Source organism: Patiria miniata, unplaced genomic scaffold, assembly GCF_015706575.1.
Source record: "Patiria miniata isolate m_02_andy unplaced genomic scaffold, ASM1570657v1 HiC_scaffold_8, whole genome shotgun sequence".
Taxonomy (NCBI): Eukaryota; Metazoa; Echinodermata; class Asteroidea; order Valvatida; family Asterinidae; genus Patiria; species Patiria miniata.
The window spans coordinates 5174287-5297671 of NW_024037075.1; the positions used below are offsets into that span (position 1 = coordinate 5174287).

Sequence of the window (123385 nt, forward strand, 5' to 3'; positions counted from 1 at the left end):
TTTGTCAGGAGTTGTTGTCTGTTAAAACTGAGCAATATCACTTCGCCGTTACAGCTACAGCCAGCGAAGAGCAAATATTATTAAATTACAAAATTAAAGAGCTTTACCCCCAGATTTGGACCAAAGGTTAGGCCGTGGTTTTTAATCTGCTAGAAAAGGCAAACCTATGATGGATTTTCAGAGAGAAATTCAATGGATTCACCCACTTTCTTATTTTAGATTGTCTTTAATTTAATAAAATGCACCTTTTTTTGCCAGTGCAAAGCGGTTATGCATTGTGAATTTTGCCTTAAACGTTATGTAGCCTAGACAACGCCTTAATTTGAGCGAATTTGGTGCAAGGCGTGAGTAATATGTACGGTATTAAAATGATAATCAGAAGAGAATAATGCCACAGGACCCATTGACAAAACAGAGCAAATTCAGGCCCCCAAAAAGTCACGGAGAAAAAAATCACAGTCTTTTTCAAAAGGCATTTAAATTGGAGAGTTGAGTGATTCTCATTCTATTTTTTAGTGAAAACCTTTTGAAACATGAGGATCGATGAAGACCATAATTTAAGTTTGAAGAAAGTAAACAACTCCAGCCCGATCTGAAACTGTGGCCTTCAGAACGGTGATCTACCAACTGAGCTATCCAGCCCCGACCGACTTACTTTATTTCCAACCTCGGTTCAAATAGTAAGCTCTGGATTTGATGCTGGCTTCCTGTATCCTGAATCGATGTCGCAATTGGCAGTAATGGATTTATATCGTGTACTTGGTGGTTTTATTTTCAACGTGTATTACGTGTTTTCACGTTCATTGTAATTATTACGTCCATACCACCTCAAAAATAATCATCCCCTTTCAATTTTGCTCATATGTAATTTAGTACTGCATATGGGATGGAGAAGAAAGTAATATTTAAACTTTAAAAAAAAAATCGTGTTTTTGGATCTCACGCCGCGACGAAGTAAATATGTTGTTACCCCAAACACCGCATACACAAACAAACGCTGATATGAAGCACAGTCAGGCACCAGACTATTCCTAGTTTACATAATATACGTATCCAAAAATGTTGGATACGCAGATGATCCAATAACAGACTCAGAAAGCAGGGAGTGGTGGGAGCGTACTTTGGGAACAAGGTTGAGGCAGCCCCATATGTGCCGTCTCTCAACATGCTTCTGCGTTTTTATTCAGCATTACATCGATTGATACGCGTTTGCAAGAATATGAATTTTTCGCTTAGGACTACAACTAATACCATGACTTCCATTTTAATTTAAGCACCAGAGCGAAGACCACATAGCCAGATTTCTGTCCGTGTCTCGCCCGGAAGCTCAGTCAAAATTACCCGCTATTAAGGGACGGACCGGTAATTTGCACAACCGTGCTTCCGCCAGCCCGCACCTAAAGGTAATTGCTTATAATTCCGCACTACTGTTGACTTATTGCACCCACATGTGCGTCTAGCGCTACCTAAAAACGATTACTAATTTAAAGCGAATGTACATTATTGGCTTTCGCTGTACTTTTGAGAAATGAACTATTTGGGGGGTTAGTATAATAGATCAAATATTGTGGCACTGACATGTTTGAAGTTTTGCGTTCGAAAATGCTAGAAAACCGAGAAAAACAAAAATGTTCAAGTAGTCTGGTTCCCTGACTCCACTAATTAAAGATGAAATGGATCAAAAATGCCGGAAAATTGTAAGGTAAGGGAACCAGTCTAGCTGACCTGCACCCGTTTATGAACATGGAACCAATAGCAAACAAAATTTGGACTGAAAAAAACCACCACATTTGGATCAGTAGTTGAAAAAAGTTAGGTTTTTCCAACGGTGGTCAGCCGACCACCGTTGGAAATGTATACAAAAGTACCCTTTTTCTTGAAAATGACTTCACACCAGGTGCCCTAATTTTACAGGATGCTTTATACTGTCATTTACCAACATCCTAGTAACTAAGGTATTTCGCAGCAACTTGGTAGTTTTATATTTGATGTTTGCAAATGTTGTATTTTCCCTTTAATGAAAGGTTTGCGGAAACACCATGTACGAATAATTTCTCAACTAAGAGAATGGTTCTGAAAAGTACCAGAGGAATAAACTCGACGTTCTAGTCAGTATGCTCAACTCTAATGAGCGTTTGTTTGCTAAACACTCATTGCTCCAGTCATTATGTATTGACGATGTCTCTCTTTTTTGGCGGGAGGGCGGAGCGACCTTAATTTCAATGCAAAATTTGCAAAACAGTGTTTTGCTTTTTAATTTCGAAATGGCGGGAATGATTAACAGATTTGCACAAGACTTTTTCAGGTTAATTTTGGATGTTACGATGGCATAATACATTGTGCAGGAGTTAGTATGTTAAAAACACATTCTGGTGTTGGAAACAGGAATTATGCTGGTTAAATAAACAAAATCGATTAAATTTAGATCTAACTTACGATGAACAACTCACCGTATGCGTGCAAAATTTTTGAAGGCTTCTTTGCATGGAAAAATATGGATACGGTTACCATTGACCCCATAGACTCGTGCACATTTCACCTTTTTTTTTTTTTTTTTTTTTGGATTATCTAATTGATAATCTAATTATGATGTGCGCATGTCCAATTAGAATGACGATCTGGCTTATCGGGATGAACTTCCCCTAACCTTCTTTTTGGCTTTGGAACGAAAGATAATAAAGGCGAGTTATAACACAACAATGTTCACGTAAGTATACACTTTCATGCGTTTGGCCATTTTAACATTCTTCCGTCACTAGGTAATCTGTACTGTCTTTTATTGCGAGCGCACTCTCTTGAGTACATGACAAACTCACGATCCGACGGGCTTCAATTTGGATTGGAAACAAAAACCCAATAATGTGCAAGATATTGCTCTTCAATGTTTGAGAGACAATTTTGATCTTATTTACCGTCGATTGATGAGAAATTAGTTTGCTTGGGACGTCGTGAGATTGACAGAGGTTAAAACATACGGTGAATGTCGTGGACTATATACAACATTACTTTATGCGGATTATCTTGAAGAATTCACGCATTGACATCAAAATTGAAAATTTTATGGAAATGGCACGCAGACCTCCAACAGGAGAAAATGTACACACAGAGGTGGGTAAATTATTAAATTGAGCATTTTCACTATTAAAGGGACTACGGCTATTTGTTGTTTTAATCAAGAGGCTGAGGGCAAACAAGGAATGAATGCTTAAAATCTGAATATTACCACCTGGGATGGGAATGGCTTGTCCTAGTTGGGATCGTGTGTTGGTTATATTTCAATTACGTTTTTGCTTGTAGGTTTCATTAATTTTTGTTAAGAAACATATTTTAACTAGGCCTGTTTGTAAATTTTTATTTCCACTCGCGTTTCCAGTCAGAAATTTTAGGATTTACACAAAAGGAACAGAAATACGTAATCTTGCTTTACAAATTCAAAAATAATAGAGAGGGGGTAAACACAGATATATATTTTCCCGTTTCCTCAGGAGCCCCTTGCCACAATTTTTTTTCACTAATAAAAAACTTTCAATTAACAGTACTACTCTTCCAAACATCATGGCGTACGGTAGCTGCCGCTCATGACAGCACATGCTTGACGAATGTCACGTGATCGGAGTTCAGCCTCTCTCAAGAGTACACAAGTGTTGTCATTCGTTTCTCTACTTAAACGTCAGCCTGTCATCAAACGGTTGAGAAACGGTAAACAGAAAAAACCGCTACTGTTTTCGAAATAAGAGTTTCTCACACTATGCAAGTGTCAATTTCTACGGGAACTGTCAAAGTTCATTCAAAAATCGGTGAACGCGGTGCCTTAAAATCTCTGCTAGGACAGAGGGCGCTGCTCTGGTGAGTTTAAAGCGCCCTCACTAGGGATTTTTGGGTCATCACAGGGATGATAAATCCTATTACAAACCCGATCATTTATTCTAAATAAGAATTCCTCGTACTCGAAAAGTGTCAATTCCACAAGCAAACTCTTAAAGTTCATTCGAAAATCGGTGAACACGTTGCCTGAACTATATCTTCGTTCCAAATGAGGGCGCTGTACAGGTTGGGTTAAAGCGCCCCAAGCGACACGTTGGGATTAACTGACCTCCGGACACGGTCAGAACTGTATGCTGTGATTGGACATCAAGAGAGTGCTGATGTTAAAACGTTGAAAGTATAAGGTCAGTTTTACCCAGCAGGATTTAAAGAGTTCCTTTTTATCTTTGGAATTTAATCCAATAAAAAAACTGTTAGCCTAAAACAACAACTATAAAGACGTACATTTTCGCTCTAACCCATGTTTACTTGAATGTCTTATTTCCAATTGAATATCGTTTTAAAAAAAATATTTGTTTGTGTGCTTTTTAGCTGCTCCAAAATCTACCACGACTGTCAACATTTAGCTTGGTAATTAGTGCATGTAACGACAACTTGAAGAATGAATCTAATTATCGCATATACTCGCGTACACTCCCCATTATCTAGCACGTACGACTCATATACAAACACTCGTGTAAACACTAAACGTACGTGACTACGTTGGTGATTATATCATTGAAAACTGATGACCCGAGGACAATGATGATAGTAATATATTGAGCTGTACAGATCATCTGCAGTAAATGATCCGTGAAAAGGTCTGATTATGACGGCTATATTTGTTATTATTAACTAAAGTTCAAGAAATGGGTGTATGCGTCATCGAGCGGGGTTATAATAAGCTATGGTCACGTACACAAACAATAATTTGTAGCATGAAAGTAGGCCTACGTAAACTAAAGTTGAACAAGGGGGAAAAGCAGTATGACGTCACTTCGGGAATATCATGAAATGATTGATCCCAAGAGAACGCACCTTTCTCATCCAACCATGCATGCAGGCACTGAATGCGAATGAGAACGAGGAATGCTCGAGAAAATGGCGGACTCCAAATCCATTGCCAACTTTGTGCATGCGTGTTTACGTTTTCATACCAGTACATGTAATGAGAACAATCTGTGTTTTAAATTTAAAGGTAGTATTCTTCTTACATGCTTTAGGTCAACTCAACCACGGATCCTAGACACCACTAAACGACTGTTCTGAGCTCTAGTACAAAATGCACTGAGCGGACTTGCCTTAATTGGTTAGACGCGTGATAACGGGCATTAATACCCGTTGGTGCGTAATCGCAGGTGTCCTATTGTGTTGGGTAAGCAAAACTACTCCTTATTTAAGACTTAATTGTTCCGAAATTGTTTAAAAATAAATACTTCAGGATATAACAGATGGTATTGTGCAGTTTTTGTCGTCATAGATGAAGTATTTACCCGGGAAATAAACGTCAAATTTCGAGGAGAACACCATTTACCCAAATTTCGTTTTTAATTAGGCTTTTATTAAACAGTTTTAGAGAGATAAGATGCCGAACCGATGAAACAAAAGCGACATTTCATTGTTCATCCTAAAGCTAAAGTTATTGTGCTCGGCATTACCATGGTTATGTAGTTATCACTTATCAGAATTCAATAATAAAGACCAAAAAGTAGACTCATGAATTTTCAAAAATATAATTCGCTGGCTTGACAGACTTCGAGGCCAGATCGGGCGCAGAGCCTTGCAAATCTGAAAGCCACCGCGCGCAGTGGTCTTTGTTGAAAAGTATTCATGGTATTTGCCACCAGTACGGGCCGTTATCACGCGTCTAACCAGGAGTTGGGCCGAGTCGTTAATCCTTGTGTGTAGGATCCGTGACTCAACATCATGAGACTCCTATCAAAACTGTATCATGTTACGGTATTTATCGGCAGTTGGATTAACGAAATACACGTATGCTACAACTCTGTCTTTCCACTAATGAATTTTCGACACCACTCCGTGTTAACGGTTCTGACTCGGTGAGCAGAAATTAGAAATCAAACAATCGCCAAGAAACACACACACCATAAACTCTGTACACCGACAGTAATTATTAGTTCGTGTAATTGAATTTGCCAGACAGCGACTGTTGACACAGCGCTCTATGGACAGTCATGACGTCTAATGAAAGGCACAACAGGACGTGTAGCTTGTTAAAAAAAAAACTCAGTGGAGCCGGGGATCGCTTCGATTCGTGTTTTACGGCCAAACGTTACTTTCTGCTCATTTGTATCGGTCACCAACTTTTTTTTGGACTAGGCATTTCGAACGCCTATTCAAAACTGAGGATTTTGTATTCATTATTCCTTTTTTTTTATTATCAGAGTGTTACTTCATATTTACTTATGGTAGAAAAGTGGTTGTATGAGATGAACCAAATAAAAAGAAAGGGCAAAAATAGAATTCAGGTTTTAACCAGTCCAGTTTGTATAGAGGTCTGTGGCTCGTGCCTGCGCCGTTGAACCCTAATTTCTTCGTGTTCTCATATGATGTATTGTGCATGACCATGACAAGAGCCAGCACTTTCGCGTGGACATGACCCATACGGAAAGATATGACGTTGTTTTGCGAAGCCTGCGTCTCCTTTGCAGAAAATGTGAAAGAAGAATAGCGGGAACAAGTGTCTAATGTGATACATCGATGGGTACCAGCGAAAAAAAAATTGAGGATATGACTGAACGCTATCTGACACAAGGCGGCGCTACTCACGGTGGCATATTTTGCCGACAGTTGCGTTATTTTGCCGGTGATAAATGGTTTCTCACACACCATTCCCTTCAGGAACGTTCATGATAACAACAATCATTTGAAAGCTGAGATCCACAATGTACAATGTTCAACTTACCATATGAGTTAGTTGAGGACTTCTCTCTGTTTGCCGACACAGTCCAGATCTCAACAGACATTTTCTCCTTGTTACTTACTCGGCAACCTCCGATAGCTGGCAACTGAAGGAAGATGACGTACTTCCAGTGTTGCAGTCATACTTGTTTCATCTCAGTAGAATGTACAAATCCTCACCTTAAACAAGATCTTACTTTCTTGGCAAACACATCACCTCCCATGCACGTTCATGCCAATGTCACACACTGAAATTCCCTATTTACTGACACTTCTACTCGCTCAATGAGCCGCAAAGCCAATTCCTAACATTCCAAAGCGGATTCAGCACCAATCCCACGTCCTAAACATACATTGAACGATTTAGATAAAGTTGCGTGGCCCCAAAGAAAACAGTCATTTTGATAGAATTGAATTATCTGGCGGCAGCTAGGAATGCCAGAATGCACAGAGCAGCTTAGCTAAAGTAGTAGGCCGAGAACTGGTCAAAAATCAGTGTGCATTGCATGGCATATTGGCTGGTATTATTTTTGTATCGAGCAAGTGTTTTCTGTGCTTGAAAAATTTGTTTGCGTAGCAGTTAAATAAAAATGGCCACTGGTGATTGCATTAAAAAAAATCCGGGTCTCAAATTTTGCTATGACCGTGTGATAAAAACTTCTTAAGATAATGAAATACAGCAAGAGAGTTGCCCAGTGGCGTATATTTTAGACAAGATTGTTTAGACATTTCTTTTTGTCAGCAATGATTTGAAGTGTTTATAGAGTTCTTCTGACATCAATCCCACCAAAGAAAACCCGCCCAACAACCATTACAATGCGCCGTGAAATTGTCCATATAATAATATAGTATACATAATAATGGTAAGTTTTGAAGAGCGCCCCCATTTGGAAGATGGGTACCAGCCCCCCCTCCCCCCCCCCCCCCCCCCCCCCCAGCTTTTTGATTTTACGGAGGGCAAGTGTCCGGAGAAAAACAACATGTCAACATCATTTCGGCGCGGATGTGCGGTTGCCCCCCTGACATCAAAAGCTGGATACGCTGCTGTTTGCCGAGTTCGACCATCAGTTATATTGGTCACTACGAGCTGCGCTATCTTATTACATCGATTCATTACAATAACAATAAGAGTTCTCAAATAAAACAAAAGAAGATGTAATTGGACCAAAAGTATCGATTTTCAAACACCATTGTCTTCAAACATATCACATTGCCTTACAATAACCTCACACCAGAGACCAATCTCCCCAAACCACTACACGCATAGACATGCACGACCAGCATCTGATAATAACCTGTTTTCCCTCTCAAAAAGCTGGCGCCTAAAATTGGACACTCGATGCCTAGCAACGTCAAATAACCCAGAACCCCGGATACGCGGAACCAACTTAAAAATGATACCCTGACGACGCACGACCAGGGCAGAGATCTGATTCAAAGCCTCCAGCTCCACTTCAAGTCTCAGTGGCAGATACGTTTGACACGTCCTGCAAATACACTTTTCGTCAGGTACATCAAAACGCCATCGATACTGATGTACACAAACGGTCTCTTCGTGTGTTTGCAGACGAGTTGATTTTGTGATTGTTACTTGTTCACGAGCGTGTAAGTTAGGTGTCTATAAACTACCGTGTTGACAGACGCGCGATTTGGCACAGAAAATGGACACGCGCTTTCAGGACGATCGAGCGAAGATTGGAACATAAAAAGGGAGTGTGTGCCATGTAGTGGCTGGAACCGGAACGATACCGGAAAATGTTAAACAAGATCAGCAAGTTCGGACCTTTGAGATGGGAAGCTCGTGGACATTACAAAGATATGGATGCTTTCTAAATGAAATTCAAACCACGAAGAGGAAGTAACACTATGAAGAATGAGGGACATCTGAACAGCGAATAGTGTAAACTTAAGCGTTTATTCACCCCGTCATACTTGCATTATTGCAGCATGTTATGCAATCTTGATCCGATAATATCCTTCCAACTTACTATAAGCTTTTACAGGGAAAACTTTAAAGCAATAATTATAAGCTCCAAGAAAAAACACAACCCACTTTTTAAAACTTTTTTTGGTCAGGAGTTTCGTGACGTCATATCCTGCGCACGCATTCCCATGGGATCTTTCGAGTCGCTAGGTGGCAGCAGACAGCATGTCCCTAGCCCTTTGTGTTATTGCTGTGAATCATCAGCAACTTTTTTTATACAGTTAAAAACCCTTTTGTCGACTGTAGAGTATAGAAATAGATCATTGTTGGTTCATACTGTGGGAGCCCACCCAGGGCACTGCCTCAAGAGGGAGAAGAAGTCTGACCTTTGTGGACCAGCTCAAGAGGGACACCGATCTCACATCTGCAGAGGAGCTGCGCACCTGCATGGTAGATCGAGACAGCTGGAGGAAGAGGACTCAGGGACTGGCTCGTGATGTCGTCACAACCCAGGCGATCCCGACATGATGATGATGATGAAATCAATACAAGCAAATCATTTGTTTATCAAAGGCTTATTTAAAAATGGTTTACGTTAAAAAGGGAAAATTTCATACCACATAGGTATAACTTTAATGTTCAGCACCTCTTTTAAAGCATTTTGTGCAAAATGGGATATTATTTCGCGATTTTCAACCTTAAAGTCTTCCTCTATCACCCTTCTTAGATTTCTTACTCTTTCTGGGCTGGATGCTTCCCTTGACCCGACCCTTGAAGGGCACCTCTGGTGACATCTCGGTCGGTCCAACTCCCATCAACTCATCAGGTTCTTCTTCGACTGACGAGGAAGACGACGATGACGATGTTTCTTCGTCTTCTCCCTCGTCAGTGTCCTCTTCATCCCCCTCATCACCAGCGGTCTTCCCTCCGCTCTTCTTCGGGGGCGTGGTAGGCAGCTGCCGGTCGCTCTCCGTCATGGGGCGGAACTTGAGCTCCGTCCGGCGCAGGGAGTACGTTAGCCCCCGCCAGGCGCGCCACATGACCCCCTCGCCGAACTCCGTGTGTACGCCGGCCAGGTACCGGCCGTTCAGGTTGCTGTCGCCGCACAGCCGGGGGTACCACCAGGCCCCGCCCCGGAAGGAAGGGCAGGCGCCCCCGGAGAGATCGCTGTCGCTGGTGGAGAAGGAACTGCCGCCGTGCGTGCTTAGGGAGTCACCTTAAATGGAAACAGTTTTTTTGTAGGTGTTAAGATGAGACACACAAGCGCCACCAAGTGTTTATTACCGGTAGAAACCCTCCCAATTTCCATTTTTTAAAATCAGTTTTGTCGTCCATTCTTTTATTTTTCAGTTTGGCTCTCAAAACTTTCTTTCTAGACTTTTCAGACCACCATGAAACAGCACGGGGTCGAATAGACGAGCGTTGCCAGGGGGCGCTGTTAATGCAATGGCGGACGGGCCTGGACACCATCTAACACTAGATGGCGCCGTTTACGGTAACCTCTTTTATCGATTGATAGGACGCGTCAGAATCGCTTTTCTAGAACTACTGTTCAGTTTTAGACAACTGCGAGGGGCACATACTTACATTACACGTAGACTGAGCTCTACACGACCATTTCAAATTCGAACACTTCTTTGCATTCTAATTTTGCCGTCAAGAACGATAATTTCTAAAGAAAAAAAAAACCAGATGGAGGTGTCGTAGTGAGGTCCCTGACCGCAGGCACGTAACCAGGGTTTTGTTTGCCCGTTGCAAAAATCGAAATTTCGTGCCGTTCATCAATTTTCACCGTCCCGATTTTGCTTCTATCAGCTTCCTGATTTTCCTGTTAAAATCGCTAGCCCGTTGCATTCTGCCACTCTGCACCCCCTGGTCACCCTATTACATGACCCTCCTTACCAGCATCGCCCCCGGTGAAGTTCCCAAGGTACAACCGGTAGTTATCCGTCTCGCTCCCGACTCGGAACCCGGCGTACGATGCTGAGCTCTTCCCTCCCTCGAAGTCCTCCAGGTCAACCCGGAGCAGGTAGTCGTCTTGAGGGGTGATGTGGTATAGGTGCTCGTTGCCTAGCCAGAACTCGGCCCCTAGGCTGCCGAAGCCCAGGCGGTAGTCCATCCAGCGCAGGTGGAAGTCCTGCCTGTTGTCGTATCGGCGCTGGAACACCTGTTAATTTCGTAATTTTAGCTTCTTTTTTTTTTTTTTTTTTTTAGAGCCCTCAAACATATCACAACAAACAAACATATGGTATAAAGTTTAACAACGCTTAGTTTAATACCGGTTGTGATATTAATACGTCAATTTAAAGGTATAGACCTATAGAATCATTTGCTTTTCGTGCATTTTGTTCGTTTCCATTAATAACACCACTCAAAATCCAAGGAAGAATATTCAAAACCTAACCTGTTGAAATTTCAGCTCAGGGGGTATTATTTCAGCTCAGTAGGTATTACACTTGTCAAGAAAACATTGAAAAAAAAAACCCAACCAAACAAACATACAAACAAACATGCACAACATTCTGAACACTTCGTCAATAGCACTCTTTATTAAAAAAAAACCCAGTCAATTCCCACTGGACGGAATAATTTCATGGGGTAGGTATACGAGAAAGATCTTTAAAACAAGTAAACTTTTTAATAGTAATTCAGGTTACTTTTGGGACGAATGCAAATGATCCTAATATGCCTTTTAGAAGACAGGCTTTTTACCATTTTAAAACACATGGTGATTGGTGAATAAGAACATGCATTGGCCCTCTATACGTTTCATTAGCCAATACATTCTCCCGAACCACATTAAAAAAGAAACAAACAAACAAATGATGTCTTACAGTTCAAAGGTCATAAAAGCAAAAGGTGAAAGGTTATATTTACCGTCCACCCTCCGCCGTCTGTCTCCATGTCGCAGTACACGCGTAGCGATATACACAGGTACACGTCCTGTGGGAAGATGGTGTACACGCCGCTCTTCGTCATGCCTCTGTCCTGGATATCCTTACAGTCTTTGGGTAAGGGTTCTACACGGAAAAGAAATAGTGCCCAGAAAGATTACAACATTTAATTTTGTCTTGATAAAATATAATATCTTATATGGAAAAAGGACATTTGATTTGCAAATTCATGACGGTCGACAGCATGAAAACAAATATTAGAAAAAAAGTCTCAAACGTCGCAAACCCCAAAATAAGAAAAATGGTGGCAGCGGTGGGATTCGAACCCACGCCATCGAAATGACTGGTGCCTAAAACCAGCGCCTTAGACCGCTCGGCCACGCTACCTGTTGAAAAATCAATACATATATTTTTTTATGAAAGTTAAGAAACAAATGTTACCCAAGGGACAATTTCAAACTGATCTGTCCACAAATTGGCAAAATGGAAACTGCATTACACTACAGTATCTACTGAGCCGGAATTTACTTTGTTCCCTTTGAACATTGAACTTGATTAAATCTAGGTTAAAATACGATTGTTAACATTTTCAAAGGGCATAGGTAGCGTGGCCGAGCAAAAAAAAGACAAAAAGAAGAAGAAATGGCAGCGGTGGGATTCGAACCCACGTCATCGAAATGACTGGTGCCTAAAACCAGCGCCTTAGACCGCTCGGCCACGCTACCTGTATACGCTTAGATTTTTATGTTCAATTATTACTAAACAGCCATTATCAAAAAATATGATTGCCTACAGAAAAAAAGGTAAAATTCTAAACCGCCATTTCTATCACATTGATAAAGAACCCAAAAGAGAGAATTTTGCACATGAGAAGGGGTAACCCATAAACAATATTAATGTTATTGACGGAAGAGTTGACGGACAGAGTGTTAATAAAAAAAACAGAAACAGATTCTTGGCCACGCTACCTGTATACGTGCATCTTACTGTTCATTACTAATCATCCTTTATTAAAACAAAATTGCCTAAACAAAAATGTAAAAATTGTAAAGCTTCATTTTTTCCCGACATTGTTAAAGAACCTCAAAGATAACTCTGCACAAGAGAAGAAGTAACCCATGAAAAAAATATTTACCTTACTGACGGAAAGTGTTTTTCAAAAAAAGAAAAGAAATTTCTTGGCAGCGGTGGGATTCGAACCCACGCCATCGAAATGACTGGTGCCTTAAACCAGCGCCTTAGACCGCTCGGCCACGCTACCCCACATTACGGCAGATATTGGGTAGTCTTTTGAAGCATATTTTTCATTGGTTAGTAAACCTTCAATTAAGCCTTTTACTTCGTTAATCTCCCAAATATTTCTTGTTCTAAAACCGCAAAATGCACGTGTACGTGGGTTTACGAAGCAAAGCAATGATCAAGCATTATCTGTGCACATGCTATTATGAACTACTACACTACAGACAATGGAATTAGCTCCCCGCACATAGAGCTGTTTCCCTTCTTATTATCTTACGATAATCTAAATTTTTCGATTTTGTTTCTCACCTTTTCCAAGACCGTAGCCGCCTGCCCCCTCGCATGGCCCCTCACACTGCGCCCGAGACACCAAGGCGCACCGTAACAGCCAAAATATCCCAAGAAACAGGTGAATTTTTGAAGGAAAATTTCCCGTTGTCAGCGAGGCTTCCATCTTGAACGCAGACACGGGCCACCCACTACCAGCCAGCGTGCCGAATTCGGCCCGACCCTGAACCCCGAATAGACGGCCCGGGTCACGACTGAAGGTCGCTTGATGCTTGGTAGCCGAAGGCATTCTCAGATTTCACATAATGACATTTCAGCATGTGGCGTCATTTTAATTTTTGTGAAAGGTTGGGGTCTCCCTTATATAGCTTGGAGTAGAAGGTGTTGACTGAATCAAGTGTCTTTCGCGGTTATTAAAATAAATATGGCATTTCTTTTTTCTAGATAAAATCGAACCCCGATCACTGCATAAAATGTTTCAAACTTAGACTATTGTTTTAAACGAAATTATGAGTCAAAATTGATGTTATTTTTTACGGATAACATTTCTTGTAATGACGAGAAAGATCGAAGCTTGCACCTGTTCGCAATACAACATGCCAACGCACAGTACAGGCATAGGGACGAGAACAAAATCGTCTTCTGCCAGTTGAGGGCGCTACATACAACTAGCAGCGTCGGCATAGCGTATGTCGGCAAACTACACCGGGTTACAAGAGTTCGCTTGCAAGTTGCAGGAAGCAACCTTAGTCTCATTACATAGCATTAAAACATTTTAATTGTTTTCATTTCCCGCTCAGCTACAAGTCTTTCACGTTCAGCTAAGTGGGAATAACTTTTTTGCGTCATGAGATGGCGGGATACGAGGGGGTTCCAGTCACTTCGCCGTGGCGAGCGAAAGGTCAATAATTGGCCCGATGGGCGGTCCTCCTACACCCTGTCTTTTCTGTTACATTCACCGAGCCACAGTAATGTGGTGTGTGGGATGATTTCCCAGCTGACAAGTAACTGCGTCAATGCAAGTTGGGGGCGCTGTGGTTTGGCAACGCGCGTAGAGGAAGCGCGTCACGACACCAAAAATAAAGGGGCACGTGCGATAGTTTCCTGGATGAGTAACAACACATTACAATGTGATAATGATAAGTAAGACCAGCAAGAGGTGATGGAGGCACAGACCTTTCTGATTTTTCATTCAAATTCAACTGCAGAGACGACCCCTTATACAGCTACTGACCGGCAATATTCAGTAAAGTTATACATGTTACGTTTCATCGTACGTGGAAGACTGAGTTTACGCCGCGCAAAATCGTCGTTCGTGAACGGGACAATTCTCCCAGCAAGTATAAGAGCTACTGGGAAAATATCAGTCGGTAGTCGATACAACATTGAACAATTGGTGGCGCTTCCCAACGACAATCAAAATCACTGATCTCCGTCATATTCACAGCTTACCGACATTGGCTGCTTGTTCGTTTTTCGCTCTTACAAAATGAGCGGACAACATGAACATTTTAAACTCCCATGCATGTACAGCAAATGGCATCCTAGAATTTTCCGATAGACAAATATTCCTTAAAAACAGACTTTACTAGCCAGCCAAAGGAAAACTGCGAATAGAATGCGAAGACAGACATTTTTCAGGGAGGGTGAATTCTTGACTATAATTGTCTACGCATCTTCATTTATATGAACAATCTTGAATCATTTTCTCTTATTAGTGAAAGTATTACAATATAATCGCAGGATTTCCTAAGGTAAATAGCCACTTCCTCCACAGAGCGTGAACTTGAACACCTGAACAGGTTCTGCACCTTAAACTGACACCTCCTTAAAAACATGGCTGTAAGATTAAATAACGGCAACATTACACAATGAGTATTTATGATGTTTTGGAGGCCTTAAACGATTTCTGCGGTGGTCGCGCGTACGTGTGTCATACCTTCCGGCGCTGTGTAGGCCTAATCTTAATGCTTTACGTCCGGGTTTACAAGTCGTGTCAGGAGGTGCCTTCAATTTAACTTCTCACCTTTAAAGGGAACTACTGTCTTCAGCCAAAATGCTTCTCGTTTTTGTGAAGAAAATAAGTAAACGGATTGAAAGCACGCCCAGCTTGACTTTGAGATGATTGAAGACAGTTTTAAAGTTGAAGCGATTTTGGACTATGGCGTGGTTGTTAAGAGCACAAACAAAATTTGAGGAATAAGGAGGGAGATATTTTTTTCGGGAACATTTAGTAAACCCCCGGTTTTCAAAATCGATTAATCTAGTTGCGACGTCAGTGGGTGAGTCACGTGAATGCTTGCGTGGTTTGCCGGCCGACGCAGCGCGCATCACGGGAACATCTCGCCGTCGCGCCCCGTATACCCGACCACGCGTTCTCCGCTGCCTCGGTCCGGAGTATCCAGCCATTTTCACCAGGCTGTCCGACACTACCAGCACATCAGCTTCAAGTCCCAGCCACTGAGTGATTCGGACCGGTGATCGTCTTATAATCCGTTAGTGTCAAAGACTATTTTGACGGGAAAGATGGAAGGGTTTTTCTCCGTGGTGATCATGTTTTTGTCTCTGGTGGGGTCAAGTCTGGGCAAGTTCACGAACGTGACTGACCGTTGCTGCCCAGACAATTGTTGCAATGGGATCATGTTCGGTGGTCTGACGGGAAATGGTGAGTTTTGGAATCAGAATATCCTGCGGGGGAAATTTATTTTGGCGAAACCCGGTATCGAACCAGGGACCTTTAGATCGATCTTCAAGCTAACGCTCTCCCAACTGAGCTATTTCGGCAGTTGCTCAGATCAGTATGATTTGATTCTGACATTTACTTTCCCCATGTCACTCAATCGAAACTCTAAAAATTACTGAATGAACACACTAGTCACAGAACTGTAACAGCAAGTTCAATAAATTAACATGAGCATCAAATTTGATACAGTGTGTATGCATTAACTGTAAAAGGACGGCTCTATCTTACTGATATTCTGTCATTTACGATTTCAATAACTCTCTATTGCAAAGAAAATAAAAATATTCTCCCCCCCTTTTTTTTAACAGCTCCGGAGATTTTACCCACGAACTGCAATGACATCAGAGAGCTGGGTGGGGGCAAAGATGGTCTGTACACCATCTACCCCTCCTATGTCGATAACTGTGACGGCATCAGGGTGTACTGTGACCAACAAACAGACGGTGGCGGATGGACGGTACGTTAGTTTCAGATTTCTTGAGACCAACGGTTGAAACTCTACAGACAAAACACAAATTGGGAGGGAAAAAACTGCTTAAACTACATACACTGCCTTAACACATCCCAACGAAGGTTTGACACATTTTTGGTATTATTTCGTCACCGACACCACGAAGTAACACTCATGTACATACCAGTAAAAACTAGCAATCGGAGAAAACGGCATCTGAAGTTGAACGCCTTCTAAAACAACACTTTGCGTCAAAACTGCAGAGTATTTTTAGTTGGGTTGACACTTGATGTATTGATGTCATTAAATTTGCTGTTTTTGACCAGTTTGTGTATTAAAACAACAAGAAATAAGAGAAAAAAGATGAGTGCTAGTTCGTGAAACCAAAAAAGCTGCGAAACTGTAAATTTTCGTTTTCACGAAGTGGCACGCTTCAATGTATTACAACACTAGAAGAGTGGTACTTCGTGGAAACGGAGGTCAGCGCGCGCGCGCTCAAACAAGAAGAGTGTTAATTACTTCGTGAAAACGTTTTTCCTTGCATTTGAGAAGAGTGCGCGCCATGCATTACAATGGTAAATGGAACTTGAGTGTTACTTCGTGAAAACGAAAATTGTCACTTTCGCGCAAAAGTTGCCATGGTAATTAGCGTAATTATTAAAGTAAAGCTCTTGAAGATTTGAAACTTCGTGCAATGGTAGGCCTTGATGAATAATGTTTAAAAATGTAAAAAACTGAAAACCGAAACAAATATGGTTTAACACGTGGAGTGTTACTTCGTGGTGTCGGTGACGATTTTTGTTGCGTGCCTGTCCTCAATGCCGGATTTTTGTGTGTGCACATACAATTTTACGAAAAAGCAATCATCAAATTCCGGATTCCGTGCCTGTTGTCTCGTTTACCTATTCTCTTCATCTTTGCCATGCTAGCGCTGTTCAGCGATGTTTTTTCATATTCAGGGGAATCGATAGAGAAAGGACACTATTTGGTATCGAGTTTTGGGAACTTCGAACTTCCCAAAACCTTTTTTGGGGTCCTAAAACACATACTCCTCCAACTTGAATGTGTTTTCTTATTGGCCAAAAAGAGAACAGCGCCATAGTGTTAGCCGTTGTCCGCAGTCTCGTCCACCTTGAACAGGCTCGTTTAAGATTACATCCACGGTTACCGAAGCTACAATCCTGGCCAAATCTCGCTGGGCCCCCCAACCCCCCAGCCCCCGGTCAATGTTGTCTCTCATTGCGCAGTGTGTGCTCCATCCCCTGAAGAGAACAACATTGACCGGGGGAGCGGGGGAGTTGGTGACCGTTGGAAGCTAAGGTTATTTCCAAGTGTCCCAACCATTTTGGCCGGGATTGTTGTTGGGGTCCGTTGGCGATTAAGCGCCCCTGCTACAAATTGGTATGGTAACAGACTAACAGCCTAAACCGGTGTCCGGAAAACACCAATGGTAGACTAAATGGAACACACTGAAGTCGACGAAATGAAGTTCCGAAATGGAGTCTTATATTCCCCTGTAATAATTTTATGTTTGATATCTCCTAAAAATCTTGTGTCACAAATCGATAAATTTTTTTGGTGTTGCATACCAGGTGATCCAGCGCCGAATGAACGGCTGGGTGGACTTTCAACGAGGGTGGGACGAGTACCGTGACGGCTTCGGTTTCCTGACGGGGGAGTTCTGGCTGGGGCTGGAAATCATCCACCACATGAGCATCCAGGCACCTACAGAGCTGGTCATCTACATGGAGGATTGGCTCAACACCATTGCACGGGTCCACTACTGGAACTTCTATGTGTTAGACGAGTCGCTAGGCTACATGCTGAGCCTCAAGAACTATGACATCGGAAGTGACGTCGGTGAGTAGGCCACAAAAACTAAAATCTCTTTTGCCAGTGTAAACCAAAAAAGCTTGAAAAGTTGAGACTTCGGAGACAATTAGTGTTGATGAAAAAAAAATACAATTACCCATGGTGCACTGCACTAGCTGCCATCAAGAAGAATCTCCCATGATCATTCACGAGATTTGGCATGGAGCATGCGCAATCTGAGGACCACATCACGTGTGCGGAATTGTCTCATCAGGATCGAGTAAGGCCACTGGCAATTAGTGTAGTCCGGTTCTCTCATGTGTGCATGGTATCCTGACGCCGTTTGATATAAGGTGCTTTCGGGCTATGGGCTTCTCAACCTCGTCCCCAGTGCTTACTTTATTTCCAACCTCGTTTCCAATAGTAAGCCCTGGATAGCAAACTTTCTTCCTGTATTCTGATTCGATACTGTAATGGATTTATATCGTGTACTTGGTGTTGTTATTTCCAACGTGCATTACGTGTTTTCACGTTCTTTGTAATTGTTACACCCACGCCTCCTTAAAAATAATCATTTCTTTTCCAATGTGTTCAATGAAATGTGATACTGCATATTGTCTGGATAAGATTGTTACATTTTAATTTTGAAAAAAAAATTGTGTTTTCGTAACTCACGCCAGCCATGCTCACGCCGTGACGAATTGATGCTGTTTTTACACCAGACACCGCATACAAAAACAAACGCTAATGTAACGCATATGCAGGCACCAGACTATTCCTCATTTGCACACGTGTTCAAAAATCTTGCATACATGCAAATGATCAAATACCAGGGTGAGAGAGAAGGTAGTAGTAAGCGCGTACTGCTCGACACCCAGGGAACGAGGTTGTGGGCTTCTGTCCTTGGTCAGTTACCATTGTAAGGCCAATTGTTTTGGGGTACACGGCATGAATCTCACTTGGGATAATTTTAAGGGTGCTATAATAAAAAAAACATACTTTTTTTTGCAATCTTTTATGTTCATGAGGTACAGCTATTTGCATTGCTTAAATTAACATGACATGTTCAAATATTTTTACAAAGTAAATGGCTTCGCTCAAACATGACTTATGTAAATTGTCGTTCAGTCACACATGTCATACATAGGCCTACGTCATATCCTCTCAACCACTCCTGAAATTCTTCTCTTATAGTTTTCGTCTTCATGGGTGTTTCGATCCTCATGTTAAAAAAATATCACTTAAAATCCCCGTCAATCGTTCTACATTTCGACAGGTGACGGGCTCTCCCTCCACAACGGCATGAAGTTCAGCACGTTTGACAGGGACAACGACCGCAGCCTTGAGAACTGCGCCGAGACGCACACGGGGGCCTGGTGGTACAACAACTGTATGCAGTCCAACCTGAACGGCCGGTACCTGCGGGGCAACAACCCAGCGCAGTCGGGTCAGGGGGTTGTCTGGACACCCTGGACCGGCACCACGTACTCGCTCAAGACTGTAGTCATGATGATGCGCCACGTGGTTTAACATGGCTTGGTTTGTGGTCCTTGCACTCTGAAAAGTCACGGTATGATTTGACCCGAAATCCGGTTTCTATTTGGCCTGCCACCTTTCCGTGTCAAAATGCCACTTTTCCGGGTCAAAGTGCCACTTTTCCGGGTCAAAACGACATTTTTCGGGTCAAAACGACACTTTTCCAGGTCAAACCGACACTTTTCCAGGTCCAAATGACGGGTTTCATTCCGGGTCAAATGACCCGGAAAATCGACACTTTTCCAGGTCAAACCGACACTTTTCCAGGTCCAAATGACGGGTTTCATTCCGGGTCAAATGACCCGGAAAATGAACCACTGGGTCAAATGACCCGAAAAATCAGTAGAATTTTTTTTCTTTTATCATTTTGACCCGGAAAAGTGTCAGGCCCAATATGTCTCGAATTCCCGGGTCGAATCTGCCCGGGGACTTTTTTAGAGTGCATGGCAACGGCTGTTGTGAGAAGCTAGTCAGGACTCAAACGGTCAGGACTATCTTTCAATTCAATGTTATTCATTATGTATAAACATTAAACTGTGGTACTGCGGCAGTTTTCTGTACAAATCCATCTGACAGATTTGAGAGTCTTTGGTTGGAAAAGCCACTTTCTGTAGATCATATACCGATTGTATTATTATTATGTTATATGAATTCAAAAACTTGTATACGTCATGATAATTTTTTTAGCAATTAATAAAACAAAATTGACGTGACCCTGACCAATTTCGTCATTTATTCCTCAATCTGGGACTTCATGTACAAATAATGAAGTATGTTGCCACTAAAAATACATGTTAATTAGATTAAAAGCGAAAGATGACTCACCAAACATACCGGTAGTTTCTCCCAGCAATCATCAATCCTGTTTTATGCTTTTATTTCTTCGAGAAAACATCTGGTTGAAAACCCGTTGAAGACACCTGTTCAAGAAAGTAACAATATGAGATTTGCATTCGCATAAGACAAAAGAGTACCAAATAACCAAAAGTAGCGTCGATTAAAATAGCAGCTTATTTTTTTTTGTGTCCTAAGACTTGTTGTCAATACAATAATTAAATGTCCAGCAGTCCTTTTTAAAAAATTTATATAAGAAAAGATTTTATAAAGCGACAGTTAGACTGCATATCGTTATTGTGTACACTGTAAAAACGTTGGGTAAAATACTGTTGGGCAATGTAATTTACCCGATATTGGTATGATATTACCTCATATTGGGTTGAATTGGGTAAAAACTATCAAATTATTGGGACCAGCACTGGTCGAATTATCAACCCATTTTGCCCAACTTTTTTTTACAGTGTAGCGCTTAGATAATACGACTTATTGATGTCATTATTCAAAACAAAATGGTAGAAAAAATTGGTCGAATTTTCTGTTCAAACAAATTGACAAAATATTATGGGAAAGGTCGGATAGTTAGAAATTTAGATATTGAATTTGTAAAACCAAGTCAATTTTTGAATTCTCCGCAAAAACAGAGTGTTAAATTGGTTGTTTTGTGCTATGCCCAATGAAGATCATGGGTATAGAGATTTTATGTGAGAGGCCTGAAGCGGCCTGGAAAATAGAAAGAGGCAGATATAATTCTTTAGCCACATCACATTAAATTTTGTATTGTTTTCGATATATTTTGTTTAAGTTATTTTTAATTTGTGTTATAGTCTCTGTGTAACTAAGAAAGGCCCAGAACGTGTTTATGAGCCTCAATGTGTAATGTGATTTTGATTTGAAATACAATCATTTAACGCTTAACATTTTCCTAGAATATGAGGTTTTATAACTATTATTTTTTTAAATATATTTTATTATCACTTACTTCGAACAACAAGACCTATTCACCGGTATTCGCCCCGTGACTTTTTTTTATTCAACTCATACAACGCGGCAACAGAGGGCGCTATTTAGATGATTGACTGATCATGACAAACGTTAAATCCGTGATGCATCATAAAAGAGGCATGATTGATAAAGGTCAAAGTGCAAATTGGTTGCCATCGAGACACATTTTTTTGAGAGGGGGTAAAAGTCAGTGAATGAAGTTTTTACTATATTATTCGAAAGATTTTTCGAACAATGGTTTTCAAATAAATTACGTCATTGGGAAAATATATCGCATGGGTAGTGCAATATAATTACAAACTAATATAATTACACAGTGCGGATAGAGTGCGGATCTTGTTCGACAGGGTATGACACGGTAGCGTGGCCGAGCGGTCTAAGGCGCTGGTTTAAGGCACCAGTCATTTCGATGGCGTGGGTTCGAATCCCACCGCTGCCATATTTTTTTTTAGGGAACATATCATTAGTTATATTATACCAGAAGAAAAACGTTAATAATTTTTTTTAACAACTCTTTCTCTTGCCAGACGTTCTTTTTAAGTTCTTCAACAATGTTATGAGGCCAAAAAAGGGCTCCGGTTTCTAATATGCGCGCGTCACCGTAGGCATGTGCGTCGGCAAAATTAAACCTTTTTTTCAATGAAAGATGATGTCTCAAAACCGCCAAACTCACTGGTTTGACTGGAATCCTGCTGCTGCACAATTTTAACGTGTTTTTAGATGGGGTTACGATCGAGTATAAGCTTTATGTGGCCTCTCTGGGCTCCCATATATTTTGCACTAAATTTAGTCGGGCACCATTTGCAGTCATCAGCCGACATTTGAAGGAAAAAAAGGATAAAAAAGCCGCGTCGCCGCGCCACTTTTGAGGCAAGCTCCATACCAGAAACCGAAGACATTTTTTATTTTGGCCTAAAACTAAAACCATGTTTGATGTAAACAAAACTCACTGCTCCTTCGTAATTCATGAACAACAAATTTACTCGTACAGGTAGCGTGGCCGAGCGGTCTAAGGCGCTGGTTTTAGGCACCAGTCATTTCGATGGCGTGGGTTCGAATCCCACCGCTGCCACCATTTTTTTCTTTTTGGTTTGCAATGTTTTTCAATAATTCCAGCATAATTTTCGTAGATGTATCAAAGGTTTTAGGGTTCCAATACAACATTTGTTTAACAACCTAAACATAAGAAATTACACATGAAAATAGGAAGTTTTAGTAAGATTAATTCTCATTCCTCAACACAAAGAAATTCATTTTGGGAACTTGTTTACAAGTATTTTTGAAACCCTGCACAGTTTTTCATTTGCATTGCATTTAAAACGTACTTTGCGTGAGAAAGGATATGATTCAACACTTCACCCGACTTCTACATCCCATTACAAAAAATAGATCTGGCCTTAAAAATAGATCTGGCCTTAAAAATAGATCTGGCCTTAAGACGTCAGCGTAGGAGGTGATTCATCGGTCAAATACTGCTTTGTAGGCGGGGTCGAGTCGCCTTGGCCACCCGCACCGAATGATCTGCGTGCTCGCAAGCCTCGATCCACCTCAGGGCTTTCCATTATACCAAAACCGGCACTCAAAAAAGCCAAAAAGTACATGTTTACGACTAAAATTGTTTGTTATATTTGTGAATGGAAATAGCCCAGGCATCTTTTGGTGTCGGAGATTGTTTTGGAGACTTTTTAGACCGAAAAAAAGATGGATATCTTCCCTCGGACATTGGTCCTACTTCTGTGTTTGGCGGGCTCAGGACGAGCCGTGTTCACCAGAAACCAAACTGACCGTTGCTGCCCGGACGCTTGCTGCAATGGAATCATGTTCGGTGGTCTGACGGGAAATGGTGAGTTTGGGACATCAAAAACTTGACCGTTTGTAGTTTAAGTTTGCTCTCCTACATACAGTGGGAATAATCAGCGGTGAGTAGCCATTGAAAAAAAACCCACATCTCACTGTCAATGTGGTATCGTTGTTGAGAATTAGCATTTTTTTTAATTGTCCGATTATTTATACATTCATGAATCTTCGGCTGCTAGCGGAAGAGCCATAAAACTAGCCATGTTAAGAATTTAGGACTCAAACTGAACTAAGAAAATTTGAAGATTCTCGAAACAAGGCTAGTTAACAAACAATGTACAAACTCAGCTCCATATGAATAACCACATTTTGACATTGTAGGAGTCAAACTTTTCAGTTTTCATGCAAACTTTTCAGGAGAAACAATAGTGAAATTATTACCAACAAACAAGCAATTATGGCACTAACCTGTTGTCCAGTTTTGTGCTCCATAAAAGTCTACGTTCGACCCCATTCTGTTAGAAAAGATAAGAACGATAACAAACTGTGATTTAAAGTGGTTTACAATGTTTGTAAGATTTTGAAAGGAAAAACACATCAACATCCTGTAAGTATTATCCAATAAACAAATGCACATTGTGAAATGTATACAGGTCGGGGTTTCCTTGATATTTTTTTATGAAGAGGAATCGTTACCTTTCAAGGTATTACCTTTAGAAGATTCCATAGAGGAAAATTCAAATGAAAGTATTTCGAAATATTGCATAAAACAACTAAAGTCTTGGCTCTACTAAAATATGTTTAGTTAAAACAGACACAAAGGTTTCCCCGGCATTTTATTTCAATAGCTCCCGAGTTTTTGCCTAAGAACTGCCAGGACATCCGGGAAATCGGCGGCGGCAAAAATGGTCTGTACACCATTTATCCTACCAATATCGAAAGCTGTGATGGAGTCAGGGTATACTGCGACCAGTCGACAGACGGTGGCGGCTGGACGGTAAGCGACAAAATCGATACCCAAAGAGCAACAATGAAAAATGTATAAAAGAATCGACATCTTTGAAATTACTTGAGCGAGGTACTTAATCACAATTTCACTTTCATTTAAGAATACTTTGATTTAACCTATTGACGGTGAGTAATAAATCGATACCCAAACGTCGACCTTGGAAAATATAAGAATCGATTTAGTTAATTTTTGCACACTCGCTTGTGTCATTGAGCTTGACAAAATGGATGGTAAGCGATAATTCAATACCAAGATTTCGACACAGCAACAAGTAAGAATCGACAGTCGCTTTTGTCCTTAATCAAGGAGACACTTTAATACCATTGTTTCTTTATCGTTTTACCTACGAGGACCGAGCTGGACTGAATCAATGACACAGTCAACTAGTTTTAGAAACTCGTGTACTTCTCTCTCAGATGTTTAATGTGTGTGGTGTTTTTTTTGTAGGTGATCCAGCGCCGCATGAACGGCTGGGTGGACTTCAACCGAGGGTGGGACGAGTACCGTGACGGCTTCGGTTACCTGACGGGGGAGTTCTGGCTGGGGCTGGACATCATCCACCACATCACCACACAGTCCACGTCGGAAATGGTCATCTATATGGAGGATTGGCTCAACACTATCGCCAGGGTTCAGTACTGGAACTTCTGGGTGGGAGACGAGGCTTCGAACTACACGCTCAGCGTCAAGAACTTCGATATCGGCAGTGATGTCCGTGAGTATAGCCAAATTCAGCTGTAAACCAGATTTGCTCGACTTGTTGTCTCAGAATAGATAAAATGTTACAAAAGGTTGCAAAATTTTGCCCAAAGAGGTATGCCACAGCTACCCCTCTTATCGCAGTATGTCGTAGGGAACTCCTCACATGATGTAACAAGTTGATCACATCGAGTCTTCAACTTGCAAGTTATTCAAATGAACTGTAACAAAGGCATCCTGACGTCATTGTTCATTCCCTGTTGCCTTGTGACCTTTCTGGCGATTTGATTTGAGATTGGAGTTGTGATTTGACATGTGATTGATTTGGAGTTCACTTGTGATTTGACATGTGATTGACTTGTAGTTTACTTGTGATTTGACATGTGATTGACTTGTGGTTTACTTGTGATTGACTTGTAATTGATCCGTAGTTGAAGTATGATTGACTTGTGATTGATTTTAATTTGAACCTGGATTGACAAGTAGTTGGCTTGTGATTGACTTGAGATTGACCTTTAATTGACATATATTTTGGCTTGTGATTGACTTGAGATTGGCCTGTGATTGACATATAATTTGGCTTGTGATTGACTTGACATTGGCCTGTGATTGACATTTTATTTGACTTGTGATTGACATGATTTGACTTGTGATTTACCTGCTACTGACATGTGATTGACTGAACTTCAACTGTAGTCCTCCATTTCATGCCACCGTACTATTTTAATTTTTTTTTACCAGCCGACGGTTTGAGAGTCCATCATGGCATGAAGTTCTCCACTTTCGACCGCGACAACGACCGTTTTCTCGGCAACTGCGCCGTGGACTACACGGGGGCCTGGTGGTACAACGCCTGCCTGGAATCCAACCTGAACGGCCAGTACCTGCGGGGAAACAACCCGGCCGCCTACGGGCAAGGCGTCGTCTGGACACCCTGGACTGGCTACACCTACTCGCTGAAAACTGTAGTCATGATGGTCCGGCCCGTGCAGTAAAAACCAGGATTTTATTTTTGGATTCCACGTAAAAACTTGGGTTGTTTGGAAATCCTCTCTGCTCATGCGCACTTTGCTTGAGTTCATTGCCAGAATCGATTTGCCTGAGATCACAGATTATTCTTATTTTATTGAAATTTTTTTTAGGGTAAAACAAGTTTGTAAAATACAAAACAAAGCTAGCCACTTAATGTATAGATGCCTGAAACTTGTATCAGGAATTGTTATAAATTTGTCCAAGGAATAACAAAAATACTGAAGTTATTTTGACCCAACGTCTTCCCTATATCACACGACGAGCAATTGACGAATCACACCGACAAGAATGATGTATTTTCATTGTCGAACTTCAGTCCACTTTAGGCGATCATTTGACTACTCATCAACTCCTAAAGACACTGTGTTCGTGAATTCTGTTTTGAGATAAAAAAAACAAACAATGATGTCTACAAAGGTTTTACATATGGAATGACAGACCTACCTTTTTTTATTTTAGAGTAGCCACAATTCACATGTTTTTATTTAGTACGTTTGCAGTGTATAATGTTCTTGTAACTGTAAATTTCAATATAATATTGTTTGAAAAATTGGACAAAAAATGCTCGTGCAATGAAATAAAATGAATTAAAGAACTAACAACTAATGTAATTTTGTGTCACTACATATACAATTTGGAAATATGTACTTGCGAAAGCCACGTCACAGATGCAGTATTGGCATCTCGATAACAATCCCTTTATGATTTCGAACCGACATTTGTCCTATCAGTGGTACATTCATTTTGAATAATGTTTGAAGAAGCTGAACTTAAAGTATGAACCCCAAAATATTGTCCGAGCGATAAGCAAATTGTTGGCAAATAAGGAAGCAGTACAGGGTGGGTAAAAAAAAGAAACCCAAATGTCAGTACCAAGTATTTAACCCTAATCAGGCCGGGTTATTTTGACCATCTCTCAGCCGGGGGGGGGGGGAATCCGCCACCCCCCCCCCCCCAAGATCTCGGACATCGAGTTACGAACATTTTTGAAATTCGGTACATGCATAGAGCAACTCATCATGAACATACCCAAGAAATTTCATGACTATAGGTCAAAGGGTTTTGGAATTATGGGTAATTAATTATTCATATGTACGAATGGTTATTGTGCTCTGTGTACATGACGTATATGGGAAAATCAGTTTTCACGGCGCGTAGCGCCGGAAAATTTTCGCTACGCGGCAACCCGTGGTCCGATTTATATGTTTTTGGTATCAAAAGATGCGCAAGGCTCGAGGCTAAAAAGTCATAATAGGTCGGGTTGCGAATTTTTTTTTTTTTTAAGCTATCGCGGAAAAAGTTGAGGGGGGGGGGGCGGATTCCGCTCAATTAATAAGCTTTCTTTTAGTACAAGGATCATTCAAATCACTCATGTACTTTTCAAGTTACAGAATTTTGAACACAAACACCATTTTAAAGTTCTGTCCACGGATCACAAAAAATAAGTGTTCTTTCAGCAAAACGAAAACCTAAGGGATGTGTGTGAATTGTTTTCGTTTTGCTAAAAGAACACTTACCTTTTGTGTGATCCGTGAGCAGAACTTTAAAACGGTGGTTGCGTATAAAATTTCGTAACTTAAAAAGTACATAAGTGATTTGAATGATTCTTGTACTAACAGAAAGCTTACTAATTGGGCTTTCATATCCTAGATTTCAAAAGTGCTACAAGTAGAACTTCATTTCAAAAATGGCCTTGACATTTGGGTTTCCTTTTTTGTGTGGACTCACCCTGTATAAGGTATCGATTCTCTTTCATCGTATTAGTGTTCAGGTAAATGAGCGGAATGTCTTCTCAAAACCTATGAGTTGAGTGACTCATTCCCTCAGATCAGGTCACAGAGATGAAAAGTATCGAATGAACTGAGTAAAGATTAATTGAGTCCTCCAACTCAAACTCACTAGTAAAACAACTCACGAGGCTTGATTTCGCCCATTGTTTCCCTCGCCTGGAAAATCAGGGTTGTTATTCCTCGAGTAAAGCGAAGGATGTCTTAATCAGAGGGGACGGAACCTAGTGATTGGGAAGTTGGGCTGGGTTGGACCTGGGGCTTTTCAGAACAATGTGGAGATAATTAGCTGGAAGTAGGTTTAATGCGACCTTATTATCTGACCCTTGTTGACGATGACGTCATCGGTGAGCAAAACAAAAGTGAGGTCAAATTGGTATGAACTTTACAATTTAAGATATTATATAGAACATGATGATAAATACAAAAACATGAAATGTAACCCAAGCTTTCTTAAAGTACAGACATAAAATAACTCAGCAGAAAGATACTATATGCTCTGATAATTATCACAAAAACAAATTGAACTGAACCTCAGCTTGTTACCATAGCTTTCAACGGATAACACATAACTAAACAATAAAGGAAAAAATAATATACGGATCAAACTGCTGTACTTTGGTTGGGAAAGTGTCACATAGATATTGACATCATATAGATGAAATGACTACATTTTGGTCACGAAAGTGTCATGCAGTATCAGGGCGAATGAGATTATAGACAGGAATTCTGACTCATCCGTTCTTTCCTGTACGGCTAAATGCCGCAAAAATAGCCCGCACGATACCTATTAATAGACTCTTAAAGTTCAGATATATATCAAAGTCATTTTCCAAATTACGTTTTGCTTGCTCCGCCCATTTAAACAACTTAAAACTGCCCGTAGTGAATTCGATTTTAAGCGTTCTTTAAAACTCGCATCGTTGGTGGTAAATCTATTATCTTTTACTAATTCTGTTCAAAAGGGTTATGAATTGAAAATGTACTGTTGATTAAATCAGCTGTTTGCACTGTGTACCAAAGCTCCAACTTCAAAATTTAAAACATTTATATATTCGAGAAAGAGATGAGAACCGTTGAGCAGAAAGTAAATTGAAATTTGACATCAATTTTGCACTCCGAAACTTCAGATTGTGAGATGCCCGTCCTTGGGCCACGTTGTATAGAAGCCGGCCGGCATATTATAAATAGACATCACATGATACAGTGCGTCATTAGATCGGCTTCCTCCCAAGTTACAATCAATTACCGGTGACCCTTAGCTCAAAATCTTGGCAGACACACAAATAAACTTAAAGGGACTCCTCAAAAGTGCCAACGCCCATCTATCTTGTGCCGGTTGATCAGCAACTGGAAGTCCAGATGTTCACACTGCACGACTGAAGCTAAAGTTCTGGCAAAATCAACAGGACATTTTGTGTAGAAGTTAAAATCCAGATTGACATTGAGTTCAGGTTTGGCGGTTAATGTTTTTGTGTCCACCCTTGACTGTAAATGAGTCGGCCCTGTTCCACGCGTGACTCACCCGCCGTGACGTGGGTGAACTGAGGCCGGCACTACGGCACTGATGACGGCCAATCTTCTCGCTGTACTCCGGTCTATCCTGCCAGCTCGGGCCGCTCTATCGTTCCTCAAACGCATAAACGTCCTCTATCCATCTCGCTTCGATCCTCCGTTTTCTCACTCCACACTATTTAAACCACGATTTCTCTAGAAGTTTTTTGGTATCACTTCTTTCTGTTGAAAAGGGAATTACAGAGGAGTCAAAATGCTGAAATTTCTCGGAGTTGTCCTGGTGATATTGTGTGCGTTGGAGACCGGCGGGCAAATAGCTCAGGCCCCACCGCGGTCCCCGCCAGCTCCCGATAAAACGTGCTGTGGTGGGATCTACAACGGAGCAGCCGGCGGGTGTAAGTTTTTAAATTTTAATCTGTCTTGTTCAACATGTCCACTGTAGAAAACCAATGCCGAATATTTAGCAGAAAGTTGGAAATCACATGTTATTCCATCCATGCCGTAATCAATCGTTTTTAACTGGCTACTATCAAAACAAAATCGGGGAAATACTTCATTTATCGTTTGACTTGAAGATGCGTTTCCATCAATTGCTTTTTCCTAGAAATATGAAAGTTAGTCATTTTTGCATGAGAAATCGAACGAAAAAAATAAACCCAAAGTACAGTTATTAAATTTTTTCTTCACGAAAATCGAAATATTGGCTGACAAACGTTAATTTGGATCTTACATGGCAGGTTAAATTGGACGCAAAACGAAATTCCCTTTTTTTAATAGAACATACGATTACTATTGAAAAATCGTTACGAGAAAAAAACATGTATTTTTTTAAGAGCACGAGATATCATCTTTAATATTACGTGCCTTCGGTACATCCCTTCTTTGCTTTTTAACTTGGCCTATTAAGTTTGATACATTTTATGATCTCGATTTGAAAAATCTGTCCAATAACAAAATCAGTCTTTTTCTTAAACAAAGCGGCGTGCGTTGAGTGCGTATTAGTTGGCCGTTGGGTTTTATGGTATATTTTATTATTGCAAACGTTTTGCCCACAATTTGCATATTTTAAGCGCCCTCTTGCAGCCATTAGCCCCCTTGAGATATGGCAGACACAAAAGGAGGGCGCTGTTTGATTTAGGTAAAGTTTTGTTATTTACCCAAACCAAATAGCGCCCCCAAGTCCTTATATGTCCGCCATATCTCAAATTGGCTCATGATTAAGAACTCTGAACTGTGATATGACGTCATATCTGTTTGCCTATAAAGCATACCATGACGTCAGAAGTATGACCTTTAACCTTTAGGTGAATCCTAAGCGGCATATGGCAAAAGTGGCTCTTAAAGAACATGTTTATTTCCACTTTTCCTATTTTTGTGGCATCTACCCCCCCCCCCCCGCCCCACCCATGTAGCCCCTGTTCACATGCCAACCAACTGCCAAGACATCCGGGAACTCGGCGGTGGGCGTGACGGTATATACACCATCTTCCCAGCATTCTCTGACACGTGTAGGCCAGTCAGAGTCTACTGCGACCAGTCCAACCAAGGTGGCGGCTGGACGGTAAGACTACCAAACTCGAATTCAGAAGAAAAATAAACGTACATCTTCTATAGGTCACATTTTTTCACTGAGGAAAAATAGTGAAAACATGCTTGAACTATTCCTTTCATTTGAAGGCAAGACTGTTATAAAACGTAATAGACTGTTACAAAACGTAATAATAATCAGAGATAAGCAGCCAAAAATGAAATACCAAAATATGTAGCACTTATTACAATGTCTAGAACAACACATGAAAAGGTATGAATCGTAACAGGTATAAATCTCAGCTGAAGGTGACACTGATTGCTCGAATGTATATCCACTGCAGAGGAGTCGCAGAATGTGCCTCATCCATAACAAAAAAGGATGTGGGCGCATACAGCACTGTATACTGACAATTATAAGTGTGGTCACTTAATTAAGGAAATACTATGAGGTACTACGAGTGGCATCCTTACCATTTTGTCTTCTTTCATTCACTGAATGACTGCTTTGGTTTGACGGTGCGTCCAGGTTATTCAGCGGCGCCTGGACGGCCGTCTGGACTTCAACCGTGACTGGGCGTCGTACCGGGACGGCTTCGGTTACAACTCCGGTGAGCTGTGGCTGGGCAACGAGGTCATTCACGCCATCTCGGCCCAGGCCGCCTACGAGCTGCTGGTGATCCTAGAGGACTGGCAGTTCACCCTCGTCGAGTCGCACTACCGCAACTTCTACTTGGGCAGCGAGGCTACCAACTACACACTGCGGGTGGCCGGCTTCACTGGGGGACCAGGAGGCAAGTCTGTTACCGTTAATTTTTTTTTTTACATGGAGACCAGTGTTTTGTTTTATGGGTGCATACCTGCAAATAAACTCCCATAGACACTAGTGCTAAATGCCCGTACTTCAAAATTCTTTTAAAAATACTCAAAACTCTCACAGGTATTCAAGCTGCACAGAAAAATGATGATCAATGTGTCATCTTTCATTTTCTTTTCAATTTATGGTGGGTTGACCATTGACTTTTCGAGATATTTTCACGCAAAGAAGACGACACCTATTTTCCCCAAAGCGGAAAAGTAGCCATCTTGAAAAACGATCCCTCCACAACATGGCAAAATAGCGCCACTTTCGAGCCCAATAGCATCCAAAATGCTCAGAATTGGAAGCCCCAAGTCCGGGCTAGAGGTTCACTACCATATCTCTTCAATTCCCCAATTTTACGGCGCTCAGAACTCTCTAATATAGAATATTTTGAGGGTATAACTTTTATTCATGAGCTTGGCGGATCGATTTACAGGTGTGTACCCTATAATAGCAGGCAACTTTTAAATTTTAACACAAAATCACATTCAGGACAAGCAGAATATCTCCAAAGTCAATATTTTGAAAAAAAAAGTGAAAGAAAAATATTATCTGAGGTAGATATTAAGCCCGAAAATAGTGATTGTTTTGCCCCTGCTAAGCTGTAGAGCGCCCTCAGCGACAATAAATTGAGTTCCAGCTACTTTTAAGCTCAAAATGCCCCCCCCCCCCCTTTTTAAGTATCAATTGTTGTAATCGGGTGATAGCCTACTGCTCCCTAATGATTTGGAAGCATCCGTTACGGCAAAAAACCCTTGTTGATACCTTTAAAACACTTTTTCCCCCTCCCCGTGGGTTCCGCCCACTGAAAAGACCACTGCCGCGGCACAGCGCATGCGCGAAACGGCCATCTTTGTGATTCTTTATAGGGTGCATACCTGCAAATAAACTCCCATAGACACTAGTGCTAAATGCCCGTACTTCAAAATTCTTTTAAAAATACTCAAAACTCTCACAGGTATTCAAGCTGCACAGAAAAATGATGATCAATGTGTCATCTTTCATTTTCTTTTCAATTTATGGTGGGTTGACCATTGACTTTTCGAGATATTTTCACGCAAAGAAGACGACACCTATTTTCCCCAAAGCGGAAAAGTAGCCATCTTGAAAAACGATCCCTCCACAACATGGCAAAATAGCGCCACTTTCGAGCCCAATAGCATCCAAAATGCTCAGAATTGGAAGCCCCAAGTCCGGGCTAGAGGTTCACTACCATATCTCTTCAATTCCCCAATTTTACGGCGCTCAGAACTCTCTAATATAGAATATTTTGAGGGTATAACTTTTATTCATGAGCTTGGCGGATCGATTTACAGGTGTGTACCCTTATTTAGCAGAGTTTAATTGAAAGGGCGCCACCAAGAGGTTACAGCAGAGGCCATTTTTGCAGTGCATTATGGGATATTCGACACCCGCACGACAGAACATTCTCCATATTTTATGCAATAAGCCCAAAGAACAAAACAAATTGAGGTGGCGTGTTGGGAAAACCCCCAGACAGATTTTATTCTCTTCCACGTCCTGTTTTTTTTACCGGTTGAATAATGTAAGTATAGTTCTAAAGTTACAAAGCCAGTGTTCAATATTGTCTTAGCATACTTCTGTCTGGTTCTTAACAGATAGAGCAGCATAAAGTGTGGCCTTGTAAAATAAAGGAGCCAGAAGAGTAACAAGAATACTGATCAATAAGAAACGCTTGGAGACTGATACTAAAACAACCACTTACCTGGGTTTTTTTAACACTCTCCAAAATGCATTTTACGAGTTAGCTTGAGTTTGTTAGGTCTGCAAGTAGAACACTCGTTTCGACGAATGCTATTTATCGATATCAGTGACAACCAGGTCCTCAATGGCCAAATGAGGGCGCTCTTTACCTTTACAATGAAGAGACTCCAGACAAAAAAGGTCCAAGCAACGAAATTCTGATAAACAATATTTTGTTTGATGACTTACAGGTGACGCTCTGTCCGCCCACAACGGCGCCCAGTTCTCGACCTACGACCGCGACAACGACCGCTGGGCCGGCAACTGCGCCGTGGAGTACACGGGAGCTTGGTGGTACTCGACCTGCCACAACTCCAACCTGAACGGCCAGTACCTGCGCGGCATTGTGGGCGCCGGGCAGAACGCCAAGGGCGTAGTCTGGTTCACCTTCCACGGCTATGGCTACTCGCTCAAGACGTCAATCATGATGATACGGCCGAAGTTTTGAGTGACTCTATATATGCACTTTTTATGTATCATACATGCGTGTGGGCTTGAGACTAATTCCGTTTCCGCGGTGGCCATCTTCGCCTAGTCTCCTGACTCCACACGGCTACGGCTATGGCTCCTCATTCAAGACTTCCATTATGTTGATGATTATTATTTTTAAGGGGCTGGAATTGAGACTGCTAATTTTCTCGTAACGGCAGCCATCTTTGTTTACATTCCTTACTCCCCAAATGGCTGATTAAATTTTACCACAGCCTACTTTAGGCCAAAAAAAGTCTTCGGTTTCTGGTATGGAGCTCGCCCTAAAAGTGGTGCGGCAACGCGGCTTTTTTTTTTTTGTTACTTTTTTTCCCTCCAAATATCGGCTGATAACTGCAAATGGTGCCCGACTAAATTTAGTGCAAAATGTATGAAAGCCGAGAGAGGCCACTTAAAGCTTATACTCGATCGTAACCCCATCTAAAACACGTTAAAATTGTGCAGCAGCAGGATTCCAGTCAAACCAGTGAGTTTGGCGGTTTTGAGAAATCATCTTACATTGAAAAAAAAAGTTTTCAATTTTGCCGACGCGCATGCCTACGGCGACGCGCGCGCAGACCAGAAACCGGAGCCTTTTCTTGGCCTTAAGAACTTTAGTCCGAGGAATGCAGTCTCGTAAGCATGAACACGGCAAGCACAGATGACTGTCGTACACTAGTCCACTTTTTATGAATAGAAAATGTATCTTTCAATTGGTTTTGCAAACCTTTATAAAATGCTTGGTATAATGTAAATTGAGAATTGATTTCTTTTATTTTGTACCCAACGAATTTGGTCAACATCAATATAAAATGAGTTCGAAGACGAAACAGCTTTAAGTTATTTTCGCAAGACCAATATTACAGTGACCTCTTTAATTATGAATGTAAATTCTCACTTTTTTATACGTAATTCGAAAAAAATTCTAAAAGAAATAAACAGAAAGTACCCCCCACACCGGTTTATTTTAATTCGCATAAAAACATCAATAATCAATAATAATAATCAAATAAGAATAATCAAATTATAGTTGTGATGAAAATTGGGTCAGAATAAAGTTCGTAAAAAGATATCGATGACTAGAGTTATTCTACTCAAGTAAGTCGGTGAAGTTTTATTCTTTAAATGCGGAAAATAACTTCATCAAATGTTACTTTGTCACGGGCTTATTCTTGCGCCCATCTGTTCTCATTTCAGCAAAACAATATACCGATTATGATAGTTTAAGTTACTTCTGGTTCAAATTGTCAGACATAATTTCAGCTAAATAAGTAAAACTATTCACATCAACCTCTCACCAAAAAATGGCAAACCATTATACATAGACACACTCTTCCATTTCCTTAAATTCATCGACTCGGAGACTATTGTTATTTGCGTATCATGGATATTTACAATGACGTCACTACATTAACCAGCAGCACTGCCAGAGTTACGAGGGCAACGGACTGGCCAGCAGAGGACGCCCCACCGCGCGGCCCAGTCACGATCTCGACCTCCTCGTATCTGAATTCGATGTGATCCCCGTCGGTAACAGTCGACATAGACAGATCTGCAATTGGTGAAGCAAGTTATAAATCAAACAAAGTTGTCTGATGAGTGGAGGAAAACGAAGCAAACAAACGAACGACCGATAGACCCATTGAATAGAACGCACTCAACGATGACAGGTCTGTCTTCTTCTGTGACACGCAAGAGTAGACAGTTTGTACTTTCATTCCCACTTACCACAACACCACCGGTCCTCAATGAGGGCACTCTTTGCAAGAGGTCAATCAAGGAGGCAGGGCATTTGAGAAAATACAAGGTCCAACTGGGAACAACATGGGTAGAAACTGGACACAAAAAGGTCACAGCAAACAAGAATAAGAGGCAAAGTCGTAGTCGAGAAAATAAACGAAGCAAGACATGAAAATGATGGTTTCAGGATAAACTTCAGTACGAAAAATGTGCAAGCACATTTCAAAGATCGAGCAAGAGTAGACCTGGGCATCAGAGCAAGAACAAGATGGAGAATGATAAACGAAGACTAAGTAGCAACTTATACAAATAAATCGAGATTACCGTAAGGGATCGGCCCGTCCATCCCTGCTTTGAAGCCAATCCATCGGTAGCTCCTGCGCATGGACACACCGTTAAATGACCTCACAGAACTGCCTTGCAAATCCAGTTCAGCTCTTTAAATCAACACATTGAACAATGAACATGATGTCAAAAAACATTGATTAAAGCAACTAGGCATTTAACAAAAACAAATATTGTGCACATGCGTAGTTCTCAACAAGGTTGACCTTTAAGGGTCATATATTTTTGTTTGCGATATTTGCATCAAACTACTTACTTTACAGTTATGGGTATCTGACTATTGGCTATTTCCAGGAGTCTGAACACGCTAGTTTCCTTAGACGGAATCAACACCGTCTGCTTGCAGACACGCTTGAAGGTGTCGTTGGTGGTTTGGTGTACATTTGCGCCTGAGATGGTCAGGTACACGACCTTGTAGGTGAGTGGAATGGTTGGAGGAATGAAGGACGAACCAACACATGGTCCTGTCGGAAAACCCATAATAAATGTTAATCCCATAAAGGCAGTCCGCAAAACTCTTGAAATTAGCTGTATGGCATTGAGTGCAAATTGAAACGATATATTCAAAATACATGTATATTATAGCTTTTGCCTTTGACGGAAGATGACATTGTTCCTTGCAAGTTATCCGATAGCGACGACTAGAAATCTTAATTCCCCTTGATAATTGGACAGGTTATACCGTTTTTCTTTCTAATAACAGTGCGAGTTTGCTTTAGGAAATAGGCCTGCTTGTTCGTACTGGAAATCTATTTACAGAAATGAAAAGTGTGTTAATTGCCACAGTCCATTTGTACACAATTACTAACCTCTGTAGGTCACATTGTGGCCGGTATCGTTAGTGTAGTGCCAGATGTAGGAACTACCATTCTTGACGTGGATGGAGTCGACCCCTGCCAACGAGACAAAATTGTTTTGTCAAATTCAGTCCGTGGGTAATTTGAAGCCGCTTTCCTATATTTACTTTTTCATAATGTTCAAAACTTAAAATGTGCTATTGGTAATACAGAAAGTCTGATTAGAAAGGCTTGTCCCATAATTATTCCATTGGTCTAAAGGGAGAGATATCCAGCCCCTGCATTCCTAATGAATCTAGTTAATCCATAAAGACAGCCATGGAGGAACTGCAATGGCGCCCTCAAGCTGTGTGTCTATATATGTAATATAGCTCCTTTTTTTGATAGCAAATAACCATCTTACCTACTGGGGTAAGCATCTTAGTGACGTCGTCGAAAATGAGCCAATAGGAACCACCCATCGGTGCCACGCTGTTGATCGAGGTGATGAAGTGTCCAAACTTTGCGTACAAGGTGGATTCAAATCTAGGAGAAAAAGTTCAAATTGTGTTAAGAAGAGAACTTGGCAGATCATGTTGTCAAAGCGAATTGGATGTGATTTAGGAAGATGCGGGCCTCTAGTAGTGCAGCGACAGTGCGCCCTCAAGGGTTGAGACTTTAAACTCAGAAGCCCTTCCAAAATGGCATACGAAAATTATGAGACTGCTACAAATCAAAGTCAGTTCATATCTGACAGCTCTATCAACTCTTTTTTTTTGCATATGCAAGGTGGGCTTTCGAAAGTGAATTTTTAAAGAGACGGGGTGAAAAAATACTCCATCAAGCGTCTTGTTCAGGGTCTCCACTAGAAACGTTATGAAGTAGGCTGGTGCCACAAGTCCGATTTGTTTTTCTAGAATTGATCCTTAGACCACTACTTACTCAAAACCGTTGCCGTGTTGCTGACTGGCAGCCAGCATTCCCTGGTACACCGTGGATTTGGCTGGTACCCTGTACTTCATGCTGCACTGGACAGTCCCACCGCCGTCTACCGACAGGTATGAGGTCACCAGCGTGTCGGTTATGGTCGGACCGGAAGTCAACTCTTCCCCGGGGCAAAGGTCTCCGTTATCTGTAAATTGAGACAGAAATCTCTTTTGATATTCCGTAATCTCATTTGACATCCAAAAGAAGTCATTGAACAAAGTAGTATTTTGATGAATTGTACACAGTAAAATAAGTGAAGAAAATCCGGATGCATAGGCCAAATATAATGGATTCTGCTTCAATGACGCACGCTGTGCATGCATTTTGTATTTGAAGACACGATAACGTAGCCATATTGTGTCCAAAATCAAGTTTGCCGATGTCACAACTAGTAATGCTCTATGCTCACATGTATAACCAGGAAAAAAATCGCAGACAAAGGAAGACAAAATCGTACAGATTTATAGTGTCAGTTGTGATGTCGAAAGTAAACGATTAAAATGTATGGTTTGGAGAGTGGGTCAGAGGTTAAAGTTGAAGGGTAAACGTTTAAATCGGGTTTACCTGCAGGAATCATGGGTTCAGAGCGTTCATCGTATCTGAACTCGATGTGATCACCGTCGGATATAGCTGTTAGTGAAAGATCTGTTAATTGAAGAAAAAAAAGAACAATAAAAAGTCAGTTTGCATCACGATTTTAAAATAATTGTACAACCGGTTGCATTTCGATTGTGTTTGTTGCTCAAGAAGCGAAGAGGCTATTGGCGGATTTGCCTATTAAATTTGGTCATTCAGAATGTGGGTTGAATGATTACAGAAATGAATCAACGCGAGTATTATACATGCACGCAGTAATGGATCTTTGTATCTGACAGATAAGGTCAAATGTATGTGTTACCATACGGAATCTTTTCATTGCTGCCTGCTCGGTAACCAGTCCACGCGTAGCGATCGTCATTGGCTAATCCATCCAGTGACGTCACAGTCTTTTGGGGGGCATGCAACACGGCCCTAGAATAAACAGTTCAATTCATCAAAACGAATCTGTACCCATAAAAACAAAGTTACAGTGTGCTTGGACAGAACTTTAAAATAGGGGAAAACAACACTATCACAAATTTTATACGAACGGGACAATAATGGAATCTGGACAGTGTTGCAAAAAAAAAAAAGATCAAGCGCAGAAAACAAGTATGCCAACCAATCAAGATAAAACAAATTTATCAAACCATTTGTATTGATAGTTCGAATGTACAACGGTTTTACATTAGGTTAAATTTTGAATGGCTGAAACATAATTGTGTCCCAAGGGGAAGGACTCACTGCACGAATAAGGGTATTTGGTCATTGGCCAAATCGACCAGTGCGTAGACTGTCGTCGGAGTGGTCGGAAGCAGGACGGGCTGTTTACACACAGCGAAGAGGTCAGTGTTGGCGCTGGAGACGCTCAGGTACCCGACCTTGAAGGTCAGAGGCATGGGTGGAGGAATGACAGACGAACCAACACATGGTCCTGAATCAAATAATTAAACGTACATTAAAAGTGAACAAATATTCCATTTTCCCGTGGAAACTTTTCCTTCTTATGGTTCACACAGTTTTACTATAGAGATCTATAAGTATTTTTTAAAGATTAAAGAATAATCGAAGAATAAAAAATTATCACATTTGTGTTGTTCTGGTTATTATATAATTATTTCAACAGGTCTTAATGATGCTACTTACCAGAATAAGTTGTATTAGGTTGAGAACTGTTGGAATAGTGCCAAATATATGAACTATTATCAGCAATGTCGATGAAATCAACACCTGAAGAAATTTTTTAAAAAAAGTTGGTAAACATTTTAAGAATTTAAACAGAATTTAACAGGATAAAAAGCAATTATTTAAAATGGATTATTAGTGAAATGTATTTATCACTCTGCTATGTAAAGAGGTCTCAGTTTTACTTTTTGAATTCAAATCTCAAAGTCATGGATGAAGCGCCCTCTATACTGTACAATAGAGGGCACTGTACGAGGAGTCATTTTAGACTGGTTCCCAGTCACCCCCCCCCCCCCCCATCGTTGGTTCTGACTCCGAATGTAGGGAGGATGAGCCAGTCTAGAGTCATCTCACCGACGGGCGTAGTCTTTAGCGTATCCTTGTCGAATATAAACCAATAGAAACCTCCCTCTGAACCGACGTCGTTGATGGAACTAACGAAGTGTCCCCACATTGGATGAGCTTCGGATTCAAACCTGCAGGACGTCAAAGACAGGAAACAACGTATTTCAAAATGCCACAATTAATCGCTTCATTTTAAATGAGTTATGAAGCCCCTTCTCTGTTAGAAGGGAAAAAGTCGGTCTCTGGTCAGATCAAAGTTCCGGAATTGATGTGGCGATGCGGTTTTTTCCCCTTTAATTTTTCAAGCATGGATTGTACAGACAAGGTGGGTACTATTTTGCTTTTTTGTGTCCTTATATACTCTCCATCATTTACCTTGGTGCCCTTCACCGTTCCTTGGTGCCCCTCATTTGCCTGGATGCTCTCCCCATGCCGTGGTGTCTTCCACATCTGCTTGATGCCCCCTCATTTGCCTACATATAGGTTCCCTTCTCGTTTGCCTAGGTACCCTAAATGCTTTCCTTCGCATTCTCCATACAGCCAAGGCAACTTTTATGACTTGGAATTTGCCTCCAAAATGTTATAAAAACAAGCCGTGCTACACATTCAGGACACCAGAACCTGTTTTTAAACAGATTGACTGCCAATGGTCCGAGCCAGCTTTTAGACATTGCTATATTTTTTTAAATGTGAGTATGCTGCATTTGTGTAGCCCATAAAAAGCAATTTGCAAAAAGCTAATTTGAAAAAAAAAACACTTGACGCGCATGATCAAAAATCGACGCGCGCGCTGACCAGAGACCTTCTAGTTTAGCAGATCACGAAATGCGCGTGTAGTTTTTAATAGGACCTGGCGGTCTATGTGTTTATAATTATGTCTATGGTTATAACCGCTAAGAAGCCCGCCCTCTGTGTGAAATCTTACTTGAAACTGTTGCCGTGTTGCTGGCTGGCAGCCAGCATTCCCTGGTACATCGTGGCTTTGGCTGGTACCCTGTACTCCATGCTGCACAGTTCAATCCCAGAGCCGTCGACCGTTAGGTGTGAGGTCACCAGCGTGTCAGCTATGGGCGGACCTGACGTCATTTCCGTTGAGGGGCAAAGGGCATCATGACCAGGATGCTCAGCTGAATGACAAAAATGGAATGCACAATACGGATCGAAAACCTGTGTATGAACTCCTATACTCTTTTTTTTCATGTTAGGTGACGTCTTTATTATTAGTACTGAGTAGCGCTTTAACATGGCAAAGACTTATTTTCGCCTTAAGGGTCAATTTGTTTTGGTTCTCTTGGTTCCCACTAAATCCAGTGTCGGAGCCGGTAGTCGTATCTGGGCTGCAAGTTGAAAAATCGATTTTAAGATCTGCATAACTATCTTCAATTCGACATAATAAACTACCGTGCTGCAATGGATGTCATATTAGCATTTAAAAATAAACTGACTAAATCTGCAGGACGCATTTCCTCAAACTGAAAACTTTAAATTCGATTTTTTTTTTGCATTCTATCACCTCAAGCTATAAGATTGCTTAAAAGTAAACCGCTAAACTGATAAAAATAAAGACGTCCCTACATATATGTGTATTACGAAATGAGTTTTTATAAACTGTTTTAACAGTAAATATCTACTTAGCCTGTCATAGTAGATGGATCAAACATTATTACGCACGAGGGTTCACATACAGGTCTGATATCTCATTATTTTGTTCCCGGCTACGTGCATATACAATTGCTTTCGTTTCTGTTCTCCGGGATATCATGTTCACTGTTGCTAGGTTCCTGGGTCAGGGAGCTAAACTCTATCGCACCTGATTTCAGTTGTCAGATCTGTTTTCGTGATTCCATGAAAGCATTGTAGATCCGGGAGGGGCGGATCCATAATGAAAGTGGGGTGGGGGGGGGGGGTTGAAGAGAAAGCTTTGTCGACACACACGAATCAAAAGTACCATTGTGTAAACAGGTAGACATGTTCTTCAAATATTTTCGATCCGTTGAAAAAGATTGAATACAATGAAAAATTGCACTTGTCCTGTTGAATAAAAAGTTCTTTGTGTTTCCCTGACGCTAGCCCAATAAATGTGGCCAATTTACTGGACTACCTCCGTAAATAAAGGCCACACTTCCACCTTGTACAAAAACATGTCGAACTTTGTCAAATTTTGATTTTCACATTTAGGCTTAGGTTGTATTTTATTTTTGCTTTAGAAGCATACTCACCCTCTTCAGAGGCTAATCAGAAAGTACTGCCTTTTTCTAATTTTCGTGAAATTTCATGTTGAAATTTTGATATGCAAATGTGTGCAAACGAATCTGGAAATTTCACGAAGAATAGACATCTGAAAAAGGCAGCACTTTCTGATTAGCCTCTAAAGAGGGTGAGCTTGCTTCTAAAGCAAAAATAAATTAAAAACTAAGCCTAAATGTGAAAATCAAAATTTGACAAAGTTCGACATGTTTTTGTACATGGTGTAAGTGTGGCCTTTATTTACCGAAGTAAATTGGCCACATTTATGGGGCTACCCTGACGCCTAAAAGAATTCCCAACGGCAATGAGCCAATTCAATATCACGTGTGCAACAATGCAATTTTGGGATAAACCCACTTGATGTGTAAGCTTGCTATCTATAAGTCAAGGACAGCATGACGTATTTTGTTTATCTACACTGCATATGTTCATCAGAGTATGCACATGCGACATGTCGAATGGGCTTATTGTATGAGACATTTTTAGAAAATTATTTTGGGTTGATTTAGTATGATTTTTAATTCGAATTGACCATATGCGTCTCGGGCGTCCAAGGGGATTTTTTTTTATTATAATCTATTCACAGTGAATGGTCAAAAGGTTTACTCCATAGCGATTCAAAACCGCTGCCCTTTGACTCCGCCTTAACGCATAGGGTCTATAGGATAGCTTTGCAATTACTGTATAGGCCTACGACAAAGTCTGTTTGACCCGAAGCAAGCAAGCAAGTAAACTTGAAGCCACTGTCAATAGTATCCTGAACTTTAAAGGGCATGTACATCATTGGCTTTTGCTGTTATTTGCAGAAATGAATTATTATGGGGGAAAGTATAATAGGTCAAATATTGGTACACTGACATGTTTGAAGTTTTGTGTTCGAAAATGCTGGAAAAACCTAGAAAAACAAAAATTGTTCATGTTGTCTGGTTCCTTCTGACTCCACTAAAGATGAAATGGATAAAAAATGCCGGAAAATTGTAAGGTAAGGGAACCAGTCTAGCTGGCCTGCACCCGTTCATGAACATGGGACCAATAGCAAACAAAATTTGGAATGAAAAAAAAGGTAAATTTGGAGCAGTACCGTTAGTTAGGTTTTCCAACGGTGGTCGGCCGACCACCGTTGTAAATGTACACAAAAGTACCATTTTTCTTCAAAATTACTTCACACCAGGTGCCATAATTTTACAGGATGCTTTAGACTGTCATTTACCAACATCCTAGTAATTAGGTATTTCGTAACAACTTGGTAGTTTTATTTTTCGATGTTTGCAAATGTTGTATTTTCCCTTTAAAGCAAAACCCACCAGCATGTGTTCACGAGAAAGACCAAATCAATTTACACCATAGAGTTTACTTACCAGCAACCACCATGAGACAGAGAACGAACACGGCCACAACTGCAGTAAGCTTCGACACCATGATTAGTATGTGCACAGAGAGCCAAGTCACTCACTGCCGACTTTCCACGTTTATAACCTCGCGTCAACCGCCCAGAAAATCTGCAGAAGAGCCGCTAACCAATATGGCCACCCCAGTGCACGCGTATCCTGGCTGCTCTACTTTTTTACAACTTAGCACAATAGATCGACTGCATGGATCACTTACTTCCCGTGAAAAAGATTTTGTGAAAGAAAATAATTATGATGACGTGACGTCTACTCATTTCAATAGGCCAGTCTGCTAGTCTGAACACAGTCTAGAAGTCCCCCACGGCGGTTTTAGGCCAAATAAAAAATAAAATATGTTTAGCGTCCTGCCTTTTTGAAAAAAGGAGCAGGAGCCGCTCTTTTTTTGTCCTCCAAAAATGGCCGCCCGGCCGGGCTATTTTTTCAAGAGAGGCCGCCATTTTTTTTTTTTAAATGGCCGCAATTGGACTCAGGAAATGACATAGCAGCTTTATGTGGGCTATGCAACAGGCCAAAATTACGTCACTGTTTACAATTTATCATTTTTTTTCTGTTACTAAAAAAAAAGGAGGCGGCCTCCAAAAAGTAAGCAGGCGGGGACGCTAATTTTTTTTTAATTTGGCTTTGAGTCTGAGAACGGATAGCGTGTCAATGACCGATTGACCCGCGATATGGTGTCAATATCCACGGGCAGTGATGGGGAATTAGATAGAGGGCACATGTTATTGTGGGTGGATGCACTGGGCGGGACTAAATGAATCGGTCTATAACGAATGAACGTAAATCACCGCCCCCCCCCCCAAAAAAAAAAAACACCCCAAACAAACACAAGAGCTGTAACGAACGAAACAAAAAGGTTTATATGACTTGAAGCACGTTTCGAAACTAGAAAGTTAATCTGTTGATATGACTTCTGAATTAACATATAACTCTTGTTTTCATTGGAAAATAAGAAAATGAAGAAACACTAATTATCTTTATAAACTGACTAAACTAAGGCCAATATCTCAACATTCGTTGAACACTAAAATAGCCTCTTTATAGTAAAATATCAACACCACAACTACATCATAAACTTTCGGATAAAATTGCGACTCATAGTCTGAAAGGGAAACAGTTTCATATATGCATGGTACAAAAAGTGTGATATAGTAGTCTTGGATCCAAGACGTTCATGTATTTTTTTGGTCGCGAAAATTATTTACACGCCGATTCGATTCCATAATCGATTCCATAATTTATTCGATTCTGTTATGGATTATGTTTCTCCAGTGATGGGTGTCGATTCCCTCGGATTTTTTTTTTAGTATAGTACAGACACAGAAAATTGCGCCCTCTGTGGATGGAATATTATTTAAGTTCGAAAGTGTACATGTTCATGCGTAACCAACGCCAGATAGTTACGTCTGGAAACAAGACAATAATACACATCTTCAAGAACCTCATCATAATCAATCTCTTGATGCTCTTCCACTATTGATTCTCCGCTTCCTCAACAGTTTTCTGCAGTAAGTCAATGAGTGTCTCAAGGATGGGCCGCATCACCATACTGGCATGATTATCAACCGCCGCACTACATGTATAACTATGCTACGGATTGTTGGTTCACTATCACCATTTCCAGCTAATACTACAAGATTAAGCCTACACCTTAATTTGTCCTCCTATGATGCCTAGTTCAAAAGTTATTAAGTAATGGATTTTCGTCGAAATCCAAGATGGCCGCCAAATTAGGAAAAAAACGCTTTTAATCGATTCCTCACACCTACATTACCCAGAAAAACGTGTTCGTTTTCCTTCTCATGATGCCTAGTTCAAAAGTTACGTCAAATAACCGATTTTTGTCAAAATCCAAGATGGCCGACAAGATGGCCGCCAAATTATAAGAATAACGCTTTCAATCGATTCCTCGCACCGAAATTACCCCGAAACATGTTCATTTGTCTTCCTGTGATGCCTGGCTCAAAATTTATGTCAATAACTGATTTTTGTCGAAATCCAAGATGGCCGCCAAGATGGCCGCCAAATGAACCCCATGTGACAATATTTGATCTTGGGAACATCAACATTCGTTCACAAGACACCCTAAGGATTACAAAAAGTAGATTGAAAAATATATCCAGGGGTGCATGGGAACCCTATCTTCCAACTAGACTAATATAGTGATATAATTGCAACAGAATGATGCAAGCTCATTCAAAGCAACCACAATCAACTAAGCAACTACTCAATTAATATTCTTCAAAACCACCCCCCCCCCTCCTGTTTTCACTACGCCCCTAAAAGATAGCACAGGATGTAATGACATCAAAATTTTGCAAACGAATGCAGGTGTAGCGTGAATATCCGACTCCATGAAATATGGACCCATTGGTAGTATTGCGCATGCGTAAGTACGATAGTATGCTATTTTTAGGATCATACATGGATAGTGACCTGTCTCGTGCGAGGGATTAACCAATAATAGGGAAAAGGAGTCTGATTTTCATAGGAGTCGGATTTTCATATGACACCGGGCTTTTCTTCGCTGGCTATTTAAAAGTATGCGTTCTTGATGAGCGTGTATATGACGCCGAAGAATTCAAACACTGTGATGAACGAGAAGCCGATGTACAGGCCCATAATGCCGCCGATGTCACCGAATAAGGATGATGGCTGTGGGGGAAAACGAGAGAAAAATACTCTGAGTAAACAATTTCCGGATTTAATCAATCCTAAAATGCAGGTTTATTAAGGTGATTGTTACCTTAGGAATAACATCTTGATCGCGTTCGAAAAAAATATCCACACATTCCAAAACACAGTCGCAATTGAGTTTAAAGCTACAGTCCATCATTTGCAGCTACCGAAAAGTAACTGGCGTAATTATTGTTGAAAAACATACTTGGTTGAAAGATAGTAAGAGGACTAAACTCCCTGTGCAATTATTCTTTCTGGCAAGCTGTCATTTTGAAGAAATCAACGAAAGAAGGCCTTTCCAACGGTGCGTCTTAAGAAGTACCGTTGGACATTTCCGTTAGAAGTTCGTGTTTTTTTTTTTCATTCGGCGAAGTGCGCGCAAGCGTTGACACGACGCACACGCGCGCGTGGTTGCTATAATTCGTCGGATCGGTGCGCCACATCGCGTAGCTGCAAAAAGTGCAATCGGCTCAGTAAGAACGTGTCTCGGACGCTGAATTCAAGCCCAATTCAAAACATGATGCAGCAACATTTGATTTGAAATCGAGATCTTAGAATGTTGTTTTTTTCTCGAAATATACAGCTGAAGCTGAGCTGAACTTTCATCAGGTTAGTTGTTCAGCACCTTTCTTTAGATTTTGAGCACTTTTGTTGCTTCAAACGAACAAAATGCACAAAATACAAATGATGGACTATTGGACTATACCTTTAAATCAAATCAAATCAAATCAAGTGACAATTACCCAACATCGGTAGAATCGCGTCAACGCAGCTTGTGAAATAAATGATATACAAATGGACGCGGAACGCACAAAATCTGAGTCAAACAAAACTTATAAACGTACAAAATTCCATAGAGTCTTCTAAGGGGCGTGGCTAACTCGCAAACGTTGGTAGGTCAATTCCATCACAAGTAATGTCCGAGGTTTTACAGGGGATTGACATTGACAAAGGAATGTTCACAGTTCAGGGACAGAGATTGCATAGGACTTCCAAGCGAATGATGAGGACCTGATTACAACGCTGATCCGAAATTAAACAAAATCAGATGGAGTAATTGTTTCAAACATCCGTTATCTTCTCCCAACTCGGTTTCAAAACAACAACTTTTTAAAACTACTAAGTATTAAAAACAAAAAAAGAAGTAAGTCCTCACTTCAGAGGTATATCTACCTGGTAAGCTGGTTCCTCTTTTGTACTTTCATAGTTCAACTCCTCATAATAAACTTCAATTCGTACGATATTTTTGCTGGAAAAGATCAAGCAATCAGAGAATGACAGATTGGTATTTACATTTCTTGAAAGTTCTGAGGTATTTTGTCTATAATTTTGAAACCATGTTTACGTAGAAATTAATAAAAAAAAAATACTTACTCGATGTTGTTCCCGTTTAGGTGTTTAGTTTTCCGGTTGATGGAGTGTAAATTTTTCAAAAGATGTTTCTGTTAAAGAAAATATAGATTCAAAATAAAGTGGTATATAAACCAGCACGCCTAGAATTAGAAGGCGCTTCGCAATGGCTCGTCATATTTGTTTAAAATCATGAGTTAAGCAAATTCTTTATACCTGACATCAAAGTAAGTGAAACTTGGTGTGTGCAATGAACTTACCATGAAGTTGGCCGAGGGCCAAGCGGAGGTTGAGCTTGTCTTTGTGTAGTAAACCTCACTGGGGACGAAAGCACGTGTTGAGTCAAAAATACAACATGGAATCTTTCGTATAATAATCACAATATTATTGAGAAGATACGAAAATAACTTCCATGACATGGACATGACAAATGAACCGAAGGCGAGGCGGTGACATTAATGACATTGGTGACAATGATTACAATGGCAACAAAAGCTCCTAAAAGGAACGACAAAAATGAAAGAAGTAGAATCGTTGATGACGATGCTGTTTATTTTCCACAGTGGCAATGACAAAAAGAAGACGACACCACGACGAGGATAAAGGTGACAATGATGACAGGGATATTGATGAAAATACACAAACTAGCTTCTTGCCTGCATTGTTGAGGACAATGGCAGGTAAGATTATCACTCTGGTGCAGGAAGTACATCAACTGCTTGCAGACATCTACAAAATAAAATGTGGCACAATTGAATGAACACTGCGTTTCTATTCTAAAAAAAAAATTTGAACGCCAATAAATTTCAATGATACCGATGCATGTACTGCCGCCTTTCACCAACAGTTTACAACACAGAATGTGTTGATTGTATTTCCTTATTTAGCCCACGATCATACCTAATCATACCTGTTGATAAATGAAATAGTGTATACACAAATATTTTACCGATATCTTTTTCAGATCGTGTTTCTCACCTTGCTCCGTGTTCAGTATTTCACACCGTGGTCCGGCGAGCTCTAGAGTATCTGAACAACCGCACTGTTCCAGTATGTGGCGATGAAGGCAGCTTTTCTTACAGAGCTGAACGGTTGCAAAACGAGGAAAGAAAATCCGTTATGGGAAATCGTGTTGATCGTTTAAAGAACATATTTGGATTTGCTGAATATGATGTCACTACCTTCATCACTTGAAAATCTAGAATTCTATTAAAAAAAGCCGCTCGTCAAGAGGATTTAAATAGTTTTGTTGAGTCTACACCAAAGCACTATAATGATTGAAATAAAAAATGTACCCCTCTGTCATACTGCTCGGTTTCCCTGATCTCTCGCACTACTCCATCTTCGATGATGGGTGAATTCTCAACAGACGTTTGGCATTTTCCGTAGGGATGTGGCTTCCGGTTCACAAAGTTCTGTCTCGCAGTAAAAACGAAAATAGGCCCACTGTTAGAAACAAGATAACTTTAAGACTGCTTCAAGATAACTTCAAGGAGCATCAGAATCTAAGAAGCAGCACAAACAGCAGCAACAACAGCAACAGCAGTAACATCATACATCATTAACATATAAACAGTAGCAGCAGTAGTATCAACTCACGACTGCAGCCACAGAAGTAACTGCTAGTAGTGCAGTAGTTGGTCGAAGCAGAAGAGCAGCCGTGAGCAGCAGCAGAGCAGCAGCAGCAGATCAGCAGCTGAGCAGAGCAGCAACAGCAGAGCAGCAGCAGAGCAGCAAAAGCAGAGCAGCAACAGCAGAGCAGCAGCAGAGCAGCAATAGCAGAGCAGCAGAGCAGCAGCAGCAGAGCAGCTGCAGAGCAGCAGCAGAGCAGCAGCAGCAGAGCAGCAGAGCAGCAGCAGAGCAGCAGCAGCAGAGCAGCAGAGCAGCAGCAGCAGAGCAGAAGAAACAGAGCAGTAGCAGCCTGAGCAGCAGCAGCAGCAGCAGCAGCTAACTTAAGAAGTAGACAGACAACAGATGCAGCAGACTACACCACTAGCAATAGCTGTTGTTTTTTCCGTTAAAGTAACTTACATATCTGAGCCCGATGGAAGTCACTGTTCCTGGTTTGACAGTGAACCCATGGTGGGTCGGGTTTGGTCGGATACCGGGAGGGGAGATGGCGACACGGACACCAGCCTCCTGCCCAAAGATACTGATGTACTCGGATTGCTCCAAGAACAGGGTCATCCGGAGACCTACGATCATGAACAGAATTAAGTAGGACTGGAACCAAACAACTTGTAGCTTTAGTAATCTGACAGCATTACTTAATTTCATTCAGTATAGAAAGGGTAATCGCTCTCACAGTAGCGTACAAGATTTGCTTTGATAAACGCTCATATTAAGAATTAGCGGTTAGAAACTTCCAACATTTGAAATTTAGCCTATTTCAATTGTTTTGGCTTGGAAGATGGCAGAAGCTTACCATATCTAGAGCTTGTTGTGGAGGTAGCAAAGAACCCCTCTGGGTTAAAGGTGAAACAGTTTCCATATGTGTCGTCCTGGAACTCCAGAATATCGCTGAAAAAAAGACACACACACACACAGACACACATGAATGACGAAAGTATAATTGGAGTCCTAATCAGTAGGTCAGAGTGCGCCGTTGCTGCGCACCCAACAATATACAAATAATGAATGTTTGTGAGTGCAATGGTAATTTCATGAGGTGACATACCCACCGTACATACCTTTCAAATTTTACCAGTTCGCCAGTTCATCAGATAGCCGGCACGGTAATTGGTAATAAAAGGTAATAAAGGTCCGTCGTAATAAAGGTTCGTCGTATCTCAACAGAATCTGCAATCTGCTGCCCTCAAGCGTCAGGAAGGTCTTACATTCATGATCGTCCTGAAAATAGTCGGGTTCCTTTTTACCTCAGATTGCATTTCGTCTCTTCATACGAGCACTGCAAGATGAAGTCCTCCTTCTGGTGTCCGAACTGGTGCACTTCATCCTGGCTGAGTTTGGGAACTTCCACGAGATCGCTGTAGTCAGGTGTGGCGCTGTACGTAACGAAGCTGTTCCAGTCCGGGGGGTCTTCACCTTTGACACGGTCGAAAGGGCGCCACCGATAGCTGAAGTCGTCGAAGAGGTAGTGGTACTTTTTTCGAACCAGTGGGGCGTATTTCTGATACCACAGCGGAGACTCGAAAGGATCTGGTACCTCCCCACCTTGAGAAAACAAAAGGGACATAATAATTACCAGAATTATCAACCGATAGCTGAAGTCGTCGAAGAGGTAGTGGTACTTTTTTCGAACCAGTGGGGCGTATTTCTGATACCACAGCGGAGACTCGAAAGGATCTGGTACCTCCCCACCTTGAGCAAACAAAAGGGACATAATAATTACCAGAATTACTCAAACTAGTGTTGCTTTCAGTGTTGATAATGTGGCATAACAATGTACGTTATACACGTATTCACCTTCCAAGGAAAATGTCTGTGTGAAAACTCTGCATACGGTTGCAATGTTTCCTTTTGTCCTAACACCGAAGCAAATAAGTTTATATAAAATGTACTGAGTCGAGGGCGACAGCATGATTTCTCTTACATCTCGCACTGTATATGTGTAACCTTTGCGACTTGAGCCATTTCAATCCAGACAGTAAACTAAAGCGTTTGATGATTTAGTTTTGAAGTTGATTTTCTCATCAAGATAAGAACAAACACACCCGATTTTCCTTCATTCCATTGGAGTGATTACAACTCGATGTTTTGGCAAAGAAATCTACTTCAAAAGTTTAAACAAGAGAATCGTAAAAATTAAATAGATAGCATCATTGTCATAATGGCATCAATATTATTCGTTCTTTGGTTGTACAAATTGGTGAGCGGTGTAATGCGAACACAGCTATAAAAAATTAACATTTATTTTTCAGGAGTTGTCACAAATATTTACTTGTTCTGTTTTCCCAAGTGCAAGCGTACTCATCATCTTTCTCAGGGAAGCAATCAGGCACCGTGTTGCAGACGTCGTACTTATGGATCATCTTATGACCGTTAGCACAGCGGAAGTAGTCAGCCGGTAGTGTCTCGTCTGATATGAAACCAAAAGAGTTGTTCAATCCAAATCGTAGAATTTAACACCACAAAAGATGGAGTGTTTAAAACACAGTGTAATATATACTCTTCATTAGTATTTGTATGAGATAATGACACCGCGGGCTCGGAGGCTGCTATTAAGCCATTCCAAGCCATTCGCAAGGCATTACAAGGCAATCGCCAGTCATCACAAGGAAATCGCAAGTCATCACCTCTCATGTCAAGTCATAGCTTAATACAGCTCCTGTTTATACCTGCTACCCGACTTAGACCTATGATTTGCTTTGTGGTCTACTCGTCTTTGACTGGATTGCAACCCTAACACATGGTGTCAAACACCTAAGTTTTGTCTTTGGCCAGGAGGTTTACCGACGTTAACTTTGTCGAGGGTTGAAGAACATTTAGATCACCAGATACATCAGCTGTTTGCCTTTTATAGCTTCCATCATAAACAATTCTTAAACATTAATTTCTGAATTAATATATATGATATCTCGCACTTTTTTTTTCATTAGTGGATTTTTCCAAAGGAACATGCTTCCATTGGACTCTCTCCCTAGAATTCTACACCCCCTTTCATGAAATGATATATCTCAACTCGAGCGACATGCGAAGTCACCTTAGATTGCATCGTTTGGCTTATTTTCTCACCTGCTGTTGCGCATGCCGATTCGTCAGACGGTGTATGGCTAGGCTCCCCGGCCTCTTGCCCTGTCAGGCAATCAGGGTAATCGTCACACACGTAGGACTTCGGTATACACGTGACTGTACCCTCTTGGGTCCTCTCTCGACATTGGAATTCATTGATCCCACATTCTCAAGGTAAAACCAAATTGAAATGAACATCTTTAAAAACAAATGTTTTGTGTGAAAATATCAATTTCTAGTAAACGACCATAAGTTAACTATGGTAGTATGGTGTTGTAATGGACCCTAAAGACCTCAGTTTTATGGGTAGAGGTCTGTTCAAGTGAAGGTCAAAGTTCATGAACCTATACGTCTATCTTACTTAGGATACTGAGTCAACTGAGACCGCAGCAGACGACATAAGTTCAATATTTGATGGCACCGTAGTGACTTCAGCCTGCGACCTCTACGTACTCGCTGCAGGGTGTTTGAAACCATTTGTCCTTACCTGACACAATATCACTGCAGTTTGCGGCCCACTCATCGCTCCCGTCATAGCAATCAGGAAACCCGTTACACGTCTGCCAGAGAGGAACCCGTTCCCCACTCAGACAGAAGAACGAATAAGTGGGGTTGCTATGGTTACCTGGAAGTATGCAACAGCCCCACCAACGCCAGTTACTTTAAAACAAAATGTATGTTCCACACTAAATGAAGCATTAATCAGAATTGGGGTTGATAAACTGATGCCCCTCAAGCCGCATCGGACTGAGACTGCACCTTCCTTGGTAATCATCGTGTCTTGCATGTATATGACACTGTGGTGTTTGTGAACCAGCGCAATGTCGCCTTATGTTTGTACTCCTTTTCGCTTTTTTTGTTTGAGTTAATGCCGTTCATTTAATTAAGCATCAAAGTTGAAAGGTTTCCCTTACCAGGGTGTGCCTGACGGACTAGATCGCTCGGTGAATCTGTCGGTTGATCCCCCGTCGATCGTCGACGTCTGGAGGACGGTGCTTTATATCGAGGTCAATGGTCCATGTTGAAATATTGAAGAAAAAAAACCTTTTATTTTAATTACATATACTGAGGATGATATTGAAAACTTACGCTGAAAAGGAGGTTACAAAATGTCAGTAACCGCCTTTGTGTTTAGGTTTTAATAGTTTTGGCACTGCCTAAACCTCCGATAGGGTTAAAAAAAAAAAAAAAAAAAAAAAACTTCAAGACGGGAAAATTGAGTCTGCATATTGCGCAGAAAATTGACTTATTAAACTATAACAAATAATTTGATAAATTTACTTAACCAAAATAAGACCAGCAATCACATCGTCAAGTAAGGAAGGAAAATCAATCATTAACTATCCATACAGCACTAAAACATATCTTTCTACCGGCCAAACCACCTGACTTCATGAGTTGGTTTTCAAGGGGAAAGGAAGGGGTTAGCCGTCATGTGTTTTACTTTCTTCAAGATTTTTACCACTTTTGTTGCCGCCGAAGGGGTATTTAGAACCCCTAGCCCATCCTCCCTTCCCCAGAGAGAGTCCGTCTGTCAGTCGGGGAGTCAGTCAGTCGGGGAGTCGGTTGGTCGGCGAGGGAGTCAGTCAGTCAGTGAGATAGGTATTGAGAGGACAGGACACATGGCTGGCCCTCTACGACGAGTAGAAAGGCCAAACTTGGTAAACTCTTTCTTGGTCTGGTACCGCAGTGTGACTCGCTCTCGTCCAATCCATTGGCGCAGTCGGCTTCGGAATCGCACCGCCAGCTGCTCGGTATGCATTCGCCATCGCCACAACTGAACCGATCGTTGTCGCACAGAAATGGAGCAGACGCTTCAAAAGGTGAAAGAAGAGAAAAGTCGTGGTATGAATCACATGTCATTTCCTCTCAGCGGACTAGAAATAGTTTCGGCAATGATGGAGACGAAACGTGCTTTGAAAGCCATTTTAATGACATGCCTATATTTGAGAAAGCCGTAATTTTACTTAGACTTTTTTTATTCGTATCAGTCAGCAGCTCAATTTATCAAGGCCAGTGACCAGCTTATCAAAAATCATTTCTCAGCAAATATATATGTCAATTAAACACCATTAAGCCGTAACTTGTTTTTGTTTGGCAACATTCCTCTTTTTTTGGTGCGAAGCTCTGTGCTTAACGCTTACATCCTGGTCCCGTTGCGTTCAATCACTCTTATATTATGCAATTTTTGGTGATCTTACTTGTCGTAAGCTGTGCGCAAGCGGTTATGCTCTCGTCTGACCCATCAGCACAGTCGTTATCATTGTCGCAGACATATGTCTTCGGGATGCATGTGTCCGTTGAGACGCATCGGAAGGACGAATCGTCACACTGGAAGTTCCCGTCTGGCACTGGAGGAGTAAAGAAGAACACGATCGGTGAACCAACATGGCTGAACGTCAAGAATCATGTCGTTTAAAAAAAGTACATTGGGACATTTTCTTTTGGGGGCTCTTTTTTCGTTTGAAGAAACAAAATTGCTCAAAATCTTCAGAAGTAAGTATGCAACAACTACTACGTTTGAAAGTTTATATACAATTTGAGGAGATGCGTAAACAAAACGTATACATAATTTTCGGTGTCTCCTTAATGGATGCCATTGCTAATGCTCGTTAAAAAATATACCCTCGGACACACTTTCTCAAATCACCTCCAATGATTTCTTTCTTCCTATGATACAACTTCAGGCGGAAAAAAAAATACACAGGGTAGGTGGTACCAGTCTTTTCTTCTCGTTGCGTTTCTGGGCAATTGCAAATGTCACTACGCAACTTTAAAATCATGCTTCAACGACAACTTTTGCCACCGCCATCACCATCACTCGTCGTCATAATGGTCATCGTCCATGTCACCAATGTCGTCGCCATCATATTCATCCCCATCATCCCCTTATTCAACTTCATTGTCAATCTTGTCATTATCCTTTTAACGTCGTCGTCATTATAAACAGTGTCAACATTATCATCGTCTTCAAAGTAATCAACGACTTAATCATAGTTGTCTTTGTCATGGCCGGCAACACTGTCATCGTCATCTTATATGTCGTTGCATTGTTACTATCGATATCATAAGCAAAATCATCCTATTGTCACCTGTCATTGTTTAGGCCCCGCCACTGCGTTGTCTTCGCCATCATTTTTTTGGTCAACGATCAGTGTTTTGTCAATTTTGTTGCTTTCATTGTCAGCGTCTTCTTCAGTGTCGCCGGTGTCACGGCCATACTTACTGCAGGTCTTTTCGTCACTGCCGTCAATACAGTCAGATTTACCATCGCAGACTGATGTCTTACGGATGCAGCCACCATGCTTCTCGCATTTGAACTCTGAACTCTTACACTCTACACACATCAAAAGGTGAATAAATGTTTCCAATTAAACAGGTTCTCAGCAGGATTCTTCTAAGATCTGACCGGCATCCATTTTGTCCGTTGTCCAAATGACACAAGTTTCATAACATATAAGAATCAGTATTCTAACGAACTTGTACAGAAAGTTTGGATTCGAGATGTACATGTAGTTGTTTGTTACCAACCGTAACACCAGGGGCGTAGCACGGTCATTTTTATGGGGGGGGGGGCTAACAATTTTTTGAAAAGTGCACTTGCACATCCGTGAAATGTGAAATGTAGACAGGTTCTTTTCTCCGGACACTTGGCATCCGTAAAATCTAAAAAAACGGGGGGTTGGGGAGGGGGGGGGGGCGCTGGTACCATCTGTCGATGAGGGCGCTGTTTAAAACCGACAATTATGAACACAAAGGGCTAATAATATGGTGCTTTTCAGGACAATACACGTGCGAAATTCTCAAAAGGCAACCAAAAGGGACATGTCGTAAAACAGGGCACTCACTACAAATTATTGGAAGGTTATTGGAAGGATTATTGAAAAAGGGCATTTAAATGGAAAAAGGCAGTCTTTACAAAATACTAGGGGGGGGGGGGGGTAAATATCCCCTTACCACCCCCCTCCCCACTTGCTACGCCTATGAACACGCCGGTTATATTTCCTAGTTTCCGACTTCATCTTACCGCAGTCATCTTCGTCCTCTCCTCCGTAACAGTCTTTGTTCCGGTCGCATTCCCTTTTTTTGTGTATGCACAGACCCGATTGACTGCCCGAGTAGACACAGCGGAACTCGTCATCAGCGCACGAGCCGAAGTCTACAACCAAAAAGAATGTCTTCTCTTCGTATACTTAATAACATTTTACGTATGAGATTTAAGACTTTGTACCTGCATGTTCACGGACTACTTTTTTTTAAATATATATAACGGCCAGCGTATTCTGTGTTCAATTTTCTTTTACTTTTAGTTCATATCCATATTTATTTAAAGGAATGCACCAACCAGTGCGAGTCATCTTTCACAAATTCATGCTCCAATGTAATGCAACACTTACTGTCATGTGTTGGAATATATTTCAAATATCTTTGTCTCATCTAAAATATCATTGTTACTCGGACTAAAAATCCGATGGTCGGGATGACAAAACAGTTAATTCCGAAGTGTTCATAGCTTATGATCAACAATCCGTTAATTGAAAAGTAACAGTTTTTAATTATCTTCAAACTCATGGTAATATGTTACTTGAATGACAATAAAGCACTCCATAATAACAATAACTGAAAATTGTACCTTAAGGAGAAATTCCCAATATTTTGTTGATTTCTCGGGTATGACTAATCATTTAGGAAAATGGCAACCTTCATCTGTTACATAACTTTGTCTTCTTTTTCTCGACACCACAAACTCCATTTTACCGTCATGGATGACTGAGCACCAAGTGATGTAACCGACATGCCAAAAATGGCCTTGTACCACATGCACCATAAGACCAATTGACAGTTATCAGAGAGAGACGTTATCAAGAATGCGTTCACAGCAATGAGAACCAGGGCAGACATTTGCGTTGAAAGGAATTGGGGGCACGTTGAAGGACAGTGGGGTTAACGGGGACAGTGATACACCTTGATATGTTTTAGCAATAATGATACGATAATGTACATCCTGGATTTTGTTATTTTCAACATGCTGAAAACTGTCAATTTGTCTTATGGTGCATGTGGTACAAGGCCATATCTGGCATGTCAGTTACATCACTAGGTACTCAGTCATCCGTGACAGTAAAATGGTGTTCGTGGGGTCAAGAAAAAGAAGACATGGTTATGTAACAGATGGTGGTTACCATTTTCCTAAATAATTAGTCATACCCGAGAAATCAACAAAATATGCTCGGTTTCCTTTTTTTTTTTTAAACACCCTGTATAGTAAAAGCATTGGGGAGACACTCAGATTCAGATGTCTCCCTCATGCTAATGTCTCCCTAATGCCAAACAAATTATCACAAAGTGCCTCTTTTGTATTTGGCATTAATAAATACCTTGGAGAGTTGATGGTTTCTGATTGGTCGAGACTCGATCACGTGGCCGGTCATTAACGGTGATAATGGACCGGCTTCAAAGATCAAGCGAATAAATGGCCCCTGAACCAGCATTGATCCAGCCCCGTTCAGCCCCATGCAAGCCAATGATTGGTCAAAATATAGTAACAGTCCTGCGGTAGCTTGTAACAATAGAGCACTGCACATGCGCTCAACCCCCATCGCGTGAGACTGACGCGCGCGTACGCGTACGCAACACAGTTGCTAGGGCTAGGGATGCGTGCGTGCGCGCGCGCGTAAGGAAGTTTTGAAACGACATCGTACAGCAGTGCAGTATATACTGAGGATGTTTACGACGAAAGCGTAGATCTACGATTTATTTTCTTTGAACACTTCACCCACCGACATATTTACCTTTCCTAAACCAAGCATCTTTGTAATGCCGGACACAAGGAATGTGTAAACGAGATTTCAACTTCCTCTATATCAGGTAAAGATACGAAAACATTGTTGTAATTTGTTTCGCTACGGCAGCAGTTTCTGTTGAGTTTACGTCGTTATAGTTGTTAAGCTAAAATATGGCCCATGAACATGAACACAAAAAAGTCTGGAAATATCGCCGAAAGAAAGTCACAAAATTGGAGCATTTTCACTGATTATTTCGTTAAAAAGGTATTTATTAATGGGAATAACAGTGTGAGGATCCGGTCTTCACTGCGTGATAATGACCGGGTGTGGAGGTGACCGCTGTTAATGGACCTCGACTTCGTCTCGGTCCATTAACAGCGGTAACCCCCACACCCGGTCATTATCACGCAGTGAAGACCGGCTCCTCAACCTGTTATTCCCTTATTGTAAATTAACGATAACACACTGACCATACGCTATTATATATTCTATTCGCCACAATTTCATGGACCACTGACGCCGGTTTGTTTTCTCGCTTAATTAACGACAGGCTTCTAGTCCATTAATTCCAACTTTCATTTGTTATATTCCTTGAGAATCCGCCTTTCAGCGTTTCTACAGGCCCAGTCGATATTGCGCAGACGTTCAAAGTCGACATTAGCTTGTAATTTCTGGTTTCCAAAGAGTTCAAATTCACTCTATTCTAGTGAAAATTCACTCCCGCTGACTGCACCTGGGAAACAGGGGGGACGTCTCTATAGTCCGAAGTACCATCGGTCCGAAGTCCCATTGGTCCGAAGCCCCATTGGCCCGACGCTCCAAAGGATTAGGGTTAGGGTTAGGGTTAGGGTAAGGGTCAGTCAACCTGAACAAGAAGAACTACACAGTAACATGTTTTGGACAAATGGGACTTCGGACCGATGGGACTTCGGACGATCCAGACGTAATCAGGAACCAGACGTTCAGATTGAAATTCATTCAATCAAAAGATACATTTTACTGAAGTTTCCTCTGAACTTTGTATTATTTTCAATCTAAAAGTGTGGTGATATTTCTTGCTACTAACAACACATCAATACCATGATAAGCCTACACACACAGTGAGACTTATAATGAAAGGCATTTTCCATTACTAATTGTTTTATTTATTTGCTCATGAATACTTCAGACTGGTAACCCATTCCTATTGGTCGAGAGCCCGTCACAATTGCAGTTTTCACTCACCCTGAATTTTCATCTTTTTTCATTTGACGGCACACGACAACGTTGGTCTTGTAAATGTTCGCATGCATTTTGTGGTTCATTGCATGCTGACGTGAACGTCATGCGCCCAGTCTTATTTTTTCTTAATGTCTAAGAAATTTGAAGTGTAAAAAATGTTCACCCAAGTCGCTCGTACAAATCCTATTGTACATCCTCATGGGAATTGTTTTCGTTTTGCTGAAATAACCCTTTTGGGGATCCGTGGACACAGGTATCTTGAAAAGTACATGAGTGATTTGAATGATTCTTGTACTAAGAAAGCTTATGAATTTGGCTTTCACATAGTAGATTTTGAAAGTTCTACATGCAGAACTTCACTAAAAAATGGTTCCGGCATTTGGGTTCGGGTTTTTTTTGCTCAACCTGCATAAACGCTTATTATCAGTTTCTCCAAGCGTCAAATATTGTTCCCCCTCCCCCACCTCATATACATTTTTTTCGCAGCCAGTGTTTTTGTCCACTTTTTCATTTATCCCCCCCCCCAAAAAAAATATCCTGGTGACGCCCATAATACACTTTATCAAAATTTGGTCCATTAAGTACTACAACAAACGCTAAATTAAGGGACAGGTATTGTAGGCGCTGTATCCATCATGGTGTCGCGCATGATGGATGGACGATGAGTGTTTCGCAACATGGCGTATGTTGGAATTATGTAATTATCGCGCTGGTCTCAAAATTAAAATTTTTAATAATAACTGGATTTATAGAGCGCCAAATTGCCAAAGGATACAATACGTGTATGAAATTGCAATACGTGTATGAAATGTCTGTTCCACTTATTATGTTAGGCATTCACCTGATGCCCATGTACTTGATTCAGTCCAGTGCTTGGATTGTTAGAAGCTTTCAGAGTATCTTTCAACTGTGTGGCCTAATTGACGGCCGTGTACACTTCCAAGGTTGGCTTTGCCTTTCAGGCCTATAGTTTACTGGAGTTCAATTATTAATTTGCCTTGGCTTGAAAGCAGGTCGTAATAAGTTAATTATAATATAATCAACTAATTATTCATACCGTATAATGATACGAATCGAGACAGTCCCATTATGGTCTAAAACTGGTTTGAAGTCTTGATTTTCCCATGACATTTGAGCGCACGTTATAGAATTCAGCCGGTTGAAAATAGTTTGTCAACGGAGTATCTTCACCTATTAAGACCTAATATTATTAATAGCAAATCGATCAGGAATAACGGTTTCATATAAAGCGCTCCTTACGTATTAATCCGTAAGCAAATATAATTAAATTCAAAAGAGACGGGTACTCAACAAATATTCCACTTTTAAAAAACAAACAAACAAATAAACGAACAACACAAACTGGGCTTTCATATTTTTAATTTTCAGGTGTCAATTCCCACTATATCTGGCATGACAAATCTACTTAAATGGTATTCATTACGTTTTGGGACCATTGTGACGTCAAAATTCAAAATGGCGGCTGGTAGCCATCTTGAAAACACCAAAGTTTTATATATCTGGCACCAGAGGAGCCTAACAGACATATAAGATGTTATTTTCAATTGCCAGAAATACAATGTAGTGGGAATTGACACCTTATTTATCAATATGGCTCATCTGGTTCCCGAGATATTACTTTTGATGTATTTCAATATGGCGTCGGCGGCCATTTTGAAAAAATAGCAGGTCAAACAGAAGGTCATGGTAGTCACTGAAAAGTCAAAAGAACCATTCTATTGGATTGTCATACCAGAATTAATTAAAAATAACATCTTAAAATGTTTGTTTTGCTCCTCTGGTTCCAGAGATATTATACTTTGGTGTTTTCAAGATGGTTACCAGCCGACATTTTGCATTTTGAAGTCACAATGGTCCCGAAATGTGATGAATACCATTTTAACATATTTGTCCTGCCAGAAATAGTAGGAATCGACACCTTATTCATCAATATGGCTCATCTGGCTCCCGAGATATCACTTTTTTATGTATTTCAATATGGCGTCGGCGGCCATTTTGAAAAACGTGCTATAAAAAAGTTAACCGTCACTTTTGGGAGGTGTATAGGAGCTATTTGTCTTCAAATTGGTCCTTTTTGTCAAATCCATAAAAAAAAGGTATCCGCAACATGGTCGCGGATTTCAAGAAAATGACTCTACTATTGACAAAAGTAAAAAGATGAAGGTGGATGTTTCATCTGTTATAGGAACTCGGACCCTAAACTCCACAGCCACCCCTTGGTTTCAGCTATGACTACAAACGGATATCTAAATGCAACTTTAATTTTACATTGGACCTCCTTGTAAACCTGATTCCCCAAAAACAAAATTGGAGCAAAAAATATAAAGATATTCTCAATTCGGACTATCGAATCTTATTGCCAATTCAGACTATCGAACCCTTCCGTATATTCGGACTATCGAACCTTATCATCCATTCAGACTATCGAACCTTATTGTCGATTCGAACTAGCGAACCCTATCGTCTATTCGGACTATCGAACCTTCGGATTAATTGACCTTATTCCATTTTTCCATTCGGACTAATGGGCCCTTCGGACTATCGAACCTTCGGACCAACGAACCTTTGGACTAATGACCCTTCGGACTAAGAACCTTTGGCCAATCGGGCTGTTACCGGTCTGCCCCCCCCCATCCGTCTTTGTGAGTCTCCTTCCAACCCTGCACGTTTGCGTGTCCCCTACATGTTTGTTTCTTGTTCCTCTGTTACTAATCTCTGGCTAAGGCTGAAATGTAATGCCACTTTATTTTTGTTTAATGTCGATGCCATTTATATATATATCCTCTGTCATTTACCTCTGAAGAAGGCCTGGCTAAGGCTAAAATGTAATGCCACTTTATTTTTGTTTAATATCAATAACATTACTTATACTATAGAAGATTGATGAACCATATTTGCCTGATCTATCTTCTGTTAATCTGCCCGACGTCATCGTCGTCATTAGCCTATTTGAGAATATGGCCGACACAATAGAAGGGCGCTGTCACAACGTTACATATACTATAGAAGATTGATGAACCATATTTGCCTGATCTATCTTCTGTTAATCTGCCCGCCTTCATCATCGTCATTAGCCTATTTGAGAATATGGCCGACACAATAGAAGGGCGCTGTCACAACGTTACATATACTATAGAAGATTGATGAACCATATTTGCCTGATATATCTTCTGTTAATCTGCCCGCCTTCATCATCGTCATTAGCCTATTTGAGAATATGGCCGACACAATAGAAGGGCGCTGTCACAACGTTACATATACTATAGAAGATTGATGAACCATATTTGCCTGATCTATCTTCTGTTAATCTGCCCGGCGTCATCATCGTCATTAGCCTATTTGAGAATATGGCCGACACAATAGAAGGGCGCTGTCACAACGTTACATATACTATAGAAGATTGATGAACCATATTTGCCTGATATATCTTCTGTTAATCTGCCCGCCTTCATCATCGTCATTAGCCTATTTGAGAATATGGCCGACACAATAGAAGGGCGCTGTCACAACGTTACATATACTATAGAAGATTGATGAACCATATTTGCCTGATCTATCTTCTGTTAATCTGCCCGGCGTCATCATCGTCATTAGCCTATTTGAGAATATGGCCGACACAATAGAAGGGCGCTGTCACAAACTGAATGTGGTGGGCGAGATGTACTTTAAGCATTCATGGCTCAGTGCGCACGCCTCTCTGCGTTTTGTACCGTGCCAGCGTATCGCCCGCATCGGCTAATCTTCCGGGCGATTTACATGAATATTTTAGTTATTTACAAGTACGACATATTGCCAATATTTTAATCGCTTGTTGTGATGGCCGTAAAACAGCATATAGCGTTTAATGGAACAAAAGTCTTCTCGACTCATACAAACGCAATTGACATTTAGGAAGGAGACGAGGCAGGCAATTAGACTCTATTTTTGTGTGACTATATGGCAGTAGCTCAATTTGTGTTTATCACAGATGAAAAGATGAATACATGGCAAGTCAAAAAGAAAGTGATCGTATGAAAAAAATAAGAACCGGCACGCTCCATTTTGCAAAAAATGGAATCTCTAAAAAGAACATGTTATTGAGTAGTAACCGTGAAAATTTCACGTAACTTGCATACTCTATTCCCAAGTGGTGTCTATTATTATAAAGAAGATCACAAAATTCAGCTGTCCACCACTAATAACAATTTAACCATTCTAGGAATTGACGAATATCCATTAATAAATAAAATGGAGAAAAAAAAGTTTACCTGGCTCCACGAATAAAGGAAAAATTGAAAAGGAAAATAGAAAAAAAATCACCAATATTTCTGGGGAAAAAGAGTGGAATTGTTCCCCATATTCAAAACACAGAATCTGACGGTAAAAATAATGTTTCAGTCTTGATTCATTAGATTTAAATCTCAGTTGTATTTGGAATCAGTGAGGCCTAGCCGTGTCCGCACTGGACTTTTTTTTGGAAGGTTTTACCGAGACGATAGTAAAATGAAAATGGTCAAATGTGACCACTGTCCGCACTTGGACTTTCGAAACGGGACAATTTATCCAGACCGCGTGGGAGAAGTAACCGAGCTGTCACAGTGTCAGTATAATGACTCACCGTACACAGAAAACAAATTGGCGATCACATTTTCAGCCGCCGATACGCACAGTAATATTACACACGCCATTTGCATGCACAACATAATCGTTTACACGATATTATTTCATCTTGACACGCTAAATCTTGACGAAAAGGCCTATAATTCTGACGCATTTGTGATGCACGTCGTCGAAGCCATGCCGCTGTATGATGTTCCGTGCGGCAGCAGTGCCATCAGTATTCGTTGGTTCCCATCGCAAGCTTACAGAATCGAAGCTATGATGTTGGCCAGGAACCAGTGACTACGGCCTACGTACGGTACCGGACCATGATGTTCCGTGCATGACTACAGTAGCGTATCAGGACGAATTTGGATCGTAGAAAATAACATACATCGGTGGAGAAAGAGAATTTCCGCAAATTAATTCTCAGAACGTGATCTCTCTTCTCTGTGTATGTATTTGTCCGTTGAAATATATATTTTAACGAGATTTTACCGCTCGGACTTGATGATACACCGTAGCGTGTTTCTACAAAATGTTCGGCCACTCACGTGCAGGTTCGTGCGGTCTCTGTATGCATAACAGGGCGCTCGGGCCGGATGTACGCTTTCCTGAGCCGCTTTTACCGACTCGCACTGTCCGCACTGGACTTATCGTCTCGGGAAAAGTGACCTGGTCAGTTTTCCTGGGCGCGTGGGAAGTTTTCCTGGGCAGCAGTTGGCCAGTAAAAAAAGTAACCGCTGGACTCAGGAAAAGTAACCGAGAGAAAAACGTCCTAGGCTGTCCGCACTGGACTTAAAATGGGAAAAGTACCCATAGTCTCGGTTAGTTTGACCAAAAAAAGTCCAGTGCGGACAGGGCTCAAAAAGTGCTTGTTTCAACAGACCACCCACAATAAAAACGAGAAATAAGAAGAGGAATAATGGTTGTTGGACTATGCCTCACTCACTAGAAAGTGAAGACAGACATGTCTATTAGCATCACACTGCAGTCACATTTGCCCTCAAAAGGGCCGGGGCGGAATCCGCCCCTCGCACTTTTTGGCTGGTCGAGACCAGCCAAAATATCGAGACCAAAGGGGACCGAGACCGCAGCTCCCGAGACTGAGACCAGCAAACAGTGGTCTCGAGACTGAGACCGGTCTCGAGACCTACAACACTGTATGGAACCAAACTAGGCTAATCCATGTTTTCTTACCGTAATCGCAGTCGTCTTCGTCGCTGGTGTCATTCACACCGCATTGCCTGATGCCATCACACAGCAGGTATCGCTTGATACACACAGGGCGGTCCCTGCATAGGAAGTCGTCACCAACACAAGGGGCTGGAAAGTGGAAAAGGCAAGGCAAAGTTCATTTGGTTGGGAAAGAACAACAACAACAAAAAACGGAAGAAGAGAAAAATAATCAGAACAAAAACAAAGGTCTTCGTATGATAGCCAAAACAAATCCAGCCAAATCATGAAATTGAAATGAATATCGATCTGGGCCAGATTTTATATCTTATCCTTAAGACAGAAGTTTGTGCTTACTATCAACATGATGTGCTTACATTAGCAAAGAAATTATGGGGTAACCAAGAAAACATAACATCTTTAATTACTCGTTGAACGCATGCGCACTAGCCAAAATAATTTTCTAACCCGTGAAATGGTACAGATAGGGACACGAAACCCAGATTATAATTGTTTACTATAGATTCATTTTAGCTGGAATCTGATCAGATGTTGCATTTGGGTCTGTTAGACTTTGCAGTTTTTGACATTTCTTGATTTAGACTCACCATAGTACGGCAGTGAAACGTCGTGGTCGACCACCAACATTTGTCGATGTCTGGACCTGCTGATGGCTGAGAGCCGTAGCTTGTTGGTGTTACACACGGTGACGGAAGGGAACTCCAGCGAACTGTGCGTCACGATCTTCACCTGAAAATGTACGGGGATGGGAGTTACTCTTAACCCGAACACCCTCGCACTTTTGCTAGAATGCAACCTCAATCCTGCAAAACCCTTCAACTGCCGAAGTCGACTTGGTGACTTGTCCAGATGCATTATCTCTCCAAGTCGACTTTCCGAAGTCGAGATGACGACTTGTCCAGATGTATTATCTCGCCAAGTCGACTTCTCGAAGTCGAGATGACGACTTGTCCAGATGAAATATCTCGCTAAGTCGACTTCCTGAAGTCGAGATGACAACTTGTCGAGATAAATTATCTTCACGACTTACGATGTGAAGATGATGACATGCAAAAATCTCGTTCTGCATGGATATCCCGTTTTTTGAAGCATTGACGTGGATTCTTTCGTGTTCGTCGTTGCATTTGAAGTTTTCCCCACCCGTTCTTATATGAACAATAAACTGGCAGAGGAACAAGAGATAAACTGTATAGGGTATTGTTTTGATCTGGGTCGAAGTTGATTTGTGTTGTTTTTATTTTCAACTTGTTTTAAATAACTCCCCCAAGCTTCGTAGGAAATCACACCTCTGCCTTGTTTGCTCCTATTTATCCCGTTGAAAAGTAATTCACTTCACGTTAAACATTAACTATCATAAATTCACAAAAATGTCTTTATTGACAGGTTGCCTAAAAATGACACTTACACATCCAAGATTTGCTTTAAATCATATTGAGATCATATTTAAGATAAAACGACTCTCACAGCTTAAATTGGAATATCGGAAATTTAGCAAAACTCTTGTCTGATATATTTAATAAAAAGTCACTATAAAAGCTCTTATTGCCAACATTAAATCTGGGGCACTGAAGACAAAGAAAAATTTGTGTTAATTTCAAGATTTTAAATGGGGAGCGCCGGATGGGGGCATTTGTTGCAGGACATTATATTCTTTTACATTTCGCTCGGAAAAGAAAAATCGAAATTTTGAAAACGCACGTATATAATTATACCAACAATAACCTTTCAAATTCCCAAAACTATACAATCATGCGTTGCATGTTCGTCAAGCTTAATAGCTTCTCCATAGATGATAAATACCCAAACGCTTTGCATCAAAGCAACAATACCTATTCAATGAAAACAACTCTAATGACATCATTAATCATCCGTCTTTGTGCCGCTTTATGTGTGGAAAGGAAATAGACGAGCAGACGTTTTGCATATTTTATGAACATCAACAAAAGAGACACAACCATTAGTTGCCTCTGCACGCCGCATTTTTATCAAATTTTTAGTCTCGGTGTCGTCGGGTATTAGTTTCTAGGAATGCTATTTAATCATTAAGAAATATCAAGCCCGTTTGTGAAAATAATTTACACGTTTCAAAATGGAACCACAAACGTATTTTCATAGAGCTGATTAAGCAGAAAATTTGCTTAAGCACGAAAAGACATTGCTTAGTAAAACTAGGTTACCGGCCAAAACTCCATGTGATGTACATTGCTTGTGACTGGTATTTAGCTGTTGTTTACTTAGCATAACAATCGCATGGAGTTTTGGCCGGTAACCTGATTTTATTAAGCAAGACGTTTTTGTGCTTAAGCAAATTTTGTGCTTAAGCAGCTCTATGAAATTGGCCCCTGGGCCCAATTTCATAGCGCTGCTTAACAGCCGACTTTGTGCTTACCGAGCCTCCATCTATTTCATAGGGACCGTTAAGCAGTAAGCACAGCAAAAGCAGGCTTAACCTCAGCCGAAAACTTTGCTTAAATCAGTGACGTAACAATAGAAATCTCCATGTGCGCGCAAATGTAAGCACAATCACGGCATGAAATAGTGCTTAAGCAGCAGCATGATTTTCTGCTATAGTAAGCACAACTTTTCTGCTTACTGTTAAGCAGTGCTATGAAATTGGGCCCTGGTCTTAAATACTTTTCCAGTGCCTCTTACCGTTTCATTGATTGAACGTTCACAATCCTCACGTAGGCATGCGCAACACTACCAGCGAGTCATAATTTTATAGTTCAAAATTCAAAACGCAACGCCCCAGTTGCGTTCTGCGCGACATCGCGCAGAACATGCCACGCGCGCGTCAATCGCCATAAAAGGGTTGTTTACATCTTACTCGCCAGCTGAACACTCCATTATTTTGCCAGAGGGATGTTTCAAAAAGCATGAAGTGAACTTGTTGAAAAAAATCGGGATTTTTTAACGAATTATATGATATTTTTTAACCGAAAAGGTATTTTTGAATGGGAATAAATATGTGCTCTGTCGGTATTTATCACTCCGTTTAAGACCGCTTAGAGTCTGGGTGCTTAGGCTCGGGTAATTATCAGCACCCAGACTCTAAGCGGTCTTAAACGGAGGGATAAAAACCTCTCGAGCACACATTTATTCCCTTATTCATAAATACCTCAGATAGTTTAGCCATTCCTATTGGTCGAGAGCCCGTCACGTGGCCGGTCTTAAACGGATGATAAAGACATGGCTAGCTGGTCTTAAACACTTTTCCAGTGTCGCAATAAAATGTAGACCCCTAAAAATCCAGTGCCTCTTACCGTTTCATTGGTTGAACGTTCACAATCCTCACGTAGGCATGCGCAACACTACCAGCGAGTCAGAATTTAATAGTTCTCAATTCAAAACACAACGCGCCAGGTGCGTTCTGCGCGACATCGCTCAGAACATGCCACGCGCACGTAAACCTCCATAACAGGGCTGTTTACATCTTACTCGCCAGCTGAACACTTCATTATTTTGCTAGAGGGATGTTTCAAAAAGCATGAAATGAACTTGTTGAACAAATCGGTATTTTTGAACGAATTATTTGATATTTTTTACCAAAAAGGTATTTATGAATGGGAATAATTACCCTCGCCTCCGGCTCAGGTAATTATCAGCACCCAGACTCTAAGTGGTCTTAAACAGAGTGATAAAAACCTCCAGAGCACACATTTATTCCCTTAATAAGGTCACCGAGGGTTCCTTAAAAGTGTCCGTGCACTGTAGCACAGTGTCGAAGTCGAGTCCATCACACGTCCATCACAAGTACGGTCCCAGATAAATCACAAGTCACTTAACAAGTCTGATCACAAGTAAGTGAATGGACAGTCACAAAGGCATTTCTCTGTCATAGTTCGTTTCGAGTAGCTTGCGACTTGACTAAAATTGGTACTGCAGGTGAAATGCGATGAATTTGTGAAGACCATTTAGACAATTTGTATAAAATATGGTGATAGTGTGGGGTGATGGTGATTTAGTTTATGGTGACAATTACTACATTTTAAACGTGATGACAACGATAGGGTGGTGACAACAATGACAAAGTTACCGCAGCAAAAAGGATGACAAAATAACGAATGACGTTCATGATGACAGTGTTATGGCATTTATTATTGATATTATTCATGATATTGGTCCAATGAGTCTTTCTTTGCAAACAAGTTTAAGCTGGCCTAATGAAAATGAATCAACCTTACCTCAGTCGTAACTTGAAAGTTCAAGTAATTGACGACTATCAGGGTCCCCTGCCAGATGGACACGACAATCCCGACGAAGAAGATCAGGGACCATGTCAGGCGTCCCAGCTTGGTTTTGGCGCGAAAGATGTTGGGCAGGCCGTGCGCAGTCGACACGTTCAGCGCGAAGTCGCTGACCGTCTGACAAGGGCTGACCCGGGCTCGCTTCTTGCTCTTCACCGGTTGCTTCTCCTTCTCTCCGGACTCTTCTGTTTGAAAGTGCGAGAAACTGTCAGTTGCAGAATCCAGTGCGACGGTAAAGGGCAAAGTATCTTCATGCTGAGCCGGCTTGACTTTAATCCTCGGCATGTTGGCGTAGAAATATCCAATCAAATGAGGCTCGAATTCCTGAAAAATCGAAACTTTGGTGAACCGATTATGCTCGGACACGCATAATCGATCGAAAGTCTGTCTAAAACGCCAACAGTCTTGATTTTGACATCAATTTTGACACTAATCAAATCCTCCTTGATCGTTCAAACCAAAGGAATCAACTGTTTGCGATATCATTTTGGTCGTTACAACAATAGATTATATCTGAAAGCACCCCAATTGCGCGCCCGTTCTCGCCTCGGTAGCTCGACTTGTCACGCAGCGATTATTCCTTGGCTTATATCATTAAGGCCGAAAAAAAGTCTCCGGTTTCTGGTATGCGCGCGCATCACCGTAGCCATGCGTGTCGGCAAAATGAAAAAGGTTTTTTTTTCAATGAAAGATGATGTCTAAAAACCGCCAAATTCACTGGTTTGACCGGAATCCTGCTGCTGCACAATTTAAACGTGTTTTAGATTGGGTTATGGTCGATCATAAGCTTTATGTGGCCTCTCTGGACTCCCATATATTTGCACTAAGTTTAGTCGGGCACCATTTGCAGTCATCAGCCGACAAAAAAATCAGGTAAAAAAAAAAAAAAAGCCGCTTCGCCGCACCACTTTTTGGGCAAGCTCCATACCAGAAACCGGAGACTTTTTTTTTTGGCCTAAGGCTCGTGGCGTGTGATTTGCCGTCAAACATTAGTCGATGTCAATTACCAGTTTTGTTTCAATTTCTGTATCAAAGCAATATTTGCTCAGGCGTGGCTCGTTCGTTCAAGTTCAGATGAACTGTGCAAATAACCTGTTGAACTCGTATGAAAACGTTCCTGTCCGTGTGTCATGGAGCAGGCATCGGTGCATGCACGAGACTGCATGGATTGTACTTCAATGTTGCTGCATCAGAACAACTTGAGGTCGGATCCCACGAAATGAGTCTAAAGGACAACTTTTCAATAGTTGTTCACATGCAGCAAATAGTGTATAATTTACTATCCGTTTTGGTATGTCAGTCAGTTTGGCATCTTAAGTTATGTGGGCGCAAAGGCTGACTGTATCTATCGATTTTTATTGTGTAAGATTCCGTTAAGGCCAAATCTCCGGTTTCTGGTTCTGCTTGCCCCAAAAGTGGTGCGGCGACGCGTTTTTTTTTGTTTTTTGTTTTTTTGTTTTACTTTTTTTTTCTTCAAATATCGGCAGATGACTGCAAATGGTGCCCGACTAAACTTAGTGCAAAACATAAGGGAGTCCAGAGAGGCCACATAAAGCTTATACTCGATCGTAACCCCATCTCAAAACACGTTAAAATTGTGCAGCAGCAGGATTCCAGTCAAACCAGTGACTTTGGCAGTTTTGAAAAATCATTTTACATTGAAAAAAAAACCAACTGTTTCATTTTGCTGACGTGCATGGCTACGGCCACGAACGCGCATACCAGAAACCGGAGACTTTTTTTTTTGGCCTAAAAGACCATTTTTTTTCAATGGTAGCCGTGGCGACATATAAGTCATTGATGGGTTGGCTCACTATTGCGGTTGCCTTTATTATATTTTAATGCACCGTGGTTGATGATTGGCTAATGGTTGAATGACTAAATGGATGCCAGACTCAGTGGCGTAGCAAGGTCATTTTTTTGGGAGGGGGGGGGGGAAGTTCGTGAGAAGGGCACTCGCACATCCGTGCTGAAATGTAGACAGGTTGTTTTCTTTGGTCACTTCCTCCGTAAAATCAAAATGTCGGGGGCGGGGGCTGGTAGCACTCTATAGGGGCGCTCTTCAAATTGGACGATCATGGACACTATCGGACAATAGGTGGCGCTTTTCAGGGCGGCACAAATGCCGACGGTCGGGCAAAATTCCAAAAAGGCACTCGTAAAAAGACGCTGGTAAATAAAGGGCACTTGTTTAAAAAAAAAGGCGGGCGCTCTTTACAAATATTTGGGGGTAAACGCTGGTTAAAAAAAGGCACTTAGGAATACCCCCTCCCCCCCCCCCCCCCCACCGGGAGAAACCCCACCTGGCTACGCCACTGAGACTCTTTGCTCGGGGACTAGACACTTTTTCACGATTGGTGGCGCAATCAGCTTTGAAAAAAATGTGTAAGACGATGCATGACATACAAAGACTTGTGCGTACTGCACAATGTGGCGCAGAATGCAGCTTTGCTGGTGCAGTGTGAATTTAGGACTATAGATACAGACTCATTGGTAATATTGCGCGTGTCTAACCGAGGATTGTGGACGTTCATCCAATAAAAGGGTAAAAGGGACCAGAATTCATAGGAGTCCAAATTTTATTTATTAAAAATGATTAATTAATGAGACAATGGTTGCAATGATATCAGCGGAGCTGACGTGAGTGTCTTTACATTTCATTTTAAAGTTCCGCTACACAACAAAATTTGACCTTGGTTTTTCAAGAATGCCAGACGAATACTGATACGCAGCTTTTGGTGTATACACGGAGAAGCTAATTCAACGCACTCATACGTGCATAGTATTGAATAGTTATTACGCATGGTGTGGCGATTGGACTTATGCAGTGGAGAGCCATTGTGGTACGTATTGTTGTTTTTCTTGCAAACTTTACACACTCTTCGAATGTAGATGACGAAATTATGACCCATCCCGCGTTCACACATCTGACTGCATTGGTTAGTATATTTGTTCCAGAATTGGACCTTTTTGGGGGTGGTCCGTGTCCGAGGCCATCCTAGTAAGGTATTTCGTAACAACTTGGAAGTTTTATTTTTCGATGTTTGCAAATGTTGTATTTTCCCTTTAAAGCACAACCCACCAGCAAGGGTTCACGAGAACGACCAAATCAATTTACACCATAGAGTTTACTTACCAGCAACCACCATGAGACAGAGAACGAACACGGCCACAACTGCAGTAAGCGTCGACATCATGATTAGTATGTGCACAGAGCTAAAGAGTCGAGTCACTCTCTGCCGACTTTCCACGTTTATAACCTCGCGTCAACCGCCCAGAAAATCTGGAGAAGAGCCGTTAACCAATATTGATATACCAGCACACGCGTATACTGGCTGCTCTACTTTTTCACAACTTAGCACAATAGATCGACTGTACGGATCACTAACTTCCCGTGAAAAAGATTTGTGAAAGAAAATAATTAGTGATGACGTGACGTCTACCATTTCAATAGGCCAGTCTGCTAGTCTGAACCGCAGTGTCAAAATCCCCCACGCCGGTTTTAGGCCAAATAAAAAAAAAATGTTTAGCGTCCTGCCTTTTTGAAAAAAAAAGGAAGCGGGAGGCTCTTTTTTTTTGTCCTCCAAAATGGCCGCCCGACCGGGCTATTTTTCAAGAGAGGCCGCCATTTTTTTTTAAATGGCCGCCATTGGACTCAGGAAATGACATACCAGCTTTATATGGGCTAGATGCAACAGGCCAAAATTACTTCACTATTTAAAATTTATCATTTTTTTTCGGTTAAAAAAAGGAGGCGGCCTCCAAAAAGTAAGCAGGCGGGGACGCTACACATTTTATTTATTTGGCCTTAGAGTCTGAGAATGGATAGCGTGTCGGTGACCGATTGACCCGCGATATAGTGTCAATATCCACGCGCAGTGATGGGGGATTAGATAGAGGGCACATGTTATTGTGGGTGGATGCACTGGGCGGGACTAAATGAATCGGTCTATAACGAATGCATGTAAACCACCGCCCCCCCCCCCCCCCAAAAAAAAACCCACCCCAAACAAACACAAGAGCTGTAACGAACGAAACAAAAAGGTTTATATGACTTGAAGCACGTTTAGAAACTAGAAAGTTAATCTGTTGATATGACTTCTGAATTAACATATAACTCTTGTTTTCATTGGAAAATAAGAAAATGAAGAAACACTAATTATCTTTATAAACTAACTAAACTAAGGCCAATATCTCAACATTCGTTGAACACTAAAATAGCCTCTTTATAGTAAAATATCAACACCACAACTACATCATAAACTTTCGGATAAATTGCGACTCATAGTCTGAAAGGGAAACATTTTCATATATGCATGGTACAAAAAGTGTGATATAGTAGTCTTGGATCCAAGACGTTCATGTATTTTTTTGTTCGCGAAAATTGCTTACATGCCGATTCGATTCCATAATCGATTCCATAATTTATTTGATTCTGTTATGAATTATGTTTCTCCAGTGATGGGTGTCGATTCCCTCGGACTTCGAATTAGATTTTTTTTAGTATAGTACAGACACGGAAAATTGCGCCCTCTGTGGATGGAATATTATTTAAGTTCGAAAGTGTACATGTTCATGCGTAACCAACGCCAGATAGTTACGTCTGGAAACAAGACAATAATACACATCTTCAAGAACCTCATCATAATCAATCTCTTGATGCTCTTCCACTATTGATTCTCCGCTTCCTCAACAGTTTTCTGCAGTAAGTCAATGAGTGACTCAGGGATGTGCCACATCACCATACTGCATGATTATCAACCGCCGCACTACATGTATAACTATGCTACGGATTGTTGGTTCACTATCACCATTTTCAGCTAATACTACAAGAATAAGCCTACACCTTAATTTGTCTTCCTATGATGCCTAGTTCAAAAGTTGTTAAGTAACGGATTTTCGTCGAAATCCAAGATGGCCGCCAAATGATGAAAATTATGCTTTCAATCGATTCCTCACACCTAAATTACCCAGAAAAACGTCTTCTTTTTCCTTCTCATGATGCCTAGTTGAAAAGTTACGTCAAATAACCGACTTTTGTCAAAATCCAAAATGGCCGCCAAGATGGCCGCCAAATTATAAGAATAACGCTTTCAATCGATTCCTCACACCGAAATTACTCCGAAAAACATGTTCATTTGTCTTCCTATGATGCCTTGCTCAAACGTTATGTCAATAACTGATTTTTGTCGAAATCCAAGATGGCCGCCAAGATGGCCGCCAAATGAACCCCATTAGACAATATTTGATCTTGGGAACATCAAAAATCGTTCACTAGACACCCTAAGGATTACAAAAAGTAGGTTAAAAAACATATCCGGGGGTGCATGGAACCCTAAAATACAGTAACACTATTGCAACAGAATGATGCAAGCTCATTCAAAGCAACCACAATCAACTAAGCAACTACTCAATTAATATTCTTCAAAACCATCCCCCCCTCCTGTTTTCACTACGCCCCTAAAAGATAGCACAGGAGTAATGACATCAAAATTTTGCAAACGAATGCAGGTGTAGCTTGAATATCCGACTCCATGTACATGGACCCATTGGTAGTATTGCGCATGCGTAAGTACGATAGTATGCTATTTTTAGGATCATACATGGAGAGTGACCTGTCACGTGCGAGGGATTAACCAATAATAGGGAAAAGGAGTCTGATTTTCATAGGAGTCGGATTTTCATATGACACCGGGCTTTTCTTCGCTGGCTATTTAAAAGTATGCGTTCTTGATGAGCGTGTATATGACGCCGAAGAATTCAAACACTGTGATGAACGAGAAGCCGATGTACAGGCCCATAATGCCGCCGATGTCACCGAATAAGGATGATGGCTGTCAGGGAAAATGAGAGAAAATACTCTGAGTATACAATTTCCGGTTTCAATCAATGCTAAAATGCAGGTTTATTAAGTTGATTGTAAACTTAGAAAAAAATCTTGATCATGTTCGGAGAAACTATCCACACATTCCAAAACACAGTCGTAATTGATTTTAAAAAATTGAGTTTAAAAAGACAAATGGATGCGGAACGCACAAAATCGGAGACAAACAAAACTTATAAACGCACAAAATTCTATAGAGTTTTCTAAGGGGCGTGGTTAACTCGCAAACATTGATAGGTCAATTCCATCACTAGTAATGTCCGAGGTTTTACAGGGGATTGACATTGACAAAGGAATGTTCACAGTTCAGGGACTGAGATTGCATAGGACTTCCAACCGACTGACGAGGACCTAATTACAACGCTGATCCGAAATTAAACAAATATCACATGGAGTAATTGTTTTCAAACATCTTCTCCCAACTCGGTTTTAAAACAACAACTTTTTAAACTACTAAGTATTTTACAAAAAGTCCTCACTTCAGAGGTATATCTACCTGGTATGCTGGTTCCTCTTTTGTACTTTCATAGTTCAACTCCTCATAATAAACTTCAATTCGTACGATATTTTTGCTGGAAAAGATCAAGCAATCATGCAGAGAATGATAGAGTGATATTTATATTTCTTGAAATGTCTGAGGTATTTTGTCTGTAATTTTGAAACCATGTTTGCGTAGAAAAAAAATACTTACTCGATGTTGTTCCCGTTTAGGTGTTTAGTTTTCTGGTTGATGGAGTGTAAATTTTTCAAAAGATGTTTCTGTTAAAGAAAATATAGATTCAAAATAAAATGGTATATAAACCAGGACGCCTAGAATTAGAAGGCGCTTCGCAATGGCTCGTCATATTTGTTTAGAATCATGAGTTAAGGATTAATTCTTTATACCTGACTTCAAAGTACGTGAAACTTGGTGTGTTCAATGAACTTACCATGAAGTTGGCCGAGGGCCAAGCGGAGGTTGAGCTTGTCTTTGTGTAGTAAACCTCACTGGGGACGAAAGCACGTGTTGAATCAACAATGCAACATGGACTCTTTCGTATAACAATCACAATATTATGGAGAAGATACGAAAATAACTTCCATGACATGGACATGACAAATGAACCAATGGCGAGGCGGTGACATTAACGACATTGGTGACAATGATAACAATGGCAACAAAAGCTACTAAAAGGAATGACAAAAATGAAAGTAGTAGAATCGTTTATGACGATGCTGTTTGTTTTCCACAATGGCAATGACAAAAAGGAAGAAGACTCCACGACGAGGATAAAGGTGACATTGATGACAGGGATATTGATAAAAAAACACAAACTAGCTTCTTGCCTGCATTGTTGAGGACAATGGCAGGTAAGATTATCACTCTGGTGCAGGAAGTACATCAACTGCTTGCAGACATCTACAAGATAAAATGTGACACAATTGAATGAACACCGCATTTCTATTCTAAAAAAAATTGAACGCCAATAAATTTCAATGATACCGATGCATGCATTGCCGTCTTTCACCAACAGTTTACAACACAAAATGTGTTGATTGTATTTTCTTATCTAGTCCACAATCATACCTAAGGCCCCCTCCAAAAAATAAGTCGGTCTCTGGTCAGCGCGCGCGTCGATTTTAATCATGCGCGTCAATCTTTTTTTCTCCAAAATGTTCCGCGGTAGCTCCAACAGCGCCCTCTTTTGCCGCACCTCCTCAATGTGTTTTACCAAAGAGCACCAAGGAATGGGAAATTGCACCAAGGCAAATGATCGAGAGCACCAAGGCAAATTATGGAGGACACCAATGTACATGAGGGCACCAAAAAAAGCAAAATATTACCCCACCTTGTCTGTACAAATCCAAGCTTGAAGAAAAAAAAGAGCCGCGTCCTCGCGTCAATTCCGGAACTTTGGTCTGACCAGAGACCGTATATTATTGTTTTGGCCTAATCATACCTGTTGATAAATGAAATAGTGTATACACAAATATTTTTACCGATATCTTTTTCAGATCGTGTTTCTCACCTTGCTCCGTGTTCAGTATTTCACACCGTGGTCCGTCGAGCTCTAGAGTATCCGAACAACCGCACTGTTCCAGTATGTGGCGATGAAGGCAGCTTTTCCTACAGAGCTGAACGGTTGCAAAACGAGGAAAGAAAATCCGTTACGGGAAATCGTGTTGATCGTTTAAAAAACATATTTGGATTTGCTGAATCTGATGTCACTACCTTCATCACTTGAAAATCTTGAATTCTATAAAAAAAAAAAACATACCCGCTCGTCAAGAGCATTTAAATAGTTTTGTTGAGTCTACACCAAAGCACTATAATGATTGAAATAAAAATGTACCCCTCTGTCATACTGCTCGGTTTCCCTGATCTCTCGCACTACTCCATCTTCGATGATGGGTGAATTCTCAACAGACGTTTGGCATTTTCCGTAGGGATGTGGCTTCCGGTTCACAAAGTTCTGTCTCGCAGTAAAAACAAAAATAGGCCCACTGTTAGAAACAAGATAACTTTAAGACTGCTTCAAGATAACTTCAAGGAGCATCAGAATCTAAGAAGCAGCACAAACAGCAGCAACAACAGCAACAGCAGTAACATCATACATCATTAACATATAAACAGTAGCAGCAGTAGTATCAACTCACGACTGCAGCCACAGAAGTAACTGCTAGTAGTGCAGTAGTTGGTCGAAGCAGAAGAGCAGCCGTGAGCAGCAGCAGAGCAGCAGCAGCAGATCAGCAGCTGAGCAGAGCAGCAACAGCAGAGCAGCAGCAGAGCAGCAAAAGCAGAGCAGCAATAGCAGAGCAGCAGCAGAGCAGCAATAGCAGAGCAGCAGAGCAGCAGCAGCAGAGCAGCTGCAGAGCAGCAGCAGAGCAGCAGCAGCAGAGCAGCAGCAGCAGAGCAGCAGCAGAGCAGCAGCAGAGCAGCAGAGCAGCAGAGCAGCAGCAGCAGAGCAGAAGAAACAGAGCAGTAGCAGCCTGAGCAGCAGCAGCAGCAGCAGCAGCAGCTAACTTAAGAAGTAGACAGACAACAGATGCAGCAGACTACACCACTAGCAATAGCTGTTGTTTTTTCCGTTAAAGTAACTTACATATCTGAGCCCGATGGAAGTCACTGTTCCTGGTTTGACAGTGAACCCATGGTGGGTCGGGTTTGGTCGGATACCGGGAGGGGAGATGGCGACACGGACACCAGCCTCCTGCCCAAAGATACTGATGTACTCGGATTGCTCCAAGAACAGGGTCATCCGGAGACCTACGATCATGAACAGAATTAAGTAGGACTGGAACCAAACAACTTGTAGCTTTAGTAATCTGACAGCATTGCTTAATTTCATTCAGTATAGAAAGGGTAATCGCTCTCACAGTAGAGTACAAGATTTGCTTTGATAAACGCTCATATTAAGAAACTTCCAACATTTGAAATTTAGCCTATTTCAATTGTTTTGGCTTGGAAGATGGCAGAAGCTTACCATATCTAGAGCTTGTTGTGGAGGTAGCAAAGAACCCCTCTGGGTTAAAGGTGAAACAGTTTCCATATGTGTCGTCCTGGAACTCCTGAATATCGCTGAAAAAAGACACACACACACACAGACACACATGAATGACGAAAGTATAATTGGAGTCCTAATCAGTAGGTCAGAGTGCGCCGTTGCTGCGCACCCAACAATATACAAATAATGAATGTTTGTGAGTGCAATGGTAATTTCATGAGGTGACATACCCACCGTACATACCTTTCAAATTTTACCAGTTCGCCAGTTCATCAGATAGCCGGCACGGTAATTGGTAATAAAAGGTAATAAAGGTCCGTCGTAATAAAGGTTCGTCGTATCTCAATAGAATCTGCAATCTGCTGCCCTCAAGCGTCAGGAAGGTCTTACATTCATGATCGTCCTGAAAATAGTCGGGTTCCTTTTTACCTCAGATTGCATTTCGTCTCTTCATACGAGCACTGCAAGATGAAGTCCTCCTTCTGGTGTCCGAACTGGTGCACTTCATCCTTGCTGAGTTTGGGAACTTCCACGAGATCGCTGTAGTCAGGTGTGGCGCTGTACGTAACGAAGCTGTTCCAGTCCGGGGGGTCTTCACCTTTGACACGGTCGAAAGGGCGCCACCGATAGCTGAAGTCGTCGAAGAGGTAGTGGTACTTTTTTCGAACCAGTGGGGCGTATTTCTGATACCACAGCGGAGACTCGAAAGGATCTGGTACCTCCCCACCTTGAGCAAACAAAAGGGACATAATAATTACCAGAATTACTCAAACTAGTGTTGCTTTCAGTGTTGATAATGTGGCATAACAATGTACGTTATACACGTATTCACCTTCCAAGGAAAATGTCTGTGTGAAAACTCTGCATACGGTTGCAATGTTTCCTTTTGTCCTAACACCGAAGCAAATAAGTTTATATAAAATGTACTGAGTCGAGGGCGACAGCATGATTTCTCTTACATCTCGCACTGTATATGTGTAACCTTTGCGACTTGAGCCATTTCAATCCAGACAGTAAACTAAAGCGTTTGATGATTTACTTTTGAAGTTGATTTTCTCATCAAGATAAGAACAAACACACCCGATTTTCCTTCATTCCATTGGAGTGATTACAACTCGATGTTTTGGCAAAGAAATCTACTTCAAAAGTTTAAACAAGAGAATCGTAAAAATTAAATAGATAGCATCATTGTCATAATGGCATCAATATTATTCGTTCTTTGGTTGTACAAATTGGTGAGCGGTGTAATGCGAACACAGCTATAAAAAATTAACATTTATTTTTCAGGAGTTGTCACAAATATTTACTTGTTCTGTTTTCCCAAGTGCAAGCGTACTCATCATCTTTCTCAGGGAAGCAATCAGGCACCGTGTTGCAGACGTCGTACTTATGGATCATCTTATGACCGTTAGCACAGCGGAAGTAGTCAGCCGGTAGTGTCTCGTCTGATATGAAACCAAAAGAGTTGTTCAATCCAAATCGTAGAATTTAACACCACAAAAGATGGAGTGTTTAAAACACAGTGTAATATATACTCTTCATTAGTATTTGTATGAGATAATGACACCGCGGGCTCGGAGGCTGCTATTAAGCCATTCCAAGCCATTCGCAAGGCATTACAAGGCAATCGCCAGTCATCACAAGGAAATCGCAAGTCATCACCTCTCATGTCAAGTCATAGCTTAATACAGCTCCTGTTTATACCTCCTACCCGACTTAGACCTATGATTTGCTTTGTGGTGTACTCGTCTTTGACTGGATTGCAACCCTAACACATGGTGTCAAACACCTAAGTTTTGTCTTTGGCCAGGAGGTTTACCGACGTTAACTTTGTCGAGGGTTGAAGAACATTTAGATCACCAGATACATCAGCTGTTTGCCTTTTATAGCTTCCATCATAAACAATTCTTAAACATTAATTTCTGAATTAATATATATGATATCTCGCACTTTTTTTTCATTAGTGGAGTTTTCCAAAGGAACATGCTTCCATTGGACTCTCTCCCTAGAATTCTACACCCCCTTCCATGAAATGATATATCTCAACTCGAGCGACATGCGAAGTCACCTTAGATTGCATCGTTTGGCTTATTTTCTCACCTGCTGTTGCGCATGCCGATTCGTCAGACGGTGTATGGCTAGGCTCCCCGGCCTCTTGCCCTGTCAGGCAATCAGGGTAATCGTCACACACGTAGGACTTCGGTATACACGTGACTGTACCCTCTTGGGTCCTCTCTCGACATTGGAATTCATTGATCCCACATTCTCAAGGTAAAACCAAATTGAAATGAACATCTTTAAAAACAAATGTTTTGTGTGAAAATATCAATTTCTAGTAAACGACCATAAGTTAACTATGGTAGTATGGTGTTGTAATGGACCCTAAAGACCTCAGTTTTATGGGTAGAGGTCTCAGTGTTCAAGTGAAGGTCAAAGTTCATGAACCATATGTCTATCTTATTTAGGATACTGAGTCAACTGAGACCGCAGCAGACGACATAAGTTCAATATTTGATGGCACCGTAGTGACTTCAGCCTGCGACCTCTACGTACTCGCTGCAGGGTGTTTGAAACCATTTGTCCTTACCTGACACAATATCACTGCAGTTTGCGGCCCACTCATCGCTCCCGTCATCGCAATCAGGAAACCCGTTACATGTCTGCCAGAGAGGAACCCGTTCCCCACTCAGACAAAAGAACGAATAAGTGGCGTTGCTATGGTTACCTGAAAGTATGCAACAGCCCCACCAACGCCAGTTACTTTAATACAAATTGTATGTTCCACACTAAATGAAGCATTAATCAGAATTGGGGTTGATAAACTGATGCCCCTCAAGCCACATCGGACTGAGACTGCACCTTCCTTGGTAATCATCGTGTCTTGCATGTATATGACACTGCGGTGTTTGTGAACCAGCGCAATGTCGCCTTATGTTTCTACTCCTTTTCGCTTTTTTTTGTTTGAGTTAATGCCGTTCATTTAATTAAGCATCAAAGTTGAAAGGTTTGCCTTACCAGGGTGTGCCTGACGGACTAGATCGCTCGGTGAATCTGTCGGTTGATCCCCCGTCGATCGTCGACGTCTGGAGGACGGTGCTTTATATCGAGGTCAATGGTCCATGTTGAAATATTGAAGTAAAAAAAACCTTTTATTTCAATTACATACTGAAGATGATATCGAAAACTTACGGGGTTACAAAATGTCAGTAACCGCCCGTGTGTTTAAGTTTTAATAGTTTTGGCACTGCCTACACCTCCGATGGGGTTAAAAAAAAAAAAACCTTCAAGACAGGAAAATTGAGTCTGAATATTGCGCAGAAAAGTGACTTAATAAACTATAACAAATTATTTGATAAATTTACTTTACCAAAAAATAAGACCAGCAATCACACCTTCAAGTAAGAAGGGAAAATCAATCATTAACTATCCATACAGCACTAAAACATATCTTTCTACCGGCCAAACCACCTGACTTCATGAGTTGGTTTTCAAGGGGAAAGGAGGGGGTTAGCCGTCATGTGTTTTACTTTCTTCAAGATTAGAACCCCTAGCCCATCCTCCCTTCCCCCGTATATCGGAATAACTCACAAGGATCTCTTGAGCACGTAGCGCTCGGCGGCCCCACCGTGCAATTGTGTTGGACGAGATGGACCGAGCCGGATGCCTCTTCCTTGGCGAAGCACCACGGCCCCGACCTCAGCCCGCCCGGGTTCCTGCAGCAAGCGTGGCCTACCGTAGTGCCCGGTTCAACACCCTCCAACTCCGGGTAGGCTGCCCCGGTGTAACCCACCTCGGCTATACCGGGGTTAGTCCAGGGAAGGCAGGTGTTGTCTGTTGTTGAGCCACGGTAATCCTGCCCGTTGGGGCTGGTGTAGCATTCCGAGTACACTGTGTGCGAAGACAAAGCAAATAGGTGATTGGAAAGTGGGGATAACTTCATTTTCCGCTAAGATTCGATCTTTTTTTTCAGTTCACTCTGAAAAAACATCTTGTTCAATTTGACCAGGAATCCTGGTTCTTTTTTTGGCCTAACCCTTGTCTGGGTCAAAAATGACACTTTCTGTGCGAAAAGTTTATTTTCACTCGGAAACAGTGGCTCAAAGTTTCGTTTTGACAGAAGTAACAGGTAGCTCCACGCACCTGTTTTGCAGGGTTTCTCGATGTTTGTGACTGGCTCATAACAAGTGATGTGCCCACCAATGCAATTGAAAAAGGAACTCAGATGCAATCTGGTACCGGTGTTATTGCAAATCAGGTGCTGGTCATCTGAAGAAAAATAATATAAAATTGTTAAGGGGGGAAGGAATCAATGAAATATGTACAATAAAAGCCAACTCCAATAATATACTCATAGAAAGTGAAGACAGACATAATTTCTATTAAAAATGACAAAGTAAAGTCAAACAATTTAAAATAAACACATACAAAACAAAACAAACAAACTTCAAAGGAAGGAAATATACGAATAAACTTGTTAAATTAACTAAAAGTAGGGTAAAAAAAAATCCCTAAAAAGGCTCAAAGATAATACGCACAGTAGAAAGGGTTGCTAAAATTGGTCCCATAGATTCCCGAGCACGACACAGACTCAATGTAGTTGGACGATCCGTCGGCGCTCGTCGCGCATTCTGTATCCAAAAACACAAGACACAAATTATGACGTCATCCTGAAACTTTAAAAAAGAAAGCTTCGAGAAAACTGTACCCTAAAGGGCGCCCTCTGTCGCTGGTTATGCTCGTAAACCCTCACTGGGATTGTTTTACACGGGAGCAACAAGATGAATTTTACACAAACACTTTTAGATATCAGTGTGTCTTTGAATCTGAACGAAAAGAGTGTTGAGAACGGTTTTGCTGAGAGTTATCTTACGGCAGTTTTTCTCGTCGCTACCGTCTGGGCAGTCTGCTATCAGATCACACTGGATGCCGCACCCACTGCCCGTACTACAGCGCACCTTGTGGGCGTCACAGATGGTCAGACCTGGACCCCAAAAATAGTAAAATACGGTTAAAAATTATTAAAATTTCGTTTTCATGAATGGTTCGCGTAATGTTTACAAGTCAATCACGAGCCAAACACAAGTCATCATAGGTCAATCACAAGCAAAACACAAATCAATCATGCACAACTCAAACACAAGCCAATCACAAATCAATCGCAAGCCAATCACAAGTTAATCACCAGTCAAACACAAGTCAAACACAAGTCTATAACAAGTCAGTCACAAGTCAATCACAGGTCAATCACGAGCCGATCACAAGTCAAACACAAGCCAATCACAAATCAAACACAAGCCAAACACGAGCCAATCAAGCTGTAGGCCATTGTGTCCTTTGGCAAGCCAGTTTATCCGATTTGCCTCTCTCCATGGTCCTTTTTTTTGGCTTAAGCAAGTCTAATTCACAAGTAACTGAGAGCCACTAGTCAGTCGGGGAGTCGGTTGGGGAGTCAGTCAGTCAGTTAGTCAGTCAGTGAGATAGGTATTGAGAGGACATGTCAGGACACGTGGATGGCCCTCTACGACGAGTAGAAAGGCCAAACTTGGTAAACTCTTTCTTTGTCTGGTACCACAGTGTGACTCCCTCTCGTCCAATCCATTGGCGCAGTCGGCTTCGGAATCGCACAGCCAGCTGTTCGGTATGCATACGCCATTGCCACAACTGAACCGATCGTAGTCGCACAGAAATGGAGCAGAAGCTTCAAAGCGTGAAAGAAGAGAAAAGTCGTGGTATGAATCACATGTCATTTCCTCTCAGCAGACAAGAAATAGTTTTGGCAATGATGGAGACGAAACGGACTCCCTCAACGGGTAATTTCATGGTGTTTGGAAAGCCATTTTAATGACATGCCTAAATTTGAGAAAGCCGTAATTTAAATTAGCTGTTATATCAAGCCATTTAGGTGCTTTTTCTTTTTGCCTTGCTAAGACTTTTCATTCGTATCAGTCAGCAGCTCAATTTGCCAAGGCCAGTGACAAGCTTATCAAAGATCATTTCTCAGCAAATATGTATGTCAATTAAACATCATTAAGCCGTAACTTGTTTTTGTTTGGCAACATTCCTCTTTTTTGGTGAGAAGCTCTGTGCTTAACACCTTAGTCCTGGACCCATTGCGTTCAATCACTCTTATATTATGCGATTTTTGATGATCTTACTTGTCGTAAGTAGTGCGCAAGCGGTTATGCTCTCATCTGACCCATCAGCACAGTCGTTATCATTGTCGCAGACATATGTCTTAGGGATGCATGTGTTCGTTGAGACGCATCGGAAGGACGAATCGTCACACTGGAAGTACCCGTCTGGCACTGGAGGAGTAAAGAAGAACACGATCGGTGAACCAACATGGCTGAACGTCAAGAATCATGTCGTTTAATAAAGGCACATTGGGACATTTTCTTTTAGGGGCTCTTTTTTTCGTTTGAAGAAACGAAATTGCTCAAAATCTTTAGAAGGATGTATGCAACAACTACTACGTTTGAAAGTTTCTATACGTTTGAGGAGACGGAAACAAAACGTATACATAATATTTTGATGTCTCCTCAACGGATGCCATTGCTAATGCTCGTTAGAAAATATACAATTGGACACACTTTCTCAAATCACCTTTAATGATTGCTTCCTACCTATGATACAATTTCAGGCGGAAAAACAATCATAGGGTATGTGGTACCAGTCTTTTCTTCTCGTTGCGTTTCTGGGCAATTGCAAATGTCACTACGCAACTTTAAAATCATGCTTCAACGACAAATTTTGCCACCGCCATCACCATCAGTCATCGTCATAATGGTCATCGTCCATGTCACCACTGTCATCGCCTTCATCCCATCATCCCCTTGTTTACCATCATTGTCAATCTTGTCATTATCCTTTTAACGTCGTCGTCATTATGAAGTGTCAACATTATCACCGTCTTCAGAGTAACCACCGACGTGATCACAGTGGTCTTTGTAATGGCCGACAACACTGTCATCGTCATTTTATATGTCGTTGCATTGTTACTATCGATATCATAAGCAAAATCATCCCATTGTCACCCGTCATTGTTTAGTCACCGCCATTGCTTCGTCATCGCCATCATTTTTTTGGTCATCGATCAGTGTTTTGTCAATTTTGTCGCTTTCATTGTCGTCGTTATGTTTTCTCGTCAGCGTCTTCTTCAGTGTCGCCGGTGTCACGGCCATACTTACTGCAGGTCTTTTCGTCACTGCCGTCAATACAGTTAGAATAACCATCGCAGACTAATGCCTTAGGGATGCAGCCTCCACGCTTCTCGCATTTGAACTCGGAACTCTTACATTCTACACACATCAAAAGGTGAATAAATGTTTCCAATTAAACAGGTTCTCAGCAGGATTCTTCTAAGATCTGACCGGCATCCATTTTGTCCGTTGTCCAAATGACACAAGTTTCATAACATATAAGAATCAGTATTCTAACGAAGTTGTACAGAAGTTTTGGATTCGAGATGTACATGTAGTTGTTTGTTACCAACCGTAACACCAGGGGCGTAGCACGGTCATTTTTATGGGGGGGGGGCCTTACAATTTTTTGAAAAGTGCACTTGCACATCCGTGAAATGTGAAATGTAGACAGGTTCTTTTCTCCGGACACTTGGCATCCGTAAAATCTAAAAAACGGGGGGTTGGGGGAGGGGGGGGCCGCTGGTACCATCTGTCGATGAGGGCGCTGTTTAAAACCGACAATTATGAACACAAAGGGCTAATAATATGGTGCTTTTCAGGACAATACACTTGCGAAATTCTCAAAGAGGCAACCAAAAGGGACATGTCGTAAAACAGGGCACTCTCTACAAATTATTGGCAGGTTATTGGGAGGATTATTGAAAAAGGGCATTTAAATGGAAAAAGGCAGTCTTTACAAAATACTAGGGGGGGGGGTGGGGGTTAAATACCCCCTTACCACCCCCCCTCCCCACTTGCTACGCCTATGAACACGCCGGTTATATTTCCTAGTTTCCGACTTCATCTTACCGCAGTCATCTTCGTCCTCTCCTCCGTAACAGTCTTTGTTCCGGTCGCATTCCTTGTCTTTGTGTATGCACAGACCCGATTGACTGCCCGAGTCGACACAGCGGAACTCGTCATCAGCGCACGAGCCGAAGTCTACGACCAAAAAGAATGTCTTCTCTTCGTATACTTAATAACATTTTACGTATGAGATTTAAGACTTTGTACCTGCATGTTCACGGACTACTTTTTTTTTAATATATAACGGCCAGCGTATTCTGTGTTCAATTTTTGTTTTACTTTTAGTTCATTTCCATATTTATTTAAAGGAATGCACTAACCAGTGCGAGTCATCTTTCACAAATTCATGCTCCAAGGTAATGCAACACTTATTGTCATGTGTTGGAATATATTTCAAATATCTTTGTCTCATCTAAAATATCATTGTAACTCGGACTAAAAATCCGATGGTCGGGATGACAAAACAGTTAATTCCGAAGTGTTCATAGCTTAAGATCAACAATCCGTTAGTTGAAAAGTAACAGTTTTTAATTATCTTCAAACTCATGGTAATATGTTATTTGAATGACAATAAAGCACTCCATAATAACAATAACTGAAAATTGTACCTTAAGGAGAAATTCCCGTAGACTTGTGCACAACTAAAAACCAACAAAATCTCTCCCGAATAACCGGCACTAAAATTATACAGGGTGTTTCATAAAAAAGGAAACCGTGCTTATTTTGTTGATTTCTCGGGTATGACTAATTATTTAGGAAAATGGCAACCTTCATCGGTTACATAACTTGTCTTCTTTTTCTCGACACCACAAACACCAACAAAGGAATGCGTTCACAGCAATGAGAACCAGGGCAGACATTTGCGTTGAAAGGAATGGGGGGGGGCACGTTGAAGGACAGTGGGGTTAACGGGGACAGTGATACATCTTGATATGTTTTAGCAATAATGATACAATAATGTACATCCTGGATTTTGTTATTTTCAACATGCTGAAAACTGTCAATTTGTCTTATGGTGCATGTGGTACAAGGCCATTTCTGGCATGTCAGTTACATCACTAGGTACTCCGTGACGGTTACATCAGTTACATCCGTGACGGTAAAATGGTGTTCGTGGTGTCAAGAAAAAGAAGACATGGTTATGTAACAGATGGTGGTTACCATTTTCCTAAATAATTAGTCATACCCGAGAAATCAACAAAATATGCTCGGTTTCCTTTTTTTTTAAACACCCTGTATAGTAAAAGCATCGGGGAGACACTCAGATGTCTCCCTCATGCTAATGTCTCCCTAATGCCAAACAAATTATCACAAAGTGCCTCTTTTGTATTTGACATTGTAACGATAACACACCGACCATACGCTATTATATATTCTATTCGCCACAATTTCATGGACCACTGACGCTGGTTTGTTTTCTCGCTTAATTAACGACAGGCTTCTGGTCCATTAATTCCAACTTGTATTTGTTATATTCCTTGAGAATCCGCCTTCCAGCGTTTCTACAGGCCCAGTCGATATTGCGCAGACGTTCAAGGTCGACATTAGCTTGTAATTTCTGGTTTCCAAAGAGTTCAAATGCACTCTATTCTAGTGAAAATTCACTCCCGCCGACTGCACCTAGGAACCAGGGGGACGTCTCTATAGTACCATTGGTCCGAAGTCCCATTGGCCCGACGCTCCATAGGATTTATAGGGTAAGGGTAAGGGTTAGGGTTAGGGTTAGGGTTAGGGTTGGTGATCTATAGTAATGATATGGTCAAGGTCTTTACTAAGTGTGTGTATGTGTACTTGGTGTCTACTTTTTCGTTATATTGACTAAAATATTGTACGTTGTCATGCACGTACATTGTGTCTATGTTGTTTACCGTCTGATATTTATGTTAATTTGTTGTTAAGTGGGAACACACTGTGGAATTGCGCCGCAGCGGTCACGCGTTGTCCGGGGTGATGTTACCCCACAGACCTGCACGTACGTATCGATACGCACGGTGCCCACTTTTCGTCATTTATTATCCAGTGGCAAAGAAAAATGATGTAATTGTCATAACTACAGTCAGCTACGAAGCAGTGTCCCATTTTCCCAGTCTTATTTATTCTTAATGTCTAAGAAATTTGAAGTGGAACATGTTCGCCCAAATCGCTCGTACAAATCCTATTGTACATCCCCATGTGAATTGTTTTCGTTTTGCTGAAATAACCCTTTTGGGGGATCCGTGGACACAGGTATCTTGAAAAGTACATGAGTGATTTGAATGATTCTTGTACTAAAAAAAAAGCTTTTGAAAGCTTTTGAATTGGAATCACATCCTAGATTTTGATAGTTCTACATGCAGAACTTCACTAAAAAATGGTCCCGACATTTGGGTTTCGTTTTTTTTTACTCAACCTGTATAAACGCTTATTATCAGCTTCTCCAGGCGTCAAATATTGTTCCCCCTCCCCCACCTCATATAAGTTTTTTTCGCAGCCAGTGTTTTTGTCCACTTTTTCATTTATTCCCCCCCCCCAAAAAAAAAACTGGTGACGCCCATAATACACTTATCAAAATTTGGTCCATTAAGTACTACAACAAACGCTACATTTAGGGACAGGTATTGTAGGCGCTGTATCCATCATGGTGTCGCGCATGATGGATGGACGATGAGTGTTTCGCAACATGGCGTATGTTGGAATTATGTAATTATCGCGCAGGTCTCAAAATTGCAATACGTGTATGAAATTTCTGTTCCACTTAATTATATTAGGCATACACCTGATGCCCATGCACTTGATTCAGTCCAGTGCTTGGATTGTTAGAAGCTTTCGGAGTATCATATCTGATGGCTCGTTCCACTGTGTGGACTAATTGACGGTAGTACTCACTTCCAAGGTTAGCTTTGCCTTTAAGGCCTATATAGTTTACCTTGAGTTCCATTATTAATTTGCTTTGGCTTGAAAGCAGGTAGTAAATAGTTTATTATAATATAATCCACCAATTATTCATACCGTATAATGATATGATTCGAGACAGTCCCATTATGGTCTAAAACTGGTTTGAAGTCTTGATTTTCCCATAACATTTGAGCGCACGTTACGAATTCAGCCGGTTGAAAATAGTTTGTCAACGGTGTATCTTTACCTATTAAGACCTAATATTATGAATAGCAAATCGATCAGGAATAATGGTTTCATGTAAAGCGCTACTTACGTATTAATCCGTAAGCAAATATAATTAAATTCAAAAGAGACGGGTACTCAACAAATATTCCACTTTGAAAAAACAAACAAACAAATCAACGAACAAAACAAACTGGGCTTTCATATTTTTATTTTTCAGGTGTCAATTCCCACTATTTCTGGCATGACAAATCTACTTATCTGGTATTCATTACGTTTCGGGACCATTGCGACCTCAAAATTCAAAATGGCGGCTGGTAGCCATCTTGAAAACACCAAAGTATTATATCTCTGGCATCAGAGGAGCAAAACAGACATATAAGATGTTATTTTCAATTAACCCTGGCATTACAATCAATTAGATTGCCAGAAATACAATGTAGTGGGAATTGACACCTAATTTATCAATACGGCTCATCTGTTTCCCGAGATATCACTTTTTATGTATTTCAATATGGCGTCGGCGGCCATTTTGAAAAAATAGCAGGTCAAATAGAAGGTCATGGTAGTCACTGAAAAGTCAAAAGAACCATTCTAATGGATTGTCATACCAGAATTAATTGAAAATAACATCTTAAAATGTTTGTTTTGCTCCTCTGGTTCCAGAGATATTATACTTTGGTGTTTTCAAGATGGTTACCAGCCGCAATTTTGAATTTCGAGGTCACAGTGGTCCCGAAACGTGATGAATACCATTTTAACAGATTTGTCATGCCAGAAATAGTAGGAATCGACACCTTATTCATCAATATGGCTCATCTGGCTCCCGAGATATCACTTTTTATGTATTTCAATATGGCGTCGGCGGCCATTTTGAAAAACGTGCTATAAAAAAGTTAACCGTCACTTTTGGGAGGTGTATAGGAGCTATTTTTCTTCAAATTGGTCCTTTTTGTCTAATCCATCGAAAAAAAGGTATCCGCAACATGGTCACGGATTCCAGGAAAATGACTCTACTATTGACAAAAGTAAAAAGCTAAAGGTGGATGTTTCATCTGTTACAGGAACTCGGACCCTAAACTCCAAAGCCACCCCTTGGTTTCAGCTATGACTACAAACGGATATCTAAATGCAACTTTAATTTTATATTGGACCTCCTTGTAAACCTGATTCCCCAAAAACAAAATTGGAGCAAAAAAATATAAAGATATTCTCAATTCGGACTATCGAACCTTATTGCCAATTCAGACTATCGAACCCTTCCGTATATTCGGACTATCGAACCTTATCATCCATTCAGACTATCGAACGTTATTGTCGATTCGAACTAGCGAACCCTATCGTTTATTCGGACTATCGAACCTTCGGATTAATTGACCTTATTCCATTTTTGGACTAATGGGCCCTTCGGACTATCGAACCTTCGGACCAACGAACCTTTGGACTAATGACCCTTCGGACTAAGAACCTTTGGCCAATCGGGCTGTTACCGGTCTGCCCCCCCCCCCATCCGTCTTTGTGAGTCTCCTTCCAACCCTGCACGTTTGCGTGTCCCCTACATGTTTGTTTCTTGTTCCTCTGTTACTAATCTCTGGCTAAGGCTGAAATGTAATGCCACTTTATTTTTGTTTAATGTCGATGCCATTTATATATATATCCTCTGTCATTTACCTCTGAAGAAGGCCTGGCTAAGGCTAAAATGTAGTGCCACTTTATTTTTGTTTAATGTCAATAACATTACATATACTATAGAAGATTGATGAACCATATTTGCCTGATCTATCTTCTGTTAATCTGCCCGACGTCATCGTCGACATTAGCCTATTTGAGAATATGGCCGACACAATAGAAGGGCGCTGTCACAACGTTACATATACTATAGAAGATTGATGAACCATATTTGCCTGATCTATCTTCTGTTAATCTGCCCGCCTTCATCATCGTCATTAGCCTATTTGAGAATATGGCCGACACAATAGAAGGGCGCTGCCACAACGTTACATATACTATAGAAGATTGATGAACCATATTTGCCTGATCTATCTTCTGTTAATCTGCCCGCCTTCATCATCGTCATTAGCCTATTTGAGAATATGGCCGACACAATAGAAGGGCGCTGTCACAAACTGAATGTGGTGGGCGAGATGTACTTTTAGCATTCATGGCTCAGTGCGCACGCCTCTCTGCGTTTTGTACCGTGCCAGCGTATCGCCCGCATCGGCTAATCTTCCGGGCGATTTACTTGAATATTTTAGTTATTTACAAGTACGACATATTGCCAATATTTCAATCGCTTGTTGTGATGGCCGTAAAACAGCATATAGCGTTTAATGGAACAAAAGTCTTCTCGACTCATGCAAACGCAATTGACATTTAGGAAGGAGACGAGGCAGGCAATTAGACTCTATTTTTGTGTGACTATGGCAGTAGCTCAATTTGTGTTTATCACAGATGAAAAGATGAATACATGGCAAGTCACAAAGAAAGTGATCGTATGAAAAAAATAAGAACCGGCACGCTCCATTTTGCAAAAAATGGAATCTCTAAAAAGAACATGTTATTGAGTAGTAACCGTGAAAATTTCGCGTAACTTGCATACTCTATTCCCAAGTGGTGTCTATTATTATAAAGAAGATCACAAAATTCAGCTGTCCACCACTAATAACAATTTAACCATTCTAGGAATTGACGAATATCCATTAATAAATAAAATGGAAAAAAAAAGTTTACCTGCCTCCACGAATAAAGGAAAAATTGAAAAGGAAAATAGAAAAAAATCACCAATATTTCTGGGGGAAAAGAGTTGAATTGTTCCCCATATTCAAAACACAGAATCTGACGGTAAAAATAATGTTTCAGTCTTGATTCATTAGATTTAAATCTCAGTTGTATTTGGAATCAGTGAGGATTACTATAAAGTGCTTGTTTCAACAGACCATCCCACAATAAAAACGAGAAATAAGAAGAGGAATAATGGTTGTTGGACTATGCCTCACTCACTAGAAAGTGACGAGAGGCATGTCTATTAGCATCACACTGCAGTCACATTTGCCCTCAACTAATTCTTTACTTAACTCTAAAAGGGCCGGGGGCGGAATCCGCCCCCCCCCTCACTTTTTGGCTGGTCGAGACCAGCCAAAATATCGAGACCAAAGGGGACCGAGACCACAGCTCCCGAAACCGAGACCGGGACCAGCAAAAAGTGGTCTCGAGACCGAGACCGAGACCGGTTTCGAGACCTACAACACTGTTGGGAACCAGACTAGGGTAATCCATGTTTTCTTACCGTAATCGCAGTCGTCTTCGTCGCTGGTGTCCGTCACACCGCATTGCCTGATGCCATCACACAGCAGGTATGGCTTGATACACACAGGGCGGTCCCTGCATAGGAAATCGTCACCAACACAAGGGGCTGGAAAGTGGAAAAGGCAAGGCAAAGTTCATTGGGTTGGGAAAGAAGAACAACAACAAAAAAAGGAAAGAAGAAAAAAATGATCAGAACAAAAACAAAGGTCTTCTTATGATAGCCAAAAGAAATCCAGCCAAATCATGAAATTGAATATGAATATCGATCTTGGCCAGATTTTATGGAACTGCTTAGACAGAAGTTTGTGCTTACTATCAACATGATGTGCTTACATTAGCAAAGAAATTATGGGGTAACCAAGAAAAAATAACATCTTTAATTACTCGTTGAACGCATGCGCACTAGCCAAAATAATTTTCCAACCTGTGAAATGGTACAGATAGGGACACGAAAACCAGATTATAATTGTTTACTACAGATTCATTTTAGCCGGAATCTGATCAGATGTTGCATTTGGGTCTGTTAGACTTTGCAGTTTTTGACATTTCTTGATTTAATCTCACCATAGTACGGCAGTGAAACGTCGTGGTCGACCACCAACATTTGTCGATGTCTGGACCTGCTGATGGCTGAGAGCCGCAGCTTGTTGGTGTTACACACGGTGACGGAAGGGAACTCCAGCGAACTGTGCGTCACGATCTTCACCTGAAAATGTACGGGGATGAGAATTACTCTTAACCCGAACACCCTCGCATATTTGCTAGAATGCAACCTCAATTCTGCAAAACCCTTCAACTGCCTCCATGAAAAAAATTGCATACAGCATCAATCCTGCAAAACCCTCCGTTATTACTTGAATGTGGTCCTTGGAGTGTTGAACACTGCCTCAATCCTGCAAAATCCTCCAGGAATCACTGTCAACATGTTGAGGCAGAGCCAGTGATATCCTGGACCAGTGCGGAGGATTTCAAGTACAATCCTGGCCTAAATGAAATGTATGCACGGCTGAGCATAGACAACACAAGGTCCGGCCAAGACCTTGACACAGTGCATCCTCCAAAATCAGCCACACATTTTTTGCCATATAGCTTCAATCCTGCAAAATCCTCCATTATAGAAAGAGGATTTTGGAGGATTTGGGAAGGGCTGGGTTAATAAACTGTAGAAGAATTTCATAACCACTAGGAAGTGATGTTAATGTGATTATTATCCTATATAATAAGGTCACCGAGGGGTCCTTAAAAGTGTCCGTGCACTATAGCACAGAGTCGAAGTCGAGTCCATCACAAGTACGGTCCCAGATAAATCACAAGTCACTTCACATGTCTGATCACAAGTAAGTGAATGGACAGTCACGAAGGCATTTCTCTGTCATAGTTCGTTTCGAGCTTGCGACTTGACTAATTGGGACTGCAGGTGAAATGTGATGAATTTTTGAAGACCATTCAGACAATTTGTAAATATGGTGATAGTGTAGGGTGATGGTGATTTAGTTTATGGTGACAATTACAACATTTTGAACGTGATGACAACAATAGGGTGGTGACAACAATGACAAAGTTACCGCAGCAAAAAGGATGACAAAATAACGAATGACGTTCATGATGACAGTGTTATGTCATTTATGATTGACATTATTCATGATAGTGGTCCAATGCGTCTTTCTTTGCAAACAGGTTTAAGCTGGCCTAATGAAAATGAATCAACCTTACCTCAGTCGTAACTTGAAAGTTCAAGTAATTGACGACTATCAGGGTCCCCTGCCAGATGGACACGACAATCCCGACGAAGAAGATCAGGGACCATGTCAGGCGTCCCAGCTTGGTTTTGGCGCGAAAGATGTTGGGCAGGCCGTGCGCAGACGACACGTTCAGCGCGAAGTCGCTGACCGTCTGACAAGGGCTGACCCGGGCTCGCTTCTTGCCCTTCACCGGTTGCTTCTCCTTCTCTCCGGACTCTTCTGTTTGAAAGTGCGAGAAACTGTCAGTTGCAGAATCCAGTGCGACGGTAAAGGGCAAAGTATCTTCATGCTGAGCCGGCTTGACTTTAATCCTCGGCATGTTGGCGTAGAAATATCGAATCAAATGAGGCTCAAATTCCTGAAAAATCGAAATTTTGGTGAACCGATTATGCTCGGACACGCATAATCGATCGAAGGTCTGTCTAAAACGTCAACAGTCTTGATTTTGACATCAATTTTGACACTAATCAAATCCTCCTTGATTTTTCAAACCAAAGGAATCAACTGTTTGCGATATCATTTTGGTCGTTACATCAATAGATTATATCTGAAAGCATCCCAATTGCGCGCCCGTTCCCGCCTCGGTAGCTCGACTTGTCACGCAGCAATCAGTCCTTGGCTTATATCATTAAGGTTCGTGGCGCGTGATTTGCCGTCAAACATTAGTCGAGGCCAATCACAGTTTTGTTTCAATTTCTGTATCAAAACATATTTGCTCAGGCGTGGCTCGTGCGTTCAAGTTCAGATGCACTGCGCAAACAACCTGTTGAACTCGCATGAGAACGTTCCAGTCCGTGTGTGGCATGGAGCAGGCATCGGTGCATGCACGAGACTGCACAGCATGGATTGTACTTCAATGTTGCTGCATCAGAACAACTTGAAGTCGGATCCCACGAAATGAGTCTGAAGGACAACTTTTCAATAGTTTTTCACATGCAACAAAGAGTGCATAATTTACTCTCCGTTTTGGTATGTCACTCAGTTTGGCATCTTAAGTTATGTGGGCGCAAAGGCTGACTTTACCTATCGATTTGTATTGTGTAAGATTCCGTTAAGGCCAAATCTCCGGTTTCTGGTATGGAGCTTGCCCCAAAAGTGGTGCGGCGACTTTGTTCTTCTTCAAATATCGGCTGATGACTGCAAATGGTGCCCGACTAAATTTAGTGCAAAATATATGGGAGTCCAGAGAGGCCACATAAAGCTTACACTCGATCGTAACCCTATCTCAAAACACGTTAAAATTGTGCAGCAGCAGGATTCCAGTCAAACCAGTGAGTTTGGCAGTTTTGAGACATCATCTTACATTGAAAAAAAAACCTGTTTCATTTTGCCGACGTGCATGGCTACGGCCACGCACGCGCATATCAGAAACCGGAGACCTTTTTTTTTTGGCCTAAAAGACCATTTTTTTTTCAATGGTAGCCGTGGCGACATATAAGTCATTGATGGGTTGGCTCACAATTGCGGTTGCCTTTATTAGATTTTAATGTACCGTGGTTGATGATTGGCTAATGGTTGAATGACTAAATGGATGCCAGACTCAGTGGCGTAGCAAGGTCATTTTTAGGGGGGGGGGGGGGGTCGTGAGAAGGGTACTCGCACATCCGTGCTGAAATGTAGACAGGTTGTTTTCTTTGGTCACTTCTTCCGTAAAATCAAACTGTCGGGGGCGGGGGCTGGTAGCATCTTTCTATAGGAGCGCTCTTCAAATTGGACGATCATGGACACATCGGATAATAGGTGGCGCTTTTCAGGGCGGCACAAATGCCGACGGTCGGGCAAAATTCTAAAAAGGGCACTCGTAAAAGTACGCTGGTAAATAAAAGGCACTTGTTTAAAAAAAAAAAAAAAGGCGGGCGCTCTTTACAAATATTTGGGGGTAAACGCTGGTTAAAAAGGGCACTTTTATTGTGGGGGGGGGGGGGGAAGGAATACCTCCCCCCCCCCCCCCGGGAGAAACCCCACCTGGCTACGCCACTGAGACTCTTTGCTCGGGGACTAGACACTTTTTCACGATTGGTGGCGCAATCAGCTTTAAAAAAATATGTAAGACGATGCATGACAAACAAAGACTTTGATGCCGAGCAAAGCGAAGGAAGGTCATCAACATTTTATCTTTCTCATTTATAAAACAATCATAAAAAACAGTACCACGATCGGACACCGTAATCATTGGACCACGGCATACTGATGCGAGCGCGCAGCAATGAGAGGTCCAAGCGTGATCGTTTCGTAGGCGTTTCGAACGAACGGATCACGGGATCGTCCGCAATCATTGGGTGCGTTTGAATATTATACGAGAGCGTTCGATTAGCCATCACATGATGCTAGTGTCTGCCCCGGTGTCATCCTCCGCAGTGCCGTTATTGCGTGATAATTGGGCAGACATAATGATAATTCGGAGCAATATCTTTCGATTCCAGGAATTAGGCCTAATAAGGGAATAAATTTACAGTCAAAACAAGTCAAAATTATAATTTTCCAACAACTTTGTTCAACAAGTTTACTTCGTTTTTTAAAAACACCCCTCTATCTATGTTATGGTATGTGCCTCTCGCAAGTATAGTCGTAAACAACTCCTTGTATGGAGATTGGCGCGCGCGTTGTGCGTACTGCACGATGTGGCGCAGAATGCAGCTTTGCTGGTGTAGTGTGAATTTAGGACTATGAAATACAGTCTCATTGGTAATATTGCGCATGTCTAACCGAGAATTGGGACGTTCAACCAATAAAAAGGGTAAAAGGGACCAGAATTCATAGGAGTCCAAATTGTATGTGACACGGAAAAGTGTTTAAGACCAGCCAGCCGGTGTTTTAATCAACCGTTTAAGACCGGCCACTTAACGGGCTCTCGACCAATAGGAATGGGTAATCTGTCTGAGGTATTTATTAAAAATGATTAATTAATGACACAATGGTTGCAATGATATCAGCGGAGCAGACGACAGTGTCTTTACATTTCATTTTAAAGTTCCGCTGCACAACAAACATTTGACCTTGGTTTTTCAAGAATGCCAGGCGAATAGCGTTTGGTGTATACACGGAGCTGAGAAGCTAATTCAACGCACTCATACGTGCATAGTATTGAATAGTTATTACGCATGGTGTGGCGATTGGACTTATGCAGTGAAGAGCCATTGTGGTTTACACTGAAGGTGTTTTACTCAATCAATCATGCGTGTCCATTGGATGTGCGGCAAGTCAACAACTTCAACTCACCAGAACGCCCAGTCTACTTGAACTGGTACGTATTGTTGTTTTTCTTGCAAACTTTACACGCTCTTCGAATGTAGATGACGATTATGACCCATCCCGGGTCACACATCTGACTGCTTTGGTTAGTATATTTGTTCCAGAATTGGACCTTTTTGGGGGTGGTCCGTGTCTTGTTACTTAATATCGCATAGGTGAGGTTTGCACATAGAATAAATGTACATCGAACCTCATTCAATCTTTTGTAACAGAGCGCAATGTAGGTATAGCCATGGAGCAGCTCCATGGTATAACCGAGTTTTCCGCTTTGCACATTTTCTACGTTATGCATGGTATTGAATCTTGAAAAATCTTGTTGATTTCCCCAAATGCTGAAAACTTACGGAGTTCTTTCTCCGTCAATTGGCCAGCGCATTGTTGTCAATTGAAGACAAAGAGTTTTACAATTCATCAGCAGGCATTCTATGAGATTTTCTCCATGATTGTCCTATTTTGCAGCCCCCCAAAAGGGTTGCAGATCCCCTCCCCTCCCCTGTAGATCAGCCATTAGAAGGCTGTTTTCGTCACGATTTTTTTCGGTTTTTTTTCTTTTACTTTATTTTGCACGGCACTTTGGGCACTATATGATTCCTTCTTGTACTTGGTACACACTTAGACCAGCATCTGCATAATGTGCGCCGAACATTGATGTCATCATGACGTCATCATGAGTCCCGTGACGTCACATTAAAGGTGCATTTTTAAGGCCTTTATTTACAGAACTAAGAGTCCGATTGGATTGAAATTTAGTACGTACCTAGGCTGGGATGTGTTAAAGATGAAAATTGAAGTGATGTCATGATGATGTAATCACAATATGACGCCATATTAAAGGTGCATATTTTGAAGGCCTATATCTACAGAACTACATGTCCAATTGGGTTGAAAGTTGGTATGTGACGTGACGTTACATTAGAGGTGCATCTTTCCATAAGGCCCGTCCCGATCACTCTGCAACTTTCTTCTGCACATATATATTTATATAATATTGGATGGCTTTGAGGTGGATACAAGAATATATTGCATGAGCTTTGACAATATTGCACGAGTCGAAGACGAGTGTAATATTGTCACAGCGAGTGCAATATATTCTTGTATCCACCGAAAACAAGCCATCCAATATTATTATTATTATTATTTATATCAGGCTGACTTGATCCGCAAGAAGCACAATTCATGACACTGTCTACATTACATCTTCTTCGTTTAAATGTGTTGTTATGATGACGTAATCACATGACATATGACGCCATATTAAAGGTGCATATTTTGTAGGCCTATATCTACAGAACTACATGTCCAATTGGGTTGAAAGTTGGTATGTGACGTGACGTTACATTAGAGGTGCATCTTTCTAAGGCCCGTCCCGATCACTCTGCAACTTTCTTCTGCACATATATATTTCATTATATTAGTCTATAAAATGATACGCCGAATGTGTTTATCAACGAATATAAATCTAGTTGTATGTGTTTTTCTTCCAGAAAAAAAATCTAGTTTTCACGCGCTTGATACGTCTTTCTGCATCGATCCCATAACATGAGTGAGGAGTTTATCACTGGCGTGCGATACGCCTTGACGGTGTGTGCCGTGGTGGCAGCCGTGGCCAACCTCCTGGTGTTAGTGGTCTTCGCTCGGACCAGCCGTCTCAGGATGAAGTACTACGGCCTTCTCATCAACCTGACATTGGCTGACTTGTTCTACGCCGTCATGGCCATCGCCTTCACCTGGGGCGAGTCTGATCTGCTCTTCCTGATCTTCATCTCCGGCTACTTCGTGGGCGTGTGGACGATCCTTGCCGAGGCCGTCAACCGGTACCTGGCCCTGACCTTCGTGGACACGGCGCGCTACGACGAGCTGGTCACCAGGAACCGTTTGGTGGGGATCTGCGCGCTGATCTGGGTCGTCTCATTTGCGGTCGAGATCCTACCGGCATACCTGGCTCACGAAGACGTTTACCACATCATTGAAGGAGTTGTTAAGCCTTTGGTCGTCTTCGCATTCTGGCTGATCACTGCTGGGCTTTACTTCGTCGTGTTCCGTAAGATTCGACGTTACACCATCCATCTCGCGACCTCCAGCCCACCGCTGCAGAAGCCAACCGAGGACCATCAGGTCCGTACTCGGTTGAGTCAGATCCGTCGCTTGCTGGTCACCTTTATGTTAATTCTAGTCACCTCGTTCGTCTGCTGGATGCCGTTCAGTATGGGCGGCCATTAGGGCAAAAAAGACAAAAAACAAAAATAAAACAAAACCACAAAATTAAACAAACAACACAAAAATAAACGAACAACTCAGAAATAAACGAACAACTCAGAAATAAACGAATATAATTCAGAAATAAACGAACAACTCAGAAATAAACGAATATAACTCATAAATAAATGAGCAACTCAGAAATAAACGAACAATTAAGAAATAAACAAACAATTCAGGAATAAACAAATATAACTCAGAAACAAACGAACAACTCACAAATAAACGAACAACTCACAAATAAACGAACAACTCAAAAATAAACGTACAACTCAGAAATAAACGAACAACTCAAAAATAAACGAACAACTCAGAAATAAACGAACAACTCAAAAATAAACCATCAACGCAGAAATAAACAATCAACTCAGAGTTAAACGATCAACTCAGGAATAAACGATCAACTCAGAAATAAACGATCAACTCAGAAATATACACGAACTCAGAAATAAACGAACAACTCAGAAATAAACGAAGAACTCAGAAATAAACGAACAACATCCCCAGGGTGTCGAGCAGCAGTACGCGCCCACCATGTACCATACATTACAGAAGTGCAGACGACATAATGTTTACCGCGGCATTCAAAATGGCGGACACCTTGAACCGCGCGCTTCACGCGATGAACACGTAGAAAAAACGGAGGGTAAAAACGTAGTGTTTTTTCGTCGACGACCTCCGAAGCCAGAAAGAAGTCTATGCGAAAGGTAAGCCTGGGATGCAGTTTAATTTTTATGATGAAAAACGTTGACTTTGTAAACGTTTACCATGGCATTCCGTCATGTCTAGTCTGTACGTCATGTGAACGGTATGCCAATGCCGGCCGGGTTTGGCCACATGTACTGGGCTGGGATGGCGCGGCGTGGCACTGCGCCATGCATGACTACGTTGGTCCATGGAGGAATTCCTCCATGGTTGGTCAGACAGGAAAGAATGGGAATTCCATACACGTACGCCACTAGTTTTTCCCTGCAATGACTATACTAGTAGTAGCCACCAGAAGCGGTAACATGTCCTAAAAAGTGATATTTACTGGGAAAATATTGAAATATTTAGTGAGAAAACATAATTTTTCAGACCAGTCTCATTATACTGGTTTGTAACACCATGGTAACAGGGTGTGAAGTAACCTCCATCTAGGAGGTAGACTATGGGATTCTTTCCCCGGACGGGTATGGTCTATGTGTCTTGTTTATTTTTTGAGCATTTTGCCGCTTTAAAGATCAAACGACTTCCGCGACTCTAAAATTTTATTCATAATTCTAATAAAAGAGACTTTTTACCCGTTATTTTTCAGTTCGAGTTGAATTTTTTTAGTATCTTTACGCAACAATTTTTACAAACGCAAAAGGCCCCTAGCCCCCTAGTACTAGTATTAATGTTGAGCGCGATCGGGTGATCGTGATGCTATCTGTCGATTGCGCTGCCACCAGTCGAACCGCTTCTCAAATACGCCATTGACATGGTTTAACTGTTTAGCCTGAAATACTCAGTGAACCCCAAATAAACTGTGAACTGCTGTGTGCATATTGCATTATTTTGGTGACCCACAAAAAATATCATGCATTGTGTGTTTGGAAGCAGAGAAAATGAAGAAAAAAATGAATTGGATTTACTTAAACAAAATCAGCAGTTTATTTCAGTTCTCTTTGGTTCCACTGGTTGCACAGGGTACAAGAGTAATGGTAGTAATCCGAACAGGATGTCAACATGATGATTAATTTGTAACTCTCAAATTTTGGTTGCAGGACGATTCTAGTAACATGGAAGGGAAGCCTGTGATGAAACAAGATCCTTCCGAGAAGTAATCATGAAGCGGAAAGTACAACTTTAATATGCCTCATTTTCTCATTGGAGCAGACCATTGCAGCCTCATCAGCTGGTTGAGTCTGTTGCAGTAGCATGCGCGACCGTTCAACGGTAAATGGGAAAACAGTGACATTTTCTTGGAGAGAAGATACCCCTAACCTACAGGAAGCGTTCAAAAAGTGCGCTGCTATGCTACAATATTTGGCCCTCACTAAATGAAGTACATGTAGGCCTAGTTTTTTTTCTGTGTAGCCTACATGTACATGTACATGTAGGCCCTACTTAAGTCTTTGTTGTCACTCTAAGTCTAATCCATGTCACATTTGCAGTTCTACATGTACATGTAAATTGTAACTGTACAACTTCTGCACACAGAAACTAAAAGAGGTGCTACATTTTTTTCTGCAGATATTTGTAAAAATTATTAAATTTAAATAGATACATGCAGTGCTAGATACATGTAAAGTAGCGGCCAAACTCAGATTTCTTCTTTTTGCCTAGTGAGGGCACTGTACCAGAAAGATGGTAACCAAGCTCTCCTTAGCAACATAGATTTAGCGTTGTAGAGTTTGCAACTTGTGTGTTAAATTCTTCGCCCAAAGCAATAATCGCTGAGGTTTATTAAACGGTTGGTACAGCAGTTTACTGTTAAACAATTTCTATAAATTATGTAGTGATAAGTGTGATATTTAGTACCGTTTTATAGCCTATAAGTTGCATTTTCAACGCATTTGTTGGTTGCATAGTCACGGTATTGTGGAACCTGTTAAAAGCACATGTACTGCAGGTCGAGATTTATACAGGGTGTACCTAAACCCTTCTTGCATTTAGACATCAGTATTCTTTTAATGTGGAGTAGCTAGTATAAATGCAAATTGTTGGACTGACACTGGATTTAGGTCATAGTTGATACACTCACTCCATGTACATGTACATTGTAGGGGCCTACATGTGTATTTACATAAACATTGCTTTGGACATGTGTGTGCATGTGTTTGGAACATGTAAGTGATATGTAATGAGCTAATTCTGTTACAATAAGGTTACACAAATACACATGTACTGGGTAATTTCTTGTAACAAATACATACATTTTATTTTCTATTTTATTGTAGTCAATCTGTGCCTGACATGTACCACTACAAAACTGTATTAGCAGAAGTTGTACTACACAGTAAAGTTTCTGGATCTGCAGCACAGCATTGTCGTCTTTAATCTTTGGCAGATTCATGTAAATTTTACAGAGAGTTGTGTTACTAGGGGCCAATCACAAGTTTAAACTTCACACTCCGCCCCCCATCCCCCACCCAATTCACCAAATGTCCCATCCTCCAGTGCCTCCACCCCAACCCCCATTCCACCCCTAACCCCCACCCCACCCCTGTCCCCCACCTTTGTCAAACAGATATCAGGATATTCATATTGCACAAAACTTAGAATGGTGCACCTTTAGTTCATTTTGTTCAAATGTTTGTGTAATCTCATGAAATGATGTTATAGTGTTACAGGTTGAGCATGGTTAACTGTACATACATGATATTTTGAAAAGCACAATTGTATACATTGTATACTTCTCAAAAAAAATGTTTACAACACAAGTGATATTAATATAACTGCTAATTTAACATTACAATGTGGGTTTTTTTGGATGAGATATTAAAGCAGTGGTTTAATAATTAACTTGCAAAATGTGAATTGTACTTTTTTTCAGGCAGTTTCTTTAAGTTACACACAAATAATGCTTGCCCCAGTCTAGTACAATGCAATAAATTAAAGCTCAAGAGTGGAAGGAAACCTTAAAATGTTGTTTAAAAAATCCTTTTACTAAACATAACAAGAACATGTAGGAAAGAATTCCATATACGGATGTCAATAATTTTTCCTTGCAATGACCTACCAGCCATCAGAAAGCGATAACATGTCGTACAAAGTCAAATACAAATGTATAGCAGGGAAAACATTGAAGAATTTAGTGAGAAAACAGAAATGTTCAGACCACTCTCAAAGTTGTATACAGGGTCTCAAGTGACGTCCGTATGTGGAATTCTGTCCAAAATGTGAACTGCCGTATATAAATCAACAGTTAACTTGCAGTCTCTAAAGTTGGTTTCCAAAACCAATCGACGAAATACATCCAATCCTTGTACAGATACATGTTAAGTTGCTCCTATTCTTAATGACACATTTAGCTCAGTAGAAACACAAATTGCTTAGTAGAAACATGTATTTAAACTGTCCTAGGTGCATATATGTTTCACCTAAAATTGCACTAACTATTCATAGAAAAGTAAAGTATAGATTTTTAAAGATGACTAAAAAGTCTGCAATTTGTTGACAAAAATTTTAATGTCTAAAATATAATTTTAATAATAACATGTACATGTACATGCACTTTTACTCTTTGAACTAGAGCAATCACATTTATGACAAGACCAATTAACTAGTTTTGCCAAATAAAATTTGTGCAAGGTGTCTTGATAAAAAATTGCAAACCCTGGGCTATATGGTAAAACATTGACCTTTATGAAATTGGAGAATCCTCAATGGTTTCAAAAATGCCTCAATGAATGAAACATGTACAAAGACTATGAGCACATCGCTGTGGCATTGGTGAAAATTCAAAGGTCACAACAAGGCACACCTACAACTGCCATCTGCATCTGCACTTGGTAAAACTCGATTTCTCCTTCGTCATGGGTTTTGATTCCCTCAGTTGCAGAGGAAAATTGTGCAGTCCTTTTTGGCTAGAATCACTTCCTTTAGTGTCACCTCTCTGAACCTTGACAGACTGTTCACCTCAATAAGTCCTCGGACAGAATCCTCAATGACAACCTGGACAGGGGTTGCAGCAAGTTCCAAACTAATTGAATCCTCTGCATAAATGCATCAGTGGTTGCAGTGAACTTTCTCTCATACATGTATTTGTGGATTTTCGGGGGTCTTATAATAAAAAATCTCTATAACTTTAACAGTGCATTCGCCATTTTACAAGGTACTCGGGGAGCCGCAGCTAGTAGCCAGCTGCTGTCTACATACTTGTATCATGGAGCTAAGATCTGGTAGTTAAGCCAGAATTTCAGTCCATACTTGGCATGGGCTGTGGAACACATGCAGCACTTATCAGACAAGACTAAAGTTGCTTTCTTTCAGTTGAGTTTCTGTTGCTTTCCATCTGGATCATTGATGTAGCTGGCTTGAACACCGTTCATAATATCCTGCTCTCTGTTGGGACAAATGACAAAATATATGAAACGGTTTAGCATGAAAAGTTGCAAAAATCTCATCACAAACTCTTTAAGACCAGGCCTACAGAGATGTTAATCAAGTTGTAATCAGGGGACTGATGGTGGCAGTGTAGAGTAAAATAGAGTGCAATCACCTATCATAAAGCTATCCAGAAAAAGATTTATACCTGGAAATCACCATGACAGTGACCATGGTGACCCTATGCACAAACATAGGCGTCGCCGAGATTTTTTCTAATGGGGGGTAAAACATATTTTTCCCAAAAAAATCCTGTATTTCTCAACATATTCTCAATTTATCAGTTTTAGAGGGGGGCAGGGACATTTTGCCCCCCCCAACTCATTAAATTTACAAAAATATGACTTTGCACATCTATTTCTTAAATTTCCTTTTTCTTGTTTTTTTCCTTCCTTTTTTGTGTGGCTCTTCTGGGGGGGGGGGGGGGGCACCCCCCCTTGCCTCCCCTCCCTCGTTTTTTCTCGGTAAATACTTCAATATGTTCTCCAGCTGATGGCTGTTAACACTGCAGGGAACATGATGGGAAGATTCCCATATCTGGCCATCCCTGTGCACAAACCGTATGAAGCTGGTCTGGACATTTCTATTCCAAGTGTTTCCTAAATATTTCAATATTTTCCCAAGCTAAATTTTACTTGTTTGGACAAATTATCACTTTCTGATGCATGATAGGTCACTGAAGGGGAAAAATAGTGATGGCCAGATGTGGGAATCATTCCACCTCGGATATAGCTCGATGGTCGGTCTGACCATGCATGTACCACGGACCATTTATGGTCCATTACCACGGACCATGTAATGGTCCGTGGTCTGCCCACCGCACCGCGCGCTAGTACAGTGGCCAAACCCGGCCCACACGCATGACGTACAGACATGATGGCGGGATATATGCCATTGACATTGTAAAAGTTTACGAATAAAGTCGACGTTTTCCATCATAAAAATCAAACTGTAATCAGGCTTACCTTTCGCTTAGACTCCTTTTATTAGGCGTCGGAGGTCGTCCACGAAAACCCACTTCACCCGTCATGTGTCATGTGTCCGTGTTTATCGCGTGTGTGAAGCGATGCAAGGTGTCCGCCATCTTGGATGCCGCGGTAAACATTATGTCGTCTGCACTTGTACTTCTGTAATGTATGGTACATGGTGGGCGCGTACTGCTGCTCGACACCCTGGGGATGTTGTTCGTTTATTTCTGAGTTCTTCGTTCATTTCTGAGTTGTTCGTTTATTTCTGAGTTCGTGTATATTTCTGAGTTGATCGTTTATTTCTGAGTTGATCGTTTATTTCTGAGTTGATCGTTTAACGCCGAGTTGATTGTTTATTTCTGCGTTGATGGTTTATTTTTGAGTTGTTCGTTTATTTCTGAGTAGTTCGTTTATTTTTGAGCTGTTCGTTTATTTCTGAGTTTTACGTTTATTTTTGAGTTGTTCGTTTATTTTTCAGTTGTTCGTTTATTTCTGAGTTGTTCGTTTGTTTCTGAGTTATATTTGTTTATTCCTGAATGGTTTGTTTATTTCTGAATTGTTCGTTTATTTCTGAGTTGTTCGTTTATTTCTGAGTTATATTTGTTTATTTCTGAGTTGTTCGTTTATTTTTGTGTGTTTTCGTTTAATTTTGTGGTTTTGTTTTATTTTTGTTTTTGTCTTTTTTGCCCTAATGGCCGCCCATAGTTCAGCGTGATCCAGATGGTCCAATTCTTCCACGGAGATCTGGAAAACCTAGAGGCAGCCTATTGGATGTCCGGTGCGATCTACTGCCTGGCGCCCTTGATCAACCCGTTCATCTACTGGTTGCGGCTTGACGGTTTCAGAGAGGGTTGGCACCAGATGTTCTGTGGATGCTTCGAGAAGGAGTCCAGCCCAAACATCGAAGCAGAAAACACCATCTCCGAAACGGGCTTGTAGGAAAAAAAACCCTCTTTGATATCAAAGAAAACCCTTAGTACTAAGGGTGCATCAATACAAATTGGCGCCAATTTGTTTGGGAAGGGAGTCTCTAACGTTTATTGATTACAATTTTAATCCATTATTAAAGGACCTTTGTTCAAATAGTATTTAACAGCAGGATCATTGCTACATTATTCTTTTAAATCACAATTACGTTTGACTAGAATTTGAGAAAACATTTTGTGTGAGAGCGAAAGTTTAGATTATTTAACAACTAAACAAATATTTAATAAATTACAATATGGTGGAGAGGGTCAGATTTTAATTCATATTGGTAATTAACATTTGAAACTGAATAGTAGTTGTGGTGTCTAGTAATTTAAACTCACATTAGTAATGGAAGTTTTACAATTTATAATTTGTACAAATATGGTATTCCAGATAGGCTAATGGTTTTTCAAGCTAAAGTTGAGAAAGAATTTCCTTTTTTTTCGAACTCGGCACACCTTTGTCTTCTTCAAATGGTGTTCTAGCTCAGTTTGTGAATTTTGTGAGTTTGTGAAATTTTAAATTTTCGTTTCATATTTTTGGTAATAATAATTGGTGTCGGTGTTGAGCTGTGAAGTATATCTTTGAATTGTTTTCATTTTTTTTAAGCCGCGTTTGGTTGTTCAAATTGACTTTGAATCTTTTGTAAGCATGAAAACACGCACCAGCAATTACGCTGAAATCAGAAACAATATACGCAACATAAATTCACTCCACAAAACAGACAAGTCAAGAATTATCATAAATGTTTCTCTTTATTTAAATTATGTTTTCTTTTAACCCAAAATGAAAACTATTTCTTAAAGACGTTCAGTGAATACCCTACTAGGCGAGAAACCCTATTAGCAACATCCCACTTAATATAACAAATCCATGTTCCTTTTTTCCCCCCGAGGAAAAACTATTTCTGCAAATCTTTTGATTTTGGTTATTTATATCTTAAAAGGTCACCATAAAAGAAAAAAAAACCCAAATAACTTTTGACTTTTCCTTGATAAAACTTGGTGGTTGGAAAACACGCATACAAGTGCTCAGTGTATGGACCAATCCCGGCACGCTGTCAATTCTATCACGAAGGCCCCCTTCAATGGTGAAAGCATTGTGTTAGCTATTGTTCAGATGATCCGTCACAGGGCAGCTGCTTTGTACAATAGCGTGCACAATGGTGTCGCCATTGAAGGGGGGGGGGGGGCTTGTGAGGGTACAGTGTGCACGCGCCTCGATACGTCTATACAATGCATTGCGGTGAAGTTTGAATAAGTTATGTTGACCTAATATAATTATGCAATGCATTATGTTATATGCATTTCTTTATAATTATGCGGGTATTGTTGTCCACTCAACGATGCGTTGCAAACGCGAGGCATGTACAAACGTGATTTAAAAAAAAAACATTACTTGGGTTGAGACAAGAAAAGGACAAGTAAAAAAAAATCTTGTTTTTGTTGGTAATACTTTTTAAACCCTGCCTTGTTTTCTGTTCGTTGTTAAACACATCCAAATAAAGTACATGTAAATGGAAGGTACATTTTGGGGAATTAAATAAGCCATTTGCGAGAAATCTATACCCTTTGGGATTTACATTTCAATAACATCTTGTACACTGACTTGCTCAGAATGCTTGGCACATTTTAACTTTGAATTCTCCAGACCAAAGACACCGTTGCTAATCCCATGATTCGGGGCAAGCTCTTGCATAGTTACGTAAGAGACGCTCAGCATCAATACATCGCTCACAATGGGTGAGAATGGCACAAAGACACCAGACCATGCCAGAGCTGGGTGTTGCTAGCATAAGGCTTGCCCCGAATCACGTGATGTAGTAACAGTCTCTTTGGTCGGGAGAATGCAAAGTTAAAATGTGCAAAGCATTGGATTAAGTCAGTGCTCCTGATTTTATTCAAATTTAACTCGCAAATGGCTTATTGCAGAGCTGGTAATTAATTATACATTATGTTCTATCCAGTCAATCGTATTAGTTCAACCGCAATGTCGGATCACAAATATACAGGCGGTGAACAATGACAGAAAGTCACTGTCACGGTTCTTTCAAATTACTTACTGGATGACTTAAAAAGACTTTTTTTGAATAAAAATATTTCCTTGATGTCTTCCCATGGACTAGACCGAACCACAATTTGCATCAAAAGTCTCACGATGTCCATGAGAAGTCGTAGCTAAACTTAAATTCCCATGGTAATTCAGACTTTACTCATTAACCGTCAAAGCTTCAGTGAGAAAATGTTAAGGACACGACACAAAAATCCGAAGACAAAAACGGTTTTTAGAAAAAAATACATGAACACACGTACAAACACGTAAAAGGTCCTAAAAAGTAAAAGGAATTAAAGATTTCAAGAAAGAGTGATTCTACACTGCTCCTATGTTTCCTAATACTGGTATTCATTGTTGTTCCTGTAGTGATTCCATCTTAGAATACTGAGATTTTCCCAAACGGGGATGACCAGGTCTGAGTTCTGAATATTTCATTTTCACTCTTAACATTTGAGATAATAAGGTACGAAAATCACATGGGCAAAATGTTTCGACTTTTCGGAGTGGTATCGAGCCTATTCCCGAACTTGGCAACACCAAAAGTTCAGTTGCCCTAAAAATTTGATTAAAAAATGGGCAGAAATCACTCAATAACTTACAGTTGATGGTACAATGGAGATACCTTAATTGTTAAATGCCATTCATGATATTTCAGCTTGTGATGCAATCACAAGAGCTATGTTCATGAGTGATTAACAGTTTGGAGGTTTGGTCATTGCTTTCAAATAAACTCTCTAGAGCATTAGCAGTAAATAGGGCCAATCAAGTTCTAAGGAAAGTTTGGTCAAGTTTTGAAGCACACGTGGGAAAAACATCATGAGGTACAAGTCCACACTTGTAGTTATGGACAGGGGAAGGAGTTTTTCTTAGGATGGGATCGGGGGGGGGGGGGGGAGGGGGAGGAAAGGGGGAAGGGATGAGTTTCTAGTTTAAAGATTTAGGAATTACTAGGAAAGAGGTACAGGGGGTCGATCTCAAGTACTGCCCGCCGATTTGTCTTTGTGAAATTTATCAACCTGCAGAGAATAAGGAAAGAACAAATAATTTATACAGGTTACATAAAAAATTCAATTATACCAATATGTAAACATGCACAAAATCCTTGTATTCATTATCTGTTTGCACCTGTAAATGATGTCGAAATAGCGCCCTCTGTTGCTAAAATATCTGGCATATTCAAGTTACACTGCCCTCCTGCGATTATGGAGATGTCAAAAACAGCGCCCTCTATTGCTCAAAGATGACATATTCGAGTTACAATGCCCTCTTGTGATCATGGAAATGTCCAACACAGCGCCCTCTGTTTGTCAAAGATATGGCATATTCAAGTTACACTGCCCTCTTGTGATCATGGAAATGTGAAAACAGCGCCCTCTGTTGCTGAAAGATTTAGCATATTTGAGTTACACTGCCCTCTTGTTATCAAGGAAATGTGAAAACAGCGCCCTCTGTTGCTCAAAGATTTATTCAGGTTAAACTACCGTCTTGTGATCATGACTTAGTACAACAGACTTAGACTGGTTCCTGCTCCCATAATATGAGATTTCCCATTTATAGCCATTTATTGGATCGCCTGAGCGTGTGCGCAGTATGATTTGTTTATTTTTGAAAATGATGTTTACAGCTTTGCACATGGCCGACAGTTGAACACATGGCTATACAAAACCTGACTCTTACCATAAGCAGTAGGCAAAATCGCCACAGTGTCTCCACGGAAGGCAATGTTCTAGCATTTCAACTTCATAGGTTTCAAATACTGAAGAGCAGGGCCCCTATCGTTATTGACAGTTGACAGAAACACTTTCGAATTCAGCGAAAATGGAAATTATCACCCCACAAATTGCCCATTAGTGGCCCATTCCGCGCTTACATTATCAATGTGTTTTTGCAGTCAGGGGCCGGGAATCAGACCTAGTTGCATTATATCTTCCAAGTCTTGCATATAATTTGCATACATTAGGAGGAAATCCACCTGATGTATTCCTAATCCATTGCCCACAACCGGTCCCTACATTCGAAGGGACCGGCGACCAGTCTACAATAGACGCTGAATACTCACAATTTTTTTAACATGACCTAGTGCGCTCTCCTTCCCTTGGCAGTTTTCTGTGCCGTATGGTGGCGGGATCTCCACGCTCTCGTTGACCACAATGACTGGACCTTGCCATTTGCACGGGAGTCTGGGAAACATCAACAGAACAAAAAAACAAACGGAACGTTAAACCTAACCAAATTTTTGGAGGATGTTTTCATACATTTTGAAAGATAGAACCCAACCTGTATAGCATGGATTTTAAAGATGATGCCCCACGCTCTTTAAAGGGAAAATACAACATTTGCAAACATCAAAAAATAAAACTACCAAATCATTTTGAAATACCTTGCTGGACTGTAAGTGAATGACAGTGTAAAGCATCCTGTAAAATCATGGCACCTGGTATACTGTCATTTTCAAGAAAAGTGGTATTTTTGTATCAATTTCCAACGCTGATCGGCCGACCAGCGTTGGAAAAAACTGGGTGTTTTTCTTCAAATACTGGCCCCAATTGTCCATTGCACTTGTTTGCAATTGCTTACAAACCTATGAACGGGTACGAGCCAGCTAGACTGGTTCCCTGACCTTACAATTCCCCAATGTATGTAAACTGCTCTGTTTCTTCTTATATGGAGTCAGGGAACCAGACTACAGGAAAATTATTGTTTTTCTTGGATTTTATAGCATTTTCGAACCCAAAACCTCAAAAAAGTCAGTGTAACTATATTTGCTATATATTTCCAACCCCCCAATTCCATCCATTTCTGAAAATTACAGTAAAAGCAAATGATGTATATTCCCTTTAAAGAAAAAACAACAACATTTTTTTCTCTGGTTTGGGCGTCTGCAAGCTTCTGAAGGCTTCATTTTGGCACAAATGAATGTGCCTTACGAGAGCCAAATTATTGTCAGGCTGCAATTAAGTATTTTGTGAATAAATACTTCAATGACTAAACATCGGTGGAGTTTTTTCATTGGATGTATCATTCAAACAAGAAAAACAAGTAGCAATTGAAAAATAATAATAATCATTTTTAGGGGTCAAAATCAAAATTGTACAGAAATGCAATTTTTGTTTAAGTACCAACAATGTGCCTTGTAAGCTCAGTGGTCAAGAAATTAAGTCATCTGCACTAGTAGAGTAAGCAGGATCGGAGGTTATGGGTTCGAGTCCCATCTGAGCAGGCTTGGGAACTTTTGTCTCAAAAAAGTTGTTCGACAGTACTATCAAGTATCATTGTTATTATTTATTTCTTTTTTTGGTAATGAAACCAAGTATTCCTCAAAAGCGCCCTAGGCACTGTAGCCCGCAAGCCTGAAGAAACCTGAAGAGAGGAGACAATGAGAAAAGAAAGTACAGTTTCAGAGGTGGGAGGAAAATCCCGGAGTACACTGGGGGAAGCCACGGAATCAGGTAGGGACTGAAAACCCGATCCACATGTTGGCCACAGCGGGATTCGAACCCGGGTCACAGCAGTGGAAGGCGAGGAATGCACCGCTACGCCAACCTGGCTCCCCCAAACTGAGTATGCTGTGGTTATAAAATTGCGTCAGGGACGGGCAAAACCCCAACACCCACATTAGGTACTCACGTTTTACTGATTGTGTGGAATAAACTTTGTGCTTCGGCGCTGACGCCCTCTTGTAGTAATTTAAAGGCCGTTTGTTTGGCTTTGATGGCTTCCTCCGCTCTCTTTTTAAGCTGAAAAAGAACACAAAATTCAAAACACTTATTTTAAATTCTAGACCTTAGCCCAATTTTGAGCTGCTTGTAGTAGCTCAACAAATCTATCTCTATGTTAGTTAGTTAGTAACAAACTTTGACATTGTCTATTGCTCCTACATACAACATTTTGACCGATTTCAACCAAACTTTGTCAAAAGTATCAGTTGACCAGCCCCAACATGTCACATGACCAAACTGGGGTCAAAAGTCATCATGGCGTCACTGGGGTCAAAAGTCTGAATTTTTTTGAACTCAAAACACTACTCCTTCCTGAAATTACATGGCACAATCACAAGACTCATGCGAGAACACAAAGCGTTGGCCCGCAGCTTCCGAGATCTGATCAAGCTTGATCGTATTACATGTAATGGAAAATCACGGGGTACTCTTTGTGAATACAGGTTTTGATTGGTTTTGATTGGCCCAAAACTGACCAAGCACAGTACGGTTTTATGAATTCTTCAGTGAATAAACACAATGTAACACAATGAAGTACAGTTACTAATGGGATAAGGATTGGCAATGTTGAGTGCACATCTTGAGAGATACATGCTGGCGCATTATAAACGGGTCTCAAAAAGACAAAAATGGTGACGACAAGAACTGGAGGTTGTAATCGACAATTTAGACAGCATGATCTGACGGAAAAGCATAGATATGTCAAGTCAACACCTCGGCTTCTTCTGAGAGCCATCCTCTTTTAGAACTAGTTCCTCCACATTAGAGGAGTGTCATGGTGGAATGTCATGGCCTAGCGGTTAAGAGCACCGGACTCATGTTCTGGTGTTTCAGAGGCAACAGTAACGTGGGTTTGAGCCCGCCGGCGGACACTTGTGCCCTTGAGCAAGGCACTTAACCATTCTTGCTTCGTCCTTCAGATGGGACGTAAAGCCGTAGGTCCTGTGTGTTGTATAATGCACATTAAAGAACCCAGTAACACTTGTCGCTCAGAGAAGGGGTTCGCCCCGGTGTCCTGGCAGTGGCCGCAGCACCTTATAAACCATTAAAAGGTGCTACATAATGGGTCTCATATTTCTCATGTACTTCATTCATCTAATAATAGAGATAACTTCCAGTGCTTTGAGTACCTATACTCCGTTGCGATAATGCCTGAATAGGCTTCTGCAACGTAACCATACAGACAGATTGAGTTTTCTCTGCAAGTGCCAACTGCACAGACATGAAAATGGGCTGTGCATTAATGAGCAAGCCACGATGGGCGGCCTCCGTGTTGTCGCTGTGACAGTGACATCCTCCTACCTTGGGTGTGTTAAGTTTTGGCAACCTTGACGGGGCTTCTGAGGCTACTCTCTCCACCTGAGGATCCTTGGCAGCATTCAGGTTGACGATGCGTATATCGTGTGTGTCCTTCCTTTCGCTATTTGTTGACGGCATTTCTGGGGAAACTGGTGAAGGATCTTTTTCTTTTCTCTCTTTGAACATCTAAAAGAAATAATGCTTATGTGTCTGTACAGCCTCATTAAAGGGACACTAGGTCCTGGAACAGCCCAATTGGGCTACAAAATGCGCTTTGAACGAGATGATGTTAATCGGAAAGAACATTTAAAACTACGATATAAACATCCCCACAACTATCCTTTAAAAACTGGGCATTTTTGTGTTATTCCTGTATTATGCGTGCGAGAACGAATTTCGGGATCCACTTTTGCGACCCCATAAATTCGAGCTGTTTGGATGCTAGTTGTGAATTCAGTGTTCGCCTTTTGCGGATGTTGAAGAAACCACATTTTTTTCATTGCTGATTGGTCATCGCTGTTCCCGAGACACACAACGTGTATATTGTACACTGTAGGAGAACGACACAAAAAACGTATTCATACTCCGTCGTGTCTGATGTAAACAACCGGGGATTTTTCCTCTTTTCTCGGGAACGGTAAGACATTAGGTTGGTTTCCTTTCAACCACATGTTTGAAATAGAATAAATAAACAATCCAAAACATAAAATATTCGGGGGTTTCAGGACCTAGTGCCCCTTTTAACTTTGGGATAAAGAAATGAGAACCACAGAATACTACAAAAATTATGTATGCAGGCACCAAATACCAACAAATACTATGAGTGCTGTGCCCACTTATACGCTGAAGTACTGCATACAACAGTTTACTACCAGTAGTATTTTGTACCTTTAGGTGAATAGGGTTAATGTTTCTCCAACACTGGACTTCCTCTGTGTTTAGATCAACACAGCAATGTATGATAAAAAGTATGCCGATGATTTGTTTACGTCTTTAACGGGAAAACAAATCCATGGTTTCTCAAGGCCACCTTTACACTCGTGGGAGCTCGTTAATTACTACTCCTTGGAAAGCAGTCGTTTTACACGACAACGCACCAGGCAAAAATTGAACCCACTAGCGGCGCCTGAAAGCGGTGTGGTGCCCACATACATCGCGCGCACAAATTGTTCAATTGTCATCACGTGATGCATTGCATTTGCATAATTCACCACACAAAATATGGACAACAGCCGTTGGAAGTGGACGTTTTTTTTATGCACAAGCAACCGATATCAACAACATTTTTCATTTTTAAGATTTTTTTGTTCTGTTTCAAGTCGATCAATAGCTTCGTGAATAACGGCTGAATGGTATGAGGTATGTTAATGGAATCTGGGATGGGATAATTAATTATAGAGGTGAACAAAGAAAAATTTTAGGGAGGCCATTTTTGAAGGGTCTCTTAAGATCTAACTTTTACACCATAGTTATGTCTCCAGCGCTACATGTGAATTCCTGATGAGCATGTCATCTGGATGTTACTCAAGCTTCTTTATGTTGCATGTTAATGGCAGTCGAAAATTACTGTATTGCGGTTCTGAAAGTATGATGAATGTTGCAGTAAACATGGTAAATCATGGCAGACAAAATGACAGTACTAGGCCTATGACTAGTATGAGTATGATGAATGTTGCAGTAAATGGCAGATGAAAATTTTCAGACAAAGTTATAAAATCAGAACAAAATGTCCATTTATTTTCGTTGGATTTTTCGATCACGTCCACTTTGTCATCAACTAGCCCCACTTGTGTGGCCTCGGTATTGCTGCGCTGTACGTTCGGCCACACACCTGGTTTTCCAACCCACTGAGGAGTTTAGTCCAAACTAAGCCTGGCGCACCTTTTTTTACATACAACTGCATATGGTTGTATTCTACTAATACTATGACGTCGTATCTTTTGCCCTCCGGGTAGATAAGGTTATCTTTCTTCAAATGTGCAAGTTTCGGACTAAACTCCTCAGTAGATTGGGAAACCAGACGTGTGGCCTAACGTATAGCGAAGCAATACAGAGGCCACACAAGTTGGGCTAGTCATCAACTAGCCCGACTGCGTCTGGCCATACAGTACTATCGCAAGCTCTGTAGTACGGCCAGACGCCCGATGCTTCCACAGAGACTGAATTTTTTTGGCCGCCGATGTAGCGATCTTTTCATCCAGGACACAAATTTCCAAAGTTAAGGTTCGTAGTCGTAGAGCAACTCATACCTTTTCGAAAAAACGTTCTTTGGTCTCAATATTTTCATCCATCTGGCCACAAGACGAATTTCAGTCATCAGATTCCACAAATATCGTCCCCCATGCGATCCCCCATGCGATTTCAAAATGGCGGCCGCGCTGTAATGTATGCATTATGCGAGCGCGCTTGGGCAAGATAATGAATATGCATCATAGTTTATGACGTTTGTCGGACACTCAGCGCGGCTGGCCATACAAACACGAGGTCATGAACTAAATAATGCATATTCATTATCTTGCCCAAGTGCGCTCGCATAATGCATACATTACAGCGCGGCCGCCATTTTGAAATCGCATGGGGGATCGCATGGGGGACGATATTTGTCATGTTTGTGGAATCTGATGACTGAAATTCGTCTTGTGGCCAGATGGATGAAAATATTGAGACCAAAGAACGTTTTTTCGAAAAGGTATGAGTTGCTCTACGACTACGAACCTTAACTTTGGAAATTTGTGTCCTGGATGAAAAGATAATCGCAATCGAAAGATGTAGCAAAATCGCTACATCGGCGGCCAAAAAAATTCAGTCTCTGTGGAAGCATCGGGCGTCTGGCCGTACTACAGAGCTTGCGATAGTACTGTACGGCCAGACGCAGTCGGGCTAGTCATCAACATGATCAAGATATTCGTGAAACTGAAAGAAATCCTGAACCCACCATGGCATGCCCACGTTTACATTGAGTTCGTCGCTGATATGGCACGCAAATAAAACGAGATTTCTCGGCAACCACGCCACCAAAAAAGGATACTGAGAACAAGGAACTTGCTGACGGGGTCGTATGCCATCACCTCCCCCGAAATTCTCTCTTCGAAACATGTCTTGCAAGAGACCCAGTTGCCGATTTTGAACAGTCCTTCTCCGAATGAGTTCGTACCGGCAGCCATCTTGTTCGTTTACTACCTCGTGCGCATGCGTTTCACTGATTAATAACGAACGTCGGTCAAAAGAGGGCGCTATTTATCATTAACGGGTGGCAAAGAAATTGAAAAATCGAGGGTTTTTTTTGGGGGGGGGGGGGGTGGCATGTGTCACTGCAGAGCAAATTTACTGGTTTATAACGCATTCTCTCATACCAGTTGTTTCGAAATGGAAGGTTGTGGTTAAAAGAAATTGCACATGCAAAGTTTCAATTTGATTTTAACCAAATTTGTATTAATTATTTCTTGAATCCCGGCCACCCATAATATTGTTCGGAGTAAGATTGTTAACTTTTTAACCATAAGTACAAAATCCTTTTCCCATCTGGATGCTCGTCATCTCGAAACCGGGAAATCATGGTCCTCTGATCTGCCAAAGTCATCGGATCAATGATGGGACTCGTACGGGTTTGCTTCGGCTGTGACTCTCGCTGGCCTGTAGGGCGGCGCGCGAACGACGCCAGTTCCGGTGTGGCAATGAACGCAAGCCTGTCGTCTCTAACTATCACGAAGACAGACATGACGAGTCAACCGTTGTACCTAGCTGATTTAAAGGGGAAATTTGACCGCTTCTTATAACAGTTACAATTCCTTCAATAAAATAAATACCTGAAAGTGTCACGAAAAGCGGACGAACTCGAGTTTCAAAATTTCGACCTGCCTGCCAAGGCCAGGGTCGACGCGTCCATCGTGCGGCCAGGGGCGCTGTTGCAGCGAAGTCACAGTCAGACTTAATCGCTGCTGGAGAACAGCCGACAGTGAAAGAAAAGCTAGATCTAGTGTCGTCAAAAAGAAAAACAGTAAGATTGATTGCCAAGGCTGGTAAAAAAAGTTACGAATTTTTAACAGAAATCAAATTGATATTATTTACCCCTTAACTTGCCGTCGTATCATCAATCGCTACCCCAATAGTGTGTACTAGTGTTAAAGGGCCCATGCAAATGTAACTTTTTTTTAATGCAATCCTTGATAATGCATCTTTGTGTCGTTGTCCTATTTAACCTGATTTCAATTTCTTTTTGCCATTTTGAACTGTATTTGGTTCCCTTTTTGGGTCCCTTTTGGAATTTGTGTATTCATGAGCAAAACTGTGATGTCATTCCAGGCAGAAACCTCAATGTTACACTAAGCTACTTCAGCACAAAAAAGTTGCTAGAATTTCGGATATTTTGCTGTCATAAATTTTCTTTTCTTTAGTGATTCGTTGTCGTGTCAGTACATGGCAGTAAGCTATTGATCAAGTCTTTCTCACAAATGTTTTCAATGAGCAAATTGTGGGTTAACAATGTGAACAGAAAACCCCCTAAACTGAGCAGTTTCTTCCTAAAATGACATCTAGCAACAGCGCCCTCAGTTGTCTGAAAAAGAATCGAACATTTTAAATGTTTAAAGAAGTGCACTTTTCAATAAAAAAATAACCAAAAAGGCATGTCAAATAGTTTTCATACATTTCAATATAGGAGTAGAGTGTTGCACAAAATGTGTTCCTCAGAAAAATCATTGCACGAACCCTCTAACAAAAAATGTGTAAGTGGCCAAACATTGTTTTCACCTTTCAATATTTCTGCAGAAGTCTTTTACAAAGGCCACTTGCATTTCTTCACACTGTTCAATATGTTATTATTACTCTATGATTCCAATTTCATTATTTACTTCGTTGTTATGTGCTTTCGGATCATCAGTCAATCTTTAAGACTTATGATACAGACACACGTCAAGCAAGGCGAGATTTCAAGAGTCAGGGTTCACAAATTAAAAATATGGCGGCCGGTGACGAAAGATGCGCTGTCGGCGATGTGCACTACGTCACTGCGCATGACTGCAACCAATGATAAATGACAACCCACTTTAATAAAAAGACTTAAAGATGGCAGACTTTTTTTTTAACCAAGGATGGATTTGTCATTTTTAAAACTGTTTTGTCATTTTATATTAAAAATGCTGGTTTTGAAATACGAGACCCGTACGAAGTCAGGATGAACGGGACGTGTTGGGGGGGGGGGGGGAGGAGCTTAGAAACAACCGGTCAGCGAACTCGACGAATCATGGTGCGAATACTTGGGTTCGAAATATCAAAGAAAAACTCATGAAAATTAAGTGCTGCAGTTTTTAAATAGGCCTACCCCTCCTTAATCTGAGATATGAAATGGGCACGATGGTTATGGACTGAATAATATATCTAAGCGAACGGATTTTAATAGTCATCTGTACTGTAAGGATCAACGACCGTAATAATTTTAAAACCTTAAAATGGTAAAACGCAGGTATTATATCCTGCCTTTCCAGCCACATTTTGAGCAACAGAGGGCGTGTATTAATGACCCCACATGTCGAGGCACGAACAGACGTAACTCCAAGGATGTAGACCTAAAATTTACTTGCTATTATTCAGAAAAAGTGCATTTGAACAATATTTTATTGATGATGCTATATATCCTAGATTTGCCCCTTCTAGAGAAATGAACCAGACACAACTCAGCCAATTCATTTCCTAGACACCAAAGTAGGGCACTTCCGAAACGCTACACACCTGGGCCATCATCGCGTTTTACATGCTGACCCCGATGTCACTGCGCAGTCGCAGTCATCCTGACCCGAGATTAGGCCCCCCCCCAAAAAAAAATACTGAATGAAACCTTAGCCCTTAATTGCGTCTCACCTGGTCGCCTGCGACCTCCTGGGTGGCTCTGGAAACGATCGTATATTCACCTTCCACAGGTGGGGGCCTTGAGAGCTCAACACTGGGTGGCTTGGTAGGCTACCACACGGAGGGAACTTCGTCACCGGGAATGCGGAGACATCAAAGCGGGGCCGACGAGCCAGAATGCCCGGCTGGGGTCCCAGGGGGCGCCGCTGCGACACGGTAATTAGAGGTGAGTTCGTTACGGGGCATTGGGAACGACTAGCGAACGCTATTATTGGTATGTCGACGCCCGTACAATGCTTATTGACGCTTTTTATGGGGAAAGGTGGGAATGATTGATTGCATGGAAGTCATTTATTTGTGTTTTGCGTCACCAAGACGAATATGTCTTACGTGCCGAGTGACGAAATCTACAACTAGAACATTGTGGAAAACATGATCATGTACAGACTTTTTGCATGGCGGCCATGTTGGAGGTACAGTGTATTTTGTTTCACAGGCACGCACACGAGTTGAGGATTCATTGTTACTGTATAAAAATAACTAGAACCATCAACCATGACCTTCAAGATGGCTGCTATTTGCAAAGGATCTGTTCATTTAGCTGGCATTTACAATGCTCGATGAAGTAATATGATTGTATTGTAAGAAGATAGTACCCGAGGTCAAAGGTCAGATTTGATGGCTAGAAAAAAATTAATGTAATTTGAGTGCAAGTTCAATTTTCTTGAATTGCTTAATATGTAAACCATTTATCTAAAAAATAAATTAAAAGATCCCAGAGAATAAGAAATTCAGGTCACAGGAGATGAACAATAGCGAAGGAATGCAATCGTTACATGATACAGAAATGACTTGATATTATTCATATTTTGTTACTAAGAACTTGAACACTAAAAAATAGAGGAATAGTTAAGAAATTAACACCTGCCTTACTTAGTCAATGTTAGTCAGAAGTCCTTGCAACATTTGTATAATTATGTATCAAATCTTGATCAGTTTGTTTCAACTTTCAAGACATTTCAACTTGCAAGACTTGCATCATCTGGATAACCTTGTCTTCAGAGTGTCATCACCACTTTCAATTCGGATTCTAAATTCATACCCCCCCCGTTTCTAACGAGTACCTGTCCCATTCTCGACCATATCTCACCTGTGGTCTTGGGGGCACAGAGGGCTCATTGTTCCTAGCCAAACCGCCGTGAAACGACGACCGCGTATACCTGTCCCGGGCCACCAGGGTTTTTTTCTCGAAGAGATTTTTCTTTCACAGACCCGTGTTTCCTCGGGGCAAAGAGATTGAAAATGATGGAGGACTCTCGGGTCAAGTCTTCAAGATGAATATCAGACGTTTGGGGATTGGGTGCCCGGTCATCGGGTCGAACTCGTCGGCGGTAACACCTGGTGAATTTGGCCCAAGGTGAAGACTGCTGGAAACATCTTCATTTATACCTGCCAAATTGGCAACTGTTCTTCATTGACGGATGCAGAGTATTATCTCTTTTGGACAATACCGTGTTATCAGTAAATACCCAATTTTACCCACTCCAAAGAGAGGCTGTTATATGCCTCGGCTACTGGGTTTTTACGGTAAGCACATGCATAACCAACATGAGTGTCGTTGTATTGCCAATAACACCTCACTTGGTTTCAACATGGCGATTCGATCGATATGTGAAGTCTTTCGGGGTTCTTATACGGTTTTTTTCCTGCAGGTTTTCGTCGTATCCTATGGGATCCTATACAATATGCATCCGTAAGGTATGACCATAATAATAGACTAACGGATATCTCATAGAAAATCCTCTTGGAATCTGTAGGAGATGCCGAAAACCCGTTAAGGATCCCATGAGATTCTTATCTATTGCTACCTTTTAGGATTAAGTGTAAGAGCTAATTGAGTGAAGGCCATTATCCGATGTGATTGGAGCTTAGTGCGTTATGAAAGTAAACGGTTGTTTTGTTTTAGGCAGCCAGAGAGGGTAAACGATAGTAACTGGTCCCAACTCAATCTTACAGTTAGAAACCTTCTCATAATCCCTGTTCTGTAGTTTCGTGAATATAATGCGCCTATCAAATGCCCCCCACCACTCCCCCCCCCCCCCCCGCAGCAGGTCCGATGTCGGGATTTGGTCACGTTTTCATGCCCCAGGGTGGGGATTTTGGTCACTCAAATTACACTGTTACCATTGGCGTGCTACATGGAAATGCATTTACTAGTGCGCCCCACATAATGGCATGGTCGGGGATTGTCACTTTAATTTTGCCCGAGGGGTGGGGGTTTCGTCACTTCAAAAGTGACAATCCCCACGTCTTGGGTGGGGCTGCCCGGGGGGGGAGGGGTGGGGAAAACAATTGATAGGCGCATAATTTGTGCACTAGTGGTTTTGTTGTCGTTTTAATTCTCTAACAACACACAAACAAAATTTCTACTCCACATAAATCCTCTGAAGTTGGCTGCTGTTGAACAATAAAGTTACATCTGAGTAACGTTGTCTTAAATAATGTCATGCTATGTCCATACTTGAAAAAGACAAACCGGCCACGACATGTGTCCTGATGCAACAAGCACCTGACGCACTCCGCATAAAGGTCCCCTCCCAAGGTGTCACCCCTTCAGCTCCCATGTGGCCCGTCCCAGTATCCCACGTGAGTCCCTCTGCGCATGTGTGATGTGTCCACCTGGGCACAGTCACGTGACCTTACCTGACCCAGTTTTTTTGCCGCGCAGACGCGACGCGGAGGAAGTAGGCAGCCGTCCAGTGGCGGGAGTCAGGAAATTAGCGCGCGCAATTAATTTCTGTCGTCTGCTCACAATTACTGTGTTGTAAGGTAGTAGCCTGATATACGACAGAAATACAATTAAGGGAGTCTGCTTTTGAAAAAAAAAGAGAGAGAATTTACTGGTGTTCCAAGGGGAGCGAAACATCGGACGCGGCGGTCAAATTTGACTTTTCCTTTTTAATAATAACAGATTAGGAAGTTTATTCCCAGGCCGGATCGTGTTTCACAGGTCTTCGATGTGATGCAGTGGTTACGGAAGGGACATTGCTAGCGGCATTTTGTGGAATCAACAGACGGGATATGTTGATTTTCATGACGGTAGAAGTTCTAACTAAGGTTTCCCTTGCAGATTGTTTCGGAACTTCATCGGCC

General features: G+C 41.2%; 9 protein-coding genes, 1 long non-coding RNA gene and 6 other non-coding genes across 20 annotated transcripts; 7 read left to right on the forward strand and 9 right to left on the reverse strand.

Annotated features, from left to right (window-relative positions):
* Positions 1-8620: 8620 nt before the first annotated feature.
* LOC119719075 (ficolin-1-B-like) lies at positions 8621-13475 on the reverse strand. The gene is made up of 4 exons (XM_038188379.1): positions 13093-13475; positions 11528-11670; positions 10553-10817; positions 8621-9866 (listed from the first exon to the last, which is right to left on the reverse strand). The coding sequence occupies exons 1-4, from the start codon at positions 13358-13360 to the stop codon at positions 9349-9351; spliced, it is 1194 nt and encodes a 397-aa protein (XP_038044307.1). The 5' UTR covers positions 13361-13475; the 3' UTR covers positions 8621-9348.
* On the reverse strand, positions 11850-11931 carry Trnal-uag. The gene has a single exon. It is a non-coding gene; the product is annotated as a tRNA-Leu (tRNA).
* Trnal-uag lies at positions 12188-12269 on the reverse strand. Its single transcript has one exon. It is a non-coding gene; the product is annotated as a tRNA-Leu (tRNA).
* Positions 12724-12805, reverse strand: Trnal-aag. Its single transcript has one exon. It is a non-coding gene; the product is annotated as a tRNA-Leu (tRNA).
* A 1650-nt stretch (positions 13476-15125) lies between the features above and the next one.
* Positions 15126-21721, forward strand: LOC119719849 (fibrinogen C domain-containing protein 1-like). 2 transcript variants are annotated; one of them, XR_005270006.1, is made up of 5 exons: positions 15126-15736; positions 16123-16271; positions 17858-18125; positions 19354-19780; positions 19860-21721. XR_005270006.1 is itself a non-coding variant. In XM_038189349.1 (4 exons), exons 1-4 carry the CDS (start codon positions 15598-15600, stop codon positions 19605-19607), a joined length of 810 nt encoding a protein of 269 aa, XP_038045277.1. In that variant the 5' UTR covers positions 15126-15597; the 3' UTR covers positions 19608-21721. The 2 variants fall into 2 exon arrangements, 1 of the variants encoding a protein (XP_038045277.1); XM_038189349.1 differs by having other exon boundaries at positions 19354-21721.
* Trnaf-gaa lies at positions 15779-15855 on the reverse strand. Its single transcript is given in 2 exon segments — positions 15779-15814; positions 15819-15855. It is a non-coding gene; the product is annotated as a tRNA-Phe (tRNA).
* Positions 21722-21809: 88 nt separating the features above from the next.
* Trnal-aag lies at positions 21810-21891 on the forward strand. The gene has a single exon. It is a non-coding gene; the product is annotated as a tRNA-Leu (tRNA).
* A 551-nt stretch (positions 21892-22442) lies between these two features.
* Positions 22443-22524, forward strand: Trnal-uag. The gene has a single exon. It is a non-coding gene; the product is annotated as a tRNA-Leu (tRNA).
* Positions 22525-22943: 419 nt separating this feature from the next.
* On the forward strand, positions 22944-26588 carry LOC119719092 (fibrinogen C domain-containing protein 1-like). Its single transcript, XM_038188409.1, has 4 exons — positions 22944-23295; positions 24098-24246; positions 24706-24973; positions 25699-26588. Exons 1-4 carry the CDS (start codon positions 23154-23156, stop codon positions 25950-25952), a joined length of 813 nt encoding a protein of 270 aa, XP_038044337.1. The 5' UTR covers positions 22944-23153; the 3' UTR covers positions 25953-26588.
* Positions 26589-29071: 2483 nt separating this feature from the next.
* LOC119719091 (ficolin-2-like) lies at positions 29072-34226 on the forward strand. The gene is made up of 4 exons (XM_038188408.1): positions 29072-29686; positions 30704-30852; positions 31348-31612; positions 33636-34226. Exons 1-4 carry the CDS (start codon positions 29545-29547, stop codon positions 33890-33892), a joined length of 813 nt encoding a protein of 270 aa, XP_038044336.1. The 5' UTR covers positions 29072-29544; the 3' UTR covers positions 33893-34226.
* A 403-nt stretch (positions 34227-34629) lies between these two features.
* Positions 34630-43777, reverse strand: LOC119719559. Its single transcript, XM_038189030.1, has 13 exons — positions 43475-43777; positions 40795-40996; positions 39879-40000; positions 39486-39569; positions 39084-39273; positions 38659-38771; positions 38325-38405; positions 37716-37905; positions 37198-37319; positions 36807-36890; positions 36254-36461; positions 35977-36089; positions 34630-35464 (listed from the first exon to the last, which is right to left on the reverse strand). The coding sequence occupies exons 1-13, from the start codon at positions 43533-43535 to the stop codon at positions 35304-35306; spliced, it is 1731 nt and encodes a 576-aa protein (XP_038044958.1). The 5' UTR covers positions 43536-43777; the 3' UTR covers positions 34630-35303.
* A 2186-nt stretch (positions 43778-45963) lies between these two features.
* Positions 45964-69799, reverse strand: LOC119719783. The gene is made up of 21 exons (XM_038189273.1): positions 69231-69799; positions 65634-65775; positions 65050-65175; positions 56271-56402; positions 55470-55580; positions 54445-54594; positions 53929-54057; positions 53158-53238; positions 52731-52868; positions 52247-52411; positions 51453-51590; positions 50428-50725; positions 49977-50071; positions 49583-49746; positions 48847-48966; positions 48530-48635; positions 48208-48280; positions 47812-47869; positions 47576-47643; positions 47375-47450; positions 45964-46177 (listed from the first exon to the last, which is right to left on the reverse strand). The coding sequence occupies exons 1-21, from the start codon at positions 69576-69578 to the stop codon at positions 46058-46060; spliced, it is 2838 nt and encodes a 945-aa protein (XP_038045201.1). The 5' UTR covers positions 69579-69799; the 3' UTR covers positions 45964-46057.
* A 5087-nt stretch (positions 69800-74886) lies between these two features.
* Positions 74887-95448, reverse strand: LOC119719784. 3 transcript variants are annotated; one of them, XM_038189274.1, is made up of 25 exons: positions 94769-95444; positions 93620-93761; positions 93036-93161; positions 86654-86785; positions 85850-85960; positions 84818-84967; positions 84232-84360; positions 83533-83643; positions 83198-83290; positions 82803-82928; positions 82251-82550; positions 81678-81758; positions 81250-81387; positions 80763-80927; positions 79970-80107; positions 79092-79389; positions 78642-78736; positions 78261-78424; positions 77511-77630; positions 77187-77292; positions 76504-76576; positions 76107-76164; positions 75869-75936; positions 75674-75749; positions 74887-75127 (listed from the first exon to the last, which is right to left on the reverse strand). In XM_038189274.1, exons 1-25 carry the CDS (start codon positions 95114-95116, stop codon positions 75008-75010), a joined length of 3468 nt encoding a protein of 1155 aa, XP_038045202.1. In that variant the 5' UTR covers positions 95117-95444; the 3' UTR covers positions 74887-75007. The 3 variants fall into 3 exon arrangements, 2 of the variants coding, with proteins under 2 accessions (XP_038045202.1, XP_038045203.1); XM_038189275.1 differs by lacking the exon at positions 86654-86785; XR_005269995.1 differs by lacking the exons at positions 74887-75127; positions 76504-76576 and having other exon boundaries at positions 75727-75749; positions 94769-95448.
* A 2441-nt stretch (positions 95449-97889) lies between these two features.
* LOC119719246 (neuropeptides capa receptor-like) lies at positions 97890-108286 on the forward strand. 2 transcript variants are annotated; one of them, XM_038188620.1, is made up of 3 exons: positions 97890-98134; positions 99534-100248; positions 107052-108286. In XM_038188620.1, exons 2-3 carry the CDS (start codon positions 99589-99591, stop codon positions 107283-107285), a joined length of 894 nt encoding a protein of 297 aa, XP_038044548.1. In that variant the 5' UTR covers positions 97890-98134; positions 99534-99588; the 3' UTR covers positions 107286-108286. The 2 variants fall into 2 exon arrangements, with proteins under 2 accessions (XP_038044548.1, XP_038044547.1); XM_038188619.1 differs by having other exon boundaries at positions 97891-98041.
* Positions 100923-103794, forward strand: LOC119719248. The gene is made up of 2 exons (XR_005269891.1): positions 100923-101012; positions 102054-103794. It is a non-coding gene; the product is annotated as an uncharacterized LOC119719248 (long non-coding RNA).
* A 998-nt stretch (positions 108287-109284) lies between the features above and the next one.
* On the reverse strand, positions 109285-117584 carry LOC119719247 (protein LSM12 homolog). Its single transcript, XM_038188621.1, has 5 exons — positions 117417-117584; positions 114392-114528; positions 112998-113107; positions 111430-111550; positions 109285-110386 (listed from the first exon to the last, which is right to left on the reverse strand). Exons 1-5 carry the CDS (start codon positions 117550-117552, stop codon positions 110345-110347), a joined length of 546 nt encoding a protein of 181 aa, XP_038044549.1. The 5' UTR covers positions 117553-117584; the 3' UTR covers positions 109285-110344.
* Between the last annotated feature and the right edge of the window lie 5801 nt (positions 117585-123385).

Excerpts from the sequence above, each read along its gene's own strand:
- LOC119719784 (XM_038189274.1), bottom strand. The coding sequence starts at position 95,116 with ATGCCGAGGATTAAAGTCAAGCCGGCTCAGCATGAAGATACTTTGCCC. Across the intron at positions 82,551-82,802 it reads CGAGAAACCCTGCAAAACAG|TGTACTCGGAATGCTACACC; the intron begins GTGCGTGGAGCT and ends CTTCGCACACAG. Across the intron at positions 75,937-76,106 it reads GGCCCTCGGCCAACTTCATG|AAACATCTTTTGAAAAATTT; the intron begins GTAAGTTCATTG and ends TTTCTTTAACAG.
- LOC119719783 (XM_038189273.1), bottom strand. The coding sequence starts at position 69,578 with ATGCCGAGGATTAAAGTCAAGCCGGCTCAGCATGAAGATACTTTGCCC. Across the intron at positions 55,581-56,270 it reads AGAGGACGAAGATGACTGCG|AGTGTAAGAGTTCAGAGTTC; the intron begins GTAAGATGAAGT and ends TGATGTGTGTAG. Across the intron at positions 51,591-52,246 it reads ATCGGCATGCGCAACAGCAG|ACGAGACACTACCGGCTGAC; the intron begins GTGAGAAAATAA and ends GTTTCATATCAG.
- LOC119719559 (XM_038189030.1), bottom strand. The coding sequence starts at position 43,535 with ATGGTGTCGAAGCTTACTGCAGTTGTGGCCGTGTTCGTTCTCTGTCTC. Across the intron at positions 40,997-43,474 it reads CTGTCTCATGGTGGTTGCTG|CTGAGCATCCTGGTCATGAT; the intron begins GTAAGTAAACTC and ends TTTGTCATTCAG. Across the intron at positions 35,465-35,976 it reads GGACGGGCCGATCCCTTACG|ATCTGTCTATGTCGACTGTT; the intron begins GTAATCTCGATT and ends CACCAATTGCAG.
- LOC119719849 (XM_038189349.1), top strand. The coding sequence starts at position 15,598 with ATGGAAGGGTTTTTCTCCGTGGTGATCATGTTTTTGTCTCTGGTGGGG. Across the intron at positions 16,272-17,857 it reads CAGACGGTGGCGGATGGACG|GTGATCCAGCGCCGAATGAA; the intron begins GTACGTTAGTTT and ends GTTGCATACCAG. Across the intron at positions 18,126-19,353 it reads TGACATCGGAAGTGACGTCG|GTGACGGGCTCTCCCTCCAC; the intron begins GTGAGTAGGCCA and ends ACATTTCGACAG.
- LOC119719246 (XM_038188620.1), top strand. The coding sequence starts at position 99,589 with ATGAGTGAGGAGTTTATCACTGGCGTGCGATACGCCTTGACGGTGTGT. Across the intron at positions 100,249-107,051 it reads CGTTCGTCTGCTGGATGCCG|TTCAGCGTGATCCAGATGGT; the intron begins TTCAGTATGGGC and ends GGCCGCCCATAG.
- LOC119719075 (XM_038188379.1), bottom strand. The coding sequence starts at position 13,360 with ATGCCTTCGGCTACCAAGCATCAAGCGACCTTCAGTCGTGACCCGGGC. Across the intron at positions 11,671-13,092 it reads CGGCTACGGTCTTGGAAAAG|AACCCTTACCCAAAGACTGT; the intron begins GTGAGAAACAAA and ends TTTTCCGTGTAG. Across the intron at positions 10,818-11,527 it reads CAGACGGCGGAGGGTGGACG|GTGTTCCAGCGCCGATACGA; the intron begins GTAAATATAACC and ends CGAAATTAACAG.
- LOC119719092 (XM_038188409.1), top strand. The coding sequence starts at position 23,154 with ATGGATATCTTCCCTCGGACATTGGTCCTACTTCTGTGTTTGGCGGGC. Across the intron at positions 23,296-24,097 it reads CGGTGGTCTGACGGGAAATG|CTCCCGAGTTTTTGCCTAAG; the intron begins GTGAGTTTGGGA and ends TTATTTCAATAG. Across the intron at positions 24,247-24,705 it reads CAGACGGTGGCGGCTGGACG|GTGATCCAGCGCCGCATGAA; the intron begins GTAAGCGACAAA and ends TTTTTTTTGTAG.
- LOC119719091 (XM_038188408.1), top strand. The coding sequence starts at position 29,545 with ATGCTGAAATTTCTCGGAGTTGTCCTGGTGATATTGTGTGCGTTGGAG. Across the intron at positions 30,853-31,347 it reads ACCAAGGTGGCGGCTGGACG|GTTATTCAGCGGCGCCTGGA; the intron begins GTAAGACTACCA and ends CGGTGCGTCCAG. Across the intron at positions 31,613-33,635 it reads CTTCACTGGGGGACCAGGAG|GTGACGCTCTGTCCGCCCAC; the intron begins GCAAGTCTGTTA and ends GATGACTTACAG.
- LOC119719247 (XM_038188621.1), bottom strand. The coding sequence starts at position 117,552 with ATGGCTGCCGGTACGAACTCATTCGGAGAAGGACTGTTCAAAATCGGC. Across the intron at positions 114,529-117,416 it reads CAGCAAGTTCCTTGTTCTCA|AAATGCCGTCAACAAATAGC; the intron begins GTATCCTTTTTT and ends CAGTTTCCCCAG. Across the intron at positions 111,551-112,997 it reads TTCCACACAATCAGTAAAAC|ACTCCCGTGCAAATGGCAAG; the intron begins GTGAGTACCTAA and ends GATGTTTCCCAG.